The sequence below is a fragment of the Juglans microcarpa x Juglans regia genome, chromosome 2D, assembly GCF_004785595.1.
Source record: "Juglans microcarpa x Juglans regia isolate MS1-56 chromosome 2D, Jm3101_v1.0, whole genome shotgun sequence".
Taxonomy (NCBI): domain Eukaryota; kingdom Viridiplantae; phylum Streptophyta; class Magnoliopsida; order Fagales; family Juglandaceae; genus Juglans; species Juglans microcarpa x Juglans regia.
The window spans coordinates 15,656-128,614 of NC_054596.1; the positions used below are offsets into that span (position 1 = coordinate 15,656).

Consider the following 112,959-nt stretch of genomic DNA (forward strand, 5'->3'; position numbering starts at 1 on the left):
CCTTTCCCGGTTAGTTCACATGAAAAATTTAAATACAATGTGACTTTCATTGATGATCATAGCAGATTCACTTGGGTTTATTTTCTTTGTTCTAAATTTGAGGTTTTTCATACTTTCACTAAGTTTTTAGCGTATGTTGACAATCAATTTTCTATGACTATTAAGAAATTACGCACATATTCTGGTGGTGAATATTTGTCTACTAAGTTTCAGGCATTCTCGGCTTCTAAAGGTATTATCCATCAACGTTCATGTCCCGCTACTCCCCAAAAAAATGGAGTAGCCAAATGCAAAAATCGTCACCTTCTTAATGTGGTATGTACTCTCTTGTTAGAATCCTTTGTTCCCTCCATGTTCTGGGTCGAGGCTCTCTGTTACTCACTTGATTAATCGTTTACATTCCCAAGTCTTACACATGGAGTCTCCTTATTTCCGCTTGTTTGCTAAGCAACCTAGTTACGATAATCTTTGTATCTTTGGTTGTGTATGTTTTGTTCATTTACCTCCTCATGAGCAACATAAATTATCTGTTCAATCTGTTAGATATGCATTCTAGGGATATAATGTGTGTCAAAAGGGATTTGTTTACTATGATCCTACATTACATCGCACACGCATTTCTAGGAATGCTATTTTCTTTGAAAATCAACATTTCTTTTTTGTGTCTTATGTGCCCTCTTCTTCTACTGTGGTTTTCCCCTCCTTTGAGCAGCAGTTCTCAGATCTTCATTAAGTCAATTCTCGCTTTAAATCAAGTATGGTGTATACGAGACGCTCCGGCCCACAGTCTCTTCCAGTGGCTCACCCAATATCTTATCCTAACATGCACCGGAATCAATCAGTTGCAGCACCTACAGAGCCTTTGGTACGTCGCTCTCCTCAAGTGTCTGTACCCCCGGATAGGTATGGGTTTTCTTCTGGCAATTCTATTTCAGCTCTTACTGCTACATTATCCAATTTTGATATTCCCACATGCTACTCACATGTTGTCAAGCATGACTGTTGGCAACAAGCTATGCAAGAAGAAATTGCCGCTCTAGAGGCCAATCACACCTGGAACATTGAGCCTTGTCCTTCCACTATAGTTCTTCTGGGTTGCAAATGGGTTTACTCAGTCAAGGTTCACTCTAATGGAAGTTTGGATCATTATAAAACTCGGCTTGTTGTACTTGGGAATAATCAGGAATATGGTGTCAATTATGAGGAGACCTTTGCTCCTGTGGCTAAGATGACCATTGTTCGTACGATCCTAGCTCTTGCTGCTTCCAATGATTGGCCACTACATCATATGGATGTCAAGAATGCTTTTTTTGACGGGGATCTTAAAGTGTGTATTTATATGAAGCCACCCCAGGGATTGTTTCCCTTTCCGACCTCCAATGTGTGGAAACTTCGTCACTCTCTTTATGGTCTCAAACAAGCTCCGAGGGCCTGGTTTGATAGATTTCAAACCACTTTATTACAATTCTCCTTCAAGCAGAGCAAGTATGGCACTTTATTGTTTCTTCGAAAATCAGACATGGGTATTGTTGTCCTTTTTGTTTATGTTGATGATATTGTGATCACTGGTTCCGATTCTGCTTTTCTTGTCCAGCTCAAGATTCATCTCTCAAAATCCTTTCATATAAAAGATCTTGGGTCTTTCACGTATTTTCTTGGTCTTGAGGTGCATCGTAGTCCCTCTAGTATTTTACTCAATCAACATAAGTATGCTAGTGATTTGGTGGCTACAACTGGACTATAGGAAGCTACCTCTGTTGATACTCTCATGGAATTAAATGTCAAGCTTCACAAAGAGAATGGTGACTTATTTGTTGATCCCATTTTATATTGGAAGTTGATGGGTAGCCTTGTGTATCTCACCATTACTAGACCAGATATTTCTTTTGTTGTATAGCAAGTCAGCCAGTTTCTTCAGACTCCTCATCATCTTCATTTGTCTGTTGTCCATAGAATCATACGCTATGTTCAGGGCACTTCTGCTCATGGCTTATTCTTTCTTGTAGGCAATTCTCCTCGTCTTGCTGGTTGTACTAATACACATCTCTCCATCACTGGTTGGTGCGTGTTCTTAGGTGATGCATTGGTCTCCTAGAAGAGTAAGAAGCAAGACAAAGTTTTTAAGTCATCTACAGAATTTGAGTACCGAGCAATGTCTCTTGCTTTTTTTGAAATTATTTGGCTTTGAGGTTTGCTTGCTGAGTTAGACTTCTCTGAGACCAATCTTACACCTTTACACGCTGATAATACAAGTGATATTCTGATCACGGCAAATCCTATCTATCATGAGCGTACAAAGCATATTGAAGTCGACTGTCACTCTATCCACAAAGCCTTTGAAGCTCATGTTATCACTCTTCCACACATTTCCACTGAATTACAAATTGTTGATATCTTCACCAAGGCTCTCACTCGTCATCAACATTGCTTCCTAAGTAGCAAATTGATGTTTGTTGATCAACCCGCATCAATTTAAGGGGGGCTATCAATGGACCATATTTGTTTTCATACTTGTTTCCATATTTGTTTCCTTGTTTTACTCTTCAATATAATTAGCTTAATATTTGACAAATTGTATAGGGATAGAATTAGCATATACGTAGTTCTTTTCATGTATAGAATTCTTTGTATAGCTTATATAATAGAGAGAAATCAGAAGGCCAACGATTCAGCTATTCACACAGTACTTTGACTTACTTTGACACATTATTGTGTTGTTTCTGTTGTGGTTGTGCGTAGTGTGAAATGATAGGGTTGTTGTGTAGTTGTGAAGTGGTGATATGGCAGTATGTTATGAAGTAACGGGATTAAATGTGAAGTTGTGTTATGTGAAGGATGGGGTGATTGTGTAGTTGTGAAGAGGTCAAATGCCATGTGAAGTGATGGGATCACTGTGCAGTTTGGAAGGTAGTTGTGAACTATGTGACATGATGGGATGTTGTGTAGTTGGCAATGTGGTTGTATGTTGTGTATGACGTGTGAAGTGTCGGGATAAGCTATGTAGTTGGGTGTGTTGTGTGAAGTGTTATGTTGATTGGAATTGTATTAATTGGTAGGAAGCTTGTAAAAGCAAGTGGGTGTTTGGGTAGACTGTATGTTGATTTTATGTGATAAAAAGGGTAAGGTACATGTGTAAACTGGTTAGACGCATGTGTCGGACTTAGTTACTATATGTAATGGATAGTTTGTCTTAAACATGAGTACACGATGTTTAAGCCTCAGAGTTGGCTCAAAGTTGTGTATTATACTTGGTTTGGGTTACGATGAAGTATTGGTTATTGTATATGAATGAATGAAGAGATGTACGTATTGACTAGGGTTGAGATGTATAACTTCATTGGTTCAAGTTATGCATCGAAATAGATGGTTTGGTAGGAAGAGTGTAATGAATGTGATAGTGTGTCTTAACCTTTAAAGTGAATCAAGGAGGTTCACTTTAAAGGATAAGAACTTGAAGTAGAATGCTATGTGTTGGAAAGGTGACCTCAGGTGGGTCCCAAGCTATAGGTTTGAGAATTTAGAGAAGAGTGATAAAGGAAAGTATGAAGGATGGAATCGGAGAGTAGAGTATGTCTAAGTGAATGAAGTCCAAGTGGAGGGTAGTTTATGCATTTTCTAAGTTTTAGTTACTTATGCACTTGAGGAAGGGAATGACGTAGTTATGTATGCATGTAGGTTTCTCTTTGACACGCACATGAATGAGTTGCATGAACGAAAATAGCATGGAGTCCAGATATGTATTATATTCATACTCTTATAGAGTTTTCTAAATGATATGAAATGAAAATGAAAAGCTTTTATGAAAAATATTCTTTTATAAAATGAAGAAAATGAAATGATATTTTATGAAAATATGCTAAGTATTAATGTTTAAAGGTATATGTATATAAATGTCCTCTTTGGCAGCCCCTATTTATGCACCCAAAGTAATAGTTGTATACATATGAATGGATATTATATGTGCTATTGTCTTTATTTTTCATGAAATGAAATGTTGAGATTTATGCTTGATACTAAAAAATGATGTTTAAATGATGTGATGAAAGTGTACTTAAATGACGCTATGAAAGTGAATTTAAATGGGGCTATGAAATGAATTTTAAATGATACTATGAAATGTTGTTTAAAGAATGCTATGAAATGTGTTTATTGATGATGTTTATGATTATGCTTTTAAATGATGTTTATGAAATTAAACGAACTGATGAATGAAAACAAACGAAAAGGAAATGAATGAAAATAATGAATGAAAGAAAAGGAAGTGAATGAATGTTTTAATGTATGAAAATACGTAACGACCATGACTGAATAAATGAATGATGGTACCAATGGACTGGGCAGATTGCAATGCCGGGTAAGTAGTACTAGTAGTGCATTCAGTGATGCCCCTTGAACTGAAAAGGATTTCCAACCTATGGCCACAAGCTGAATCCGGGTTCAAAAGACCGTTAACCCAAACACACGGGACGTAACAGTGTGTACTGGCCAGAGGAAATGTGAAAAGAGTAATTAAATGTATGAATGATTTAGTTTCTTTATGAATTAATGTACAAGGTGCAGGAAATGTTTTATGAAAAAAGAAAACATTTTTAAAGAAAAATGTGACGCCCCGACTCCCACGTACAAAAACAAGGGAATCGTGACGTCAGGATGCTGACAACACGGTCACACATCCCAACGAAATGTGTTCAAGTGTGTGTGCAACATGCAAAGGTGCACAATAAAAGTCGCAGCGGATAATATAAATAAGTCAACTAAGTACCAGAAATTTAAATACAAATATTCAACACAATTTATTTTTAAAAATTATACAGTCATCCCAAATATAATACAAAAGGTAAATACATAAATTGATAAAAACATAACTCGCTAAACAGGAGCAATCCCAGATCACTCCACCAACGGAGCCAAGCTAAGGCTCGTCATCATCATCTGCATCAAAATCTGCGATACCATAAAATGGTACCACAGGTAAGTATAAACCAAACAACTCTCGGGATAAAAATACATTAATGCTACCAACAATATGACAAAATACATTTAGTCATAAAATACCATTTTTCCCTGAAAAATGATTATTTACAACACACACCAAAAATCCCATTTTGGCCCAAAAATATAGTTTGTCATTTTTCCAGAAAATGATTCACACAAACAACCCATTTATCGGACACTGTAGGCGAGAATCGCAGGCGGGACTCTACCACCGTCCCTGCTTACCACCATCCCTACCGCGTGCACCGTAGGCGGGAATTACAGGCGGGACACAACCACTATCCCTGCTTACCACCATTCCTATCGCGTGCACCGCAGGCGGGACTCTACCACCATCCCTGCTTACCACCATCCCTACAGTTCCTTTCCACACAATGAATACTTAACAGAGTACTGTAGGCGGGAATCACAGGCGGGACTCTACCACCGTCCCTGCTTACCACCATCCCTACCGCGTGCACCGTAGGCGGGAATCGCAGGCGGGACACAACCACCATCCCTGCTTACCACCATCCCTATCGCGTGCACCGTAGGCGGGAATCGCAGGCGGGACTCTACCACCATCCCTGCTTACCACCAGCCCTACAAACTCTTTTCCTTTTACTCACATGAGAATCCAATTTTCAATAAACATATGAACATGTATGCAATCATGCGAAAACCCAATTTTCTTTACAAATATGATCATGCGTGCAATATGCGATGTACATGAACAAGCCATAACCAACAACCAACAACCACAATTCACAATGCAAACAAACACACAATAACTCCATCCACAATCCATCCAACCCCCGAAACTCCTCGGACTCAGTCCGGCAAAACAAACTAATTCACAGATAATATGTGTTAGTGCAAAAATATATTTAAATCACGAAAGTTCTTTAAGGAAAATACTTACACTGCAATATAACAATTTCCGAAGGATCACGAAGTTGAAAAAGGCGACGTTTGAGCAACACTACAGTGTAAAATACACTGTGGCCGTGGGTCACAAATACCAACTTTCAAACGGAGGCAAACGAAGACCCAAGATTGATAGGGTAGGGCCTAGGGAGGTCGGTGAAGCCAATGGTGGTGGTGGTTTGCCGTGGGAGGCGGCGGAATGGACGGTAGAAGACCAAATACCCAAATCGGAAATGTAGATGGTGGAGCTTCACCGGTGGCGGATCGGAGCTGGGGTTGGGTCCAATGGGTTACCAAGAGGTCGAGGATGATGTGGTGTGAAGATGGTGGCCGGAGGTGGCACGACAGCGGCGCTGGAACGAAAGTGACGCCGCGGCTTGAAGGGCTACTGGTGGTTAACGGCGGCGCGAATGGAGGTGAGGTTGGTGGGGTGAGGTCGCCGGCGGCAGGGGAACACGATGGGGTGGGCGGTGAAGGCCACCGCTGGCTCACGGCGGCGCTGGCGTGAAAGTGGCCCGCGGCTTTGTGGGGTGCGTGCGGGCTACCGGCGGCGAGGTAGGGGCTGGGATTTGGGGGGTGAGGTCGCCGGAGGGAGGGGGAGCTGGTCGGCCGGGCGGTGTCGACCACTGCCGGCGCACGGCGGTGGGCTGGGTGAAGGTGACAGATGCACGGGGAGAGAGAGGGAGAGAGAGAGAGCTGAGTCCGCGCGCACGGGGAGAAGGAAAATAAAGAAGAAAAAAGAAAAGAAAGAAAAGAAAAGGAGAGGAAAGAAAAATGGAGGGAAAAGAAATGAGGTCCAATCCTCATAATTTGGGTCACAAAAATGATCCAACGGAGATGATTTTAAAACCATAAGTTAAATAAAATAATTCAAACGCAATGGTAAAGTCAAATTGAAATAATTAAATCCCACAGTAATTAATTAAATATGAAAAACAATTTAAATACACAACAATAAATAAATATTAAGAAAGCACATAAAAATTAATTTTCACCAATTAAAAATCCTAAAAATAATCCAATTAAAATCCAATAATTTTAAAACAAGAGAATAATTTTTGAATAAAATAAAAATAATACTTCAGTAAAAATATACTAAAATACGGGGTGTTACAAAAAACTCCACCTTGTAATGTTTTCAAATGAAGTGAATGCTTTATGTAAAGTATATAGATGAATGTCAAATGCATGAATGAAAACTTATATTAGTATATTTTTACAGTATGAAGTAATGCTTACTGAGTATTTGACTCATTTTGTTTTTATATATGTCCCTCATCCTCTCAAGAATAAAATAAGTAAGAAGCGTCAGGACAGATATGACCCAAGGGAAGAGTGATAGAAGCCTAGACATTTTATGTAATGTATGAAACCAATTTTGTAAAAGGACTTTATATTTTTAATTAAATGAATTCCGCTGCAAAACTCTCTTTAGATTTATAAAGCAGATTTCAATTTTTAACTATGGAGTCTTTTATATCCTGGGAAGGGAAAGAAAAATTTTTAAAAAGTTCAGAAATTCTCGTTTCCTTTTCTTAAATTATTTTCTAAAAAGTCTCACTATAAGAACAAGCGTTACAAATGGGAACAAACGCAATGGCTAAGGTACATGCTCTACTAGATGGTCTTGAAGTTTGCGTAAAGTGGAACCTAAAGAGTTGAAGTTGAGACAAATTCCCAGCTTCTTGTAAATTGGTGGAATGGATATTGTCTAATTAACTAGGATGTAAGGGAGAATTGGGAGAGAATCTTATTAATATTAAAAGACATTATAGGGATTCTTAGGATTGATTGAGTTGGACTGCATGTGCTACGGTGTAAATAATAGGGTTGAATAAGAATACACAGTCCGTATACACATTTTTTGTTTTCTCTAGTTTTCTTTGCTTGGGCTGATTTTGGTTTTGTATATTCTAGGTGTTGGTCTGTTTATTAGGACTGTTCATCTGAGTTTTGGACCGGGTATCCGGGTATACCCAGCCCGGAACCTAGATTTCGAACCCTGGCCGGGTTCTAGACCTGGTATACCCGAGTTATGACCCGGGCTGGAACCCGAATGCATCCGGGTTTTTGCAACCCGAAAATTCGAGTTCTAGGTTGTACTTATGTAGGGTTTTTTTTTTTTTTTTTAATGAAAAGGATAATGCTGAAAAGATTTTTTTTTTTTTTTTTTTTATCTAGAAGCCTATATTCTATTACAATTTTTTCAAGAAAAAATTTTGAAAAACATATTTTTTACATGTAAAACAACTAATTATCTTTTTAACTAAATGCATCTAAAAAAAAGAAATTCAATATTTATCATATAAAATGCATGTAACATATAATGCAACTCACTACTACATATTACATTATTTGATATTTCATACATTATATTACAAAACGCAAAATTACAAGCCACGATTGATCATCATCAGTTTAATCAGGAAGAGCTTCTGGAATACTTGGTGCCATATCTCCTTCACTGCTCCCCTTGCTAGTCGAGCTTCTATTATAATTCCAAAACATGTCGAGCTTCTCGAAACCAAAGGCATGCCACGGCATCCCCTTGCACATTAATATATATATATATATATAAAAAGCAAAAGACATGGAAATCAGTTAGATAAATAGCTTGTAACCCCACAACATCCCACAAACTCCATCTGAATCCACCCTGAAAAGACTCCCAAAGAGAAAAACAAAGCAAAAGGCTTAAGCAATATGAAATCTTCTATCTTCATGTGTTTGCCTATGAGGAAAAAAAAAAAGCACAAACAAAAATATGCTATGTCATAGTCGGCTTTATTGTTGACTTGTTCATAACTTTATGTTAGAGAAAAAATATATAGTCCAAAATTACTCATAATATTCCACAATATTAGTGTATGCAAGAATTTAGGGATGATGTATAATTAATCCTTCTAGAATGCAGCTAGCAATCAACTAATTAATTACTCGTGGAGGGATAGAACCAAACAGACCCATGTTTGTAGCAAATCAATCGGCCTAGACATAGACATGCATGCATACCTCAAAAATCACCTGCTCAATGCATGGTGACATTTAATTGGGAGCTTCATGACAACCAACTGGGTTTCAGTTAGTGACAACCTGCGCTGTTTGGATTCACAGCCCGCTTCAACTCATCTCATCATTACAACTTTCCCAAATTTCTACACAAAATATAACAAATAATTCAACTTTTATTCTACTATTCACAAACCATCTCAACCCATCTCAACTCATCTCTGAATTCAAACCACTCCTGATTCTAGGCATGTTACCAATTATTTTTAAATTAGCAACAGCACCAAAATTACACTCACTTTTTTTTTTTTTTTTTTTTGGATAAGTAATCTAAGATTTTCAATATAAGCTAACTTAAGGATAGAATAAGATCATATTGGAAGAAGTATGTTAAGCACTGGTCATTATAGAGTATGATAGTAGCACTCCATGAACATCATAACAAATTAACCCAAATAACAAGGCAAGAAAGTCAAGTATGAGAAGCCCCAACACATGCCACTCCTCACCCTTCTTTCTTGCTATGCTTAGTTGGTAAAGGGAACACATTAGATATACATTGTCTGCTAATATCCTTATATATCTATTTGCAAGCATAGCTGTCTACTTTACAAGAAAGTCAAGTATGATAGTAGCACTAAATGCTAGAACTGAAAACCCTAAAAAAAAACCTACATTATTATGTTCTTAAACTATGTTTTTTTGTTTGAAAAATAGATCTCCACAAAATAATGCAAGAAATTGATTTTCTAAGAACATCAAAGTCATATACCAGATCTCCACGAGTCAAAAAACAACTCAAAGCCACGTCTTAGATCTAAGAGTAGATCTAAGAGTACTAAGGTTTCGACAATCGACAGAGGAAGGCTAGGGTTTCAGCACTTAACAGTCCAAAACTCAAACCCATGATAGAAAATACCGAAATTTCTCTCACCTGGTCACGGAATGGGACCCTAACAACACGAGAGAGAGAGAGAGAGAGAGAGAGAGAGAGAGAGAGAGAGAGAGACAACAGAGCAACGGAAGTGACGACAGAGCAATGGGACCCTGACGACATGATTAAACCGATTTTAATCATGCAGGTCAAGAAATGATCGTAGCTCGGTCATGGGGACTCCCCACTCTTCTATTGCCTTCACCTTCTGCTTGTCCATCCTAATCTGGCCATCCCCTATCCCAATGCCCTAGGAACATTACTTCTTGCATGGTGCAGGTCAAGAAATGATCGTAGCTCGGTCACGGGGACTCCCCACTCTTCTATTGCCTTCACCTTCTGCTTGTCCATCCTAATCTGGCCATCCCCTATCCCAATGCCCTAGGAACATTACTTCTCGCATGGGCGAACATCCAACTACTTCCTATACATCCAAGACGAGTGCAGCTTTCCAATATGATGAGAAGGAAGTCAGACTGGAACATTACTGGTTCTAGTCCGAGGAAAAAAAAAAAAGCAAATTCAGACAATAAGAGAAGAAATCAGACCTACATATCTTGTTTGAATGCGAGCTTGTGGGGGCTTTCGCTATTTGGGAAATACTGATGTAGTAGACGATCAGACCTATATGTAGTAGATGATAAGACAATACGAGAAGAAATCAGACCTATATGTCATGTGCTGATGTAGATGATCATGGATCATATTAATCACCTACACTAGGATTAAGTAGTAATGGCAAGCAGCTTTGTTGAACAGGATTCAATGGGAAAACTGTCACAGATTCGCCCACCCTTGGCAATTAGTGAGTCATGCTCTGCTAAAGCTGGAGTTTGTGCGTTGGCATTCCTCTTGAACTTCCCCTCGTTTATAATTGCTTTGGTTAGTACGTTCAAACATTAATATGACACTTCATAGTTAATACAACCAATCCACAGTCACATATATACCGAAGACTACAAATAGGAATAACAAACCCTCTGCCCACAACATCGATATATATAATATATATATATACACTTATTATTCCTTCCCAGTTACAAGAGCACTTTTTGAGGCTTCAGAATACATTGTCCCCACATATGAGCTTCTACGTAACAACCTTGAGACAAGTTTCATCCTATTGAGTCCAGAATCTATATTTTTTAGCTTTTCCAGCCCTCCCCCAATGCATTCTTTTCACACAGCAGCTGCTCCTCCCCACCAGCGTGTCGTCAATGGTTGCATCCCCCACATTTTCAGAAATGCATGCTGCAAAATTGAGTTGAGCCAGTCGCAAAGCATTAAGTTACTAAGGGATACTGAACAGTCTGCCAACTTAGTTCTATATAACAGAAAAATAATCACCGTTGACACAAACATTTGCTTAGTTCCCATCTAACCACAGCTGAACGAGCATGTTCATAAAATCAGTTGCATTAGTTGGGTTCTGACTTCTAACATTTTCATGTGATTCATGCTAGCAATGCTCAGTCACGATCCAGGAGAATCAGAGATGGACAGATTGTGTTTTGTTGGCTAGTATTTTATTAAGGCTGGTAGCGAAGCATGAAGTTCAGCCAAGCATTGGAAGATCCAATTCAGGAGCTGTTCTCTTGGTAGCTCTAAAAGAAGTTCTGCCTGCAAAAAGTAAGGGAAAAAACGAAATAGATTGTAAAACTAACCAGTCAAAGCCAAAGAACACTTTAGGTAACAGTTGAGCAATAGTAGAGAACCACAGCAACATAGATGTCCGTATCGACTTCATACATGTCAAACTAATACTAGTTACTAACAACATGAAGAGTAAGGAGCCTCCAAATACATTGTAAGCGTACAGGAAAGTGGCATGCCGACATCAGTAATCCCAAAAAATAAGCAGACATTTGATACCTACATAACATTTTCTTGCATCAAATCCTTCCTCTAACCATGCAATTGAATAAAAGCTATCAGCATAGATAGAATGAAAATTGAAAAGAAGTGAAACGTGTCTTTTGTTCTATGGTTCTTTTATGCCTTCCCCCCCTCCCCAAAGAAAAACAACCAAGTTTTACCAAATGGGATGCCCCAACAAAACGCCAAAAGCCAAAGGAAGCAACATAAGTTACCTTAATTTGATCTCCCACAAGATCCAAAGAATTTCGATGAACATCAGAAACCATTGAATCCATTATAAGCTTGAAAACCTTCTTAGTCATGTTTGTTTTCATGCCAACCATCTTTCCTGAAGAAAATATTTTAGTTATCCCTAGATCCGCAGCCATTCTCCTCACATAAAGCTTCTTCAATAGAATCTCCATGGAGTATGGCTCTTTTCCATATTGGCGGCGCAGATTCTCTGTAAATTGCATCAAACTCCAGATGTCTCTCTCAGCAGCTTTCTCAGCTTCATTAATTATTTCCATAGGATTCTCCAGATTATTTATGTACTCTGAAGGGAGGTGAGGGTTTATATTTATATCCATCTAGCGTGCAAAAATAAGACCAACGAGGTATTAGTAAACAAAGTTCAAACAAAGTTCTCTAATGTGCATATAGTCCTATCAAAGGCTACTACTAGATAAAATTTTGCATGAGCATCCAAACTAGCAATTAAGCTTGATGAAACCTAAAATATGCTCTTCTATCTTGCAGAGAGATCTGGCTGTCTCTAAGTAGAAAAACATATACCAAGACAACCCTTATTTCACTTTGGTAAATCAAGACCAACCAAAATGGACCACATGCACCGGGTCTCGGGATGCTGTTCTTGACACCCAGTGCCAATCCAAAAAAAAAAAAAGACCAACCAAAATGGACATCTTTGGAAGTTGGAAAGAAGACACTATAAAACAGTGACTTCACATGCAAATTATGATATAATTTAAAAAAAATCCAATTAAAGAAAGTCTTTGTCACCCCCAGGTAAGCTTGGACACAGTTTCTTTTAAACATGAGACCAATTTAAGGGTTTCTTTCGGAAAAGATATTTAAACAAGACCAATGCTTGTCTTGTTTCAGGACATCTCGAAGTTATTGGCATCTGAGATTCTAAACCATCGGGCTGTTCAGCAAAACTTCCTTGAAGAGCCATTCAGATATGTAAGTGTCTGTTTTAATCTAAATCAGGAACCAAACTACATCAGAATGGATCTCTGAAAAGCCTTTGTTATCATGTTAAATACAAAAACTTACTGAGTTGAGAACACCCAATACCTGTACAGACTGGTAAGGAACTGAAATTACACGATGCTCTTCAACCTGGTAATCACCAGAAATAATATATGTTGTAATTAGAGGCACAGCAAGTGAAGCAAGTATACTAGATACTCAGAAAGCCTAGTCAACGGATAAAATTATTTCCTACACACGCAAGCATGCAAATTCGTGTGCGCGCACGCAACAAACAAACACACGCACAATACAAACTAGCAGGGTTGTCTGGTCATTAACAAAGTGGCAAAGCATTCTCATATCCCTTGTTAAGACATTTAGATGAACGAAGCACAGTGGAGATGGAAAAACATATAAGGACACCAAAGTGGAAGCAGAAGCTATTAATTATTCACACAGCACATTAAACCAAATGCTTCTTCTCACAAAACTCAAGTGTAGGTGGAAATGGATAATGAACTAGAACGTACCTTGGACAAGCTCTCAAAGAGCATCTCAAAGAAGAGATCAATTCCTACATTTCCAACATCACCTGTCTGCTGCTCACCAAAGATTGTACCAAAACCTCTAATACCCATGTCTCTCTCTGCCAGTTGAAATCCTTGGCCGAGTTCACGGCATTCTTCTAGAGCTACAAGCCTCTCCTAGCACAACCAACAATGAACCTTTGAGTAACTACAATTCAGGCAATGCCCTAAAATAGGAGATAGTTAATGCACCTAGAAGATGGAGAAAATTATTAAAAAGAATAAGATGAAGAAATGGAAACTTCTTTTTTTTTTGGGACCAGGGACAGGGGAAGTGAGGTAAGGGGACAAAACATACTACGTCCAACTATCCATATTTGGGTTGTATCCCTTTGCAGTTTTAATCAAATTGACTGGTCAAAAAATCTATCCAAAGTGCACATACAAGTAAAAAGTAGAGGCTCGTAACAAAAACTTACCAATGCTTGATCAGACAGTAGTGACTTATTGGGGTAAAACAAGTATGCATGCGCTTCCTTATCCGTTCGCCCTACCCTTCCACGTAACTATATTAAGAGATATAAAATGATAAAAAAAAAAAAAAAATATGCGATTCAGTTTCGTCTCCAGGGAGAATATAAATCAACTTAAAAGTTCATAAACACCTATGCTCCTGTTAAATACAGACGATTTGTACTATGGGAGAAGAAGTGCCAAGAAACTAAAAATTGTAGTTATTTGGGCCTGTTAAGAACAGAAATATGGAAAATGGTAAAGCTACTTCCATTTTAGAACTTTAATATAATTTGATATTAAAATTTTTTTTTTTTTCATTTTTCTTTTGTTGCAGTAGCTGACAGTATATTTGACTTAGGTGAAAAAATTAGTTTTTTAATGTTAAGTAGTGATAGAGTTGTGAAATAGTAGTTATTGTATCATTGTCCCAGAAAAATATATATATATATATAGGTATGTATATACAAATTAATCTATTGGTCCTGAAATTAGATGTATTTCCCTTTTAGCAAGTATTTTTTGACACTTGAAAACTATCATGCCTATCTCATCCTGTCTCGTATTTTGAATCATTCACAAATGTAACTAATTAAATCTCTGAGCTCATAGCTCCACTGAACATATATTTTATGCTATGGACGAATATTTGTAACATTGAGATATTCTCACTTAATATTCACAACTCGAGAATCGTATATAACATAAGAGGAAAAACAGAACCTGGTACAATTGTGCTAGGCCAAATTGTTGAACATCCTGAATTATGATGGTGTTTGCATTTTGAATATCAAGCCCACTTTCCACAATATTTGTGCATATAAGGATCTTTATTTCACCTTGTGCAAATCTCTCCATGGTTTCCTCAAGCTGCTTTGAATATTGCTGCAGTAACAAGCAGAAGGTAAAACACATGAACAACAAAAAGTAAGAAATAGCCACAATAGCAAACTTGACAAGATTAGTTGAAAAACACATGGGCTCGTTTGGATAGTGAGATGAGATGAGATGGTTTTAGATGAGTTAAATAAATTATTGTTAGAATATTATTTTTTAATATTATTATTGTTTTGAAATTTAAAAAATTGAATTGTTTATTATATTTTTGTGTGGAATTTAAGTTTTAACGACGAGATGAGATAAAATGAGATGGGATGAGATGGTGACAACACCATTATCATTATCACCATCATCATCGTCATCATACTATTATTATTATTTTAAGGAAGGATCATATAGGAGAAACTATGACAAGTTTAACAATGAAAAAAAAAAAAAAAAATCATAAGGTATGTCATCAAATGAGGAAAAAAAAAAAAAAAAAAAAGAAAATAAGTTCGTTCAAGATTGGTTGCATCTATTATGTAAAAAAAAAAAAAAAGATTTTAACAATATAAACAAAACAAAGTTTATTACAACATATCAAAAGTCATTAAAGGGCTTCATGCTCATCAAATATTAAGTTTAAGAATTAAAAAACAAGTAGTGTGATAATACTGATATAAAGTATAGATACATGCATAGAATAAAAATTTTATTCTTTATGATATAATTCAATGTTCATTGATTCCAAGATTGGTTGCCACTCTTGATTTACATAAAAAAAAGAAAAAAAAAAAAAAAAAAAAAAAAAAAAAAAAAAAAAAAAAAAAAAAAAAAAAAATTTTTTTTTTCAAAAAATAAAAAAGAAGGATGTGAACTGATATGTGGTTATCTATTTTTTGGTACGTTTCATCTCAAGGATGAGATATCTTTTAGGAGGGTAGGTTTGTAACATACAGGTCTTAAGATAAACCATCAAAATATTTTTGTGCTATTTATCACTAATTCCATTTTACTAATATAATGTCTTAATATTTTATTTTATATTAAGGAAGTTCCATTTAAATTTCTTTAATTTAAAAATAATTCTATCAAATCCCCTAATCTGATAAAAAGGATCACCACGGTTAATTTAAAGATTTTACATATTGTTGTGATTTACTCAATTCCCACGTTTAAATCATTGTGATTTTGCTTCCTAAGTTCCAGCCCACTAATCGAATCTTCAATAAACTAAACCATTGAGAGTCGGTTTCATCTTTAAACTCCAACTCCTCGCAATTTTAAACACTCTATTTCCGTCTTTATCCACCTCTCCTTCTCTCTCTTCTCGGTTTCAACCACAACGGGTCTTCAACGATTACTAACCGTTAGGAATCGGTTGAAAATAAATAGGGGGACATGAGATATCCTCTCCCGTACAAGCAAGGTGCTATCGTCGCCAACTTCGAACGTGAGCCTTCCCCTCCCCCCCCCCCCCCTCTATATATATATATATATATATATTGTTGTATAACCGCAGCACATCCCTATTAGCGGAGACACTCACTAAATGCATACCACCTTGAACAGCCACTAAGGAAGCCAAGACCTTCAGTCACCCCATTCAACCACCATCACGCCAAAAACCACCAAGAGACACTACAGAAGGTGCCAATCAGTAAGTCCCCTCCTCACTCCACGACAATCGTCAACCTTCTCCCTCTTCTCCATCATTTTCTCTCACCAAATGTAACAGTCAATTTTCGTGTTTTGGGTGTGCTTTAAGAAAATAATTTAAATTTTGTTGTGATTTTTCTTTTTCTTTTTTTTTTTTTGATACGTAAGAAGTAAATTATATTGATGTGAATGAAAATAGGCAAAGTCTATGTACACAGGAAGTATACAAAAGAAAATGCCTCAATAAATTCTATAAGCGCTAATTTAAAGAAAAGAAATCATGAACATTAGTTCCATTAGCACAATGGCTGAAAACCAGAGCACTAATGTTTGTTAAAAAAAAAACAAAAATCAGAAGCTTCACCATAGTGCACTCCCTATCATCGAAACACCGTGCATTCCTTTCCGACCAAATGCACCACATAATACACAACGGTATCATCTTCCATGCTACCGCCACCTGAGAACAGCCATGAATGTCCTTCCAACAAGCAAGCCAACCACCCTCAATGACATTTCCCAAGAAACATCAAGTCTTCTAAAGATCTCATTCCACAACGTACTTGCACCACACAATGCAAATAACAAGTGATCCACTGACGCTCCATATTTTTTGCACAAATAGCACCAATCCATCACTATGAGTCCCTTTCTCCTCAAGTTGTCCGTGGTCAAAATGTTCCCAAGCGCCGCAGTCCATATAAAGAAGACAAATTTGGAAGGCATCTAGGATCTCCAAATACTTTTCCACGGAAAGTTATGTTACCTTGAGATGCCAATAATTTGTAATACGCCTTCACGGTGAACTTCTTGTTGCCACTGGACCTCCACTATATCCTATCCCCATGTGCCGTTATCCTACCTGTGGAATATAACAAGCTGAAAAATTCTGAAACAGTATGCAATTCCCAATCATGATTAGCCCTATTAAATAGGACATTCCACTGGTGAGAACCATGAGAAAAAGCATAAAGATCCACCACATAAGCCTCCTTGTTAGTAGCAATAATGAAAAGAGCTGGGAAAACCCTTTCAAGAGCATTCTCTCCACACCTAACATCATGCCAAAACCTGATTCTGGTTCTCTCTCCAACCACAAAACGGATATGATTTTCAAAACATGACCAACTCATAATAAATTTCCACAAACCTACACCATCCCCCCCTACATTAGAGCACCTAACCCCCCCCCCAAAACACTACCATGTCTATGGTCAATAACTCCTTCCACAACGAATCCCCATTCAGGTGATATCTCCAAAGCCATTTTCCCAATAGCGCTTTATTAAAATCCTCAAGTTGCGCACTCCCAGCCCTCAGGTGAGATTCGGGAGCAAACTTTATTTTACTTAACAAGATGGAATTTTGTTTCCTCCCCCAAACCACCCCATAGGAAAGTCCAAAATAATTTCTCGATTCTAGCCACCACCCCTGCAGGTAACGAGATAGAAAGTAGGTCGAAAGATTAGATAAAGTGCTCTTCATAAGAGTAATTCAGCTCCCTTTCGATAATTAAACGTTTCCAGCCAGCCAATCTTTTCTCTACTTTCTCAATAACTCCATCCCAAATAGCTCTTGCTTTAAAAGTTGCCCCCAACGGAAGGCCCAAGTATTTCATGGGCAAAGAAGACACTTTACATCCCAAGAGATTTGTCAGCCTATTGATTCTAGGCACCGCTCCCACCACCACCATCTCGACTTACCAAGATTCACCTTAAGCCCCAACAAGGCTTCAAAGCATAACAAAAGTGCCCGTAAAGCTTGAATACGGCCAAAGTCCGCATCACAAAAGAGAAGCGTGTCATCTGCAAATAAGAGATGTGAGATTATGATACAACCATTAGTATCATTACCCACCGAGAAACAGTCTAAGAAACCTCCTTCAACAGCTACCTTCACCATCCGACCAAGTGCCTCCATAACAATAACAAATAGAAAAGGAGATAATGGATCCCCTTGTCGCAATCCACGTGAACTGTTAAAAAAACCAACAACTGTGCCATTAACAAGCACTGAGAAATGGGCATAGTAACACAATGACGAATCCAATATATCCACCAATCACCAAAGCCGCACCTCCCAAGCGAATAAAAGAGAAAATCTCAATTCACATATCGTATGCTTTTTCCATGTCGAGCTTACAGAGGATACCTGGTACTCCCACCTTCAACCTATGATTCAAGCACTCATTGGCAATGAGAACTGAATCAAGTATTTGTCTCCCCCGAACAAAAGCATTCTGAGGCTTAGAAATAATTTGTGCCATCACCGAACTTAAACGATTAGCAAGAACCTTCGATAAAATCTTGTATACCACACTCACTAGGCTTATAGGGAGGAAATACTCAACTTATAGCCCCCAGCTTCTTCGGTATGAGAGCAATGAACATTGCATTGAGGCATTTCTCAAACTTTTTGAAAGAATGAAACTCAATAAAAACCTACATAACATTACATTTCACAATTTCCCAACACCCTTGAAAAAATCCCATCGAGAAACCATCCAAACTCGGAGCTTGTCTTTAGCCATACCACTAATGACCTTGTAAATCTCATCTTCTTCAAAGGGTCTTTCCAACCAACTCACACTCTGTGTATCAATGGACTCAAAAAACAAATCATCGAGCTTCGGCCTCCAACAGGACAACTCCATAAGAAGGTTCTCATAATAATGAACAATATGGTCCTCTAATTCAGGAGGGGAAGAGAGTACGTGAGTACCTGAATGGAGTGTCTCAATAGCATTATTGCGCCTATGAGAATTAGCCACTTTATGAAAAAATTCGTACACTTATCACCATCTTTTAACCAAAGAGCCCTGGAATTTTGTCGCCACGAGGTCTCCTCCATCAATAAAAGCCTTTCCAGTTCAGTCACAACCGACCTCTTTCTCAACAACTCCTCCAAAGTATCGCCTGACAATTCCCGCCCCTTTAATACCTGCAGTTCCTCCATTAAGGTAGTCTTTTGATTGTCAATGCTGCCAAAGGCTTCCCAGTTCCACTTCTTTAAATCTTGTTTCAAAGCCTTAAACTTGCCTGCAAGAATGAAACTGGGAGTACTCATGAAATGATAAGAAGACAACCAGGAAAGAACCTTCTCAACAAAACCATCAGCTGCTAACCACATTTTCAAACTTGAAATATCGTCATCCCCCATGAATACCGCCACAGTCTAACAAGATAGGGAAATGATCTGAACAAACAGGGGCAAACGCTTCTGGCACAACTCTGGGAAGTGGGCCTCCCACGAAGGTGAGACTAGAAACCTATCCAATCTCGACCAACTCCTACTATTGGACCAAGTGAACTCGCCCCCAGCTAGAGGGAGATCCATAAGATCCAAATCAAAAATGAACTTAGAGAACTCCTCCATGGCCAAAGAATTGTGATGACTCCCCAATCGCTCGCTGGGGAAGCAAGTGATGTTGAAATCTCCTCCCATACACCATGGCACATCCTATAAACAATATAAACCAGCCAATTCTCCCAAAGCCTCCTCCTATCTCTATCCAAGTTGGGCCCATAGATACCTACATAAGCCCACTCCCAATCATCTACCACATTTTTAAAGAGATTAGCAACTGAGAAAGACCCAACACTCTTCTACCACCTCCACCACTCTTCTATCCCACATTAGGAGAACACACCTAACGCACCCACCGAAGCCAAATAGGACCAACCCACATACAAACACCCCCACAGGCTACAAGCAATTCTTTTTATTTTTATAGTATTATATATATATATATATAGCAATAAGAGTAACAAGTACACTGAACGTATATAAGAAAATCTCTAACCCATACTAGAGAGCTCCTACTGCCCCAAAAAGCCCACAAAAAACAACCCAAAATATAACAAGCCTGAGTTAGAATAAATCACACATCCCCAACTCCAACCCAATGTTGCCCGTAGCCCAACCTCCACCCGAAATACCCTCTATGCGAAAGATGCTCTAACCTCTATGCCCTCGACTTGAGCTACCGCCTTTAGCGTCATAGTTGATTGCACAAAAAAGACGCTTCAACTCCTTACTTTTCTTAAAGATTGATTTGGTATCACACGAGTGGCTCACCTCAATCGCAGTGATTAGAGCATTAAACTGGTCTTCACATCCTCCATGTGAGATTCCCACAATATGTTGAATCTCATTAACCTTTTGCAAAACCCAATCCAAAGATGATCCATCTATATTATCTAATGGAGGAAGAGATACCAAAGGGACAATGTCTTCCCCCGACATAACGCCCGACATAGTTCCAAACGGCACCAACGATAAATCCTTGTTCAAATCATGTGCCTCCTCAACAACCCCATTAGTACTCTCCATTGGAGAATATAGGTTGGCAACCAATCCCTTCACCTCTAGCGACCTTGTTTGTGCAACTTCAACTGACCCTAACGTTGGCGTTACACCATGATCACGTGACGGAACCAGAGCCAAGGGTCCCATCGTTGTAATTTGTGTCTTCCCACCGTGCTCCAAGCCTTCCACAGACTCTGCTCTTGTCGTGGACTTCTCAAATACCCAACTTGTCGCCTTCTCTGCCATTATGACTGAGGACAAGTCAGAAACTTCGCCCAAGTGTTCCATAGAAGCTTGTGTTCATTTCTACGTAGGAGCTGTTGTCACCGACAAAGGACATGGGGGTCTCCGGGATCGACAATGGAGGTTACCCGCGCCGAGATAAGGGTCTCCTCTGGTCGATGTAATGGAAGTGGGTTCATATGCCCAGGACTTCCATTGGATCGTGAAACTAGTCCAGAAGTGGAGCCCTTCTCAAACACGGGCCGCAGAGCTTCGCCTCCATTTCGGGTTTGGGAGGTGAAATGGGCTTGTGCAAATTGTTCCAGGTACTATATACACGAAGGCGCTTATTGCGATCATTGAGCCACGCACATTCTAAGAGAGTATCTTAGGATTCATAAACAAAGTTGGTCCCCTCCTTTTGATCTATCCCTTCCACCGCTCCCTCCTTCGCTTCATAATTAATAAAACATGTGAGCTTTTGAGTTCCTGTCTCTCTTTATAGTGGACTTCGAGCAATCGCTTCATGGCAACAAGAAGGCCTAAAATGCTCTTCATACCCTGTATAGAGACACCAACAACGGCTTGTAACTCCATCACCTTCTTGAACACCCACTCAAACCCGAAACTCTCTGAGTTGGAACTAGGAGGAAGTGTGCAAATTGGTTCAGCCTGCCCCCCATCTAAACATTCCTGATTACAAATGGCCAACTGCAGATCCCCACCATCAAACCATTCCCCATATGGCACCCCCACTGAAAATACCTCTGTCCTCACATCATGGCCCAACTCCATGTGACTATTTTCCATTTAGACACCGAGTGGGGTCAAAGGCCTCCAACACAGCCCCTTGTGGCTGCCTAACCAAGGACAAGGGGCAATTCGTAAGAAATGGAACCCCTTCTTCTAGAAGTACCATCATTGATGACGTCGTCGTGCCAATTGACGTTGTGAAATCACCAGAAACCATTGTCGGACTTGTCTGTGCTAAATCCAATGCTTGGGTGCTACCGTCGGCTACAGATGGTGTCAAACTCCCCTCTCCAAGCTCTGTAATTGCTACCGCCGTCATTAAGCGGACGGCGGTTTTGTAGCCATCTGCAATACTGGGATCATCGACGTGACATCCAGGGACACCGGCATCGATGGCTCGTGCCCCCCACTAATGGGCCAGAATCTCCCAAGGCCTGCGATTGTCTCCTCTAGACGGGCCCTAGAAGGCTGGACGAATGCTTTCCCCTGAGCTGAAGCCCAGGGCTTGGGCCCGAGGCCTTTTCCTTCCCTCTTGCTTGGCCCACGTCTATTTCCTTCCCATTGAAGCCCACAGCAAACTTCATTTCCTCTAAAGCTAACCCACGAGCCAAGCCCAGACCCGAGCCCAACTCATCTTTCCCTTTAATACACCAAGACAGCCAGTTGACTTTATCAGTCAAATCTCCCAACTGGCTCCTCATATCAGCCAACGTCTAACACAAAATTTCCTCATTCTGTTCGACCACGCCCTGCCACCCCCCTCACCTCTCTGACTCCCCACCGAAAACATGACGCTACCTGACCCATGTAGGCCTGCCGCACCTACTCTGGTTGGTTCTCTAGGCCTCACCAAAAACTGTGGGTACTGTCAAGCCTTCTTGAAAGACCGGGAGTCAATAGATGATGTCGTCGTCGCTAGTGGTGGAAGACACCCAGAACCACCTTCCCTACCAACTTCCTTCAAGACCTCCGCTAACTTCCTCCAACCCATCCCATTCCTTTCTCCAGGTATGAAAATAAGCTTCCTGCGACCTCCCCCACCATGCTCAGCCAGGCCATATAGACACCTCTGAAGTTTGAGCAAAGTTGTGCAAAAAATCCCTTGTGCCCTTCCCTGTGAGCTCCATAGTACGTTATGATACGATTAGTGGTTCCCGTTCTGGCCACAGGCAGTGGAACCAGTGCACAACCTTGCAAATGGGGTTAATGTGCGTTGGCCAATTAAGATAAGATAAACAAAGTTAAGTTTTTTAAGGTATGCATATCATGAGCATGAGTATGAATGGATCAGATTTTCATTTCAATCAAGCATTTTTTGAAAAACCTTATATTTATTATGTTTACAGTATGATGTGTTACTTATTGAATCTTCGACTCATTTTAGTTTTATTTCATTTTTTTAACCACCCAAGTGAGAAAGATGATCAGGATGAGCAAGCGGGCCAGGCTTGCACAGAGCAAGTTAATGTTACATAGTTTCAAACGTTATAGTTTTTTTTTTTTATATAAGTAAGAAATATATTGAAACCACATAATTAGGCATAGCCCAAGTACATAGGAAGTATACAATAAAAAAAATACTTAAAATATAAATATTTTAGACATTATTAAAAGAGAAAAACAGCACGAAAATATAAATATTTCAGACGTTATAGTTGATTTATATTAGGCTAACAATTATTTCATTTTCCTTTATTTCTGCAATAAAATCTCTGATTATGTTTTTATTCAAGACATGGTACATTTAATAATATTTTATGGAATAAAGAGATGTTTTTATTTATTTATGTAAATCTCTTGCCTGACTTCAATTACAAAAATACGTGACATCCCTAGCCTAAGGAAATGGGGTGTTACAATTTGGTATCCGAGCCTATCCCAACCAAAAATGTGAGACTTGAGTTGTGCCACCCACAACGGATTAGCCCAAAGAGAACGTCGGAAATTGAAAGGGGGAGATTGTGATACCCCATACTAAGTGATAAGGATAAGTTATAAGAAAAACAGGGAGTTAAAACATCTTTCTTGGGCAATCAACTACGATGCTAAGGGTTGTAACTCAAGTCGAGGGAAGACTAAAGAGAGGGCATCATAAAGACGTTCTCGTAGAGGGAGTTTCAAGTGGAGTATTAGTCTTACGGAAACAATGGGTTGGGGTTGGGGAGGTGTGTTTAATTCCAATTCAAGCTTGGTGTATTTTGAGTAGTTTTTCACTGGCTTTTTGGGTCTTTAGGAGCTCTCTAATATGGGTTAGGTGTTTTCTTGTATACGTACAGTGTACTTGGTTACTCCTATTGATATATATAATATTTTTACTTATAAAAAAAAAAAAAAAAGTGATAAGGATAAATGGTGTATGGGATTCCACATTGCTTTAGAAGGAGAATCTCTTGCTCTTTATAATGGGTCTAATGGACTCCAATTGTATTATTGACTAGTCTTTTGGAGTCTAGTCATGATGTGCTTAGACCTCCTTAGAGCATTACATAGTGTTTCTCAAAATCTGCTCTTGATGTTAGATCAGCAGCTAAAAACAGGAGAGGAATTGGGACGGTGCTGAGCATTGTTTGTCGTGTTTTTTTATTATGATTAAGGCATAGTTCAGCTGTTCATCAATCCATTGTCAAAACTCAAGTGTTACCTAAATTTTTTTTTATAAGAGTTTGACCTAAATTAATGATCACATATAGTTCAGTCTTGGGGACCTAACTTTCATATCCTACAAACCCACTATAAACATAAACGTTATAGAAAGAAAAAACCCAGACAAAAAAAAAGTGACTACCTGCCCATGTGCAATAGCTATTTCAACATTTGGAAATGACTGTTCAAGAAATTCCATAACTTCCTCAAGTCCTGACAGATCAGAATGGTCAGGAGACTTATATCAACAAACTGAAACATAAAGAACCTGTAGTAGTAATTAGTATATTGGGATAATTGCCTGTGACTCCACCTCTATGTTTTTACATTGTTCTCTCAATGTGTTATCTATTGTTAAGTACAAAAAACCACATAAAATCTTCTCCTTAGTTGCACCCTTTCAATAATTTCACAAATACAATGACTGGCTCTTGACACGTGTAAAACACCGCACTATACTCAATAGTCTACATTTAATGATATGTGCATATTATTGATGATGGAAAGAAACATAGGAATAATACACATAATTAACTTCCAGGAAGCCCGGATGAACAGAATAATCTCACAAAAAAACAAATTCAGAATTGATTTGTCTGAGATCACCTTTGATACGAGGCAGAACGTGAAAAACTTGGCCACCACGGTCCAGCTCGTACTTGATGGCTGATATTAGCTTTTCCTTGCTATATGCTGAAAGGTGAGTTTTTATAGGGACCCTTTCTGGAGGTGGAGTTGAAATCAAACTGAAATAGAAGGAAATAAACTTACAACGCCATCGTTATCTAGAACCAGAAACTTGTTACCCATTGCTCTCAAAGATCATTTATGTGTATATCTAAGTTGCAGCGCAACAACCATATGGGGATAATATCAATCTCAAATGCATAACTGCACATCGAAGATCCCTATATTATAATATGGCTCTCATTTCTTCTTTATGACATTGTTATTTAAGCCTTAGCATGCAATACAAGCTATGAATATTCCCTCTTAATTCAAACAATAAATTAAATTCATCAGCCTTTTCTTACACAAGCAACTCATGTTGACAAACCCTAAAGCCCAACAACCTCTAACAATTAAATTCCTATAGGTGGCACTCCTTTTCCAAAAGGAGGCCTTAAAACCATGAGAGGTGAGGAAAATATTACTTATTTAAGTAATTCAGAAGTTGTAACAACAATAATAAGATAGATTGTGATCTATGATATTCAAAATTCCCCAAAGCTTTATTTAGTGAAGTTGCTGAATGTAGTACCCGATTTGTGTATCACACTGTCTAACTCATTCCCTAGTACAAATAAATGGTGCACAAAGTAAAATCTCCCCCTCTTATTCATAAAAAAACTGGAGTGCAAAGTAAAATCTATGACTACCTATGATGAAATTTGCATTGCATATTTTTAACAAATTTAAATAAATAAATAAATAAAATATGATTGCAGACCCAGTAATTAGGGGTTGCTTGGGTAGTGAGAAATTCTCATCACATCTTAAAACTTCTCATAATTTCCTTTCCAAACATCACTCAAACACAAAATACTTTTCAATTTCAAATCTTCAACTTTTTCATCTAATCATTACCTAATCATTATCCAAACACAAAAAAGCAATACAATTTTTCCAAACTTCTAAACAAAACACAAAAATCAATACAACTTTTTTCAAATTTCAAAACAAAAATAAAATTAAAAAATATTATATTCAAGCAATTTTTTGCAACTTTATAATATTTTTATTCAACTCTATCTCTCCTTTTCCAAAACCCAATAAAACATCTTAACTCAAATCATCTCACTACCATTCACATAATTCTCATCTCATCTCATTACCCAAAATGCCCCTAGAAAAAAAGTTGAAAAAATAAAAAGGACATGTCACCCTACTAAATCACGTACATAGTCCAGTAACTGCCCCAACATTTACAAAAAAAAAAAAAAAAAAGTACCAAAAGGTAATCAAATTTCTGGTCCTGATTTATATCTCCAAGAAACATGGTACCTTGCATCACGAAAACCAGTTAATGCTAAATAAAGGGTTCTTGGTATAGGGGTTGCTGAGAGAGTAAGAACATCAACTGAAGTTTTGAATGAAGCAATCTTCTCCTTCTGCTTGACGCCAAATCTCTATAGAGCAAAGAAACATTGCACAATCAGGAACGTATATACCATAAGTCAAAGTAAAGGGGTCAGTGCAGATAGAATTATTGGGGAGTTGCAATGTTATTCCTGCTCCTTATGTGGTGTATTTGAAAGGAAAGGACTGGCTGCACATCTGATGAGTAGGCTTTCTGTACAAAACTTGAGTTCCTTTTTTGTGCTCTTTGTTCATCTGGATGGCATCTTGCAAGGTATACCCTCTTCATCTTTCCTAAAATTCCTTAAACTTTTAAAATCAACCATGCCTTGTTTGTCCTTCTTTGTAGGGCTGTAAATGAACCAGTTTGTTCGATAGTCCACTCAATACTCGCCCAGTTAAACACGAATCAAACTCAACTTGTGGAAAGAAAAGAAAAAAAAAAAAAAAAACTCGCCCATGTAAGCAAATATCAGCTCGATTAGTTTTGTTTTGTTTTTTTTTATAGGTAAAAGTAAAGTTTTATTGATATAAGAGACACCGCCCAAGTACACCGGTAGTAAACACTGAACATGCCTAATTATATCAGAGCACTAGTGAGAGATACAAGCAAATCATGAAGGTTGTCCGTATTACAAATAATGGCCGAAGCCCATGAGAGTAAAGTATTATAAAAAAATCGCTTCAACTCATCCAAAGAACACTCCATGTCTTCAAAGCACCTCACCTCTTGTTTCTCTCCAGCCACAAGCACCACATAATGCGAAGAGGGATCATTCTCCACACAGCGGCGATGTGGGCATTTCCCCCGATACCTATCCAGCAGCACATAATATCCCTAACTCTTCCAGGCATAACTCATACCACTCCTGTCCTATTAAAGATCTCATTCCATAAACACTGGGTCACCTCACAATGTAAAGAAAGATGATCTATTGATTCTCATCACTCTTGCACAGAAAGCCCCAATCTAAAATGATGAGACCAAGTTTTCTCCGATTATTCGAGGTGAAAATCCGCCCAAGAGATGCAGTCCAAACGAAGAAAGCAATCTTGGGAGGTACCTTGAACTTCCAGATAGCCTTTCAAGGATAGCTATGATCATTAGAAAATCCCAAGAGAGCCTTATAGAAGGAGTGCACCGAGGATTTTTTATTTCCACTCAGATTCCACAACAACCTATCCCCCATCTCATTGCCAATCAACATTACATATAACGAATCAAAGAAATCAGCAAACCTGCCCAACTCCTAATCTTGAGCAGCTCTTGAAAATCTCACATTCCAATGGACAGCACCATTAGATAGTACTAATAAGGTCTCGTTTGGTTACGCAATTCAGATGAAATGAGATGTTTGGTTGAAAGTTGAATAAAATATTGTTACAATATAATTTTTTAATATTATTTTTATTTTGGGATTTGAAAAAATTGAATTGTTTATTATATTTTATGTGGGAGTTTGAAAAAATTGTAATAATTATATGAGATGAGATGAAATGAGATAGTTTGATTTTGTGTAACCAAACCAGCCCTAAATCAGCCACAATAGCCTCTTTGTTACAAGAAATTTGGTAGAGCATAGGAAACACCTGCTTTAGAGCCCTTTCTCCACACCACACATCGTGCCAAAAGTAAACACCATTGCCTCTTCCAATTGCGAATCTGAAAAACTGAGAGAATCTTCCCCATCCAGCTCTTATGTTTTTCCACAATACGACACCATGTGTCCCCCTAACTTCATTAGAGCACCAACACCCCCAAATACTCCCATACTTGGAATCTATGAATTCTCTCCATAAGCCCTCTCTTTCTCTATGATACCTCTACAACCATTTCCCCAAAAGTGCTTTGTTAAAGACCCTTACATTATGCACCCCCGACCCACCACATGGAATTGGTGAGCAAACTTCATCCCAACCCACAAGATAAAACTTAGTTTCCTCCCCCATGCCTCCCCAAAGAAAGTTATGAAAAGTTTTCTCAATACGAAAGGTCACACTTGCAGGTAGCAGAAATAAGGATAGAAAATAAGTAGGAATGTTAGATAAAGTGCTCTTAATGAGAGTTAATCTACCACCTTTGGACAAATATATCATTTTCCACCTAGCCAATCTTCTTTCGAGTTTTTCTAACACACTATCCCGAATAGATTTGACTTGAAAGCGGCCCCCAATGGAAGACCGAGGTAGTTCAGGGGCAGCGAAGCAATCTTAAAGTCCAAGATAGTTGCCAAGCCCTGAATATTGTTTACACCACCCACAGGAACCATTTCAAACTTCAAGAGATTCACCTTCAGGCCTAAAACCGCTTGAAAGCAAAGTAATACAGCCATCAAGTACTGCATATGATTATTGTCCGGCTCACAAAAAAGTAGCGCGCCATTAGCAAATGGTAGGTGAGATATAGTAACACCTCCCACAGAAAATCCATCGATAAAGCCTCCATTAACAGCTGCACACAACATACGACTCAATGCTTTCATAACAATGACAAACAACAAATGGGAGAGGGGAACCCCGTGTCTTAGTCCCTAGAATTGTTAAAGAATCCTTCCTGTGCTCCATTCACCAAAACCGAATAACAAACCGTCGTTATACAATGCTTAATCCATGAAATCCATCTATCCCCAAAGCCGCACCTCCCAAGTAAATAACACAAAAAATCCCAATTAACATGATCATAGGCCTTTTCCATGTCCAACTTGCATAGGAGTCCAAGTGTACCCTCCTTGATTCTACAATCTAGAGATTCGTTGGCAATCAACACCGAATCCAAGATTTGTCACCCCTTCACAAACTCGTTTTGAGATCTTGATATAATCTACTCATAACCTTACTCATGCGATTGGCAAGCACCTTTGAGATGATATTATACACCCCATTAATGAGATTAATAGGCCGAAAATCTTTCACCTCCACTGCCCCAACTTTCTTAGGGATAAGAGCAATAAAAGATGCATTAATGCTTTTTATTTACCAAAGGTGTATAACTCCTAAAAAACCTGCATAATATCTTCCCCAACCACATCCCAACAATCATAATAAGGCCATCAAAAACCCATCCAGCCCCAGGGTTTTATCCTTGGCCATCCCATGAATCACTCTAAGAACCTCCTCTGCTTCAAAAGGTCTCTCCAACCACAAAGAGCTTACTTGATCAATATTCTCAAAAGGCATACCATCCAGTTTGGGTCTCCATGGGGATTTTTCAGCAAGTAGGTCTTCGTAGAAATTAACAATATGATTCTTAATATCATCATAATCAGAGTAAACGTGTCCCTCAACTTGGAGCACCTCGATAGCATTATTCCTATGGTGTGAATTAGGCATCTAGTGGAAAAATTTCATACAGAGGTCCCCTTCCTTCAGCCAAAGGGCTCTTGACTTTTGTCTACACGAAATATCCTCCATTAGTAACACCTTATCTAGCTTCGAAGTGATAGCAAATTTCCTGCAAGAGTCCTCCTCAGAAAGATGAGCTCTCACCTCCCCTTCCTCCAAGTCCTTTAATTCCTCCAGAAGAGACCTTTTTTGACTATTATTGTGCCCGAAGACTTCAACATTCCACATCTTCAAATCCCTCTTTAGTGCTTTCAATTTCCCAGCCAGGATAAAGCTAGGTGAACCCTCTAAAGAATACGAGGACCACCACGAACTCACTTTCTCCACAAAACCCTCAACTTTCAGCCACATATTTTCAAACTTAAAGTATCTTTTACCCTCGTGAATGCCTCCGCAATCCAATACAACGGAGAAATGGTCCAGGCAAATTCTATCCAATCTCTTCTGTAGCAAGGTAGAGTAATGTACCTCCCATGAAAGAGATACCAAAAATCTATCCAAACGAGACCACGCCTGATTATTAGGCCAAGTGTGCACACCACCACCAAGTGGTAAGTCCACCAGATCCATATCAAAAATAAATTCAAAAAACTCATTCATTGCCTAGCTATGCTAGACTTCTCCCGATCTTTCACTAGAAAGTGATATTAAAATCGCCACCAATACACCACAGTAGGTTTCACCAGCTGCCCAAACCCGCTAATTCCTCCCATAATACCTTCCTATGTGAGTCCACTAGCAAAAGCCCACCAAAAACCATCCTCCACATTTTGAACGAGCTCGCTACCGTATACTTTCCAGCACAATCCTCAATAGACTCAACCACCCTCAAGTTCCACATAATTAGGATGCCCCAGATGCTCCCTCAAAGGTAAGATACACCCATCTCACAAATGGACAGCCCCAAATGCTAGTGATGAAGCTACAATCCATGAATTCCATCTTAGTTTCCTGCAAACAAATAATATCCAACTTCCATTGACGTAAAATATTTTTCACCCGCGTACACTTATTGGGTCATTGAGACCCCCCGTATGTTCCAAGAAAGAATTATAGGCTTCATAGGGAGAAATAGCCTTTCCCTTGGATCTTCCTTTGCTAGTACTGTCCTCCCATCCGTCGTAATTGATTGAACAAGTGAGATGCTTAGCTCCCTCCTTTACCTAGAAGCAAATTTAGGGGATTGAAACCAACCTTACTCAATGGAAACAAGTAATGCCCTGAATTGCTCCTCGAACCCATCACAAGAAATCCCCACACACTCCTAAATATCCTTCACCTTCTAAGCCACCCAATCCGATGGTGAGCCTCCCATTGTAAGCAAGCGAAAAAAGCTGTATAGTGGCTCTGGGTCCACCTCGGCTTATATGCCAACTAAAGCAAAGAATTCTTGTCCTCTAACCCCACTACCGTCCCTTGACTGGTTGAGACTGCCTAGAGACCTTCGCCGAAGAAGAAACCCCCTGAGCCTCCTCCCTGCTATCCATTGGCCCTGTTTGTGTGTGTTGTGCCTGAGATCCCACGTCTGTCAGTGAGAAAAGGTTGAGATCCATTTCTAGATCAGTTATCAGCAACTCCGTGATCACCCTTAAGCCACCATCGATGATTCCTCTTACCACTCGCGATCCCGATGGGTTGATTGGCTCATGAACCATGGTTCTCAACTTCTTCATTACAATCTTGTAAGTCCTCCATTGCCGTCGAAGAGCTCCTTGGTACCATCGTCGCCTTCTCACAAGTCCGATGGAAACCCCAGCACCTTCTCCGACGAGGTTGATTGACTTTCACCAGTACAAGACCCACCTCTCCACCCTCTCTGACCCTCCACACGGGCTGAGATCCAGCCCTAAATTTTTCTCTACTGTGCACCACCTCCGCAAGGCCCTTCGGGTTTGGACCTAGCCCAGCCTCCCGATGCCTTTGGTTTGGAACTAACCTCATGAATCCACCCTCATTTACTTGCCCAAACAAACAGCCCATTTGCTTAGAGCCTAGCCCATCCTCCTTTAGAAACCCACAAACTTCGCTTCCCAAGCCCCTTACGTTGCCCGATCCACACATCTCCCTTTCCAAGCCCGTCTTATTAGGCCCATTAGCTCCTCCTCAACGCAACATATTAGAGCCTCAACCTTCTCCTGTAAAGCCAACAATTGCATTCTCATTTCCAGCAAGGTACTGTGCACATCCTCCTCTGCCAATCCCACGAAAAGCCTGCCTCCTCCACCTCTCCACTGTGCACTTGCTTTCCCAGAGGTAAGTGGAGCCTTTCCACCCCTGTCAGCACCATCTACCGTGCCAGCTCCATGAGTCGGGACCTTCTGCTGCACCAAAACCTCGCTATACGAACGACTCTAAGGGTGTTCAACCTCCACCAATGGCCTCCGCTCAACATCTCCAACACCATGAAAACCTTTCCCTCCCTCCATAACGACCTTCCACAATGCCTCTGCCATTCTCCTCCAGGCCTTACCTCCCAACTCTTCAAGTATGAATATGAAGCTTCACCGGGCGCCACCACTGTACTCCACCAGGGCCATGTAACGGCCTCAAGCATTTGAACACCTTTGCGCAATGAAGCCTCTAGAACCCTCCCTTGTTGTTGTGTAAAATTCGTTCTTTTCTCCCTCCAAGCAATCCTCCAATGTTTTTTCCAATGCTTTTGCAAACCACTACACCGTGGGAATTCCTAACCTCATCTCCTTCACCACCCTCCTACTCCTCTCAGTAATGAACAAGAATTTTCCATCCTTCAACAGGGCAAACGCCTTTGATTCTATCACCAAATGTTTCAAAAACCCCATAATCCCCCTAAACTCACTTAAAAACACTCAACTCAACAGGAATCTCCCCATAGAAACCCAAAGAACCTCATTAGTAACAGGTTGTACGGAGAGAAAAATAACAAAAAGAAACAAGAATTTCTTAGAATCTAAAAGTAACTTATTATTCTTTCAGAAAGGTAAGAAGAAAAACAAGCTTAACTTCTACTTTTAGGTTCTTATAGCAAATAAATGGTGAATGCCCAGAAAGAAAATGGGGCAAGGTTAGTAAAATGGGGCAAGGTTAGTAAATGACACATACCCAACTAAACTCGACTCGACTTTGCTAAGGCTCGTTAAAGCCGGCTCGTTTATGCCCGAGTCAACTCATTAGCTTGACTTGATTAAAACTCTTTCATACATTGATAAATATATAAATATATATCTATATATATATACCTTTGTATATATACATATATATATTAGTTAATAATATGAGCATAGCATCTTTTATAATTAAATATAAAATATGTAACCTAATTACTTATGCGTAGTCACTTGTGCCTATATATTGAATATACTTCATGGCAATATTGTATAATTTGTACAATAGTTAGTCGATAGGATTTAGGCCTCGTTTGATTATGCAGTTTAAATGAGATGAGATGAGATTTTTTGTTGAAAGTTGAATTAAATATTGTTATAATATTATTTTTTAATATTATTTTTATTTTTGGATTTAAAAAAGTTGAATTATTTATTATATTTTGTGTGGAAGTTTGGGAAAGTTATAATAATTATATGAGATGAGATGAGATAAGATGAGATGAGATAGTTTGATTTTGTATAACCAAACCAGACCTTAATAATTTCATATAGTAGTATGTAAGAACCATATATGAAATGTTTATATACACTATCATATTATGTGTATGCATTAGTAATTTATGTAGGCATATAATATATTGTTATCATGGATAAACATCAAATAGTTACATATTAATCATTTATAAATTTTTACAATTTTCTAATTCAATAGAGGTTCTACTTGTTAGTTGTAAAAATTTCATTAAATTTTTATTTTATTTTTATTTTTTATTTATCTAATTTCTTAATTATTAAATTTTATTCAAAAATAAAAAATAAACAACAAGAGCCGGCTCGACTTGAGCTCATTTTTGGGTCAACCTCGAGCTCGAGCTCAAGTTGGGATCTTAGCTCACTAAGACAAACTCGAACAAAGACTAGATAAAAATCTCGAGCTCAAGCTCGGGTTTTTTGAGCCAAGCCGAGCCTGGCAATCCAATGACTGGCTCGGCTCAAATTGATTACAGCCCTATTTCTTTGTGTGTCGTGTACAGTTCCCTTTTGCTTTGGTCCATCCTTGCTCAATAAAATCATTATCCACGATAGCGCAAAGATTAAAAAGCAAACCTGTTCCTCATCAACCACAAGAAGACCTAGGTTATTATACACAACACGAGTTCCAAGAAGTGAGTGAGTCCCGACAATAATGTCCAATCGACCATTTTTTATCATATCCAGGTACTGCTCTTTCTCTGCTTTGCTCTGCATATTATCATAGTTCCGGTCAATCTCAAGCCAAAGTAATAATTACATATTATTTATGAATATTTGACCTATAGAATAGAACAAGTAATGCAATTCAAAGGAGCAACTTCCTTTAAGTCTGTATACCAGTTGTTTACTTTGCAAGCTGCAACCTTGATATGCAAACGAGGTCTAAGTTATAATCTAGAGTCACAAAGATACTCTAATAACAAACAAGGCCAACAGATCACGGTGTGCTAGGATAAGACAGTAGGTAATGAAACCATTTAGAACTCTGATATGCATAAAGACTGAAATGAATCAGAATCATATAGGCAAAGGAGCTAATGACATGCATCTAACACTAACAGAATAAAGTTAAATTTGAATATGGATATTTCCCTCTAAACTATAACAAATTAAAGCAATTCAAATTGGATTAGAAATGATTCCCATTAGTATCTCAGACTTTGTAGTTGCAAGAGATAAACAAACCTACCTGAAACCTGCTCAGGAGTCCAACATTGATATCACGATACATAGAAAATCGCTCTGAAATAACATCAAAATGTTGCTTGGCTAACACAATTGTCGGTGCTAGAACCATAGCTTGCTTACTGGCTGAGACTACACAAAAGATGGCACGTAATGCAACTTCAGTTTTACCAAACCCAACATCTCCACAAATCAATCTGTCCATTGGAGTTTCTCTCTCTGTCAAATCCTTCTCCACATCAACGAAAGCCTGTAATGAGGATGTAATTGTTTTGTGAGTGGAAGAAACAGCATCTATCCATTTTTGTGAACTTGAAAACTTCTAATATGCTACTAAATCATGACAGAAAGAGACTATAGTCTTAAAGTAACCCCCAAAAAGAAAAAGAAAAAAAATAATGAAAACCTAATTCAAATAAGTCAATTTAACAAAGGAAGTGAGGACAAATGATTGCAGTACCACCTGTTTTTGATCTGGTGTGGGTTCATAAGGAAATTGAGCTGCAAATTCGGCCATGGCAGGACTCTTTGGGTAGGGAGGCCGCCTTTGTTTCAGCCTATGTAAATACAGCTCCATCAAGTCAACAACCATTTTCTGAATTGCAACCTTTCCTTTTGTCTTTCTCCTCTCCCATACACTAGTATCACTCAATTTACTCAATGTCCGGGGCCTTTTTGATTCATTTGGGCTGGAAATATAACAGTATATAATAAAGTGTTTTAGATTAAAAAATACAGACACGCAACAGTATCCAAGTTAATAACAGAGTATGTATTTTATAGGTCCAAGTTATTAACAAGGTTAATAAATACGACCTTCATTTGTTGGGAAACTGTCCTTGAAGGTGATAACAGTAATTTCATTAAAAACTGTATGGTAAAAGTTCAGTCGGTCTAGGAAGTAGACTCAGAATAAATTATAAATTATCCGTTTTCATTTCAACAGCTGAAGAAAATAGTTAAGAAAAGAGCCAAAATTAATATATTTCAAAGTCAGATCCCTGGGTTACTGAAACGTATTCACCAGATGAGAAGTTTTTCTATAATACCATAAAATTTGGACAGACAAATAGGCCATCATTTGACTAAAGACTCGTCCAAAGATCAGGAAAAAAAAAAGGCTAGTTCAGTTTTTTTTACTTCACTATATTTTAAAACAAGAAAGACATTTGAGACGGAAACAACAGGACAAGTGAAGTTTAAGATTCTCCATAAAATCAAGGATGGAAGTAGTGGGAAACCTACAGATTGTAGCGATAGAGCAAACGAGAAGCCTGCTTGACCGGAAGTTTAGCCATGTCATCTGCATATTCTATAAAGACATACTCGATTGGCTCCGTAGAACCCTTGGGCACATCGAATTTGATCCCCACAAATCGCCCAATACCCACCTTTTTGTGTACAACGTAATCGCCAGAACGGAGAGTATAGGGGTCCACCTTGTAACTAAACCCACCCCCACCAACACCACCACCCTTGAGCTTCTGCAAGCCCCTCTGCTGCTGCTCCTTTACCAGCTGAATATACTTTTCGGCCTCATCCGAGTCCATGACCGTTCTGGAAGCATCTCGCTCGTTATAATCACGGCGAATCCTGTCGTTCAGTACGAAAATGGGATCGTCGTCGTGGTCGATTTTGTCTCTTGGTTTAGAGAATTTGGCGGGTCCGGAGGCGAAGAGGCCTTGAGTGTAGACAGCTTTGGCGAGTGAAAGTGAAGGTTTTGTTTTGAAGTGGCAAGCGAGGCACCGAAGACCGAAAAGTGTCCAGAGCCTCGGAGATGAACTGTCCTTCGAGAAAAGAGGCGTGGAAATGTCAGATACTCGGATGAGAGAAGCCATTGAAGAAGAAGAAGAATGGGTATGCTAGAGAGTTTCAAGGTGGTGTGGACGAAAGAACGGAGGAAATGGAGATTTGGACATCGGAGCTTCAGCCTTCGGGTACTTCACAGGGTAAACGTGTGGATAACCAGAGGGAGGTTTTGAAGGGTTTTTCTTTTTCAATAATATTATAAACCATATCATCGTATTCTTATCTTATTATATAAAATATGTTATATTTATTATCTTTAAATGATAAAATATTATTTAATAAATAATTATTTAATAATAATAAATATATCACATAATATATAATAAAATAATAATATGATATATAAAATTCTTATTTGATTTTAAACAACATTCAATAGGCAAAAATTACCAAAACCCAAGTTTGGGATAATCGATGGATTCGAGTCTCGACAGGCAAAATTAATCACGGGAGGTTGGTTTTGTTCGATGATATTTAAGCCTATGGAAGTGATTTTTTTTATTTTTTAAAGCCTGTGGAAGTTAGAATATATCGATATGAATGTAAGCAACCGGAGATATATTTTTTTTCTTATAACAACACGAGAGATATTTTTAATTAGTACGGCTGAGGAAGAATGTTATGCGGCTTGTTTTTTCAAAATTTATGGACTTCAATTGAAGCCTTTTTGCTCTCGACAGTCGTTTAGACCTACGTCGTGGCGGGCCTAAAAAGGATATGTATCATTTCATAATCATTAATCAATAGATTTTTATTATTTGAAATTTTTGAGATTTTTTAAGATAAGAAGTATTTTTATTTGAGAAAATATTTAAAATTTATATTTATTTAATTCATTCAAATTTAATTTTAAAATGATATACTTAATCGCAAATTTTGAAAAGCTCAATAATTGTGTGCTAAAGCAGTTAGACCGTGTTTGGGAAGTGAGACTCTTATCTCAACTCATTTTAAAATTTTTTATAATTTTCTTTCTAAATATCACTCAAATATAAAATATTTTCAATTTCAAATATTCAATTATTACTTAATCATTATAATTTTTCTAAACTTCTACACAAAAAAAAAATATAACTTTTTCAAATTTTAAAATAAAAATAATATTCAAAATTATATTCAAATATTTTTTTTTAATTTCTTAATTATAAATTTCTTAATATCCGATTAGATGGAGCCCAACCCTATTCAATAATATATTATTAATTTCTTAATTCAAACAATCAAAGTCAAATATTTTGAATAAATTAAAAAAATAATAATATTTTATTAAAGAATTTGTTAGTATTAAATAAGTTGCGTACCATCAAAATTCAAATTATCAAAATCAGGTTGTCTACAGATTTTCAAGAATGCAATTTTGAAATTCAAAAAGAATTTGATCAATTCAAGCACCTTTCAAGAAGCACAAAATTAAGAGAAGAAGACGAGGGGCGCCAATGTCAAAGGAAGGAGAGAGACATCTACATGAGAGAGGGAGAAAGAAAAGAGAAGAAGAGAATAGAAGAGAAGGGGAACAAATTAGGGTTTTTTTACTTTTTATAAATGACTTTTTAACATAAATATTATATAGGTGGGAAGGTAAAAAGCATAGCGGGCGGGGTATCCACCCGCCCCTTGCCCACATGTTAATATATTTGTTATCAACCCGCCAGACCTTGAGGCAGGCGGGTAGGTTGTCCACCCATCTCATAGCAGAACTAGCGGATTGAATGGGCAGGGCAGGTCGCGTGCCCTGCCGCCCAACTTTACACAAAACTTGCCTATAAAGATATCCAATCAAATATTGATAATGTAACCAAGTGTGCCAATAGATCAAAAACATTTTTGGGACTTTTACAAGAATTATCTCTCTTGAAGTTTTTGTAAACCACACAACATACAAGGAAAATTATAGTGTGATTTGAGGTGAGTTCAACCTCTAAAGCCTGAAGGTTTCTGCCTACTGGGTGAATCCTTAAACTTATCCTAATTTTTGGTCAAAATCTTCTTTTGACGATCAATCAACCTCTATTCAAAGCTGACTTCATGTGATGGAAACTTTCTTTTTGCATCCTTAACAATGCCTTAGAAGCCCTTCTATCTACCCCTCTTGCTAGTATCTCTTGTTGGTACAAAGGAGCTGCAAAAGAGACAATAGCGAGAGAAAAATTTGATTCAAAGCGCGTTACAATATCGCCAATCTTAAAACAATATTCGATTACTAATGGCACATATTTTGAGAGAGTTTACTGCCGATTTTGTTAAACTCGAGCGTTTTGATGGAGCCAATTTTCGACGCTGGCAAAAGAATATGTACTTTCTCTTTGTTGAGAAGTCACACACGACTTAGAAACAAACACATCCTGAGTTTTATAAGGAGTTATCTCACTCTTCTTATTAGGCCTTTTTATGAGGAGAAATTAGTGTTTCTATATGATATCAGAGCCAGGTTAACTTATGACTGATAATGGGCTCCTGCGACCTAACCATGATGATGGTACCGGAAATACTGGCCTACACGTGAGGGGGCGTGTTGAGAAGTCTCACATGGCTTAGGAACAAACTCGTCCTAGACTTTATAAGGAGTTACATCACTCTTCCTATTAGACCTTTTATGGGAGAAATGAGTGTTTCTACACTCCTGGCCAGTCTCAAAGTGGTGTATGTTCTAACCACTTCTAGACCATCTGTAAATGAAGACGAGACAATCGCTCAAAGTTGGGCAAGGATCAAATGGGGGGAACAAGATGACTATATCTGCAAGGAACATATTTGCAATGCAATGTCTGACACATTGTTTGACGCGTACCAGAACAAAACAATCGCCAAGGATCTATGGGACACACTTGAGGCTTGTATCTTTTAGAAGATGCTACAAAATGTATTTAAATGATCAAGTTAATTCAATGGTTGTACAAAACATTTTATGGTATTTAAGAAATATCATAGATTATGGTATTGAGTACAACAGATTTTCTTCAGTTATAGAATGAGGTTTCTTTTCGGTTGTAGAATGAATATAGATGCCAGTTGGGAACTGAACACGATGATCAAATCAACTAGTGGGAGGATATTTACCCTTGGTGGGGGAGTAATCTCCTTAGATCAAAGAAGCAAGCATGCATAACTTACTCAACCATGATGATTAGGTCTATAGCATTGGCTTCTTGAAGCAAAAAGGTAAAGTGGCTAAGAAATTATTGATAAAGATCTCGGATTTAAAAAAAATAAAAAATCAAAGCCACCAATGTCTTTGCATTGTGACAATCAGGCTATATTGTCACGAGCCTAAGCCATATATATAATGGCAAGCCTAGGCATATTAAGGTAATTACTCACATATGAAGTTATTACGATTGATTAAACAAGATATTGTCGGAACTGACATATCCATTAACTAAAGAACTTACAAGAGAATTGATGTGGGACGTCAAAGGGATGGGTTTAAAGCCAAAACAATAAAATTACCAATAATAGAAACTCAACTCAACTCTTGAACATGACTTGAGTTTAATGAGCAAAGTACATTATATGTCCGTGGTTTGCAAGCACTATGATATCAAAATTAGTTTTTGAAAAACTAATTTACCATCCCAAAGTTTAAAGTGATTGGTACTGTAATGAAAAGGAAAGACTGAGCAATAAACTCTTAATAGACTTATAACATGGTTATGTTAAAATGTTTAGTTACAGGACACTTTCGATAAGTTTACCTATATGAGTGCGGGAGTGGTGCCGCCTCCTATGCGAATTAAGCTTTGTCACTAGAGCACTTATGAAACCAGGATATAGACACAATGTCAATCCACGTGTCGGCTTTTATGAACTACCCAAAGAGAAGAAAATTTATATGTGAGATATAATCGGCAAATCGTATAGAATCACTAGTTAAAAACATGTCTATTATGTCATTCTCGTTAGCTTTAATATATTTTCACTATGTGAAGATTCAAATCAAAAGACACATTCATTTATGTATAAATTTTCATATTCTAACTAGGATATATTTTGAAAATGGTGGGGGATTGTTGGAAATATTTTCAAAATAATATATATAATATTTATTATTAATAATATTTTGGAGATTTATTTTTGGAAGTTATGCATTATTTTGGAAAGAGATAATTTTTTTTATTAGTAAAATAAGATTTTGGAAAGAGAGAAATTAAGGAAAGTTTGTAAGCTATTGCTTATGGTTATAATAATTTGGATCCATTGTTGTGGTCGTAACTGTCAAGTGGCTCAGTGGTATTGACTATCACTATCTACCTGAAGGTAGAGGTTTGAACCACACCTCTATCAAAAAGGAGTTTTAATTATTTTGTAGAGAGGATGGCCTCCACACAGACCAAGGCAACTCATGCACGAAGGGACGCGCATGTGGCTCACAAAAGCCACAACTCTTGGCAAAGAAAATGCCAAAAGTCGAACCAGTCAAGATTCGAACCCGTGTGAGATGGTTGGTGGAGAAGCATGGTGACACTTTGTAATAAGCAGGATAAATATAACTGTTCATATCAGAATACAAAAAAATGAAAAGTTATAACTTTTCATTCACATCCTTTGATTATTTATAAATAGGCTCATTGGCCTACGAATTTGAGATAGAATGATAGAGTTCTGGAATTCAATTTTGAATTCTCTCTCTCCCCCAAAATTTTTACTTCTTCAAAACTTTTTAGAATCTGTTTGTTCTTGAGAGAACATATTTCTAATTTCTTGGTTGAATAGCAAAATTTAAGGATATTCGGGGCATACCCCAAACCAACAGAGGAAGTAAAATACACTAGGGTACTTGAGAGAACCATATCGAAGGAACTCAAGCAAAATGACCATCTAATTTCGGGAGAATGGGTGCTCTCCATCTTTTGATTAGGAAAGCACATACTTAAATATGAGCCACATAGCATTACTCTTTCAGATCAGTGTTGGTAAGCAAGTTTGGAGCAAACACAGAGCACTGTGTTCAATACCCTACATCTTTCAATGAAGATATGAGCGGTAGAGGGGATGTTTTAGGAAGTCCATGTTTTACAGTAGACTGTTCTGTTGTTCTTTTATTTTGGATAAGTACGGTAGACTATTCCGCTTTAATTCTAACTAATACAAAAGAAACTAGGAATCATCCACATACTGCCCCCAAATATTTTTGTTAACTTTATAGTTGTGAGAAACAAATTCCATTTCTCTAATGTAGAAAGTCCAGAGATTTTTTTTGTACAAGTAGAGAGCCCTGAGATTTCAAAAGCCTAAATACATCCATCAGAAGTTCGCTAGAAGTACGAGGACTAGGAGATGCATGCACTCGGGAATAACAATGTTATGATAGTTACTCTTAACAATTCAGTATCCACAGAAAACAACGTTAAAATAAGTCATTATGTGAGAATCATATTAACCAACAAATCCTGACAACCATTTTGATTCATAAGTTCAACGAATACTCAATAGATGGTGATTGGAGTTGAGAAGCACCATAACTAATTAGACAAAAACAACTCGAAGGCAGTGTGTCTTATAAGCCAGGGAGTTGAATGGAATATCTACCCACTACCAGGATGAACTTCCCCATTAACAAACATAGCAGACATCCGAGACATGATTGTATTATATGAAAGGAGGAGAGTTCAGAAAAAGGAAGAAACATATCCTCCCTCTTTCTCACTTATAAAAATATATATATATCCTCCCTCTTTCTTTTATATTTTCAAGAGAACAGCAATCTTTTTTTTTTTTTTTTGACATTTCAAAAAATATTTCATTTCATTTCAAAAAAGAGACCAGCAATTTAAAGACATAGTACCATCAGCAATCACGAAGTTACCGTTATAGTTTTCTAAGTAAAATTTCATAACTCAGGCATCTGCAGAGCCTCAATAGTTTTCCTTAACCACAGACATTTCATAATTTAGGATGCGTGTAGTTTAGTTTTGATAACGAGGAGCTGTGCTACGGAGCAGCCACTGTTTACAGCTACTGTTCATAGCTGCTCTGTAGCACACCTTACGTCTCCTTTACATGTTTAGTTGGAGTTGGTTTTAGATGGGACCCACTTGTCTTCTTTTTCCCGTTCTTTCTTGATTTCTTTGTTCTTTGTCCCTTACGTTTACCAACAGACAATCTCGTAAATTAACACAAAAGAATAAAAAAAAAAAAAAAAAAACCATTTTGGTTCTCAAAAAGCTCAGGTAATTACCACAACCTAACTACCAAAAACTCGCACCTCAACCATCACCAAACAACTGTTAGTCGTGTCGCGCCAGCATCTAACATTATTTTTCCCTATCTGCAACTTCGGTTTTTTGTGGGTGCAGAAAATGTTGGCGATGAAGAAGGCGTACGTGGCTGCTGTCATTTTTTTTATTTTACTTTTTTGTTTTAACAAAACGCACATCCTTGAGCTTCGCAAACCAGAGAGAGAGACACAGAAGTATCAGAGCAGTAATTCATCTTCCTTCCAAAGCCAAAATAATGAAAAAGTAAACACATTGAGTGAGAGAGAGTGTAGGCAGAGAACTAGACCCAAGTTGAAGAAGGTTCATCAAGGAGATTCAAGCATAGCTTGTTTTCCAAGCCAATAGCTCGAAAAGTTCTCTCTTTTTGATGTTGGTGTTCCGCCATTAATAAAAGCTTTCACACCCTTTCTCATAATAAATCGGTCCGTCCTCTCACGGAAAAGCATTCCCCATTCAACCATCTCTCACGGTCCTATAAACCCACCCCCCCCCCCCCCCCCCCCCCCCCCCCCCCCCCCCCCCCCCCCCCCCCCCACATTCACTAGCTCAGTAGCCACTTCTTCCATGGTTGACTTAAGGGGTTTGAGGGTTTTCATTGTGCTTACTTTGTGTTTGTTGCAGTGTAATAACTCTTGGGTGTTTGCGATTTTGGACCAGATTGATTTTCTGGCTCTGCAATCAATCAAGAAACTGTCTGTGCCAGCCGCAGAGATCTCTTCAGCAGAAATAAGAGGTATTCAAACTGTGCAATCAGAGGATGGGCAGAGGGAGGGTCGACGGCAACCAACAGGGGTGGGGGTGGGGGGCGACGCAGTGGGGGGAGATGAACAAAAGAAGATGGGCAACAGGGAGGGAGGAGAACTAGGCGACGCGGGAGAGAGGAAGAAAAGAATTTCATAAGAAAAGTTTGTTGTGAACTGAGAGAGGCGAAAAAAATGTACTGCCCACACATAATGTGTGCGATGGATGCTCTCAAACAGTGGCTGCTACTAGGATTTTTCCATATATAATATATATTCCCTGTCTCCTTAGGACAAAGCTACGATCGATAGAGCAAATCCTGCTCAGGTCGTTCTTGCATCGCCATGAGGCTACTATATCATAAATCCTCACTTGATATGAGAAAACCATCACAAATGACTCTTATCAAGTCAGCTTGTGATGCTAACTATGAGTTCTCTGAAACTAGATTCTTCTTCATAAGTATACAATCAACCCAATACGAGATACTTCACTTGCTGCTCGTCGGTTTCAAGACCAATATTACTCAATAGTGTCACAAAGTACTAGAAAAAAAAAACGTGTTGGATTTTGAGGGGTAAACAACACCTAGCAGGAAACAAGCAAATTGATCCTCGAGGATCTCGACCATACGATATTACAAAGCCTTTACATGTCCTTGAAATTCTAAAATTCCTAGCCGCCAACAGTATCTCAGTGATAATCTTATCCGCAACATCCTAAAAGTATAGCTATCTATGAGTTACGGAATGCAGATATTCCTCGTTTTTTCAAGTTTCAAATCGGTGTATGGTTCTCATTGCATTTTGGTTGGATAAAGTAATGACGAGCAGGCAGAGCCGCAGAGGCTCGCATTTGGAAACTTGAAAGACCATCATGAACAGAAACATTAAGCAGACCGCGGGATTGAGAAACTATAAATTGGAATCTAAAAAAGACGAACACACAGTATAAGACAAGGCATGGATCGTTCCATTGCGAACTCAAACCCGCGATATATATAAAATTAAAACATAATCATTCAATACACATCATACCCTAAGTATCTGAAGCTTGGTGGAGAAAGCAATGGCAACCCAATCGGGCTGGGACGAGGACCACTGCAGCTGCTCGATCTCCGCCCCGGCCGTGTACGCGAGAATAGGATCCAGGCCACCCTCGACAGGTTGGCCCATGGAGGACAAGTCCCAAATCAAGGCCTGGGAATCATCCCCGGCCGTGCAGATGTGGCAGGAACTGTGGGGAGCCCAGGCAATAGCATTGACGGAAGCCTGATGCCTCTGCAATTCAACGACAGGTAGCGTGGGGTAGCGGATGTCAAGGACGACGACTTTAGAGCTGTCCATGATGATTGTGGCCATATACCTGGGGTCCTGCTTGTTCCAGCCAAGGCGAACCAAGGGGGTGTCAGGCTCGGAGCTCTCGTAGATGATGGTGGAGTGCTCCTTGTCACGAAGATCGAAGACGCGGACGGAGCCGTCGGCGGAGACGGATGCAAAGACACTGACTCCGCCCCAGGCGATGTCGTATACCTCCTTATCGTGAGCGATGAGTTGGGTGTCGACGATTTCGCGATCTATGTCCCAGATGGTGCAGGTGGTATCGATGCTGGAGGTGCCGATGCGCTTGGGCTCGGCGTCGTTCCAGTCGAAGGAGGTGAGGGGACCGCAGAAGTCGCTGTTCTTGTTTCCGTTGAGGAGGCTCTTAAGCTCGACGCGGTGGTCGTCGGAGATCCGCCACACACGGAGGAAATCGCTGGAGGTTGCGAGAAGGTCGGGTTTCTGGCACTCCTTGTCCGGGATAAAGATGGTCTTGGTGGGAGGGTAGGGATGCTCAAAGGAGAGGTTTGGATCGGAGCGGATCTCACCGTTGGAGTCGTCCAGCTGAACGATCTCCACGCGGTTTGGGTACTGTTCCAGGAGGCTGGCTATAGCCAGCCGGTACTTCTTGTCGCGGCGGACACTCCAGTTCATGGCATAGATGTGCCACGGTGCCTCGTACGTGTATATCTCCGACCGCTTCTGCTGCTCGTCAGAACCGTCCTGATTCGGATCGCTGCTCGCCCCCATATTCCTGTTTACTGTTTAGGGAAAATTGTCTGTATCAGAGCAGAGAGGATTTTATTCTAGGGCAAAAGACTCCCGAAGAAGAAATAAATGGTACTGAAGGGGCTTAATCCATGGAAGAAAATTGAACGGATAAAGTGGTGGCCGCACCACTTTTGCCTGGCAGATGTGCAAGTCTACTCTTTACAGTACTGCATCAGAGGTTGGATCTGGGCCGTCCATCCAGCCAATCCACGGCCATGCACACTTTCGCTAGAACATCCATGAATCAAAATGTCGCAGGAGGAACAAAGGAACAAAGTCAATCGAGTGAAAAATTAAGATAACAAAAAAAATTGGGGATGGTAAATGGAGATAGAATTTTGTGATAGTAGTAAGATGGTTGGTAAATAATAGTGAAATAGTATGAGTTAAGTATTTTTTAGATTTTGAGAAAAGATAAAGAAAAAGTTGAATAAAAAATATTATAAAATTAAAATATTGTTATAATATTATTTTTATTTAAAAATTTGAAAAAGTTTATTTATTTTTTATTTTTTGTTTGAAAGTTTAGAAAAATTATAATGATTAATTTAAAAAAATTATAATGATTAGTTTAAAAGTATTTATATTGTAATAATGTTTAAAAATGAGATAAGATGAGAATTTTAAGATAAAAACTTTTTTCAAACAAATCTTAATAAAAAATTATTTTTTATTTTTTGAAGTTTTAGAAAGAGTAACATTACCTCACCCTCACTTCTGGCTAAAACATAAAGTACATGATAGAAGGCTTTAGTTGTTACAAAAATCCAAAACTTATAACCTTGAAAAAACACCTATAAAGAGAAACAGTTGTTTATATATCAACTAGAAAAGAAAATCCTATACTATGGAAAAACCTTGTCAACGTATCAAATATAGCCCATTAATGCCTGATGGAGGGCAATCCATCTTTGTCCATCTTAAGGAAACTATGCCTGAATTTAAGGCCTCATATCTTTTACCTTAATTTTAGGAATTTTATTGTACAAATTGATTCTAGTTTCCTTTTATGTAATTAGACGTTATGTAAATATTGAATATATATAGAAGCATACTCACCACGTTTGAAGTTTGGTGGTTTGATCAAATCTTCTCATGGTATCACGAGTCCTATCGGATTAGCATCCTCCGATCATTTTTCTTCTCTCCATGGCTACCGAACCCAACCCCACCCTTCTTCCCTTCAACACCAAGATTCACATGGTTAGCATCAAGCTTTCCTGCTCTAATTTCGTCCTGTGGAAGAGTCAATTACTTCCCCTACTTGAAAGCCAAGAATTATTAGGCCATGTGGATGGCACCCTTAAACCTCCCCCACGTTTTCATCCCCCCACCTCTGAGACACCCAATATCAAACACTTGGCGCAGAAGCAAACTGACCAACGCCTCCTAAGCCTCTTGCTCTCCTCCCTCACTGAAGAAGCTATGGCTAAGGTTGTGGGTCTCTCCACCTTACGCGAGATTTGGCTTGCCCTTGAAAACTCCTTCAGCCATCGCTCCAAAGCTTGAGAAATTTGTCTCAAAGACGATCTCCAGTTGATGAAACGTGGCACACGCACGATCTCTGAGTATGCCCGTAACTTCAAATCTCTCTGTGATCAACTTCACGCCATTGGACGGCTTGTCGACGGCACTGATAAATTGCACTGGTTTCTCTGAGGTCTTGGGTCTGATTTCACCAATTTTTCCACCGCTCAAATGGCCTAAAACCCCTTGCCCTGTTTCTCCGATCTCGTCTCCAAAGCAGAGAGTTTCGAACTCTTTCAACAGTCTCTTGAACAATCGGCTCCTCCTTCTGCTGGCTTCACAACCACCAACCACGGCCACGTTCGGTCCAACCAGAGGAACTCCTCCTCTCACCCGCAACAAAGCCATCAAAATGGCCATGGCAACTCTCCCTCCAGCCGCAGCAACGGGCAGCCGAACCAGCGCCTGAACCAGCGCCACCGCTCAAGCCAGGGACGCCGTCCACCACGGTGTCAAATCTGCCAGCAGGAGGGCCACTATGCCAATCGGTGCAACCAGAGGTATGCACGGGGTGACTCTGCCGCTCACCTTGCCGAGGCCTTCAATGCATCTTGTGCACTAAATGGGCCCGAGCCCAGTGACTGGTATTTGGATACTGGGGCTTCGGCCCACATGACCACAGACCTTTCCACTTTGGACCAATCAAGTAACTACACGGGTAAGGATTGTGTAATTGTAGGGAATGGTGCTTCCCTACCCATTACCCAAACCGGTATCATCTTTTCAATCCTCAATCTCCATTTATTAGATGTTTTAGTTGTTCCCCGTCTCACCAAAAATCTCCTCTCAATTAGTAAATTAACATCTGATTTTCCTCTCTTTGTTACATTTACTAATAATTCTTTTACTGTCCAGAATCGTCAAACGGGAAGGGTGGTGGCAACCGGTAAACGAGATGGTGGCCTATATGTGCTGGAGCGCGGCAACTCTGCTTTTATTTATGTTCGTAAGAATAAAGCTCTTCATGCTTCATATGATTTATGGCATGCTCGCCTTTGACATGTAAACCATTCCATTATCTTTTTTTTGAATAAAAAAGGTCATCTTCATCTTACATCATTATTGCCTTCTCCAGCATTGTGGAGTACATGTCAACTTGCAAAAAATCACCGCTTACCTTATGCTCAGAATGAACGTAGGTCATCTCATGTGTTGGATCTTATTCATTGGACATTTGGGGCCCTTCTCCGTCAAATAAAATTTGGATTTTCTTTATTATGTCATATTTATTGATGACCATTCTCGATTCACTTAGCTCTATCCCTTGAAATTAAAATTTGACTTTTATGACATTTTCATTCAATTTCAAAAATTTGTTGAAAATCAACATTCCACCTGCATCAAAATTTTTCAAAGTGATGGTGGTGCTGATTTTACCAACAATCGCTTCAATGCGCATCTTCGCACCTCGGGTATTCACCATCAACTCTCATGCCCATATACACTCGCCCAAAATGGTCGCGCCAAAAGAAAATATCGTCATGTAACCAAGACTGGTCTAGCCCTCCTTTTTCACTCCCATCTTTCCCCTTGCTTCTGGGTTGACGCCTTCAGCACTGCAGCTTACATTATCAACCGCTTGCCGACACCGCTTCTTGGAGTTTAGTCCCCCTTCGAGCTTCTCTATGGTTCTTCACCCAACTATGAAAATTTTCATCCTTTTGGTTGTCGTGTTTACCCTTGTCTGCGTGATTATATGCCTAACAAATTTTCTACTCGCAGCATCCCTTACATTTTTTTGGGTTACAGTCCTTCTCATAAAGGGTTTCGTTGTCTTGACAGCACTACATCTAGGCTATATATCACCCGACATGCTCAATTTGATGAAACCTATTTTCCCTCTCATTCCAGCTCTCACGCTCAGCTCATATCATTCCTTAATTTTTTCAATTTTCTTGAACCCAATCTTCTCCATACCGACCCCCCTCCCTCCTCCACTATGCACCATTCCTCACACATTACTCCATCCGGATCTAAACCGTGTGCTATTTGTACTGACCTAGTGGATGAGTCTTTGCAGGTTCCTCATTCTCTTGCAGGTCCCTCTTCACTGGTCCAGGATCCTAGCTCGTCTTCTGTTGAGACTGCCATTGATTCTCCTGCTCCTGCTCCTACTCACACTCCTGTTCTAGCATTTCCGTTGGGTTCTCACCCGATGCTCACACGAGCAAAGGCTGGTATTTTCAGGACTCGTCATCCGGCAAATCTCAGTGTTTTGGGCTTTGGACTTCTCTATGCTCTTCTTGCATCTACTGAGCCCAAATGCTTCAAATATGCTGCTAAGAATCTTGTCTGGCTTGCTGCCATGGATGACGAAGTTCATGCCCTGCAAAACAATCGCACCTGGATATTGGTCCCTCGGCCTGCTAACACCAACATTGTGGATTCCAAATGGGTGTTTCGGACCAAATATCTACCTGATGGATCCATTGAGTGCCTCAAAGCCCGCCTTGTTGCCAAAGGCTACACTTAGGTACTTGGACTTGATTACATCGATACTTTTAGTCCTGTTATCAAGGCCACTACTGTTCGTGTTGTGCTTTCTCTTGCTGTTACTAATCGATAGCCTATTTGCCAACTGGACGTCAAGAATGCCTTTCTCAATGGTACTCTCACTGAAACTGTTTATATGAAGCAACCTCTTGGGTATGTTGATCCTCGCTACCCCAACCATGTTTGTTAGTTGAAGAAAGCTCTCTATGGCCTTAAGCAAGCTTCTCGCGCATGGTTTCGGCACTTCAGTTCCTTTCTCATTACACTTGGTTTTTCTTGCAACCGTGCTGACACTTCTCTTTTTGTGTTTCATCAGCATTCTAATATTATTTATTTGCTCCTTTATGTTGATGATATTATCATTACTGGCAACAATTCTTCTCTTCTTGACAGCTTCACTCGCAAGCTTATTTCTAAGTTTGCTACCAAAGATTTGGGTTCCCTCAGTTATTTTCTTGGTTTGGAAGCTACCTCCACTATTGATGGTCTCTTTCTCAGTCAACTAAAATATGCACCGGATATCCTTACTCGGGCCCAGTTAATTGATAGCAAGCCAGTTCACACTCCCATGGTCGTCTCCCAACACTTGACTGGAAATGGTTCCCTTTTCTCGGACCCCACTCTCTATAGATCTCTTGTTGGTGTATTACAATACTTGACCATCACACGGCCTGACATTGTTTATGCTGTCAATTCTGTCAGTCAGTTTCTGCATGCTCCTACTACAGATCACTTTCTTCCTATCAAGCATATTCTTCACTATGTCAAGGGCACTCTTTTCACTTTAGTCTTATCTTTCACTCTTCTGCTGTTTCTAGTGTTTTAGTTGCTTACTCTGATGCTGACTGGGCTGGCTATCACGACACTCATCGTTCTACCTCTGGCTACTCTATTTATCTTGGCGATAATTTGGTCTCCTGGAGTGCCAAGAAGCAACCTACTGTCTCCCGTTCCAGCTGTGAATTTGAATATTGTGCTCTTGCGACCACCGCAGCTGAACTTCTCTGGCTCATGCACCTCCTTTAGGACCTCAAGGTTCCCCTTTAGCAAAAGCCACTTCTTTTATGTGACAATAAAAGTGCTCTCTTCTTAAGTTCTAACCTTATCTCTCACAAATGAGCTAAGCATGTTGAACTCGATTATCATTTCCTTCGGGAACTTGTTGTTGCTGGAAAACTTCGGACGCAGTATGTGCCTTCTCACCTACAGGTTGCTGATCTCTTCACCAAAAGTGTTCATCGCCCTCTCTTTGAATTCTTTCGAACCAAGCTTCATGTCTGTTCCAATCCGACGCTCAGCTTGCGGAGGGGTGTTAAGGAAACTATGCCTTAATTCAAGGCCTCATATCTTTTACCTTAATTCTAGGAATTCCATTGTACAAATTGATTCTAGTTTCCTTTTATGTAATTAGACGTTATGTAAATATTAAATATATATAGAAGCATACTCACCACATTTGAAGTGTGGTGATTTGATCAAATCTTCTTAGTCCAGGCCAATCAGGTGACTTACAAAAATGAAAGGAGCATCAACCAGTTGCCTCTATATTACCAACACCATCAGCAATTGTATTTCCCTTTTTATAAATGTGACATAGATCAAAGATATGTCCTTGTTTGGATAGTGAAAGAGTCTCATCTCATTTTACTATCCAAACCGCAATTATGCAGAAAAAGGAGAAATAATGTTTTCCCATTGTTCAAAGTATTGAAAAGGAGGTTGTTTCCTATTTTAAACCAATGCATAGGGCTGCAAACCGACGTGGTAGGTGCGATTTCGATGCAAGACTGATGCTACACCGGCGAGTTTTGGAGAGGCTTAGAGCTGGCCGAATTGGCCAATTTTGGGAGAGAAAACAGGTAGCCTCGGTCTCGGCGTGAATCGGTGCGATTCGTCGGTCTGTCGTCGGCATCTCTGTGAAGGAAGAGGGGAGCGACAGACTATGCCGTTGGTGGGAAGAAGCGAACATGCATATGAGAAAAAACGATGCCATTTCACTTACTTGAGTGAAACGACATCGTTTTATATACATATAATATAAAAAATATATATATAGAGCAGTGCTACATCTCCCAAGAGATGTAGCCCGAAAGTCCACCGAACAGGCAAAAAGTACTTTTTTATTTTTTATTTCTTTTATTTCATCTATTTTTTTAATCATCATAAACATTTATAAAAAAAAATAAAAAATTCACAACATCATTAAAAAACACTTACTTAATCACTAAGTAAAAAAAAAAAAAAAAAAATTCGGGACACATCTTCGGGGCATTTAGCATTTCTGATATATATAACTGGCAGGTTTAGCGGTATGGGTTTGGTTCAGACTGAAACTAAACCGACTAGCATCAGTTTCCTTATTTTTATACTGCCAGTCGACCGGTTCTCTGCCAGTTTCGACCGGATCCGGACTCCGGCGGCCAGTCCCATCAGTTTCTATACATCCCTACCAATGCACAACTAACGAAAAATAGTCTCCACAACTATGTTTGTAAGTTGAAGCTGATAACGTGACCAATTTTTAAATCACTAATCTCTGCATATAAGTTCATTCCAAATACAAGGCAGATGAGAAAGTGTGAACAAACATACCTTCATGACTTCTTATAACACGATCGCATCCTAGTAAACCAGGATTCCTTCCTTTCAGAAACATCATCAATATTGAACTTGAGAAATACCAAGAGGAGGCGGGTGCCATCAGACCAAGAAAGGTTCATGAACTTTTATCTTATTTTTGGTGCGAACATTGTTTGCTCACCTTGGGTCCGAACACTGTCCTATACTATTTTCAAAACATTAATTCTTATTTTATTTTTCTTCAAGTTTCATTTAATTTTAAAGGCAGTCGGGCACATACCCTCCCACTAATTGTTTCTTAAATCTAGCACTTCTGCAAGTGTGTGGTTAGCATTTTTTTATAATGTTGAAGACAAATCACAACTAGGGATGTAAGATTTTTGATTCAGACTGGATGGTTTTGGTTGGTCCAAATCGGAGTTTAATTGGTTTCAGTCTTGATTGGAAATTATGAGATTTAATTTTTATTCCAATCTCAGAGTGGTGTTTTTCACCCCGGACCGGACCAGCTCGACAAAACTAATTATATAAATTTTAAGTAATTTTTAACTAATTTTAATATTGTATTTTATAGTGTATTCTAAATAGTTATATAAATTAATTATGTAATTTTTATTTAGTCTAATTAATTATGGTCACTGACCATATAAAATATTATATACGTTAATAATGGTACATACTCTACACGTAGTTAAACTACTTAAGCGCATTTTTGTAAGATACCTAAGTTGCAAGTATCCACTACCATCATTCATTAATCATACATAAAATATTAATGTGTTAAGATAGGTCATTATGCACAACATCTTACATTGCCTATTTAGTACTAAGTTACTTACTATTAACATCATTAATATGATTATGAACAATCATTTTATTAATGAGAAAGATGATTTAGTTAAAAATTAAACAGTGTCATTTGTTAAGTTAATTAATTAGCCAAGTTGCGTGGCACCGTTTTACGCAACTCAAGTTTTTTTTAGTAACTCCTATGTTGAAACAACTCAGTTTAGATTAATATTGAATCTAAACCCTAAATGCTTCCTAATTCGTCCCTTCAACCTAGTAACTCAAAGCCCCCAACCAAAAAACTCTAGCTTCATTGTTTTTCACTTCAAGCCCTTTTGCAACTCTTTTTTACTAGTTTCCTCCTAAAAAGGATGATGGGGATAAGATAAAGAGTGTTTGTGAGGTTTCTTAAATTCTTTCATGATACAACCTTACATTTTTCAGGTGGTCAATATGTAACTTGTAACTCTTTTTTATGAAACTAGTTACAACTCAAGACACATTTAACACAGAGTGTGAAGAATGAGGACATGTGGTGAGATTAATGGCAATAAATATGAGACAAAAATTTGACAAATATTGTGGTAAGTTTGATAATATTAATATCTTGTTTCATGTGGGCTTGTTCTTGATTCTCGACATAGGATGCAATATCTTGAGTTTTCTTTGGAAACAATGTATGCTCATGATTCTACAAGAGCAATTGAGTTGAAATTGAGGTGAAAAGTGCTTTGACCTATATGTATTATGCGTACGTTGAATATGAAGAATGCCATAGTTATTGTCTACAATAGCAACGCACAAGTTCCTTAACTAAATATGTAACTAGTATAGGAAGTAGAGTTGAGAATAGGAAGGCACTGAGGTTGGCTCAATTTAAGCAGTGGTTGCAATAAAAAAAAACTATTTGAAAAGCAAGTCTCAAAAGTGGATAAATACCTATCTGAAAATTATGGGGAAGATAATGGAAGATTTGACAGTCTAACTTGGTGGAAGGTTAATGTTGTTAGATATCGTATACTTTCAAAAATTACAAAAGATGTTCTTGCAATACCGATGTCTACAGTGACCTTTGAATCCACATTTATCATGGCCAGACGTGTACTTAATCCATTCCGAAATAGTTTATCTCCAATTATGATAGACTTCGATATGGGTATGTTACAGGTTTATTTCTTTTTATATTTTTTTATGATTTATATGTTATGTGAATTTATATAATTTGGTTTGTTTTCGTCTTTATGTATAGAACTTATGGGGGAGGTTGAAGATTCTACAGAGGCATCAGAGACAATGTCCACACCTATTGGATGATTGAGATGAGAAAAACATACCACTATACTAGTTATTTTGGTTAACATGAAAAAAATATTAAAACTAAGATATTTGATTGCTATGTTTTCACAGAAAAATCATTTGATTGTGTGTGGTGACATGTAGAGTTGTACCCTTGTAGTTGTGACTTGTGAGTTATATTAATATGTTTGTAGTGTTGATTTCAATTTGGTCATTTAAGTGGTGATTGGATACATTTCGTCTTATTTTAGTTGTGGATTAATTTGTAATATTATTTTATAAGTATGTGGCTTTTGCCTAGATGCTTGGATTGTAAAAATTTTTATGTATGTTTTTTTGTTCTTTATTTAGAGTTTGGATGTTGCATTTTTTATTATTTCATTTTCTTTATTTATCTGTTTTTAATTTTATTATGATGATGAGAAAAGATGCTATGTCGCTCCAGTTATATTGCTCACTTTGCCCTAATGACGTAACACCATCATGTGGTGCCACACAGTTTATTAAAAAAAATTAAAAATATGAGTATAGAAAGATTACAAGGAATAGTAGCAATACTCTTATTGTTTAACCTTCCTGGAGGGATAAATGGTGATTGTTGACGACATGTTTCGTACCTCGGCAACTTCCCTCGCCCAATGTTGGTGCAAGTGGATAAATTTTATTATCCCGTCGATTTTGTGGTATTGGATTTTCAATTAACTCCTCATTCTGTTTTTCAGGCACCCGTCATTTTAGGGAGGCCATTTTTGGCCACTTCCAACGCTTTGATTAATTGTCGAAGTGGCATTCTTAAATTGACATTTGGAAATATGACGTTGGAGTTAAATGTGTTCAACACTTGTAGGCAGCCACAAGATTTGAAAGAACCCTAAGAAGTGAATTGTTTGGAATCTTTACTTGCTGAAGAATTTTTTTTATTAGAGCAAGAGAGTCAAATGGAACATGTTTTACCTGGAACCTTAGAAAATATTGAGCTATTGGATACTAATGCAGTAAATTCTGGTGCAGGTAACAAAATGGACTCATTGTGGCGATTCAAATTTGAAGATCTGCCACTACAACCCATAAACCAGCAACCATCGGATGAAGTCCCACCATCTCCGATTTTGAAACCACTACCTGAATCGCTGAAATATGTTTTCCTTGGGCCAACTAACACTTTTCCATGTATTGTCTCATCTTCTTTGACAGTTGAGCAAGAGGAGCAACTCCTACGGGTCCTAAAGCAATATAAAGGAGCACTTGGATGGTCGGTTGCCGACATTAAAGGAATCAGCCCCACCATTTGCACACATTGAATTTTCTTGGAGAAAAATTCATCACCAACTCGAGAGATGCAAAGGAGGTTGAATCCTACAATGAATGAGGTGGTTAAAAATGAAGTCTTGAAGCTTTTCGATGTAGGTATCATCTATCCCATCTCGGATAGTCAATGAGTAAGTCCTACTCAAGTAGTTCCTAAGAAATCTGGGATTACAATTGTGAAAAATGAAAAGGATGAGTTAAGTCCCACTAGGACCACCACTGGATGGCGCATGTGCATTGATTTTAGAAAACTAAATGCTGTCACAAGAAAGGACCATTTTCCATTACCATTTTTAGACCAAACTTTGGAAAGAGTTGCGGGCCATAGTTTTTAATGTTTTCTTGATGGCTTTTCGGGATATTATCAAATTGAAATAGCCCTTGAAAACCAAGAAAAAACTACTTTCACTTGTCCGTTTGGAACTTTTGCATTTAGGAAAATGCCCTTTGGACTTTGCAATGCACCCGCCACATTTTAGCGATGCATGTTAAGTATTTTTAGTGACATGGTTGAGCATATCTTAGAGGTGTTTATGGATGATTTTTCAGTCTATGGTGATTCGTTTAATGCATGCCTTACTAACCTCACTGCTGTTTTAGCTCGATGTGAAGAGAAAAATTTGCTCTTAAATTGGGAAAAATGCCATTTATGGTGCGGGAAGGTATTGTTCTTGGTCACATCATTTCAACCCGAGATATTGAAGTTGACAAGTCCAAAATTGATCTAATATCGACGTTACCTACTCCAAAATCCGTCAAGGATATTAGATCATTTTTAGGACATGCCGGGTTCTATAGGCGTTTCATAAAAAACTTTAGCCCCATATCGAGACCTTTGTCTAAGTTGTTAGCTAAGGATTGTGTTTTTAATTGGACTGATGCATGTCAAGTTGCTTTTGAGCCACTCAAATCTATGTTGGTCACTGCACCTATAATTCAACCACCTGACTGATCATTGCCATTTGAGATCATGTGTGATGCCAGTGATTTCGCCATAGGTGCTGTTCTTGGTCAGCGAAGAGGAAAGATTCCATTTGTGATCTACTATGCAAGCAAAACACTTGATGCAACTCAGAAAAATTACTCCACTACTGAAAAAGAGTTGCTAGCAGTTGTTTTTGCTTTGGATAAATTTAGAGCTTACATTTTAGGCTCTCCAATTATTATATTCACTGACCATACAGCTCTTAAATATTTGCTCACAAAGAAAGATGCCAAACCTCGACTAATTAGGTGGATTTTGCTATTGCAGAAATTTAATACCAGCATCAAGGATAAGAGGGGAGTGGAAAATGTGGTTGGCGACCACTTATCACGACTCTTTGTTGAAAATTCTGAACCTTTCGCTCCTATTTCAGATTCCTTTCCTGATGAACAACTTCTAGCTGTTGATTCTTTGCCTTGGTTTGCTGATATTGTAAATTTCTTGGTAACATGACACATCCCACCACATTGGAGTTCTCAAGACATCAAAAAGTTTAAATTGGAAGTCAAATCTTTCTTTTATGATGACCCCTATTTGTTCAAATATTGTTCTGATCAAATTTTGAGGAGGTGTGTGGCCAACAGTGACATTCCACACATATTAAATTTTTGCCATGCTAGTGCGTGTGGAGGCCACTTTTCAGCTAAGAAAACAGGGGCTAAAATCTTGCAATGTGGTTATTATTGGCCCCACATGTTCAAGGATGCATATAATTTTTGTAAAGCATGTGAACCATGCCAAAAGTTAGGTGGAATCACCCGTAGAAACATGATGCCCTTACAACCCATCTTAGCACTAGAAATTTTTGATTGTTGGGGGGTTGATTTTATGGGTCCTTTTCTGTCTTCTTTTGGTTATCTTTACATTCTTGTTGCTGTGGATTATGTTTCCAAATGGGTTGAGGCAATACCATGTAGGACCAATGACCATCGGGTGGTGTTAAAATTTTTGAAAGACAACATTTTCACTCGATTTGGGATACCAAGGGTTTTAATTAGTGATGGAGGTTCCCACTTTTGCAATAAACCATTTGCGACGTTAATGAAAAAATATGGGGTCCATCATAAAATTTCAACTCCTTATCATACTCAAACCAATGGCCAAGTTGAGTTGGCCAACCGTGAAATCAAAGCCATTCTTGAAAAAATAGTCAACCGAAATAGAAAAGATTGATCTTTGAGGCTTTCGAACACTTTATGGGCTCATAGGACAACTTTTAAAACTGTCCTAGGCATGTCTCCCTATCGTTTGGTTTACAGTAAAGCATGTCATCTCTCTATTGAGCTAGAACACAAGGCTTATTGGGTTGTCAAACACTTTAACTTTTCTACTAACAATTCTGGTGTTTTAAGGAAATTGGATTTGAATGAATTAGAAGAGTTGAGACACGATGCCTACAATAATGCCAAACTTTACAAGGAGAAAACTAAGGCTTTCCATGATAAGCATATTCTGAGGAAGAGTTTTTTCCCCAATCAAAAGGTTCTCCTCTATAACTCTAGACTCCATGTGTTTGCCGGTAAACTTCGATCAAAATGGAGTGGTCCTTATATTATTCAGATAGTGTTTTCCCATGGGGCTGTTGAAATCCTCAATCCACACAATGAGAATATTTTTAAGGTGAATGGACAGCGGCTCAAACCTTTCCTTGACCATTTTTCACCAGAGGATACCACTATCCATTTACTGGACCCTGACCCTCCAACCGAGCCTTGATGTTTGACTTATCTGTTATTTTATTTCGATTCTTTCTTACAATTTTTTTTTCTGTTTTTGCTTTTAGTTTCTGCAAGTATATTTTCTCTCTTCTACTTTCCATTGTCTTCCCTTGTTATCTTTTTCTTCTCAGACCAGGTACTTTTTCTTCCCCCTTCATTATCATTTTTTATTTTATTGTTGTTCTTTTGGTATTTTTCTTTTTTTTTTAATCATTGAGGACAATGCTCATTTCCAGTTGGAGGGTGAAAAATCTAATTTTTGCTTTCACATGTTAGATGTTTCTCTTGAATGTTCACTTTTATGAAACTTCTTTGCTAAATTTTCACCTTAGGGTACTTTCACTCCCACCACTTGGTCTCTAATGAATTAAAATGGTGGAATCTAATTTTTGCAAAGTTGCTAGTTTTCAAACTTCTCTACCTAAGATCAAACAATGGCAGCCTTGGGCTACACTAATCCCCATTGGTTTAGATTTAAGCTCAACTCAAGACTTTGTAATAATCTTAGCAACTCAAACTTAGACAATGTGGTCCAAAGCTATTGATTGATGACCCCAATAGACACAAGCAGATATTTTTGTTGTTTTGTTCGATGTCAATCAGTGGTTTTCATCCTAATAACTAGCAAGAACTGCAATGAACTATATCTTAATGGCCTAGGAAAAGTGAATGAGAAACTCCATTTAAAAAAAAAAGAGAGTAAAGGAAATTGGAGGTAAAATAAATGAGAAAAGGGGCAGGCCAGAGATCAAAAAAAAAAAAAAAAAAAAACACATTTGCAGGTACATAAGAAAAGGCTGCCTATCACCGGGATTTTTTTTTGTAAGAAAGAAAAAGATCTTTCAAAGTGTGATAACGTGAAAGCTACCAATGTAATGGTTTTGAATTGTTGAAAAGGCCTTTTGGTTTTTCTTGAAAAGTTACTGGTTTGAGACTACTGTGAGAAATCCTGAAAACAACGAATGGTAATCTGTTCACACACTTGAAGCACTCAAAAATCTGCGGCTTAAATACATTTCCCTAGCTTGAGTTCTTGAGAATTTTATAGGCATTTGTGTTGAGCTATAATCTGACCTAACTACATTCCAATGCCCAAGATTTCAATACGATTTGATCTTTTGTAGAGATTTTTGAGTTCAGTGAACTTGTAGGGCAGCTTCATCCTTCATTTCTTTTTGCCGCATTGTTTGCTAGAGACTAGCAAAAAGCTAGTTGGGGGGTGTGATAAAGTGTTGTAAATGCATAATTAAGTTGTTTAAGCGAATGATATATTCATCAAATAAGAGTTAAGCAACTTAATTACACATCAAATTTTAGTATCAGACTCCAAGTCAATGGATGCCAATATTTTTTACACAAAAGTTTCACATTTGCCTCTAAAATAATTAAACACTCATATCATAATTATATGTGCAGGGCATTTATGGAAAGGATGAGAGCAGATGGCATTTTTGGAAGATGAAGTGTGCTAATTCATGAAAGAGAGAGGGGTATCACGCAGAAAGGCTAGGTCACTTGCCAGCAAGTGCTGGGCAGATTCACGCACGGCAAAAGAGCAGAAATGGAGGCGTCCTCAAGTGCGGAAGTGGAGCAGCATATTGGAGTTGGGCTACACAGCAACGCGTGCCACGCAGAAATGCAGGGGCTGGATCACACGAAATGCACTGCAATGGAGGCTGGATCGTAGCCAAACGCAGGGCAAACCCACTCACGCGAGATGCTGGGCTGAGAGCAGCGCACTGCAGATGAGTAAAAAAGGCAGGCTGGAACGTGGCTTGAGCAGATTCACGCACGCGGGCAGTGGACTAAAATGTAGACTTGGAGACGTGAAACGCAAGGGAGCTAGAACGAGACGGATACACAGTATAAAAGGAAGATTTTTGCTGTGCGCCGGTGCTTTTTTTCTTCTTCTTTGGTTTTATTTTTTTGCTTTTACTGGGAGGAACCTTCGGCTACAGCATTTTTATTTATTTTTATTCCTGCAATTTTTGTTTGGAGCAGTAGATAGAGATGTTAGAATTTAATCCTTTTGGGCGTTTTGTTAATCTAAAGATGATAGGCTAGATATTTAGCTTGGGATTCAAGGAGTAACCCATGACTGTTTGGGGTTGGATTTTCTTTGATATTTTGTGATTTTGATGATTAACTTGTTGGATTACTTTTCAATTTGCATTTAGAAAGGATTGAAGTTCTTTGTTCTTGGTTTAGCTCAGTTGTAGACGTAAAGGCACAATTGATACTTGACCAAGTAACAAGACTTTGATGGTTTTCTTTCACTGTTTTTTCAGTTGTGAGATAATCTGTCAAGTGGTTTTATTATACTAAAAAGTTGTAGTTCATTACTATATTATCCGACCATGATTTCTAGGAATGAGAGAATGGTTGAGAGAAGATAAAAAGAGAAGTAAATCCATCACCAAATCAGTGGGTGAAAATTGAATCCCAAGTGTTTGTTTTATTGCTTCTTACAAGTTTAAGTCAACCTCTATACATTTCATTTAAATCTCTTGATTCTTAGTAATTTTAGAAAAATAGATTTACATTTATTTTCAGCTTTACTCATGCTCGAACTTCCAGAACAGCCAACAATTTCACTCTTGATTCAATCCACACTCCCTTAGTAAATAGCCCCATTTTGGTGTCGATATAGTTAGTGGTTACCCTTTGGAATTTATTTCTCATTTCTTATTTTTTTTGTTCATTGCTAGATCATTTAGTTTAATGTTTTCTTATCCTTTAAAAATTTATTGTCACCATAAACGGTAATATGTTGTCTTGCGAATATGAAATGTCTACTTAATTCCTATTGTCCTTGTGAAATCGATCTTGAGATTTACCCTTGTATTACTTTGGCAGCTTCTATGCTTGGAAGTTGAAATTAAAAGCTGATCAGTCCTACTCCCTGTGGTAGGTGGGTTGGGGGGGGGGGGGGGGGAGTGCACCCACTACATGATTTTTTGAGAAATGTGAGTCTTCACGTAGATTGTTTCTTGTTATCGTCTCTATGCATTTAATGTGGTGTGATCTCCAGCTACCCATGAGAGTTGTCGCGTGCATTAGTGATGTGACAACCTCTTTCTGACGTGTACCCGTAAGCTGGGCTCCGGTCTTCATCCTTTTAATATGGAGAGACGAGCTGTCCATAGTTAGATGGGCCATTGAGGAGGGGAATCTCAACGGTTGGAATAAACACCCCTCTCAGTTACCCAGCAAATTCCCGCAGCACACGTATGGTGAGAAGTTAAAGTTTTCCTGCCTTGCCTTCAGACTTTGTCTAGGCGATGTGGTGGGCCACACATGCGGCAATCGTTAGTAGCCCTCCTTGCATATGGGTCATCAAGTAACTGTCAAGCTCAACCTGCTTCTGATGGATTGGTTCGCGTCCGTCACGCGAGTGAGTCCCTCTTTCGTGTCTACGGTTTCGTGTGACAATTTATCCACCTTCATTGCGTGCAATGAGGATCTCAAGATTCAATTTTTATATTTCCTTTCTTACGATTCCTATCTCCTACAGGTGTTGGGCAGTTCATATATCGTGAGCCCTTATTTAAACCCCAGCTTCCTCATCCTTTTCAGTTTCCTCTTTTTTTGCTTCATTTGTGAGTTCTCTCACTCATTTGCTCAGCCTTCTAGACTCTTTGTCGTTTCCCTCTTTTGCTATTTACGATTCCAGTCACCTTATTTCTCCATCTTTAACTTGTCAATCGCTCTTAAGTACATCACACGCTCTGGCCCAAGGGCTCATGTTGTGCCCGCCTTGAGGGCTCATGCTCTATCCAACCTGAGGACTCTTATGGAGAAGTTGAGGGCTATACTCACCTTTAGGTTTGTGGGAGCTCGCTATGATAACTAATCCTCTACGACCTCTCCAGCGAATCTTTGCTTGATAAGAGGGTCCTATGACATCCCTGATTCTGTGGTGTTGGAGGGTCCTGAACCTTGTTTTGGGGCAATGGATTTAGATGGCTTTGCTGAGAGGGTGGCTTTATTATTCCCTCGATGTTCGTAAATGGGTTGCAATTTCCCTTTTGTCTGTCCGTGCGGGCAGTTCTGGATATATTCAACTTGCCCCTGCTCGACTTCACCCGAACGCTTGGCAGATCCTAGTCTCGTGCTGCGTGGTCTATCACATGGTATTGGAGGCTAGGGGCTAGGAGTATCAAGATCTGACAACCAAGGAGTTTCTTCCACTGTTATTAATATCGTACCGTACCAGCCGATACAACCGGTATTTTCCGTACCGGCCACTGGGCCGGAACAGGTACTATATATATTTCGTATCAGCCCAAATACCGACCTGTACTAGCCGTACTGGCCAATATTTCGGCCTGTGTACAGGCCGATATTTCGATCTTAATTTTTTTTTTTCATTTTTTCACACTACAAGCTCATTTTTTGACCCCTAATTCAAACTAGGCTGTTTATAATTTATATATATGTATTTATATATAATTTATTTATATATAGACTATTATTTTGAAATATAATTTATATACATATATTTATATATATAATTTATTCATATATCGACTATCCCAAAACGGTACACGAAACGGTACCGGTACCGAAATATTTCGTTCCAGTGCTTTGACTAATACGGCATCCGGTACGGTATTCAAAACATTAGTTTCTTCACATGCACGGAGTGTTGCGGCTTGAAGACAACTTGTGTAGTTTTTAGGCACAACGCTGAATTAGGTTACTCGTTTAAAGACATACTTTTCTCGCGTCAAAGATGGGTCCAAACGTTTCTTCTTAGTGTATGACCGGGGTTGGGAATTTCCTAAGGGTAAGGCCATTCACTAAGAATTTCTTATTCATGCCATATGGAGAGTTGTCTCAGATGATAAGGATATTTCCATCACTTTGTCAAAGCTGGAGGAGGCTCGACTGGCGACCATTAAACTACAAGCTTCATGTGACAATAACCCAGCCCGATTTAGAAACACAAGTTGCATCTGTTTTTAGGTTTTACAGAAGGGTACACGACAAAATGAGTGGCATGTTTGTAATAACACAAAGCTTTTGTTATAGACATATATTACGGAAATATCACGAAAGGCAAGCCATATTTTCTGAGAATAGCAAAGTCACAAGAGGAGAGCATAGTGCGACGGAGGTCATAGACTTACCAAGAGAGCAACTCGTGACGGCGGATCTGAGTGGAGTGTCAAAACCCCAACTTTAGTGGCCCATGTCCAAGCTGCCAACCATGCCATGACAAGCCTTGACGGGCCCATGGCTGATGCCTTGACATTGTAACTGACAAGGCTGGATAGCCCTATCGCCCATGCCTCGACACTGCCACTGACATGCCTCAACAGCCTCACGGGCCAGGCCTCGACATCTTCTGGCAAATTTCTTTATGGATGGTTTGTTTATTCTTGAGATCATTTCGATGCCTTTGCACAGGGGCTTCTTGGGTGCAATTCGTGAATCCCAAGGAGAGGACCATCACCTTGCAATTCGTGAATAAATATTGTTTCATTTATCTATCTTTTTCATCACCTTGCAATCTGTGAATATGTGTTGATTTCCTTTATCTATCTTATGAATCTTTTCCATTCACTATCCAATTATCCATTGTTTGTTCATATGTTTTCTAGTTTGTTCATACATTTTCTTGCACTTTCTCACCCAACAAACACATATTAAGCCTCCATCAATCCAATTATATATCTCCCTTATTTTCCATATTCATAAAACATAATCTTCCTCCATCACAATAGCCCTAGCCGAAATCCCTAGAGTCCCATAAGGGTTTCCTAGATTTTAAGAATCCTCACCATATCTTCCATATCCAAATCACTATATTTTAGTAACAACCTAAGACTCATTTTAACCCTAAAAGACCTTCCATTCTTGCCTTAGCCGAAACCCTACCAATCCCTAAATCATCTCCTATCATTTAGGATTTCATCTTACACCTTCCAATCCATAAATTCTAGGAACAACCTTAGAACCACTCAATTCCACCAAAGACCTTCATCTTCTTCCATAACCGAAATCCCTCATCCCTAAATTGTCTCCTACAATTTAGGAATCCTAGCCTCACTCATCTACATCCTTCCAAACCCTAGCATATCATCCTACACGCCAACCTTAATCCATCTCCTTCCAATTTCGTAATCCCCCCTTAGTCACCATCCAAACCCTAGCCTCATTTCACCATACCAACCTTAAGCATCATCCAAGTGGCGCCAACACCAAGGACCATCATCAAGCCATTCCACATTGCATCAAACACACAAATTCATCACTTAGATCACCTCAACACATCATCATCATCAATTTTCCACCACTAAAAATCATACCTCTATCAACCTAGGGACCTTCCATTGCCATCATTCGTTCAAGGCCAAGCAAGTTGGTAAGAGACATTCAGTCAACACAAGACAAGGCAAGTTTATGGACCTTAATGTTTAGAGACTAGATTGAGGTCCCTAACAAGGAGGTCGACAGCACTGTGGCTGAAGGTGCTTTTTTATCGTGGTGGAGTACAAAGAGAGAAGGGAGTTAGTTCTGGTGGTATCAAACCTTGAGGCAATGGAAGAGGGTGGCGGTCAGCGGTTTTTGTGGCAACACGAGGTTGGGTATGGTTGTTTGAAGTGGTGCAAAGGCACCATGGCTGTGATGGATGTATGATTTACGGTGTAGATGAAATGTTACATTGATCAGCATTATCATTAGTACTCCAAGCTTCTTCAACATGCAACAGTGGTCAAGAGGCTGATTTGAGTGGCATAGGTGGCCATTTGGCTTGCTGGCTTTTCTATCGTGGCGTTGGAGGGGTGCTCTTTTTATGGGTGTAGGAAACAGGGTATTGAGAAGAGCCTTGCATAGTGGCTCTCGGGTGTGAGACCGCTCGTTTTGGGTGGCAAATTTGGGTTGAATCTATGTGGTGCTCTGTTGGTGGTTCTCGGTGTTGGAGTTGCTCTAGTTGTTCCCGTCGGTTTCGTGGTGATCTCTCGATTGATTTGGTTGTTTTTATTATAAAACAGTGACTTTGAAAGACTGGTGGCTTACTCGATGCGTGATGGTGGTGAGGTTCATAGTGGCGTTGCCATGATTAAGGCTTGTAGAGTAAACTGATTGAGTTGTGACATGGGTGGATTGCAGGGGTCTTTGGTTGTTGGCTCTGAATTGAGTGGAGGTAAGGCGCACTATGGGGGTGGAATATATACTGAGATGGCATGAGCAGATGGGGCACTGAGAGATAGAGGGAGAGTTGAACTGTGATGTGAATGGGAGAGGAAGTATCAGGGAAGAGAGAAAAATAAGGGAGAGAAATCTGGGGGAAAAAAGGAAACCGTCTTGGATGGGGGAGAAAAGCGAGGGAAAAAAATAAACCCACTTATTAGAAACGACACCATTTTTCTCCATTATTGGGCTTCTCTATGGGCCTGGGCCAAGGTTGGGCCTGAGTATTACAACTTCCTTCGCCCACACGGCCACACCGGCAAGACATACAATTGTGAAGGCTCGAAGTGGTGAGTGACACCTTCGACGCCCAAGTTAGTAAGAGAAGGGATATCGTACTCTAGATAAAGAAATGCTAGTTTTGATGAGATCCCCATATCCCCTCTCAAACCTGGGTGTGGGCTTTTATACCCTAGCTGAGGTGGGTCACACTCCATGTCAGTGATGTGTTCATGCGTCGTACTAGGTGCCATGTATGTGGCAAGGCGGTTACCTTCTACTCAGGACATCATGCCGCCGCATTGAATTTGGACACGCTTCTCTACACATCCTACTCCCTACGACAGGGTTGGGGGGGGAGTGGGCGAGATTGTGGCTTGTTGTGGTCTATGTGCATTTTTATGCAACGTGATCTCTTGCCATCTGTGCGAGCTGTCGCATGCTTCAATGACGTGACAACCTATTTTCAAAAACAAAATTGACAAATAAAGTTAAATAGTTGATATATATGCCATTTTTAAAATTGGAAATTTTTTGGCTCATTTTTTAGTTGGGCCAAAATAAATACAGACCAATTTATTTTATATCTAATTTTTGAAAGTTGGGGCTTTAATAAAAAAAAATGGCCCATTTTGCATAAACCCAACATGAATGAATCGATCGAACCAAAATATTACAGTCCGATCTAAATGTACCCACCAGTTGGTCTCAAAATAAAAAGGAAAATGCTATTTTGACACTTCATATATTTTAATTTTTTTTCATTTTTTATTTACTTGATAATTAAGGAATTAACTAGTGTATTGATATATTTTATATTTTTTAAAAATGTTTAAAAATGATAAAAAAATTATGAATAAAAAAATAAAAAGATAAATTTATACTAATGGGCCAGTAATGCTTAGCAGCAACTTAGCACTACTTAAATAAAATAAACAGAGTGGACCGACAGGTTGAGTCCCGTCCCAAAACTTTCCTTAGGACTGTCGAACTGAATACACACATGACAAAGACACTAGAAGAAACTTATATGGGCTAAAGAAAGCATCCGTCGGCCGAGGCTGGGCTTTCTCGTGTGAAGTGAAATGGAAGTACGGATGGTGGGTTTGTTAGGTTTTGAAATCGATTAAAAATGAGCACTCAGAGAAGTTAGGGCTTGAATGAATAAATTGGAGGGGAATCAGCATACATAGAGAGGGAGGGGTTGACAAACAATGGCAGCCCTAGTCTACGAGATCTTCTTTTCGTCGGCGCTGTTGTCATTAGGGCTTTACCACCTCATCAGCACCACCCGCAACTACCTGAAATCTCCTCAGTCTTACTCGGCCAAGCCCTTCCATCCCTTCAATCATCACCGCCTCAAACACCTTCAGCTCTACCTTCTCCTCTTCTGCCTTCTTATCGCCTTCCTCCACCAACTCCTCATCTCTTACGACTCCGATCCTCTCCTCAAGGGCCACACCCCTGTTCACCGCTTCACTTCGCTCCAGTCCGCCGCCGTCCTCTTCCTCTTCCTCCTCCTCTCGCTCTCACTCCTCCTTTCCGACTCCGATCTCCTTCCTCTCCCCTCTGACCTCTTCTTCGCCATCGCCTCCGCCCTCTTCTTCTTACACTACTCCGTTTCCTCCTCATCCGCCTCCGTCCAGACCTCCCTTCTCCAGGCCAAGTGCGACTCCCTCTCCGCCCGCATCTCGGCCCTCGCCTCTCTCGTCTCTCTCCTCCTCGCCTGCCGCCCCACGCTCTTTGTTGCCGATGTCGCCCTCTCCGCCACCCTCTGCTTACAGGGTCTCTGGGTGCTCCAGACCGGCCTCTCCCTCTACGTCGACGCCTTCATCCCCGAAGGCTGTCACAGGTTGCTCGACGTGGTTAGCGGGGTCGAGGGCTCCACCAAGTGCGAGTTGGAGGAGTCGCAGTTGAGGGCCGTCGCCATTCTGGATCTCGTGTTTGTGGTTCATGTCATGTTCGTCGTCCTCATTGTGATGGTCACTTACGCAGCTGTTGCCAAGACCCTTGGCATCAGGAGATCGCTTGGATCGTACCAGACCTTACCCACCACTGCCACTACAGCAGATAGCAATCACATTCAGATGAAAGCTTTGGCTGGCACCCAGGCTTGAATCTTTTCTAGTGTGAATTTTGTACGTGTACACAGACAGAAAGTCTCTTTTTGTTTTAGTATATCTGTCCTGACTGTTCATTTTTACCTCGTTATTTCATTTCTAGCTATCTGAGGTTGCCCCCCACATACATTCTCTTCTCCATTGCTGGCTCATTATTTGCTATCGTTCTCTAGATTGATGGATTGATGATTTTGTTCTTTTTCCATTCATTCTATTGAATTGCTCAACTCATCATTTCTCGACTTCTGCATGAATCATCAATTTGCGACTCTCTTGGTAATGCATAGGTCAAACAGGGTTGCCGTTGAAACTGACCTTGCTTCTAAAAGTCTTTGGGGAAGCAATCCTTTGGGTTCGGACAGCTGTTGAACAATGTAATAAGACTCTGGGTAGGTCGGTGATTTGTCACCTGTTCAAGAATATCGGTGAAGATAAATGATTCTTTAGAAGTTTATCAATCATATTTTTCTTAGTATGTTCTATTACATTCCGAAAGATTGGCATGCTCTATTTAATATGATTCCAGAGGCTGAATTTCAAGCCGTGGAAGAGGCAAGGAAAGGGTATATCAATTCTTAATGGAGCCTCAGCTGGTGGTAATGTCTTGTATGTCTTTGAAGTTCTGGTTTGTGGGGTTGGTTTTATGTGGGTCGGTCTTGATGCTAGAACAGTTTGATTGGTGTTGTGTTTTGGGGTGCTTTCAGTAGTATTACTGTTAGAAGGGCGGATTAGTACCTGGGGGAGTTTTGTGAATTTTGGGTTTGTCTTCCTTGTCCTTTTTCTGCTTAGTGGGTCTCTTGTAAACTTCTTATGTGGTGCACCCATTAGTTTTAGTGAATTTTGCATTCTTATAGTATACATGTATACTATGTGTTTGAATCATTTTTCGACTTATATATGAATCATCCATTTGTGACTCTCTTTGTAATGCATAGGTCTAACATGGTTGCTGTTGAAACTGACCTTGTGGCTTAAATATTTTGGGAAACAATCCTGGGCTCAGATGGCTGTTGAACAATGTAATGGGACTCTGGGTAGGTAGGTGATTTGTCATCCTGTTCAAGAATATCGGTGAAGATAAATGGTTCTTTAAAAGTTTTACTGTTATCAATCATATATTTTTTAGTATGTTTTATTACAAATCCGAAAGATAGGCATGCTCTGTTAATAATGATTCCAGAGGCATACTCTGTTAATAATGCTCTGTGTCTTGTGGTGTATTTGGTGGGAAAGGGACAAGCGGTGCTTTAACAATAAGGAGCGTGTTGTAGAGGAAATCTGGAAATTTTGTGTTCTCTTTACTTCAATGGTTTTCTGCTATTGTACTTAATGGAGGGTCTGCTTATGAATTTTTGTTTTTGTTTTCTGCTTCTAGAATGTAATTAGGCATTTCTTTTGTATATTTCCTACGTAGGTTTCGGCTATTTCACCGGATGAATAAAAGTGTCTTTCTTGCTTGTCAAAAAAAAAAAAAAAAAATTAATGATTCCAGAGGCTGACTCTCAAGCCGTGGAAAGAGGCAAGGAAATGGTATATCAATGGGAGCCTCAGCTGGTGGTAGAACAGATTGACTCATGTTGTTTGTCTTGTATGTCTTGAAGTTCTGGTTTGTGGGGTTGGTTTTATGTGGGTCGGTCTTGATGCTAGAGCAGATTGACTCATGTTCTTTGTTGAGGGCTTTCGGTAGTATTACTGTTAGGAGGGTGGATTACCTGGGTAGTTTTATGGGTTTTGTCTTCCTTGTCCTTTTTCTGATTAGCGGCTCTCTTTGTATACTTCTTACGTGGTGCACCCAAAGGATCATTAAATTAAAAAAATAATAAATAATAAATAATCGGGATCCATTTTTGTGGACATTAAGCCTAGTTTGTTTTTGTAGATAAGATGAGATAAGTTGAGATTAAAATTAAAAAAATTAAATAAAATATTAGAATATATTTTTTTAATAATTTTTTATTTGAAAAATTTGAATTGTTTATTTTATTTTGTGTAGAAATTTGAAAAAATTGTAATGATTATATAAGATGAGATGAGTTGAATTTTTAAATTTTTATCTAATCGTTATTTAAAAATAAAGTTTAACCCAATAAAATTTTTTCAAACTTTTAAATAAAATATAAAAAATAATACTTTTTTAAAATTTCAAATTAAAATAATATTAAAAAATTATATTCAAATAATTTCTTAACTTGATAATATTTTTTTATTTAACTTTTTTTTTAATATTTTAAAATTTAATAAAGCATCTTAACGTAAATAATTTTACTATTATTTATAGATATTTTAAGATATTCAAAATGTTGAAATGAGCCTTAAAACTCTTTGTAGGAGGCTAGGGGTGTAATCGGTCCTGTTTCGAATATATTTTAGAATCAAATCGATATATATCGGTTTTGAAATTTGAAGAATTGGTACCGCACCGATTACATTCCTAAACTGGTATTTTCTGTTTTATCGATTTCGGTCTGATTTTCGGTATATTATATAGTATATATAATATAGTATATTATAGTATATAATGATATAGCGATAATATATAAGGCCCGCTTTGCAACGGTTGAGCTAATATACGCCTAAGAGCAGCCGTCCATTCAGTGGTTGCTGCGTAAGGAAAAATGCAATAAGATAAATAGGCTTCACCACACAAAAACGATTCTAAGCACCCACATGGATTGAGGCTTTTAATGGTCTTTCGGGCTTTCAGCTTTTAGAAAAAACTTTCTTCTCACTCAGTTCTTTGTCCATTTCTTAACCTTTTGCTAAACTCTCCTCCATTCTCTATCCAAATGGCTTCTACTAACTTTAACACCTTTGACAATTGATTCAAGAGTCTTCTGCAAAAGGCCATAGATGGAGGAAAAGTCATTTTCAGAGAGAGAATGACCCAAATGCAATTCGATAGTCGTAGAGAGAGAGAGAGAGAGAGAGATAGAAGAGTTGAGAAAGAGAGATAGGAAAGTCATAGAAATGACCATTACCGGAGAATTATCAACTTTGATTCAAAAGATAGAAGTCCAAAATCGAAATTATTTCTCAAAAAAAATCTAGAGTTGGGCACGCTAAATACAAATAACCAAAGAAATCAATGCTTCGTTAAGGCATTCAAATCCAATTCGACCGGATAAAAGCCTCTCAAGAACCAACATCAAATTTCCTAAGCTGAACTTGGAAAAATTTCCTAACCAATATCAGAGTCCAAGTTAGCCGCCCAGACCTCCCGGATCATAATCGATCTTGGATGTGCGCTGGGATTGCCAACAACCATAGTTGAGGGAGTCTACCAAAAAACCAAAACAAAAAATTACAAGTCTTCTTCGCTTCTTCTGTAGTGAGTGGGTGGGAAAAGTGTTGTAGTGAGGATATATACAAGCCAGCAAGGCTGCGAGGAGATGTTGCTTGGAAGGAGATAGGAGGGAGAGTAGAAGGAAGACCATAAAATTGAAAAAAGAAAAGTAAGAAACAGGGGGACGAAGACCGATGTGAGAGAGAGAGAGAGAGAGAGAGCTTTTCAGATTACATGAATCTGCCAATAGTTGATAATCAAATGTAGAGGATATACATGAAGGTTGTGGTAGAAAGTTTAGGTGTCACTTAAGTAGTGGTGGGCTGTTAATTGGAAAATATTAGATCGACTGGTGCTAAGGATTTCTCATCATATATTATAGTATATTATAATATATATTATAAATGTATTATAGACTATAGTGATATATTATAGTATATTAAAATATATAGTGATATAGCATTAGTATAACTATTAATACAATAGACTATAATGATAAAACATTTTAAAATTTAATATTATATTAATTATTAATTTATCATATAATATAACATTAGTATATACAAAAATTAGATATAACTAGTCAAGGGCATACACGTGCATTGCACGTGTGTCCAATTGCAAAGATATGAAAAATATTTTTAAAAATAAAAATTTCTTGTAAAAATATGTAATAATAAAAAAATAGATTAATATATATAATTATGAAATGTAATAGTTTTGTCTATATTTTAAAATTTTCTCATTGAACAACATATTTACAGCTACACAATTTTCTATTTTAGATCCAAAAGACTCTCAGTAGAAAATACAGTAAAGACTCAGCAAGAAACAAGAAGATAGAAAAGACGAATAAAATTGTAAAAAACGGAAAAATAAAATTACAGAGGCCAATGATAGAAAAGAAAAACAAATACAAAACCAAGGGCAAAAATGGTAATAAGGACATAGAGGGAAAATAGATATAAAGGTAGAGATAAAAATGCAAAAAAAATATAAAGCAAGAGCTACTTCATAATTATAAGATAAAAATTTTTATAAACACATTTACAATTACATATGAATTCTTGTAGCTATACATCACAATAAATGGAAGTCTAGATGAAAATTTTTGAAATAGTTATTATGTTGTCTCAGGCACATTATTAACAGATAATACGTTAAGTTTGTTTTGGTGTAGTTTTCCAAATTCATTCATAAATGTGTCCAAAATAATCATCCACTCTTTATTTTTAATTCTATTTGCAATATTCTCTATATTCGAAAGATCATCCTGTAATTATAAAACATATAAAAAAATAATTTCTTAAATTTCTTAAATGTGCTTAAAAGTACAAATCTTACCTCCTCTGCATGTTGTACAAGATTTGTTGTTGTACAATCAAAGATTTGTTCTACTGCAGCTTCAAAGGCAACTATTGCGATTGAGGCACTGTCATCAAATGCCTCTAAATAGATTCGAGATCTAGGAATAATAAATAAATTATTAGTTATTGATATTAGCAAATAGTATGTTATAATTATAATGTAGAAATTGTTAACTTCAAAATATCAAGATGAATATTTACCTTGGTTGTGAAGGTTTTACTTCTTTGCAATTATAGTATAAAAATTGTTCATCTTTATCTTACCCAATAGTTTTGCGGCAGTTCCCACTTGATAGGTAATAAAATAGCTGATGCAAATCAGACATCATAAATTTTCCTTTAACGAGAAATGTTGATCGTTGCGTTAAAATTGGCAATTAAATGCATCAATAAAAGTTCAAAATTAGCATATTAATTGAAGCTAATAAACAATCAGCATTCTAAATCCAAACACATGAACTGTTCTAAATCCACAATACACAAATCACATTTTTTCATCTTCTATCTTCATTTCATCCAAACTAACCACATTAATTGAATTGTAACAAACAATTAACGTTCTAATTCTAACCACATGCACTTTTCCAAATCCACAATACACATTTAACAAATTTTCATCCTTCATCTTCATTTCATCCCAACCAACATCCAATCTCCATCTTTTAAAAGAAAATAAGAAAACAACAACGTAAAAAAGTTAATCCAACCAAGAATGTCTATCACTGCATTAAGACTGAACAATTAAATGCATCGATAAAAGTATAGTATTGCCACATTATAACAAACAATCAACATTTTACTAAATTTAAGAATATGCACTGTTTTATATTCACAATACAATTCAGAAGTTCTCATCCTTCATCTCCATTTCATCCCAACCAACCTCCATTTCATTTTAAGCCTACTAGTTGGCATTCTTATTATGAGTTGTGAATGTCTCAGTAATTTGGGAAACTAAAAATCATATTCACAATACAATTCAGAAGTTCTCATCCTCCATCTCCATTTCATACCAATCAACCTCCATTTCATCTTAAGCCTACCAGGTGGCCTTCTTATTATGAGTTGTGAATGTCTCAGTAATTTGGGAAACTAAAAAAAAGAGAATAATAATTTGTCAAACATGTAGACATACAAAACATAGAAACAATATTGTAAAAAATAAACAACAATGCAAATATTTGTATTTAAAGCATAAAGAAACATCATCCAATCAACAATATATGCTTAATATTAAAATCAAATCAACTAATATAATATCAAACAATTCACAAATAAAAATCTAAATACACATTCAACAAGTATTTACTAATTTTAATTAGTAATCACAATTTCGCATACTTGGAAAATGCTTCAAACAAATGAGTGCATAAAATATTATACACTACAGAAAATGACATCTATTTGTATGGATAGTAATAAAACATACCTAGAGATGGGAACAAATAAATGATCAGCAGAAATAGAGCAGATCAGCAACCAGCAAAATGAACAACAACAAGATAAGTACAAAAGCAACGTCAAGTCTGTTGCAAAAAAATATATTCTAAAAGATAATACAATCATTTTAATAATATATTATTGTTTCTTAAATAAGACCTTGCTAACATATTATAATATAATTTGTTAATATTTGCTTATTAAAATTTTATGAACAATTGTCATATTCTTGAAACAAAAATGACTATATATTTAGAATAAAATTTTACAATTTTCAATTAAATTTTGCGGAATATTGAAATTGATATTTTTACAAATTTATTTTTGTTAATATTTTTAATATAATTTATTATCAACTTAAAGTTGAAATTTCAAAATGATTTGTAATAAGATGTGATGTTCAATTTTTTTTTTAATCTTTAAACCAATTTTTCTTTTGTTATATTTTTTACAAGAGATGATCCAATTTAACTATAGACAAATAAATTAAAACCGAAAACGGCATTGTTTTGCATAAAAATAAAACCCTAATTCTACATCCACCCGTATAAATGCATCATTACTAAATTTTATTTTGATTTCACCTCTCTATGTCGACGGCCTCTCATCTCTCTCTCCAAAACTTTTCTCTCCCCACTCTTCTTCCTCGTCCCCTCGCTTATGCCTTTTCTCCGCTCTACATCTCTAACCATCGCTCGCCATTCCAAGAAGTCGAGATCCTCCCCTCCTCTCCCCGAAATACAAGTGTCTCCACATGGTTATAGAGGCAATTTCTATCATCTCTTTCTCCCTCTCTCTCTTTCTTTATATCTCTATTACAGAAGATTGTCCTTTTTTTTTCTTTTTTTTTTTAAACGTTTTGGTTGCTTTATTGAGTATTTTTTTACATGTTATTTCTTAAATTTTTTTGTTTTCTTTCTGTTTTCTACATACAGATCGAAGTACCTTTTTTTTTTTTTGAAGTTGGCTTGTCTAATTTTTTTTCTCTATAAATATGAACAGATCTTTATATATCTGAAGACATCTTGTTTAGATACGAATGCTGTTATTTTTTTTTAATTTTAATTTTCCCATACATCTACAGATCTTCAGATTCGAGCCGACCTTCAACTTTTTCTCATATTTCTTTTGCTGTTAATTTCTTTGTTCCTATAGATCCAAGTCGATCTATATATTTTTTTTTTTGAAGTTGGAGTTTTATTATTTTTTTCCCTATATAGATATGGATAGATATTTATATATTTTAAGAGATCGTGTTCATATCTCATGGTATCCCCCCCTTTTTTTTTTACTTTTTCCATCCTCTGTACGCTTTTATTTTCTCTGTTCTTTCATATTTTTTTGTTTATTTTTTTCCTTCCATCGTGCATTTGTAAGTGAATGAACAAATGTTTTTTATTTCCTACAGATTTGAGTTGGTGTATAATTTTTTTGAAGGGGGTTTATTTTTTAACATATCTTCATAAATATATATATATATATATACATATATATATATATATATATATATTTGTTCATTTGTAAATTTTTTTGGCTTTCGTTTTTTCTGTTCATTCAAGTTTTTTTTTCCGTACATCTTGCATATGTAGGTAAATCAACAGATGTTAATCATTTCCCACAAATCTAAGCTAATGTATAATTTTTCTAAAGTGGGTTTATTTCTAAACACATCTTTATATATTTCAAGAGATCGTGTTCAGATATAATTCTTATTTTGTCTTTGTTTTATTTGATGTTTCCTCTTCTGTTTTTTCCACATAGATCTGAACAGATCTTCATATCTTTGAAAATATGTTCAAATTTCACCTTTTTTTTTTTTTTTGCATCTCAATTAATATACATATTTTTTATTTGTGTTTGACCTTTATTTTATTTGTTTTTTCTTGTATTGTAAATTTGTAGATAAAAGACAAGATGTGATTCATTTCTGTTGGTTTTTTTTTTTCTGTGTAGAAAAATTTATTACATTTGTTATTATCTGAAATACGAATTCTAATATGTTTGAGGTATGAGATGTCAATATTATTTCTTTGTGATATGTGGACATTTATTTGTTATTATCTAAAATTTGATTTCTTGGATGTTTGAAGTCTGAGATGTTAATATTATTTATTTGTCAGATGTAGAGATTTATTTGTTTGTGAGATATTGAAATTACCTACAACATTTGCGCTTGTAAAAGTTTTGATTTTTTTTTGTGCTTTTCTAAGTCGTTGAATCTATTATTTACTCATCACTTTTGTTATTATCTGAAATCTGAGATGTTTGAAGTTTGATATATTAATATTATTTTTTTATGAGATGCAGAGATTTATTTGTTTGCGACATATATGTTATGGTCTTAAATCTAAAATCTTAGATGTTTGGAGTGTAAAAGTTTTGATTTTTTTTTTTTTTTTGTGCTTTTGTAAATCTCTGGATCTGTTATTTACTAATTAAACTCGTTATTATTTCAAATCCAAATTATGAGATGTTTGAAGTCTGAGATGTTTATATTATTTCTATTTTTTTCTCTCTGTGTTTGTATTTGGTCGCAGTTGTCTATTTTGCATTTATTGTCTTTGTAGTCCAACAGAAATGATGAATGCTACATACATTGTTTGCCACGCTCTAAGTTTTAATTTTTTACTCACCTTGTGCTTTGTTTGTACCTATCTGAAGAACTGTAGACAGTTGAGTATAAATCTTTGAATTTTTTTATTCAAATGTGACACACTGTATATTTATTTTTCTTTTCTTTATTTTCCAAATCTAATTTTTTTTTGTTTGTGTTACATCAGTGAAGTTTGTGTAGATTTTATTTTCTTGCCCATCTTTATAAATTCTAGCATATTTGGACATTTTATTCTAGATTTGAAAATTTTTTATTGGCATCTGTTAGTATATAAAGTTCGATTCTGTTCTATTGTATTTGTTCTGTAAAGTTATAATTTTTATCATCTGCTTTGAACCTGGACATATCTTTACATAGTTTTGTCTCAGATTTCTCGATTTATTTCTTACTCTAAACCTGAGCACGTTTGATTCAGATATGTTGGACTACAAATTTACTTTGTTATTCTATTTCTTTTCTCATTGTGCACTTTTTGTTATTGTTGCTTGTGCAGTTCTTCTTCAAATCTACTGTACTGCATATTTGGATTTTTTTTTTTTTTTACATGGGATTTTTTTTGTTTATATGCATGTATGTACTATTTATTTTTTTTTCTATTTATTTGTCTGTACAACTTCAAATACTATGCACATCTGTTTATTTATATTTATTTCTATTATGTTAGGAATTTACCTTTTATAATATTGTTTATTTGTCAGATGCACATATTTATTTCTATTTAATTCTCCACACAACTTCAAATACTATGTGCATCTGTTTATTTATTTATTTTTTTTCATACTCTAATTTTTTTCTAACATGTATCTGTATTTATTATTTGATAAATACATAGAAAGTATTGGAGGCAACAAATTCAGAAATATCAAAGCCATAAATGTTTAACAATTCTATTAACAGAAACATATTTAACTTAGCATAAAAGTAAACAGAAACATACCTAATATATTCCAAAATTAACAACTGAAAGAGTAGAGTCAACAAAATTTAGAACTCAGATGGCAGCAGTTAGATTTGTGATTTTATCAGATTGCAAATAGCAGAAAAAATAAAACATCACAATTACTTTTATACTAAAACATAGGCGGTGTAAAAAAACTAAGTAAATGATCTGATAGCAATTGTTTAAGCGGTGGGAAAATAAAAAAAAAAAAAAATTTTATAACAAGTGGCTAAATCGGTAGAAGAGACCAAAATAAATTGGGAAAAAAAAATTTTGAAACGGTAAAAAAATGTAAAGAAATTCAGAATCTCATAAAGATGGAGAAAAAACAAGTGGCTCAAACGGTGCGAAACATGGAAGAGAGATCTAGAATCTGATAAAGATGAAGAGAAAAGAAATCGAGAAACTAATAGAAAATGGAAGAACAAAAATTGGGCAAAAAAGAGCAGTTGAAGCGGCAGACAAGACAAAAAAAAGAATATGAAGCGTTAAAAAAATGTAAAAAATTTCAAAATATTGTAAGATGAACACTGTGGAAGTGGTGGGAAAGAGGAATTTAGAATCCAATAAAGATGGGAAAAAAATAATTCCAGAAAGCTGTGGAAAACGGGAGAAGGAAAATTCTATAAAGCTGTGGAAAACGGAAGAAGGAAAATTTAGATTCGGATAAAATGGAACGCAGAAATACGAGAGTAAAAAAGGAGCAAATCGTAAGTTCACTAAAGGACATTAACGAGAAACAACTACCAATTGAAGGACAAAAATGAGAAAATAAAATGGGAAAGGATGAACGAAAAAATGAAGGACACATTAGGAAAATCAATATAAAATCAGGCCAAAAAGGTAAAAAAAGATAAATAAAGGGACATAGATGGAAAACAAATATAGAAAATGGGGGCAAAAATGGAAAAAAAGATAGACCAAGGGACACAAAGGAAAAAGAAATATAAAAGTAGGGGCAAAAAGGAAAAAAATAATAAACTAAGAGATGCCTGCTTATTGGCACTTATTATATATAAGATATAAAAAATCATATACAAATATATATATGAACCGGTTTGGTGTTAGAAAAAAGAAAATAGGAACCGGACCGATTTTGATCGGTTTTGAGAAAAATAAAATCAGTATTGGACCAAACCAAACTTGGTACCAGACCAAATCCACCGGTTCAGTCCGAATTGATCTGGATTACCGGTTTTTTTCACCCCTCATATAAGCCTATATTTTAACCAGAATATGAAGATGCTGTTAACCAACCCGGATTAGCCACATCTGCATTTCGTCCCCATGGACTTACCTGGGATGGGTGTGGCTTCGTGTTCGTTAATTACGATGTCATTTTACCACCTAGATGCTTTTTTCTCCCCTTATTATATAGGATAAAGACCTAGAGAAATGATATTTACCGTCATGAAGTGCGCAATCGTCAAGCAATTATTTTAAAAAAGAATGAGTAAATATGATACTCATATGAAAAAAATTAATTTTGTAATAATAGATCACTATTTTTCAAAAAAATTGATTGACACTTACGTACTTCACGGCTGTATCTAACATTACTGAAAAACCTAAGAAAAATGCTAGAGTCATCGATATTTGGATCCGATATATATATATATATTTTACATAGTGATTAAGGAAGTATTTTTTAGTGATACTATGAATATATTTTTTTAAATATTTAAGAATATAAAAAAATGAATGAAAAAAATAAATAAAATTTTTTGTTCTTCTCAGGACCGGTCTCGTGCTACATCCTCGGTGTAGCACTGCTCAAGACCTAACTCTCCCACCAGTGATTTCTGTATTAGATATATTCTTGTTAAACTTGATGTCACAAACCTTGAGAAAGATACAAACATACAAGAGCACTTGTAAATGATTGGTATGTTATCTTAACCACCTTCTTGAAGTGCATGGGCTGACTTCAGAAAAACGTATAAAGTGTATGGGTTATCCTCCAGGGCTCGCTCAAACTTATTTAATCTTAGTTACAAGAGAGAGCTTCATCTTGCCATCTCGGTGATATGCTCCATCTCTAGGTATAAGGTGATGTAGTTGCAAGTATCATCACATAGAGTTGGCTGCAGTGGTATTAAGGTGAGAAACTTGGTAGTGGATAAATTTGAGATCCATATAAAAAATTTATTTTTTTAATGACAGACCTCACTTTTTTTAAAGAGAGTGTGCGGAATTTATACATCCTAAAATTATATCTAGCAATACCCTTGTTTTGATATTTAGAGTGCGTTTGGTTACCAAACTCACCTCAACTCATCGCAACTCATCATTACAACTTTTTTAAATCCCAATACAAAATATAATAAACAATTCAACTTTTTCAAATTTCAAAATAATAATAATATTAAAAAATAATATTCTAACAATATTTTATCATCACAACTCAACTCAACTCAACTCACTTCAACATCCACACACACCCTTAGAAGTCCATAAATAACTTCCCATTTTACAAACAACATCACTTATTGTGATGGTTGAAACCGGCAGCAAACAAGTTTTAAAACAACACCTAAAAGTAAAGTTTTGAATTTCATTTTGTTGATCATTCTAGTTAAGGCATTGGAATAAAATATTTCGATACTAGCACATTTCGGTGTATTATTTTGGAATAGTCATTATATGAAAAAATTAATTATATATAAAAACAATTATATATATACTGGTCGACAACTAGCTATTTTTACACTACTACAGTAGAAAAAGCATCAGACTATCACCTCAAAATGTATCAATTCAAAAACTGACCTAAATAACAAAAAATCATAAATAAATTATAAAACCCTGCAAAAAATAGAAACCATTTTTCTCTTCTTCACGATACAAAATTTATTGATTTGAAATTTCAAATACCGACCTAAATGACAAGAAGAGATCATGTTCATAACACTAAAAATGTTACTTGATGTCTTATAAATATAATAATTGATATACGTAATACGTATAACTACAATTTATAAAAATATTAACAAAAAGTTAAATATTGTTTGCCGAAATTATTGATAAATTTATAAAATATAGCATAAATAATCTATTTTATCAGAATGAAGCAGCTCGTGAATAATTTCGAACTCATGAATATAAAGTTCAACTCGATGAAAAGCTCGAGTCTTAACCGTCCGTTAATCACTCAAACTCTACTCGTTTACACAGCTAGATACGGAAGAATGCACAGCCAAAAAAGATTACTCACGTTTGAGTTACAAGTAATTGCACGGTTAAATAAACACTGCAACGAACATTAACTCAAATGTGAGCATTCATTTTTTTCGTTGTACATTCATCCATTTATCCAGCATTTTTCTTGCAAGGGATTGTTTGAAAATAGAGATGATTTTATCTTATCTCAAAATTTCTCATTTCATTTTCTTCTCAAATATCATTCAAATATAAATATTTTTTAATTTTATATTTTTAACTTTTTCATTTAATCATTATCTAATCAATGCTACTTTCTCAAATTTTCATATAAAATATAAAAAATAATTTAATTTTTTCAAATTTCAAAACAAACATAATATTAAAAAAATTATATTCTAACAATATTTTAACTTTATAATATTTTTATTCAATTTTTTCTCTCATTTTCTATATCTCATTAAAATATTTTAATTCGAATTATTTTACTATTATTTATAAATTATTTTATTATTATCTACAAATTTCTTATTTCTTCTTATTTTCTAAGCATTCCTAATTTTGAGTAGAATAGATCAAAAGTAAAAAGTGTAATATTATACAAAATTTGCCTAATGATGTCGAATCCAATACCGATGCTTAAAATTTATCTGATGAGATGCCCATTCTGATGCTCTTAATTGTTTTGTTAATAAAAAAATGAAAAAGAAGAATAAAACGTGGGCGTACCCTTGCAGCGTCTTGAGCCGATCCCACCTGATCCCTTGTTTACGAGTAACCGCGAAAGGTAAACAATTCCCGAACCCCGACCCTTGTTTAATTTCAACTATAAATGTATTAATAGATAGTTTATTTTTAAAGATGAGATGAGATATATTATAATTAAAGTTAAAAAATTAAATAAAATATTATTAGAATATATTTTTTAATATTATTTTTATTTTAAAATTTAAAAAAGTTAAATTATTTATTTTATTTTATATAAAAATTTAAAAAAATTATAATAATAAAATATAATAAAATGAGATAGGATCAGATATTTTCTGAAAATAAATGAAGCCTGAAGTGATTTTCTTCCCGAACTCTTTCCAAACACTGCAAACCAACCAACCTATACTATAGGATGTCGTGTGAGCGTGTAAAAGTCTCGCTTGTTCTGAAAACGATCGGTTAAGCTCTCTCTCTCTGTCTCTCTGTCTCTCTCTCTCTCTCTATATATATATATATATATGTATGTGTGTATATATACATATACTCAAAATAAACCTTTTCGACACTGGATTTTCATTTGCAGGTAACGCGTTTGTTTCATTTTTCATGTTCTTTGCCTTACTGTTACCCAGATCCAGGATCAACTTGCCTCCTTCGCCTCTGCGTATTGTATTTTCTGTTTTACTTTCAGCTTTTGGCTGCTTTGGTTATCCATCCCTCTCTCTCTCTCTCTCTCTCTCTCTCATGCTAAGCTTGATCTAGGTTTTTGTTTAAAAGATTACAGGGTTGGGTTTGGCTGATACCCTTCCTCGAATATTAGTATTTATATTATCTCGTATGATGCAGTCTGAGATTCGTTGACTTCGTTTAAATTCAACTGATACCGGGCTCATAGACCCATTTCCATCTCAATGCCCTGGAGATATTTGGTCTATGCTTCTTTTCCATGTTAGATATGGAGCTGTATTCAATCGCAGCTAACCTTGTATAAAATTGGCAACATCCGTTGAATTCAATATTTCCAAGCTATTCAGAGTTCATCAATCACCTCGTGCAAATGGTTGATTATTCATCCAAAAAGTGAAAAAAAAGACGCATGTTCTTGTTTGGAGGTCCTCCATCTGTACACCTTATTGAACAGTGTCATATGAATCAGACATGGTGCCATTTTATATCATAGGATTTAACTTCATCAGCGTGATTAAGGCCTGATTGGTTTTCACAAATCATTTCATTTCATCTCATCTAATCATTACAACTTTTTCAAACTCCCAAACAAAATACAAAAAACAATTTAACTTTTTCAAATCCCAAAATAAAAATTATATTCTAACAATATATTATTTAATTTTTATCTCATCTCATTTGTATAACCAAACGAGGCCTAAGTAAATCGATGTCAAGATGGTTGGTTCACCGTGTGTTTCTCTATATTTTACCAATCTAACCAAATTCTGAGAAATCGTTATCACTACAAAAGCTATAACCATCAAATTGTTTCAAACAACCCATATGTGCTCTGTCAAGTTGCTGTTTATACTTCGCATCCATGGGCAGCTTCTGGTCTACAAGAGAAATGAACATTACATACTGATATCACATACCTTCCAATTTGGTATTTGACTATTTGTTAATGCCTCATTTTTCCTTTGCATCTTTCAATATATTATTGAAGCACCTTCAAAGATTAAGAAGTCAACCGATATCTAATCTAGGATCCTTGGAATGTTGAAATGATCGTGATACTGTTTGCTTTTTAACTCTTGCAGTTCAGCAGCGGAAGACTATTGTAGTCTCTGATTTCAGGTGAAGAAGTGATTAGTAGTCTTAGTAGAGCTTTGAGGGCACATTATGTGGAACGGAACTCAGAGTGTGGGTGAATGTTCTAGCTCAAATTCCTTGAGTAGTCAGCAGGATGTTGAGGATGATCGGATGATTGCTGTTGTACTATCTGAAGAGTATGCCAAGTTAGATGGGGCAGTTGCTAGACGCCTTCCCAAGCTGGCGCCTGTTCCTGTAAGGATACTTGCAATAATTTAATACTGAATACTACAAAATCTTACTTAACACCCCCCGGCGACAAAAATAAAAATAAAAATAAATAATAAACGAACAAAAGATAGTTCTTCTCTTTTGTTCTATAATTGGGAAAAAAAAAATTGAAGGAAGAAGACTTACCTCTTATGTTTTGTCATTTGGAATTCACTGTTCTCACTATCTCTTGCTTAATTGCACCAACCTTACCCAGCATCCATTGACTCAAATGAGATCTAACAAATTCATTGATTGTATTTGCGTGCGTGATAGTTTACATGACCTTCTTATTGTGTGAATCTTTGATTTCTCTGATTATTTCTGGCTTCATTGATGAATCCAGCATGTGCCACGAATAAATTCCTACATCCCCAACTTAAGTGACGCAAGTTTGGATCACCAACGCCTTCTCCAAAGGTATGTATTGTAAAATTGACATTGAAAATTGCACTAAATATATCTGAGGGGAGAGCAGATTTAGGTAAAAAGCATGAATAACAGCTCACCATCCTTTTTGATTTTTTGGAAAAAATGCCGGAAAGTATACACATGCTCTTGCATGCAGATGAACATTGATTTATGTAATTAAACCTTGTTTTAGGCACTCAAGTATGTGTTAAATAGTAACATCGTGACCGTTGAAATGTTCTATACATCTGCCCTTTTTCAAGGCATTTCTTTAGACAAAGACTCCATATTTTCCTCTTTTCGAATCCTCGTTTGGGTCAATTGCCGGTCAACCCGCGAAACCGGCAATCAACCCGTATAACACGAATCAATTCTATTTTTAACTTTTATAAATATTTAGTCTTATGTCTTTTTTTGCTGTTGGGAATAGGTGATATTAATATTAGTATTTGACTATGTTATATCTCAAACTATTAAACTTTTTTTGTTAATATGTAATTTTATTTTATGAAAATATTAGTTTTCTTATATATTATTGGTTTGGATATTGATAATAAAATATTTTATCATGAATCAAGTTGTAATTGTGAATTATTTGTATAGTTATCCTTGTATTATATATGAAGTTATATTAATTGGGTTAAAAAATAAATATACGGTCAAATCAACCCATTTATAAGAAACGGGTTGAAGAGGGTTAAATGGGTCATGTCCAAGTTAACCCAATAAAATTTAATTATTAAATGGGTTAAGCGGGCATGCCATGTCACCTGTTAATTAAATGGGTTAGGTTCTGGTTTTAGTGTCCGACCTGTTTAATTAAATGGGTCGGGTTCAAATTGACCCATATAGTCTATACTCATGACTTGACACGACCCACAAACTCAACTTGCCACCCCTACATCTACTTGCTTTTCAACATAAGCGATTTCATAACCAGAAAGAAAGACATCTTTTTCGAGATTAGTTCCGTCCCTAGATGTAGTAGTCAATCAGCAGGACATTCAAAGAAGCTATCCACCTTCACTGAATGTTAAAAAGGCCTAAACAAGATCCTGACTGGATGCCATATGTTGTGCATGCAGCTATTTTTATGGTAAGAGACTATGATCCAACTACTCGATACAATGACCTCTTAGATTGTGTGCGTAGGCATCTTGATGCAATCATATCGCTTCTCAACTACAACTACATGAGCATGGAAAATAAGCTACATACAGACATGCACCTTAGTAGTTTTCAGTAATTTTGGCCAACATATGATTAGTTATGGGGAACTTTCTGTGTGGAAAAAATGCAGCAGCTCTATTGGTGTCGTTACGCATGAAATCAGTTGATCATGGAAACTATCTCAAGTCTCCATCGATATTAGGAAACTTGATGTGCTAGATTTAAAATTTCCCTCTTTTTTGGATGGCAAGAATGAATCATGGAGAATGATACTTTTGGAATGGATGGCGAAGGTGTCAACACGGGGATTTGTTTCATCTTATTCGAACTGGTGTAGGAAAGGTGTTGTAAGATTATATTTTACTCTAATTGGTTTTTTGGTGCATATAATATCCCTAACAGGCTAACAATAGGAATTATCTATAGGAATCAATGCTTAGAAGTGAACTTTTATCCTGAATCCGTCATGTTTTGTCGTTCTGATCGAACTTGCAGACTCATTCGGTGTCAATGATGTGGTGATTATCAGCAATTTGACTCATGGAACTTTTCTCCTGATGCTTAACTTTTGGTAAACTTGAAGTAAATACTCTGGCTCTCCATAAATGATTCGACTCACAGTCTGATACAGAGCTCTAGAATCTTACATCTTGAGGCAGACTATAGATTCTCTGTTTCTCGTTCTCTTATGCATGCACGTGTATTCTCAACAAAAGTTGTTCTTGCTTCTTGGAAAAGAAAATGCTCGTCATATGCATACATGAATGTTCTGTATCTTAATATGTTTATTCGTATCTTTGCTATACATTGATTTTTATTTATTTATTATTTTCAGTATCAGTGAGGATGAATATATTGCCCTAAGGCTTATACCTCATTACTTTTAGGGATGTCTTTTACACTATAAAGTTAGAAATGATCAATATAGGGAAACGTAAAGCCCCTGCAATTGGGTTGGATTTTCCTTTTTAAGTCTTCATATTGAGTAGATTAAGTAATATATGGGCTAAAAGAAAATTTCTTGTCACTTTCTCCCAGGCTGAACGTCTATGGTTTATATGAAGTGAAGGTTTCTGGGGATGGAAACTGCCAGGTACGTGCAATGCTGCTGAGGTAACGCCAAAATGTTTTCTTCAGCGTACATTAATTTTCCCTTATATTGCAGTTTCGTGCACTTTCAGACCAGATGTACAAGTCACCTGAGTATCACAAGTATATTCGGAAGGAGGTCGTGAAGCAGGTAGAGTGGATTTGCTTTGGTAGGAAAAGAGTTTTGAGAAGTTTTGTGGATGAGACTTTAGTTTCATTACCTCATAACAACACTTTGAGAAGGGTGAATGAAAGTCTTGAGTAAAAGTATAAACCATTATTACCTCCATTGTTGTCACCATTACAACATGGTTGATTTTAATATGTGTGTCACTATCATCTTCACCAGTACCACCACCCCTGCTGTCTTTCTGAAACAATGCAAAAATTAGTGCTGTTGATTCCAGCAGTACCACCTCCTTCCTTCCTTCCTTTCTGTGGACCATCACCACCATACTTCGCCACAATCTGCAGTGACAGTTTGTACTACCATCAGTATTTTCATTCATCAACAGACTATCACTACTACCACTGTCATCCTTTATCACCGGCTCCTACTGTGACTTGTCCTTTAACACCTCATCACCAAAGGTGACCCATAGCCACAACCACCATCTGTGTTGACTTTTATTTTTATCAACTCCCAACTGCTTTACCACCAACATTGGCACAAATTTTTCTTAACATTGGCATATCGCACTGGCATCAACTAATAGCAACTACCACTTCCTGTAACAAAAAAATTGAAGAAGGATGAGAATCAAGACGAGTTATCCAACTGATAAGATTTATATTACGCCCAGGAGAGCCAAATTTCACTTCCTCTCCCCTTAAGAACAAGAAAATCCTAAATATGATTACGTTATTACTTATAAATAAATGACGGAAACAAAATTATTTCATTTCCTGTTCCAAGATTTCCAACCTGTTGAATTAGATTTGTCAAGACCCTTGAATGCTACTTGTTCAAGTCAATTAGATTTATCTCATTACGTAGTGCTAAGTTCATTATTTTCAAAGTTTAGGTACCCCTTAGATGTGTTTAAGTCAAGAAGCTCGTCGCTTGAAATAGGAAGTGCTATGTGCTTTCAACGTAGATAAAATAGAGGGTGCAAATGTACATTGTGTTAAATGTGTGAAGTGAATGGTTAAAAATATTCTACCCGTCTGAGTCGGGCTGAAAGCACCATTCTTTTTAATAAATTATCGTGAATTTGAATTTGCTTAGTTACACTACCTTTTCCTGTTACAGCTCAAAGACTGCTGTGCTTTATATGAAGGCTATATCCCCATGAAGTATAAACATTATTACAAGAAAATGGCCAAGTATGCTAGTTAAAGTTCCTTTTTTTCCATTGTTTTCTATAGTAAGCCTTGGAATATGTGGATGCATTTATACTGTGGCTTATTAGTTATTTGCCAAAGTACTGGTTGTATCTTAATTTCTAATATGCTGAATGATGCAGATCTGGGGAGTGGGGGGACCATGTTACCTTACAGGCAGCAGCTGATAAGGTCTGGAGTTTTTCTCAAAACCATCATAATTTGATTTCTGTAAGAGATTTAGGTGATACCTGCATTGTTTTAAAACGAATTGCCATGACACCCCTTCAGTCATCCTTTTTTGTTTTCTTTTGGCATGCTGTTAACTGTTATGTTGTAATGTCATTTTGTGCAATAAAAAGCTCCTTCTTTATACGCAGTTTGCAGCGAAGATATGCCTTTTGACATCATTCAGAGATACTTGTTTTATTGAAATCATGCCACAGTACCAGGCACCTAAACGTGGTAAGACTGGAAAGATGAGTACTGTCCTTACTCCATGTGACAATTTTGTTTGGATAACATCTCAGTACATGAAAGCATTCATGACTCCCAGGCTTGCTTGCCACCATACTGCATCCAATTTCACCAAATCAATCCTGCTTCTGACGCACTACTGATATTTTTTTCCCTATGTTTTTACCATGTGGATCACTGTTAGGAAAAAAGGTTTTCAAGTGCTCTCTATGTGCAGGATGTAGTGGTGGTTGTTTTTTTGTTTGGGCAGGAATCACAACTTCCATCATTGACTCCGGTCTCTAATGTGTTCATGGGATACTTCAATTATAAGTTATAACCCTAACTTTATTTTCTAGCATACTTGGTATACTTTTCACTTTGTAAGTAGCATAGCAGGAGCCATCGGATTGAGAGATTTTTCTCTTGAATTACCCGAGGTGCAATTGCTGGAAACTGATTGTCGAGAGCCTGTGCACCCCCGGGATTATTCAGAACACCGTTCCCAGACACCCATTGCCAATTAAAAAAAAAAAAAAAAAAAAAAGTAGCATAGTAGACAATAGGTTTTTGCATGAGTTTGGCTTCATTTTGTATCCCTCCAAAACTCCTGTACTTGTAAGGATTATAAATAAAGCTTCTTTTATATTATATATATATATATATATGCTCATGGAATAAAGTTTGTGGGGGTAGTTTATTTCTTTGTTTTTCAGATATTTGAGAAAGAAAGTACAGCTATATAGATTAAAAATCGCAGGCCCTCTGTTAAATGGACTGATTATGGACATGCACCTCTGGATAAGGTTATTTATTTTACTTGATTATTAGGTATAAGGGATTCATGTAATTGGAAATGTTTGGGTTCGAGGACAAATGCATAAGAGATATGGTAATATATACCTCGTATTCCTTATGAATTGCATATTCTCACAGTTCCCATTTTTTGAACAAAATGATGCAGAGCTGTGGTTAAGTTTCTGGTCCGAGGTTCATTACAATTCGCTATACGATATCCAAGGTGTGTTTCATTTAAGACCTGAAGTTCTGAGGGTAGCATCTAATCTAAAATGTTATACGGTTGTCGAGAAATATTGAAGAATTTGATAATTTTTAACTTGCTTGTTTCTTTGCAGATGCTCCAATTCCCCCAAAGCCTAGGAGGAAACACTGGTTGTTTTAGGTGTTCGTTGTGGCATAGCATTCAGGACTTCGAGAGATTTTAGAGTATATTTTCTTACCCTTTTTTTTTTTTGGAGCGTCGGCCAAAACGAGCCAACCCGGTAAGTTTCCACAAATTATTTCGGCCATATGTCTTGATAGCCATACAGCACTCACCAGTCAAGGGCGAGCGTGGCATATTTAGCCAACCGACCCTTTTAATATCCCTCTTCCAAGCCCCTCCTTTCTCCAATTTCGTACGTTTTCATAATTCTTTTTTTGTACGTATCTCTATGACATTATCTTATTACTTTTAACCTTTGGGACAGCGAGTGGTGTGTTGTTAAGATGTCTTTGCTTATAATATGAATCAAAGATTTTCTAGTGAAATGTGCAGTAAATCCCTGTTGAATATCGGAATGTTAAAAGCGAATTTCCTCACCCCACGGAGCCCGAACACTTCGAATCTGAACTCGGACAGTGCCGACCATTTGTTCAACCGGATTAAAATTAAAACGCCAAGGGAGGAAAAACAAAATTACGATACATATATAGATTTATAAATATATATATATATATATATATATATCTGTTACTGTAACGTGAATTGATGGTTTCTATAAGCTAGGAGATCAAACTGTCGTGAGAGTAGTGACATGATTTTATTCATTTTTTAATACTAAAAAGCATGATTTATTAATTGATTAGAATCTTATAACTCACACAGTTTGTATTTAATTTGGCAACTTGGGTGATGCAATTGCAAACAGTTCTTATTAGCATATATATATATATATATATGTGTGTGTGTGTGTGTGTGTGTGTGTGTGTGTGTGTGTGTTTTGAACTGGCGCACAGGCCTAAATTGAGCTAAACGTTTTACGACTAACAGTTGGAAGTGGCGGAAGTTGATTGTCATTGGTGGTGTTGGCTCAAGAACTGTGCACTTAGGAATGGATTGGATGTTGAAATGAGATGTATATCTCATCTGATGTCTACATTCAAACATCACTCAAATACAAATATTTTCAATTTTAAGGTTTTAACTTTTTCATCTAATCATTACAATTTTTTCGAACTTTCAAATAAAACAAAACAAAACAAAAAAAATTAAAATATCAAAATTAAAATTATATTAAAAAATTATATTCTTACAATATTTTAACCTTAAAATATTTTTATTCAATTTTTTCTTTCTTTTTTCTCAAAACCTAATAAAATATCTTAATTTAAATCATTTCACTACTATTTACAAACCATTTCATTAATATTTACAAATTTCTTATCTCATCTTATTTCTCAAGCATCCCTTAAAATTAAATTATTCTATCTTTAAATTAATGTGTAGAATACCATTCCTTCGTAGTACTTAAATAATATAATTTAATTTTAAAATTTTAAAAATTTTCCCTCGAATTAAACTATAAAATAATGCTAGAGCTACCGCTAGAGCTCCAATTGGGCTCTGGCATGTGTTTTTTTAGTTTTTTTATATAGATTTTTTTAACAATTTTAAATATTTTAGAAAATATAAAAAATTCTTAATATCATTAAAAAATACTTCCTTAATCAAGAAGTAAAATAAAAAAATCATAAAAAAAATATTAGTCTTCCTGTTGGGATTTTTTTATTTTTTATTTTACTTCATGATTAACGAAGTATTTTTTTAATATTTTTTTTACTTTATAATTAAAGAAGTGTTTTTTAATGATGTTCCAAATTTATTTTATTTTTTAAAAATATTTAAAAATGTTAAAAAAATCTATGTAAAAACTAACTTACATGAAAAAACACATACTAAAACCAGCGGGAGCCCTAAGCGGTGGCTCTAGCATTGTCCAATGTGGAAGGTGAAAAGAGAATCTTTCTTGGGCAAGCTAGGGGAGAAGAACTCATCTGAGAGAGAGTCGGGGAAAAATAAGATCCGTACACGTCTAATTTACTAAGAAATACTAATGTTAGATATAGTATATATTCTTTTTTTAAAAGTGTGAAATTATTATTAAAAATTTATTTTTTTTATATGAATCTTATATTTATTCATTTTTTTAAAAATGAATATGCACTCTATGCCTACAAGAACTTTCAATTTTTTCGATTTCGGTCTGGTCCGATTTTCTATTTTACTAGTTACACATGTGGCACTACATAAGTTTAATATTATAATCTTTTCAATACTAAACTTAATTATTAAAATTTAATATTTATTCTAAGAGAACTGCTATAGATACAAAGATATTACATAAAAATAAATTCATAAACTGACGTGACTTCACGTGATGCATTAGCTCTACTTTACATTAAACGTAATTTTATAATCTGACGTATTGCATTAAGTCACGTTAGTTTGTGGATTTACTTTTATATAATTCTTTTGTAACTAAAGTATTTCTCTTATTCTAATTCATTAATGTTCAATTATAATAGTATAATATAAATAGTGTCTAACTTATTAGTGAGACTAATAAACTTGAATAATAAGATTAAAATAATATAATTTGTGTCTAATTATACTAATATAAGTAGTGTCTAGCTTACATTAAATGTTATATTAATTTTATGTTATAAGATTAATATATTTAAATAATAAGATTAGAATTTCATGTTATATATATTAATTAGCAATTTAGCATATAATATATATAATAGAATATACAAAATATGTATTCTATATAATATATAAAATTAAAAATATATATACCGGTCTGATTCAATTTAAATTGGTTTTTAAAATATGAAAATCGGTACTATACTAATTTACGATCGATTTCGATTCGCACCGGACCGGTTACAAACCGGATTGAACCCACCGATTCGGCTATTCAACCGATTTTCATTTTTTTTTTACGCCCCTAACTTTATAGCTCTAAACTATTTGTAATTCTAGCACCCGCGACTAGATGCATGCATTAGGTGGATTAATGGGGGCAGTGTGTGTATATATATAGCATGATGCTACGTTCACATGATTGAGGATTCGGACGCAGTAGCTAACTAAGACGCCAGGTTAATTATAATAATATTGTATCGAGGGATATCGAGTCAGATATCGAGTCAATGGGTCCTAGATGAATAATTGATTGTCCTTTTGTTGATTTTTTTGTTACCGACCATTGCGTGTATAAATTTTGTAACAATTTCTTGATTTGAAATTGGTTCGAACCAGGTGGAGCCAGAATCAATCTTTGGGATACGATTTTATATTTTAATACCTATTTCTTATTTCAGTTTTGTTATGTACAATCGGCGGGTAATCGGCTAACAGCGGATTAAAAAAAAAACAAATTAACTAACAAAAATTAGAAGAAAAATCATGGATATTCTTTTAGTTCTTGATTTTGCTTGTTCTTTATCTTGTTCTCTTTTTTTTTCTTTCTTCCTGATGGTATTCCTTGAAACTGGGAAGATAATGGAAGCTGGGAAGACAAATGGGTATTCCTTGTTACAGTCCGGCTATTCCCCCCCTCCCAGTTCTTGATTTTGCTTGTTCTTTATCTTGTTCTCCTTTTTTTTTTTTCTTTCTTCTTGATGGTATTCCTTGAAACTGGGAAGATAATGGAAGCTGGGAAGACAAATGGGTATTCCTTGTTACAGTCCGGCTATTCCCCCCTGCCTTTTGTAATAGGAACGCTGTCTCAGACCCACATCACCCAAAACAATCTCATCCCTCTTTCAAAGCACCCCCTTCTGCCTTCCTCCACATGGGACGCGGTTACGCCACGGTTCCTCCACTCAGTTGTAACCACATTTTTCTTTTTATTTATATATAATTCAAAGTACAATAATACATCAAGAAATACTATAAAACACAATTTAAGAAAAATAATATAAATATCACGTCCATCAATTTGAAGATGTTCAAAACGTCTCATGATTATAACAGATTATGAATTGTAAATTATAATATTCTTTTTTCAACAGACGGCATAAATATTTTTATTTGAAATTAAGGTTGTGGAGAATTGTAATTAAAGAAATTGAAAGGAATAAAAGATAATAGAGAAAAGGTTTCAGAAGCACATGCAAAAGGTTTTTATAAAAGGTTGTTAATAATTAATGATGGCTAGGGATTTAATCGAATTGAATTTAAGTGAGTTCTATTATTTGGTTAAGCTCACATTTTGATTATAATGAAGTCAAATATTACAAGTTGATCAGCTCAAGCCTTTTTTATAGCTCAAGCTCGACTGGAGCTTTCATTTATTATTATTTTTTTAGTTTTCTAATTTTAAAATAGAAAAATAAAATAAAGTTTAAAACCCAAAAATAAAAATATATATTGTCAACTGCAACTTTGAATCCGTAATAAAACAAAAAACAAAAAACAAAAAATAAAATTACTTATACTAATCGAACTCATTACTAATTAATCAGTATATTAACTAATTAGACACAAGTTCTCCAACTGCCCTAAAAGATAAAAATCATAGAGATAGCCTCAGTCGCTTGTTGAGCATTGGCAATGCTCTAACCAAAGTCAAATTCAAAGTTTGGCTAAAATTAGATGTTTTGACTAAAAGTCAAGAGCGGTGCTATATACGACTTAGTCCTTGCAATCTCAATGTGTAAATGACTAAACTGACCCCATTTTATAGCAGGAAATGGCTACATTACCCTTCTATTCAGTCTAAAGCAAAACAGATGAAAACAATTGAATCTCTCCTTCTGCAATACGCCTCGTGGCCCCAATCTCCACCATCATCGACCACCACAATCCAATCTCTTCCACCATCGACAGAACAACCACCTCTACCATCGACAGAGTCACATATTGAAGGTTTTTTTTTTCTTTTCGATTTTTGGCGTCTTGCACATATTTTGGTTAATATTTACTGTATTACACATATTTGTGTTTAAGCATAAAAGTGTCTTTTTTCGCACCTTTGGTGTCTTACGCATTGCGTCGTTGTTTTCTTTCCAAAAATTTGGTGTCTTACTCATCTTTGTGTCCAAGTTGATCTGCTATAATAATAAAAAAATTATTATTAGACCTAGCTAGTAATTTTTAGCTGATCTGCTATCAACCAATTATGAATTAATGTGTTATTATTGAAATAAACAAAAAGTGAAAAAGCTGATCAAAAGAAAGCAACGAGTTACTTTTTGTCTTTTTGGTGATGGTTCCTACAACATGCTTGCTTTTCATCTTCAGCATTACCAACAGAAGGAAGTAAATGCAAGGTAAATGATGGATAAAACAGTAGATCAGTCCACTTTGTTGAGCATTATGATCCTTATTTAGCATTACCTTTGCCTTTTTTTCCTTATGACAGTTTGTTTTCTTTCAGATTTTTGGTATCTTACGCATAAAAGTATTTTCAAATGCTGTGCTCTATGCTCTAATATTTTGGTTAGTGAGATTAAATTTTCGCTAGTGAGAAACCATAACTGTCATAAGAAAAAAAGTCACTTGGGACAATTTTTTTATCTTTTAATTTATAAACTGGTTTGCATATCAAACTGCTTAAATATATTCTGAGTATTTATTTAAATTTTTTTATTTACTTTCATGTTATGCTTAAATATATCAAGATTGTTCTTGATGGACAAAGGCGAAGAAAACACATCTACTACTAGGCGACCGCTGTTTTTTTTAGAAAGCAGTACCCCAAATGTTAGAGATGATGAGGAAGTAACTAATGATCATGGTGTAGTGCTGGAGAATGATGATGATGTGGTTTCAGAGCCAACGCCGGGAAATGATGATGATGGGGTTTCAGAGCCATCGCCGAAAAATGATGATGATGGGGTGTCAGAGCCAACACCAGAAAATGTTGATGAAGGGGTGTCAGAGCCAACGCTGATGATATTTTTTAAAACTGAGGAAGAACTAATTTACTACAACAAGCAATATGGGAGACAGACTGGATTCGGCATAATGATGCAAAGAAATAAAAGGGAAGATGATGAGAGTGTTAGATATGTAACACTTGGTTGTACTCATGGTGGTAAGGCAAGGAAACGTATTACCAACCGTTCTAAACCTCGCCCAACAACGAAAACTGATTGTAAGGCAAATATTTATGCAATTTTGGTTAATGGTGTCTTACGCATAACTACTGTCTATAATGCACACAACCATGGGTTAAGTCCACAAAAGATAAGATTTTTTAGATGTAATTGTGCAATTGATGATTCCATAAAGAGGCAGTTAGATTTAAATGATAAGGCAGACATAAGTATGGCCAAAAGTTTTAACGCATTGGTTGTCGAGGCTGGTCGCTTTGAGAAACTTCCATTTGTTGAAAAAGATGCAAGAAATTATATTGACAAGTCTCGACACCTTAGACTTGGCAAAGGTGGTGCTGATGCACTTCGTGTTTATTTTGAGAGGATGCAATATAAGAATGATGAGTTTTACTCATCAATGGATTTGGATGATGATGGTCGATTAAAAAATGTCTTTTGGGCCAATGCACGCAGTAGAGCGGCATATGGGTATTTTTGGGATGTTGTGACATCAATACAACATACATAACAAATAGATATGACATGTCATTTGCCCCGTTTGTTGGTGTTAATCACCATGGACAATCAATACTTTTGGGAGCAGGCTTGATATCATGTGAAAATACTGAAACATTTGTTTGGTTATTTGACACTTAGTTGAAATGTATGGATGGAAGCACGCTAAAAGTTATCATCACTGATCAAGACAGGGCCATGAAAAATGCTATTGCAATAGTCTTTCCAAATACCCGGCATAGATACTGTTTGTGGCACATAATGAGAAAACTGCCAGAGAAGTTAGGCTCACATGCTGAATTTAAGTGTGGTTTGAAAAGTGCATTGCAGAGATGTGTTTATGATTCTCAGAATTCTGACGAGTTTGAGAAGTCTTGGGAGGTGTTTATTGACACTTATAATTTGCATGAAAATCCATGGTTTCAGAGTCTCTATAATGAGTGAATGTTCTGGGTTCCTATATACATGAAAGATACCTTTTGGGCTGGGATGAGCACAACTCAGAGGAGTGAGAGCATGAATGCATTTTTTGATGGATATGTACATTCAGGGACTACGTTGAAAGAATTCGTCGATCAATTTGACAATGCACTGAGGAAGAAAGTAGAGAATGAGATGGCAGCGGATTTCCACTCATTCAATTGCACAGTTCCTTGTATATCTCATTTACCCGTGGGGAAAAAATTTTAAAAAGTGTACACGACTTCTAAATTTAAGGAAGTCTAGTCAGAAGTAATGTGGATTATCTATTCTCACTGTGTTATCATAAAAACAAAAGAGGCGATTACTACGTATCAAGTTAATGACCAAAGGGAAGTTGAAGATGACATCAAAAAGTCAACATTGCATACGTACTTCAATGAAGATGAATGTGAGGCGAAGTGCATGTGTGGACTGGTAAACCAATTGCTAGTCGGTACTCTGGTTTGATAAAATTATATTATGAAGTAACTACAAATGTATGTGAAAGCGAAGATAATTCCCTGGACATGGCACAAAAGCTCAAGGTAATGAATTCGATTTAACTAAATCAAAGCCCCATGCCACAGTTGAAAACACTCATACTTCCGTTGATGCCGAAACTGAAAGTTCGAAGAAAGTGCATAGTCCTCATGTTGCCAGAGACAAAGGGAGACCCCCATCAAAGAGAAGACAGCCTACAATGGAGAAGTTACAAACCAAAAAGAAAAAGGGTGGTGGCAAGCGACAGAGAAAAGAGGTGAGAAGATTTAAATAATGTGATTTTGATATTATGTTAACGAATTTATGCCTAAGTTATTTTATTTTTTATGTGTAGGCAATAGCATGTACGGAAGATGTATTAAATCCCACAGATTCAATAATAGTAAAGTACACCACAAAGTGTTTATCACAACTGCCAGGTACACAACAAAACGTTGTCTCTCAGGTCTACGTTAAATAATATTCCCTTTTGCATCTATTTGTTTATATTCTTCTGAACAAGTAATGCCAAGTAGTTTACATGATTTTTACAAAATATTTCAAACTACTTGCAGGTGAACTTTGTGGATTATGGCTCTCTCGATGATTGATGAAAGATATTGTAGACTGCTACAGAAGAGATTTGAAGACGTAGATTATACATGTTGACTATGTTTAGAACTTCAAACTCTCATCAGCTGTATAACTTTATTTTGTAATGAGATTGGTAGAGATGAGATTGGTCATTATAATTTTCATCATGTTAAGTTTACTATCATTGATATTTTTAGTATTGAAAACATAGCAATCCAAATATTAGAATGCATAATAACAAACAGTTATTTTCATACACAACTACTGGATTTGTCCCTTGTACAATATTGATGAAGGTAGTAAACAAAATATATTACAACCTACTTAACAACATTACATAGTTTGATACACATTTACTTAATCTGTAATTGTTCTTGATCCTATCCAACAACAAAATATTAGAATTGCAAGTCCTCTGGCTTTTGCAGTTCTTCTTCCCACTTTTGGAGTTCTTCCTTTTTTTTTTGGAGGTGACGTTCTCTTTCGTAGACAACTTTTCTTTCATTTTCTACTTCAATGTTTGCCCATAAAAAGAACTCACAGCATGGCCTTCCCTACAGCAAACAACTTATATAAATCATTTGGGAAAATTACAATTCCAAGTTCAATGTTTGAAAAAATGTTGCACAAACAATTTAATAATAATGCATGCAGATTTATCAAACCAGATAAATGCAGATTGTGGGGGGCAAATTGTAAGCATCATCATGCATATTGCTCAAGTGTCTAGTCAGGATACCAGACTTGATGTCCATTTGCTCAAGATATGACATTATGCAAGCAAATGCAGATTTATCAAACCAGATAAATGCAAATTGTGGGGGGCATATTGTAAGCAACATCATGCATATTGCATGCATGCCTGGTTAGGGTACCACACTTGATGCCCATTTGCTCAAGATATGACATCATGGTCATCACACTTTATGCATGTTATGGCAAACTGTGTTTGGTGACAGGTTAGAAACGATCAAGTTAAGAGTGGGACTGCATCACACTTGATGCCCATAAATTCAAGGTAATAAACATACAATAAAAAAAGCAATGAATCCATAAATTCCATGGCAATGAGGAAAATTGTTCTCCCTTCCAACTCACATAATTTTCAATTCTAACAAGTTCATATGAACTAACTATAAAATATATCAACCTATATATGACTATCAGTAGAAGATATATATATATACATATACATATATATGTCTCAATGTGTGTGTCAATACACACACACAAGGGCCAACACTAAGTTTGGTCATCTGAATGAAAATTCTTTAATTTCACTATAAGTTTGGTCATTGCTCTGGTTTCCACTGCCCAAGTAGCTGGAAGAAAGAAAGGAAATGAAATTTGAAAAATAAATGAGAAAAGAAATATTGAAGGCCCATGTTAACACTTACTTGGCTCCTATATGAATGGACATAGAATAGATTATAAATGAGCCGCCAAACAAGTCAAACCTTATTAAAAAACAAAGAGCTGCCAAATAAAGCAAACAATACACTTTGAAGTTTATTTTCTTTAGTTTTTTTCACAGAAACCATCTAAATTCATATTAATCATTTTTTAAACCTTCCTTAAACCTATTTCAACCTTCTCTTTCTCTCTTTTTAGCTTCTCCCCTGGTCTTGCTCTTTCTCAAACCATCTCTTTACTTATAAAAAAAAAAAAATCATATTAATCATTGCATGATTGTAACAAAAAAAAAAAAAAAAATCAAATATCATCATTAGAATCCAAAACTAAAAGATGAGATATTTCCTACTACAACAGTTTCCTTGCAGCTTCCTAGCAATCAAACAGTGCCTATAACCAGGAATACAGATTGCAATGGCTCAAACAGTGCTTACAAGTCTTTCACCTTGTGTTCATACAAGGTGAAAGACTTCAGGAAAAGATAAGTATTTACTCAAAATTGCAATGGCTCCGAATTGATGGCATGTCTATAGTAACGTTACAAAATTGCAATGGCTCTGAATATATGTGCATATTGAATTACAACTTGACAAAAGATAAGATGGAACCGTGATCATTAAAAACAAAGGGAGATTCAAAATCAGAAAAAGTACTTCAACCTATTCACAAACTACAAATTCCTAACCAGCAAGACAGAACCATCCAATGCCATTGGCCTAGATATGAAGCTTTTAGAGTCTCTAAAACTTTAAACCATAAAATGTGAGAGTGTTGTTTTACCTTTTAGGGCTGAAGAAGGGGATGAAGTGGACGACGAAATCGAGCACGCAGTGGACAAATCCTAGGGCAGAAGAAATCGCTGGACTCTAGGGACAGCGGGTTAGACTGGGTTCGTCGGCCTCCAAACTCGATCTGACTCCAGGACAGCGGCGGCAACGATGACAAATTGGTGGAGATGAACTTGGGACACTATGACGCTCGGAGGGGAAGGATGTTCAGAAGGGGAGGGATTCGGAAGGCAACTCAAAAGGGGGAGGGATTAGGGCTGAACAAAAATCTGACAATCCGACTCCGAATCCGACTCCGCTCTGGCTCCGCACTGGCTCCGCGCCGACTCCGACTAGTCGGAGTCGGAGTCAGAGTTTTTTTCCTCTTGGAAGTCGGAGTCGGAGTCATTGATGAACCGACTCCGCTCCGATCCGACTCCGACCATCCGCCTCCGAATCCGACTCCGCCTCCGCCTCCGCCTCCGACTTGGCCCTCCGACTCCACCTCCTCCTCCGCCTCCGATTTTATACATATTTTTATTAAAAAAAATGTGTTTTTCTATATATTAATCATTTAAATTTTATACAATTATATCTTATATAGTTAGTTAAACTCAATAATATACTAGTTAAATAATATATTTATACTATAATATATAGACTAAATTGACTAATAATAGTTTAGTATATGACTATATGTAAATATCATACTATTATAAATTTATAATATTACTAATTTACTACCATGTAACACTAAATTACTAATGTATAAATATAATAGCATGTAATACTAATGTATATATAATATACTATAAATACTAAGATGCATAATAACATCAACATGTAATACTAATGGATAAACACTAATCTATAAATTTATAATAACATATAATACTAATGTATAAATTATAATAACTAACGTATTATTCATATAAATTTTATATAACAATATCTTGTATTAATTATATTTTTTGACCTAATAAATTCTCAATATATTCCTTTTGATAAATATATTAGTAATACTATTTTAGTAATACTAATACACACTATACATTAGTATAATAATTAGATTTATGGCCTAATACTAATACTATTAGTAATCCACTTTAAGTCTATATATAAATTACTATATAAATCACTATAGTATTAATTACTAATACTATATTACTATATGATACTATTAACTATAGTGAATCAGTGATATACTAGTATTAGGCTACTAGTATACTAATACTATCAGTGATATAGTTAGTATAATATTTATACTAATACTATTATATAGTTATACTAATTTAAAATCACTATAGCAAATACTAATATATAGTTATGCTAATCACTATAACTAATACTAATACTAATATAGACTATAGTTATAACTTATAGTATTATACCTATACTAAATCACTATAACTTATACTAATATATTATATTAAATTTATATAGTTATACTAAATCACTATAACTATAACTTATACTAATATAGCTATACTAAGTCACTAGAACTAATACTAATATAGTTATACTAATCACTATAACTATATATAGTATTAATATCACTATTAGTATAATATATAGTATTAATATATATTACTTGTTTTATTTAGTTGTATTTTTTGTTATAATAAAAAGTTTAATAAGATTAGATTGTAATTTTGAGAAAATTGAAATTTGAAAGCCCACAATTTTTTTTTTTTTTTAAAGTGGGTCAAATATGAAGTTAGAAAAGACAAAAAAAAAAGTCCAAAAATCCGACTCCGCTCCGACAAGTCAGAGTCAGAGTCAGAGCGGATTCGGCACAGTTCAGAGTAGGAGTCAGAGGTCGGATTCGACCTCCGACACAGTCGGAGTCGGAGTCGGAGGATGGGCCCTCCGACTCCGAAAGGGTTTGTGCTCAGCCCTAGGAGGGATAGTGAAGCTCGGTTAGGGCGGGTTGGGGTTCAATTTCCTTGAATGAAACGTTTTAATGAAACACTGCTTTCATTAAGTTGGGGGGGTTGGGGTTCAATTTCCTTGAATGAAACATTGCGTTTCATTTTAATGAAACATTGCGTTTCATTAAGCCTGCAATGCAGTCCCCATTTGGAGACTACAATAAGAATTTCCCAAAAGCCAAAGCCATTCAAGTATAACCCCACATTGAATTAGGTAACTATATGCCAAAATAATAATATAATATTATTTTTTTAATAATAATATTTTTTTCATATTTTACAACTACACTAACTATATATTAATTAATAATTAAATTTTACTTAAATTATTATTTCCCAACTATTTTTTTCTCAACCTAATTATCCAAATTCCAACAAACATATTTTGTCAACCATTCTTCTATCCAACAATCATATATACAATTTTTGAAACTAACAAACACATTTTGCCAATCTTTCTTTACCTAACACAAACCAGCTTCCATACTAAAGCACTAAACAGATGCCATGTTATGAACAACAAATCAGTAAAGTAGCAAAACCCAAAGCAAGAACGTATGGCACAATCACTAAACCTAAAATCAGTAACACACTAACACTTCAACAAAAGCACAGATCAGTAACACTTTAACAAAACCTAAAATTAATAATCCATCTAATAAATGTATGGCACAATCACTAGACCTAAAATCAGTAACACTTTAACAAAACCTAAAATCATTAATCCATCCAATAAACGTATGGCACAATGACTAGACCTAAAATCAGTAACAATTTGACAAAAGCACAAATCAGTAACACTTTAACAAAAAACTGCACAAATCAGTAACACTTTAACAATAATAAATACTAGTTCTTTTATTCTAAAATATGTCATAATTTTGTTTATGATATTCCCTCTATTCCTTCCAAACTAATAATAAAGTTACTTTATACAAATAATTAAAATATGACCATTTGAGAGTAAACAAGTTTTTAAAAATTCAATCTTCAAAAGAAAAAAAGAATGAATTTCCAAAAATACCACTACTGAGAATAGAGAAGTGTCTAGATGATGCATTTTATTGGAACCAAATTACTAGAAATATAAGCTTTATCTAGCTCCTTGAAAGCAACAATGGTTTCTGAAGAAACTGAAAAATTAACCATCCTTTAGAATCCATTCCCTAAACAAATTCAGTGTATTTTAGTTTATTTTCTCCAAGCGGCAACTCCATGGCCAGTGAAGATTGGGTAAGCAATTGAAAGATCCTTGTGTTCTTTTCAAGAAACACATAAACCACCAATAGGGGTTTGAGGATAGGAGCTAAAAATACATGCGTCTCGAGAGGAAGATCATCTAAATATCTGGAAACCCGCGCCGACTATAATATCCTGAAATCATCCCCCCTTTGGTGCTTTGCCTGGATAGGCGAGTCATAGACTAGACTCCTCGAATACCAGCGGACTACAACATCCAAAAGAGATTTGCCTCATGCGCAGCGATACCTTAGTAGTAGCAGCCAACAATGACGTCGCGGGGGATCGTTGGCTGGTTCCTTCTTCGACACCTTCACTAGAGCTGCCAAGGCAACGGGGCGGCAGATCTCTAGGGTAGCCAACTCCCTCGGTGGAGGAATCAAAGCTCCAGGAACCTCGAAAAACATCGAGTCCAGCACCTGGTCAGTGAGTGATAGTGAGGCCAACGTCGACATCGAGACATTTGAACGCCAACAATTGCCCCCAAACAACGGCCCAACATCGACGTCACCTCCACCGAAAACATTAGGTTGAGTGGATTTTTCAGAGGTCATCATCGCTGGCGGGTTCGAATAATGATAAATTCCCACCGCACTGGTTCGGTGAGAATTAGCGGGATAACTGTAAGAGGATTCCCCCTCCCCCCTTTAGACCTAGCGGGCCTGTGAATGAAAGCTGAGGGAATAAGATCAAAAGCCCAGCCCAGAACGAACAAAATCTCCAACCCGGCCCATGGGTAGGGTCCTCTAGACGCAACCTACAGGAGAGAGTGTGCTGGGATGGGACTTGTTGATCTGAAAGCCCCTCGAGTACTGTCCAACTTTTCCGTATCGTGGGTGTAATGTGTGGGGAACCTTTGATCTTCTGACAGAAAGGATATCGACAGACCACCAAGAATACTGTCTGGGAGAAGGAAATCGGAAAACCACGCGGCATTAATGGCACTACTACCCGGGTTACATGCCACATTAATGACACCGTCGTAAAGCAACGCCGCATTAAAGGACTCTGGCACAGGAAACATTACGAAAGACGCAGGCTTCATGAGGGCAGACACGATCTGCCCCCCAGGCTTATGGTATAAATAGCAAGTTTCAAGTACGAGAAAACTCTTTCAGATCCCTAGATTATTTTCCTTATTTACAAACTTCCAAGAATATTTACTAACTTTAGCATCGGCAGCTCTCTAGCCCCAAGGCTGCCCTCTCCTAGTTATCTTCTCTCCTATCTTTTGCAAGCTCATTTTGAAAGACCTGAGTTGTCGGAGCCTGACCCAAATGTGTGCGAAACACGACGTTAACACCCCTATTTGAGAATTTGGCTCCCTCCCAAATAAGGATAGGGTCGGGCGGAACAAATCTCTTCTATCTTGTTTAATTATCTTTCCACTCCAAAGTCTCAAATAAATAAATCTTATACAAATTCTTTGTAGAAAAGTGAGTTTCACTAATAAATAATAATTTTTGTTACACTTTTTTAAGTATGATCTATTTTTTTACAAAGACTTGTATGAGATTTATCTATTTAAAATTTGTATGAGATTTATTTATTTAAGGTTTGTTTAAATCATTTCTCTGATATAAATATCTAGGTGCATATAATTAATTAGCATAGGAACCTTGGTACGTATGACTTACTAGACAGCAAAGGCCGCGACACTTATCTACAAATTAGACATATAACACGTTTAACTGGTGGAAAATAAACTTAAAAAGTACATGATGTCAAAAACCATCTTTTATGAATCCTCCGCGAAATTCAGCACAGGAATCCCCTTCAGCAATGTCATTGACTTGGCTAAATGATAAAATTGGCCAAAATTTGTATAATTAATATAAAAAAATCTCATATTGAATTGAATAAATTTAAAATAATTTATATTTTTGTTACAGTGGTTGGTCAAAGATAGAGAATTACAATTGATTCACCAAATATTAAAATATTAATTTCTCACTCAAAGTAAATATTAAAATATTAACTTTTCACTTCAAGCAAAAATACTATTTAGTTTGTAATTAAGAAATTTAGATAGAAATTTAGATGGATTTAATCAAATATTTTTTATTATTAGCATTAAATGATTTTTGAAAATATGATTTTTTTAATATTAATTTAATTAGAATATAATTATTATTAACATTTAATTAGTAGAGCTATAAAATGTGATAAAAAATTAAATAAAAAATTATTAAATTAATAATATTTTATTATTATATAGAGAATGAATGAATAATTCAATATATGGATTGAATTTAAATGGAATATGTAAATATAAAAAAGTGTAATATGAATTAAATTTTAAAGATGGTTTGACTAAGCCAATGAAAATGTTCCTAATTGATAAGCTAAATATATCAAAGTCAAGCATGAAGGGTTTGTGCCAACGGTGCGTGGGTGTCATAAAAAACCCACAATGGTGTGTGTGGGTGGCAAAATAAGGATTTCATCAAGTTGTAACATCAAAACTCACCTAAGAAAAGGCCAAAACAAATATGATAGGAAGCATATTCCCTGCAATTGGCTAAAAAACTACTCTCTTTTTTTTTTTTTCCAAATTAAGAACGATTGACGATACGCAAGTCTTAAGTGGGTGGGTGAGTTCAAGGCATGTTTGTTTTCAAAAAATTTTTTGATTGATATCATCTCATCTTAATTAATTATTATAATTTTTTTAAATTTTTATATAAAATGAAATAAATAATTTAATTTTTTTAAATTTTAAAATAAAAATAATATTAAAAAATATATTCTAATAATATTTTATTTTATTTTTTAATTTTAATTTTTAATTTATATCATCTCATCCCATCAAAAAATAAATGTGAACTAATTCGTCCAAACAAGATTTTGAAAAAAAAGTTGGGTAGTTGAGTTGGTAGGTGTAGCATCCGCTCTCAATTAATTCAAACCTAAACCCTAAAAGATAGCACAACAACGTGATCTGGTTGGACCGGTTTTTGCGTAGCTTTTCGCGCATCGTAACCTGTATCTGGGCCATCCTACAAAATAATTTCCGCAGTCTTCATTCATATAGTCAGACTGTCAGACTTGACCGCAGCTACCAGCTTGTTTTCAAATTTGATGGCTCCTATATTATATTTAAGTTATTTTAATGAAAAAAAACCCAATACGGTACTGTCATTCATCACCAACCATGTTTTGACAAGAAAAGAAAAAAGAAAGAAACTTTACCACCCACCATCCACTCTTCTTGTGGAGCCAATTGTCACATCTCTATAGTTTTTAACAGTGTACGTGAAGTTGGAGATAAGTCATACACGAGGACAAAATGCGCGTGGACACACGGGCCGGCCTACCCATATAAAAACTGAGGAACCGGCTTGGCTTGCAATCCTCACATCCGAAGTCCTTACATCCAAGATCTTCTGCGAATTCTCCGTTTCCAACAGCCGTAGAGTTACAGTATAGTCTGATTCTTTAGACACGATAAAAAGCCCGAGTACTGGGTTAGCTCGTTCTAAAACTCTTAGATAACTAGCAAAAGCTAAATTATCAAGCACTCACACATGGCTTCTGTGGAAGAATTCCTTAAGGCGCAGCGATCCGAGGGTCCAGCTACAGTTCTAGCCATTGGCACGGCCAATCCATCCAACTGTATCTCCCAAACTGATTTTCCTGACTATTACTTCCGGATCACTAAGAGCGAGCACTTGACAGAGTTGAAGAAGAAGTTCAAACGCATGTGTATGTTCAGAAACAAATTAGATCCCTATTCTTATATACCTGCATGCCACCCTTTATCATGCATTTGGTAGAATTAATGGTATAGCACTAGTATATGATATTCATGCATTTGGTAGAACTAATGATATAGCACTAGATTATGATATTCAATAAAAAGAAAATTGAGTTGGTACATGGTACTAAATCATATTCTTCTCCTCCATATATTTTGTCTATGCAGGCGATAAATCAATGATAAAGAAGCGTTATATGCACTTGACTGAGGATATATTAAAAGAAAACCCAGGTATGTGCGAGTTCATGGCTCCATCTTATGACGCGCGTCAAGATATAGCGGTGGTCGAGTTGCCGAAGCTCGCTAAGGAAGCTGCATTAAAGGCAATCAAAGAGTGGGGCCAGCACAAATCCAAGATCACCCACCTGGTGTTCTGCACAACCACAGGTACAGCAGACATGCCCGGCGCGGATTACCAGCTTATCAAGCTCCTCGGCCTTAAATCCTCCGTTAAGCGGGTCATGATGTACCAACAGGGCTGCTTTGGTGGAGGGACCGTGCTACGCCTGGCCAAAGATTTGGCGGAGAACAACAGAGGTGCGCGTGTTCTAGCCGTGTGCGCTGAGATTGTGGCCATTTCCTTTCGTGGACCCTCCGAGGCTCACTTTGACTCATTGGTGGGTCAGTCCCTTTTCGGTGATGGGGCTGCTGCTGTGATCATCGGTGCGGACCCCGATACATGCGTTGAACGCCCACTGTTCCAGCTAGTGTCCGCTGCGCAGACGATTTTACCGGACTCTGATGGAGCAGTTCAGGGACATTTACGCGAAGTAGGCTTGACATTCCACGCATTGAAGGACTTACCTACAATAGTGTCGAGGAACATTGAGCAAAGCCTGGTCGAAGCTTTCACCCCATTTGGTGTTAGTGATTGGAATTCCATATTTTGGATTGTGCATCCAGGCGGTCCGGCCATTCTTGACCAGGTGGAGGCAAAACTCAGTCTCCAAGAGGAGAAACTTAGAGCAAGTCGCCATATTCTTAGCGAGTACGGGAACATGTCAACCGCGTGCGTGCTGTTTATATTGGATGAGATGAGGAAGAGTTCGGTGGAGGATGGAAAGGCCACCACGGGTGGAGGGTTGGAGTGGGGTGTTCTCTTTGGGTTTGGGCCCGGTTTGACGGTTGAGACTGTCGTGTTACGTAGTGTCCCAGTAGAGACGATTCACTGAGCCGGCCGGTTCGTCAGGGACTTAAATTCCTTACTATATAGGAAATAAGAAAGAGAAATTATGGCCGGCTAGCTTCATTATTAATTGTGTAACCTCTGTTATGATCTGTAACCAATTATTTTATATGTAATATGCATGCAAGTGTGTGAAGATTAATATTGTTGTTACAAAAACAAACAAACAAACAAATAAGACAAAATGTTTGATAAATTATCATCTGTCCTGACGAAGAATCCCATACTCGCCCCATCCCCCTTTCCCGTTCGTTTATAATTTTCTTTCCGTCTTCTTGATGTGTTTATCTTTTTTTTGTCATTATTTTCAAAGGTTGTATATCTTGATATCTCTTGAACCAATACTCCACATAGGAACCATCACTATGGAGAAAGTATACAATCAAATGGGTGATCACATCTCTTAAATTTACATCTCTCACTTGACAAAAACGATGATGAATCAGTTGAGTATATTACCTTCGTGCCAATATAGGCTTTCCACAACTCAACTCTCATCTACAACTCTTACAAATTGGTGTCAGAGCATAACAACGCACGCTTTTATCATTACCTCATCTAAGCGCAAAATTTATCATATGTGCTCCTACTGATAACATATTAAGAATGATTTCATTTCACTAAATCTTTAGTGAATGATATCATTTATCTATGACTGGATTATATATACCTCTGTCACAATTAACGATTTTAGTCAAATACATCAAACATGTATCAATCTGCACTAAATTTTTATTAAGTACTTCCTCTAAAGGTCATTCCTGAGGCTTTTCTTAATCAGTTTATTAGTGATTTTACAAATGATTAACACTTTACCTAGACAATCAACTTGTACTGAAATTTTATTAAATACTTCTTCTGACGTCATTTATGAGACTTTTCTTAATTATCTTATCAGTGACTTTACAAATGAACAACCATTTACTTTGGGTAACTCTCCATAACTCTATTTATCTAGATGTCCCAAGAACTTCTTGAGTTATGCATGCTAACCATGAGGTTATTTTACTTAGGTACCTTTCATCTCCATTTTGATCACATGTTCTATAAATTTCTCCAGAGACAATCTCTGGTCATTGGATTTGCTACCATCTCAATTGAGAAAACAAAATTAACCTTGACTTTATCTCTCTCCACTATATCCAAAATATAGCAATAATGCACATTAAAGTATTTTCCTTTGGAACTCTTTATTCCACTTTATATTAACTAGATGATGGACTAATTCACAAAACATATTGAATGGTTCTATGGATGTACTTAAACTTAAGCTTTTAACAAAACGTTTCATCCACACCTCATTACTCACTACAGTTCTGTAAGCAATATACTCTGCTTCCATTGTGAATTTAACAACACAGCCTTATTTCTTACTCAACGAAGAAACTGTTATTTCACCAAATATAAATATATATCAACTTATAGATTTTCTATCATCTACATCACTTTCAAAATCAGCATCAATATAGCAAATTAATTCTAGATCACTGATAGCAAAGAACAATTTCATATTTTTTTTACCTTGTAAATACTTTAATATACGCTTTACTGTTTTTCAATATTTTTTACCAGGATTAAATTGATATCTACTTACCAATCTTATTGCATGACAAATATATGGTCGCATATTTGTAATTGCATACACGAGCCTTCCCACAGCTTGTACATAGGAAATTTTAAGCATTTCGCTTGTTTTCTCCTCATATTTTGGGCACATACTTTTATTCAAAGTATAATCTTTGTAAACATGTGTACTTAAGGGTTTACGATTTTCCAGATCAAATCTTTTAAATATTTTTTCTAGATATTTTTTTTTTTATCTAAACATAACATATTTGAGTTTCTATCTCTTGAAATTCTTATACTAAGAACATAGGCAGATTCACCCATTCTTTCATTTTAAATTTAGATCTCAAGATTTCTTTTGTTTTCACCAACATATCTAGAGAATTAATTGTTAGTAATATATCATCAACATATAATGATAATAATGTTACTTTAAATACAATAATCTATTGGACTAATTTCATATCTAATTTCTAAAATTGCTTGTGAAACTTGAAACTTCAAGTACGATTATCTTGAAGATTGCTTAAGTTCATACAGTGACTTCTTTAACTTGTAGACTTTTTCTTCATATCCTTCAATTTCGAATCCTTCTGGCTGAATCATAAAGATGTCATTTTTTAATTCACTATTGAGAAAAGTCGTATTTACATCTAACTAATGTAATTTCAAATTCATCTTAGCAACACTAGACATGACTATCCTTATGGATGTGAATTCGCCACAAGCGAATACGTATCCACAAAGTCTACACCTAGTTGTTGAGTACATCATTTAGCCACCAGTCTTGTTTTGTATCTTTCCAAACTTCCATCAACTTTAAATTTTCTTCTGAGAACTCACTTACACCAATAGATTTTCTATCATTTGGAAGTTCAGTTAACTTCACTTTCTATCAGTTCTCTATCGGAGTGATAAAATTTGTAGCCACTTTTATTTTCTACATAAATGATAAACCTGCATTCCTAGGTTTTATTTTTTAATTTATCACATAATGGCCTTAAGATAAGCTTTTGTACCTTACAACCCCACACTTTGAGTTTGCTTAAATCTGTTTTATATCATGTCCATATTTCGTAAGGTGTAATAGATTTGCTTTGGTTTCAACTCTATTCAATATATATGTCGTTATCGACAATGTTTCTCCCTAAAAATATATTGTTAGATCAGCATATGTCATCATTGATTTTATTATATCCAATAGAGTTCTATTTCACCTTTATGCAATGTCATTTTGTTGAACCTTATATGGTATAATATAAATATGTTTTATACAATTCAATTTGTAGAAATTATCCAAAATTTCAAACTCTCACCCCTTATCACTATTCAAGTTTTTAATAGGCCTACACAACCGAGTTTCTACTTCTACTTTAAATTTAATCTATGGATTTCCAATTCTTTGAAAAAGATCTATTACTTAGTTTGTCTTTGATACATGGTTCACACATATCAAAGTCATCCAAGTTTATTTGTAGTATTAATCCACTTTTATACATTATGATCATTTTATTTTATTTATATGACATAATCTCAAATGCCATAAATAAGTAATATTTTCATAAATAGATACTTTATTATTTATATTAATATTCAGTACATACATCTTGTGTTCTTTAACACATTTCACTGATATATAATCCTTATTAATAACAACAGTTTCAGACTTAAACCCAAATTGTGTAGAGTGTTTTTTTTAATCAAATATAAGCATAGATATTAGATTCCTACGAATACTAGGTACATACAATACATCAGTAAGCAAAACAACAAAACCATTTACATAAAATTTGCATGTAACTTGCCCCAAAACATTGCAATATGTTTTGTTCCCCATGTACACTTTGTGCTTACCTCTTTGTTTCTCATCAAGTTTGACAAACAGTTCTATCTTCTTGCATATATGTCTTATTACTGTAAAATCAACCCACCATAAATCTGACGATGGTTCCACATACATTATTTCTGAAACTGTCATCACAATTTACTTGTTTTCATTTGCTTTTTCCTTATTAGGACATTGTGATTTAGAACGTCCTTTCTTTCTATATTTAAAATAGTTTCCATTAAATGGCTTATTTTACCTCTTTTTCAACCATTTTTTTTACTTAAAAAATTGTTTTTGCTTTATCTTGTTTTATATAGAACATTTATCTTGAGTCATCAATAAATTGGATGATTCACTCTCTTTGTTCCTCATCTTCATCCATTCTCCTTCAAATACCAAAAGTATTGGAAGCGATGTTATTATTATTTCATTTTCACTGTGTTAAAGAAGTAATAATATGATCCCAAGATAAAAGAATACTATTTAATATGGTTATAACTTGCATTTTATCAATAAGAGGATGACCAACATCATATAATTCTTCTACAATCAATTCCATTTCGAGTACAAGATTGACTATATCATCATTCTCTTTCATGCAAGTTCGGTTATACTTATCCAACAATAATTGTATGTAAGTATCAAATAATCCATACTTACCTTCAATTGCATCCATAATTTTCTTAGCATTTTCATAGTCTTTAAAAAAAATGAATGATATCATCATTCATACCATGTAAGATCAAAATTTTGCCCAAGCATTGTGTTCTTCGCATTCGTCTTTGGTCCATACGCTGCTTCCACTTTCATTTGAGCCATTTTCTACATTTTCATATAGTTTTGATGTTGCTAATATTGATAAGGACTTTTCATAGGTTAGAAGAAAAGTTATATGCATTTTTCAGGCCAAAAAGTTTCTTCCATTCAATTTTTGTTCCTCGAGGGATCAATACTTTTCTTCAGTAGCATAAACAAATCTTAAAAGTTAATAACAAAATATAGAAATAATAAATGTATTCTATTGTAAATAAATAAATTACATAGTTCAAATTGTGAGAAAATTAAATTATTATAGACTTAATAATAATAATAACAATAATAATAATAATAATAATAATAATAATAATAATAATAATAATAATAATAATAATCTTTGAATTTAATCCAAGGTGGCAGCCTAAAATTCTCTTTTTGTATTTTAAATAAGGAGAATAATGAAAGTGATGCCCCGATTGAGTGTTGCCACAAACTTTTCTTGATGTTCCTCCCCTTTCAAGGAATCTTTGGTAGTTTTCTTGACTAATAGGTGCCCTATAATGATCTAGCATAGAACCAAGAGTGTAACGACTTTTGAACAAACTAAATTGGGCTTGAAATGACTTGGAACGGCAAAAAAAAAAAGAAAAAAAAAACTAAACTGGACTGAACTAGTTCAGAAAATCGAGTCAGGTGGTTCAAGCATTTTAGACCGGGTTCAGGTGTAGAAAATCGACAGTCTTCTTCTTTGCTTGTGGCTCAGTGTGCGACTTTAAAAAATAGGTTGACTTCTAGGCTAGTGGTTTGGGCTTGGGATTGGGCTTGTTTTTTACAAGCCGTTTGATGCGACTTAGGTCCAGACGAAATGACGTTGTTCAGTTCGTTCAAAATAGCGGCGTGTTGTTTATTTCGAGCACCTTCCAGAGTTCTCAAAATAGCATTGTTTGCCTCCTTGGATGAAATAGTGTTGTTCCTTGTAGGTTTTGGATCCTCAGATGCAGCCAAAACGAAACAACACCATTCCATGTAGGCTTTGGTCATTTTCTTCCTCACTTGAATGTCGTTTAGCCAAAAGTGATTTGAACTCTATCTATCATTGGTCAAAATGGTGCTGTTTCGACCAATGTAGTCTTCCTCTTCCTCGCATTAGGTGGACACCAACTATGTAAATGTGGAATCTTCACTTTCGTTTGACGATTTGGATGATGACCACCCTATTCCAATGTGTCCTCGACACTTTCCAACCCCAACAGTGGTGAGGAACTCCGGTGACTGGCCGAAATAGTATTTGAAAACTGTTTACTATTCTCTATGTTGGCTTCACAAATTTTGCTTCTTTGTGTGAAAATTCTCCAGTAGTTTTCTTCAAAGTAATGACTATAAACTAGATTTTACAAGTTTTCAATATATTTGAGGCCTCCCACCGTGACTTGAAATAACTTGGTTATAGGATTCGAAAGTTGACGTAAATGATTGTAATATGCAAAATGTGGTTGTCAGAACACGCACTTGCGTATTAATGGTTCTCTATGAGAGAAAACAACCCATTTGTCATTACTAGGCTCTTAGTACCATTGTTGAAATTTATAGAACGAAAATAAACGGCACTTTGGCAAAATGGTGACACTGTCGTGAGTGTATTTATCCCACAAGTTAGTAATGAACATGGGAATTG

The 112,959-nt window shown here is 36.4% G+C and overlaps 5 protein-coding genes and 1 non-coding gene across 21 annotated transcripts; 3 read left to right on the forward strand and 3 right to left on the reverse strand.

Annotated features, from left to right (window-relative positions):
* Positions 1–10,690: 10,690 nt before the first annotated feature.
* LOC121248859 (ATP-dependent DNA helicase At3g02060, chloroplastic) lies at positions 10,691–36,583 on the reverse strand. Of its 6 annotated transcripts, XR_005937524.1 has the most exons (15): positions 35,838–36,583; positions 35,056–35,281; positions 34,597–34,842; positions 33,981–34,115; positions 26,371–26,495; positions 24,973–25,112; positions 24,509–24,579; positions 14,683–14,844; positions 13,926–14,012; positions 13,450–13,623; positions 13,022–13,066; positions 11,935–12,291; positions 11,594–11,716; positions 11,192–11,464; positions 10,691–11,095 (listed from the first exon to the last, which is right to left on the reverse strand). XR_005937524.1 is itself a non-coding variant. In XM_041147459.1 (13 exons), exons 1-13 carry the CDS (start codon positions 36,428–36,430, stop codon positions 11,363–11,365), a joined length of 2,463 nt encoding a protein of 820 aa, XP_041003393.1. In that variant the 5' UTR covers positions 36,431–36,583; the 3' UTR covers positions 10,691–11,362. The 6 variants fall into 6 exon arrangements, 1 of the variants encoding a protein (XP_041003393.1); XR_005937525.1 differs by lacking the exon at positions 11,594–11,716 and having other exon boundaries at positions 11,286–11,464; XR_005937523.1 differs by lacking the exon at positions 11,594–11,716.
* Positions 36,584–44,263: 7,680 nt separating this feature from the next.
* Positions 44,264–45,736, reverse strand: LOC121250284 (WD repeat-containing protein LWD1). The gene has a single exon (XM_041149367.1). The coding sequence runs from the start codon at positions 45,424–45,426 to the stop codon at positions 44,389–44,391; it is 1,038 nt and encodes a 345-aa protein (XP_041005301.1). The 5' UTR covers positions 45,427–45,736; the 3' UTR covers positions 44,264–44,388.
* Positions 45,737–66,559: 20,823 nt separating this feature from the next.
* LOC121250174 lies at positions 66,560–69,142 on the forward strand. Of its 2 annotated transcripts, none has more exons than XM_041149166.1 (2): positions 66,560–67,700; positions 69,097–69,142. In XM_041149166.1, the coding sequence occupies exon 1, from the start codon at positions 66,777–66,779 to the stop codon at positions 67,677–67,679; it is 903 nt and encodes a 300-aa protein (XP_041005100.1). In that variant the 5' UTR covers positions 66,560–66,776; the 3' UTR covers positions 67,680–67,700; positions 69,097–69,142. The 2 variants fall into 2 exon arrangements, with proteins under 2 accessions (XP_041005100.1, XP_041005099.1); XM_041149165.1 differs by lacking the exon at positions 69,097–69,142 and adding an exon at positions 67,970–68,540.
* A 12,403-nt stretch (positions 69,143–81,545) lies between these two features.
* LOC121250188 (OVARIAN TUMOR DOMAIN-containing deubiquitinating enzyme 12) lies at positions 81,546–89,559 on the forward strand. 10 transcript variants are annotated; one of them, XR_005937728.1, is made up of 10 exons: positions 82,966–83,212; positions 83,574–83,647; positions 85,847–85,901; positions 85,974–86,048; positions 87,150–87,223; positions 87,364–87,412; positions 87,601–87,685; positions 88,373–88,482; positions 88,641–88,697; positions 88,813–89,227. XR_005937728.1 is itself a non-coding variant. In XM_041149195.1 (10 exons), the coding sequence occupies exons 1-9, from the start codon at positions 83,048–83,050 to the stop codon at positions 88,857–88,859; spliced, it is 681 nt and encodes a 226-aa protein (XP_041005129.1). In that variant the 5' UTR covers positions 82,966–83,047; the 3' UTR covers positions 88,860–88,903; positions 89,235–89,559. The 10 variants fall into 10 exon arrangements, 9 of the variants coding, with proteins under 9 accessions (XP_041005122.1, XP_041005123.1, XP_041005126.1 ...); XM_041149195.1 differs by lacking the exon at positions 88,373–88,482 and adding an exon at positions 89,235–89,559 and having other exon boundaries at positions 88,813–88,903; XM_041149188.1 differs by lacking the exons at positions 88,373–88,482; positions 88,641–88,697; positions 88,813–89,227 and adding exons at positions 81,546–81,654; positions 81,780–82,308 and having other exon boundaries at positions 87,601–88,366.
* On the reverse strand, positions 88,932–89,058 carry LOC121251271. Its single transcript, XR_005937941.1, has one exon. It is a non-coding gene; the product is annotated as a U11 spliceosomal RNA (small nuclear RNA).
* A 15,983-nt stretch (positions 89,560–105,542) lies between the features above and the next one.
* Positions 105,543–107,276, forward strand: LOC121250573 (chalcone synthase-like). The gene is made up of 2 exons (XM_041149713.1): positions 105,543–105,893; positions 106,114–107,276. Exons 1-2 carry the CDS (start codon positions 105,716–105,718, stop codon positions 107,118–107,120), a joined length of 1,185 nt encoding a protein of 394 aa, XP_041005647.1. The 5' UTR covers positions 105,543–105,715; the 3' UTR covers positions 107,121–107,276.
* The last annotated feature ends 5,683 nt before the right edge of the window (positions 107,277–112,959 follow it).

What these genes read in the sequence shown, in the direction of transcription:
- LOC121248859 (XM_041147459.1), bottom strand. Translation starts at nt 36,430, where the DNA reads ATGGCTTCTCTCATCCGAGTATCTGACATTTCCACGCCTCTTTTCTCG. An exon ending in ACTGGTTTTCGTGATGCAAG is followed by an intron (nt 25,113 to 26,370) that starts GTACCATGTTTC and finishes CTTCTATTTCAG; the next exon opens with TTTGATTTCAACTCCACCTC. An exon ending in TTGTGGGAGATCAAATTAAG is followed by an intron (nt 11,465 to 11,934) that starts GTAACTTATGTT and finishes TACTTTTTGCAG; the next exon opens with GCAGAACTTCTTTTAGAGCT.
- LOC121250284 (XM_041149367.1), bottom strand. Translation starts at nt 45,426, where the DNA reads ATGGGGGCGAGCAGCGATCCGAATCAGGACGGTTCTGACGAGCAGCAG.
- LOC121250174 (XM_041149166.1), top strand. Translation starts at nt 66,777, where the DNA reads ATGGCAGCCCTAGTCTACGAGATCTTCTTTTCGTCGGCGCTGTTGTCA.
- LOC121250188 (XM_041149188.1), top strand. Translation starts at nt 83,048, where the DNA reads ATGTGGAACGGAACTCAGAGTGTGGGTGAATGTTCTAGCTCAAATTCC. An exon ending in CCAAGCTGGCGCCTGTTCCT is followed by an intron (nt 83,213 to 83,573) that starts GTAAGGATACTT and finishes TGATGAATCCAG; the next exon opens with CATGTGCCACGAATAAATTC. An exon ending in GGAAGGAGGTCGTGAAGCAG is followed by an intron (nt 86,049 to 87,149) that starts GTAGAGTGGATT and finishes TTCCTGTTACAG; the next exon opens with CTCAAAGACTGCTGTGCTTT.
- LOC121250573 (XM_041149713.1), top strand. Translation starts at nt 105,716, where the DNA reads ATGGCTTCTGTGGAAGAATTCCTTAAGGCGCAGCGATCCGAGGGTCCA. An exon ending in GAAGAAGTTCAAACGCATGT is followed by an intron (nt 105,894 to 106,113) that starts GTATGTTCAGAA and finishes TTGTCTATGCAG; the next exon opens with GCGATAAATCAATGATAAAG.